The sequence below is a fragment of the Strix uralensis genome, chromosome 4 (genome assembly GCF_047716275.1).
Source record: "Strix uralensis isolate ZFMK-TIS-50842 chromosome 4, bStrUra1, whole genome shotgun sequence".
Classification (NCBI taxonomy): domain Eukaryota; kingdom Metazoa; phylum Chordata; class Aves; order Strigiformes; family Strigidae; genus Strix; species Strix uralensis.
In genome coordinates, this window is record NC_133975.1 from 12,226,585 (window position 1) to 12,355,539 (window position 128,955).

The 128,955-nt window shown below is 38.9% G+C and overlaps 2 protein-coding genes across 8 annotated transcripts; one reads left to right on the forward strand and one right to left on the reverse strand.

The window, feature by feature from the left end:
• Nucleotides 1-22,417: 22,417 nt before the first annotated feature.
• TRMT44 (tRNA methyltransferase 44 homolog) lies at nt 22,418-45,709 on the reverse strand. Its single transcript, XM_074865669.1, has 11 exons — nt 45,280-45,709; nt 41,781-41,898; nt 40,711-40,930; nt 37,156-37,224; nt 33,479-33,586; nt 31,975-32,046; nt 28,699-28,805; nt 27,859-28,042; nt 26,818-27,208; nt 25,283-25,399; nt 22,418-22,869 (listed from the first exon to the last, which is right to left on the reverse strand). Exons 1-11 carry the CDS (start codon nt 45,707-45,709, stop codon nt 22,634-22,636), a joined length of 2,052 nt encoding a protein of 683 aa, XP_074721770.1. The 3' UTR covers nt 22,418-22,633.
• On the forward strand, nt 45,665-90,897 carry ACOX3 (acyl-CoA oxidase 3, pristanoyl). Of its 7 annotated transcripts, none has more exons than XM_074865664.1 (19): nt 45,670-45,794; nt 46,065-46,183; nt 49,875-50,053; nt 51,573-51,806; nt 52,828-52,899; nt 54,334-54,423; nt 56,422-56,565; nt 57,420-57,508; nt 66,954-67,050; nt 67,478-67,660; nt 69,018-69,140; nt 70,709-70,829; nt 71,298-71,417; nt 72,012-72,125; nt 73,785-73,900; nt 76,392-76,566; nt 77,613-77,680; nt 78,365-78,451; nt 82,077-83,977. In XM_074865664.1, exons 3-19 carry the CDS (start codon nt 49,886-49,888, stop codon nt 82,194-82,196), a joined length of 2,121 nt encoding a protein of 706 aa, XP_074721765.1. In that variant the 5' UTR covers nt 45,670-45,794; nt 46,065-46,183; nt 49,875-49,885; the 3' UTR covers nt 82,197-83,977. The 7 variants fall into 7 exon arrangements, 6 of the variants coding, with proteins under 6 accessions (XP_074721766.1, XP_074721765.1, XP_074721764.1 ...); XM_074865663.1 differs by having other exon boundaries at nt 45,725-45,794; nt 45,991-46,183; XR_012628626.1 differs by lacking the exon at nt 45,670-45,794 and adding an exon at nt 79,994-80,213 and having other exon boundaries at nt 45,804-46,183.
• The last annotated feature ends 38,058 nt before the right edge of the window (nt 90,898-128,955 follow it).

Consider the following 128,955-nt stretch of genomic DNA (forward strand, 5'->3'; position numbering starts at 1 on the left):
TGACAATCAGTTACACAATCACCTAATTGTAAGCTGTCAAATTCACATCTTTTAGGAACGTACTTCAGCAGAAGACGGAGCATACATCAGCTTTATTATTGATTTGCTATGTATTGCAAATGACTACAAACATACACACGATCAGTCATTGCATCTCAGCTGCAGATCCAACTAAGCTCACCACTCTGTTTCCAAATACATGAACATATTCAACTGTTCTCTTATTCCCTCACCTTCTCTGGCTCAGTGGATAATTGTTTAATAGAAAGTAGAATAGCTCCAAAACATGACCTTCAGACAAAGAACTCTTCATCTCCTTCCTCCTAAGTGGAAGCATATGTGGGTTCAAATCTTTCTTTCAAATCAGTCAGTCCAGGAAGAAGCTGGACCCAGGTTTACTATACTTCTGGGAAGTTCTCCAAGTGGAGGGTTAATAGCTATTCTAAGGGGCCTTTCCTTTTCTCCTTATGGAAGGAAAAACAAGACAATCAGGAGAGCTTAAGCAGGACTTTGGCCAAGCTAAAACATGAATGAATTGATTGGGTTTTGTCCGGACATCTCAAGTGCTTTTAAACAGCGCTCCATGTGGTCTAAGTTAATTCAGTTGGATTTGAAGCTACACCTATAATAATAAAATATAATTTAGAGATAGACCAAGGTTGCCATGACTGCCCATATTGCTGAATTGTTGGCTTCTCTAGTACAGCTTTGTCTTATGATAACTATTAATCTCTCAAAGTCCAGGTTGGGAAATAGATGAGGCCACTCTGGGGAGGGGAAAAAGCCAGATGCAAACAGTGCCACACCATTTGCCATTAAAGCCACAACCCAGGCCCTGGGACACTTGTTTACTACAATAGGCATAGCCAGCCTGACTTTTCTTGGGTATTTTACACTGTGCCAGGCCCTCCTTACTAGGCAACAGACAATCTAGAAGTTCAGTCCTGCAAAAGACAAACATCTGTGGCAAAACAGTCTTTACTTTCTCTGTGTCTTCATTCTACGTATAATGGGGTAAATGTCAATTCTTTTCCCCTCTATTCGTATAAATAAGCAGACTGTACACTGTAATGCATACCCACCATCTGGCAATAGCCCAGTTACACACAAAAACAGGTGAAAAATTCCTCTCAGGAATCTCAGAATACATCTATTATCCTGAAGCCTTGGAAACACAAGAGATGTAAACTGCACTTACCACGTGCTCTAGATGCAAGGAAAGATCCTTGATGAGCAACTATTTATGCACAAGAACAAAGCAGCCAAATAACATGATGCTTTTATGTTGGCCTTTTGAGGGTCTGCACACAAAAATATGTTTGATAGATAAAAAAAGCACTATTGATCACGACAGAAAAAGAAACAAGCCCTTAACATCCAGGGACATTTGCCAACGGTGCTACCTTGGTTTAGAAAAAAGAATATTCACATATGGGGAAAAACAGGTTCACTGGGAACATGCCAACAAGATGAAATTAAAGCAGCAAAAGAGTAGGAAGCTTTCAACAAATCACAAAGTGAGAAAAGGCAGTGCCTTCTCATCTGTGAGGTTGCCATCTAGGGAAAATTTTTATCCTGATCCTTTGCATTTCTTTAAAGCAACAAAAGATTTTGAAATGCTGACTGAAAAAGCAAACAGACAGTAATCACCCTCCTTGCAAAATGCAGGCAGTGCTTGCAGAAGCATTGCTCAGGACTCTCCCTGTTCTGGGGCAGCTCTGGACTATTTCTAGAATAGTGCAATTTGTGTTCCTAAGAGGTGCCTGAGGGTCACAAAGCTGCCCTTGTTTCACAAGTTATTCTGCATATCACTATGAGGCATTCCTTCGGATAGTCTAATCCTAAACCATGAGTTGAAGTTCAGCTCAATGCCCTTGTATCTCTAATGTAAGCACTGCAGGGAAAGGGGAAGGAGCAAGGGAGGGCATGGCATGTCAGGTACAGTAGTAGATCCTGTAGTCTGCAGTGACAAAATGGTCCCAGCAAGAAGATGAAAGTGGGAATGAAAACTAATCAGCAGTGAAGCTTTTTTTTTTTTTTTTTAAAGTTTTAAACACTCTTTTATAAGCCTTCTTACAAGGAGAGCTAAAATAGAGCAAATCAAATTTAGTTTTTGTGGGGGAAAAAAAGAGCAGCAGATTATTTCCTTGCTAATTCCTCAGATGTAAAACACATTGAAAAGTAACTGTACTTTTTTAATACAAAGTAGAAAAACATCAAGACAGACTGAGAGGAGGAATACCTGCAGAAAGATGACTCAGTTGCCCCACTTCCTGAACAAAGCAGATTTTGCTTCAAGTTTCTGCTCCAAACTGGGCATACCAGGTCAGGTCACCCATGTACCCAAAAAGCGCTCTAGTCAGAAAGCCAGTGCCTCTTCCTTTTCCTGCTAATTATGCAGTTGAAATTTTGGCTACCTTGAAGTCCATGGCAACCCTTTCAGCAAAACTCAGTAACAATAGTGATATAGTGTTATTAGATACATATAAACTACCATCACATTAGGCTTATGAATAGGAGATCTAGCATGTTTAGCAATTTTGAAAACTGTACCTTTAATTTAGGTGCTAAGTATCACAAAACCTTCTTAGCATAATTATTTTTCAACTCTTCTAATTCCTGGCTTTCTTCTCCTTTAGCTACTGAAAAAGAATCTGCTTAATCTTAGTATTGTGATGTCCAGAATTGAAAACAGAATTTTTCTGGTCGCACAAAGTCATAGAAAAAGGAGGCATATCTTCTCAATGCAAGGTTAAATATCCTCATGTCTTACTACTGGAGACATATAAAAAGATCTTTCTTCCCATAATTCACTGTGCACTCCATTTTTTTTTTTTTAAGAGGCTGAACAGTTTTATGGTTAAAATTCATATCAGGACTAAAGTAACATGACTTCTTTTCCTGATGTGCTAGAGAGGGCCTTTATATGCTTCAGTCTGGAAGAAGCACCATGGCTTCACTTGATGAATGCCTCTTGGAACAGCTTGCTTGGTTTAAGCCAGAAAATTGCTTCGAGAATGCTCTGCTCTCTGAAGAATACATCTACATATATGACAGCTTCTCCAATGTAAAAATCTATAAAATAATGCCATGGTGCTATAACACAATGTAGTATGAGGATAAGTTCTCTGCTGTTTTGGACTTGCATGTGTACTGATATGAAAATCATTACAGAAACCTAATCATAACTTGTTACTCTGACATTCAATGTTTAGTGTAAAATTTCTCCCTACCACTGAATTTTGCATTGTTTGGACTATTTATTTTTCCTCTTGCATTAAACCATGTGGAATCCACTCTTGGCTATCTTCTGCAAGTATTCTGAATTGCTCTCATTTTCCTATTTGACTTATTTCTCTGTCTCTTTCAAATTTCACGTTATCTGCAAATACCAATTATGTTGCAGATTTCCTTTTTATTTGTAAAAAATACAGGATAGGAGTACATGTCTTTGAAGAGGAACACATAAAATAATAGCCTTCAGTGAAAAAACTGAATCTATTTCAATTCACTGAGCAAAATTATTTGTGGTACTGCATAGGAATACAGGACTTACATAAATTGTTGATAGGAACCCCACAATTGGGATAGATTACACAGGCCTATTTCTTACCTGGCAAGATCTGATTCAGTGGGTTTAAGCCAGGGATAAACCTAATCTAGCACAGCTTTGCTGACATCCACTGAAATTCTGGGGTCATACATTAACCATCTGTTGAAATGATTTCACGACATAAGAATACCCAAAGCGTCTAAGGAGTAATACATTAAATTTATCAGCACATATGTTCAAAGAATTTAAGGCCAGAAACTGTAAATATTGAAAGCACATTTATTCAGTGAATCCAACGCAATTTATTGTAGCTGGATCTTCTTTGAAAGCCTATGATTCTCAGATGCCAAACTAAGCAGCGCAAATCTTATTTATTTTGAAGTGGACTTTGCAGGGCCTGCATCTTGTGTCACAAATTAGGAAGGCAAAACTAAGAGCACAAAACAAAACTATTTTCAAATGTCTGTATGAAACTTTACATATGACCCCAAAATATTACTCTAGATTTCTGATTAATGAAGTTTATTATTCATGTATAATTTGTGTCATCATCTTGTGTCATCATCATTGTGTCATCATAATGCAAGTTGAAGACATAAGGAAACAAAATCAATTTTGCCTCAAAGTAAATTAGAGACAAAGATTATTTTACTTCTAGTTCCACAGGACTACTCCAGTTGCAGAAGCATATTTGCATAGTACTGATAGTACCTGGGCTCAGTTTGCAATGAAATAGTCCAAAAATATAAACTAGAATCTATTCACAAAGCTGTACTGATCTTCATGGATCACAGGTGTATTTGACCTTTCTAGACACTCGTGACATCCTATCATCTCCCTCTACACAATTAGTACTGAAGCAATTCTACACACAATATCATATTATGGCAATTAAATAAGATCAAACATTCAAAAAGAGTGCACATGGATGCCAAGATAGTCCTTACAACATATTCAGTGCTATCTAAAAAGCAGAGCAGAGAAAATAGTGCAAGATTCTGAGAGAAATAGCTTGTTTTGACTCTGATACTGCTGCTCACATCCTCTGCTTGATGTCCTTTCTTTTTAAGTACCAGATTATCAATGCTGCAGGTTAAAAAAAGTTACTTTTATTAATTTTCACAGCTATTTCAATTATGATCCAACAGGATAGAAGTGAGTTTAATTGCTTTAATGCTCCAAGTTTTAGAAGATTAGCTCTGGAAGCATCTAAATGCACATCCTTCCCTTCTTTCTCCTAGCTCCCTGTGAAGAGGGAGTTATCTGCCAGCCTAACCCAGCAATAAATTAAGGTACCCCCCTACTGTCACAAGTTCTGAAGATTGCTTCCTTGCCACGCTGCTCCAGAAAGAGTAAGCAGGTGCATATATAACCTTCAATTAAGTGTATTATAAAGCACCATCTGTGCATACCTTAGGGATGATGTTCAACAATCAGACAGCATGATTCCTTAGCTCAGACAGGACTGCCTATAGTATTAGAGGGGCAAGGTTGTCCAAGAAGGGAGATTACCTACCCTTAGGATTTTTTCCTCCTTTCCACATTGGGCAGAAAGTTGAGAATCTACACATTTTCTCCAACTAATCACCTGAAACCTCTTCTGAGACATTCAGAGTATTTCATACTTGGTCTATACAAAACATTATCATAAAGATGTCTGAGGTGAAATGAATATTTTTTTTGCAAAAAAGTAAAATAAATTAAGGAGCTGATTGTAGAAATCAAGTGAAAAAGGATATTTTGATAAAGCATGAAAAGGTGCACTATTTCTCAAGTTGGAAAAAGTCATTCTTGAAGAATTTCCCATAGTTTTGATGAACTGACACTTTACAATGGGAGAATAAGTTCAAAGAACATTTTCAAGTATCTCTGGTAGTAGGATCTTATCCTACATTCCCCTGCACAAGCGTAGAATTTAGGCAACTCTCTACTTCTGATTCTTGGTCTCTGTTTAAAACAAAACTTTGGTTGCCAAAACTTCTATCACTTCCACAGCAAAAGCTACATTAATTCCTAAATTGGGCACTGATGGAAAAATATCTAAAGTATAACTGATAGCACAGCATGGCAAGGGTCTCCATTTCATTTTGATTACGCGCCCCCAACTTCACACTGTTTCTAAATAAAATGGTAACTCTCCAGAGAAGTGTCATAGCTTAATTGTCACTTTTCTCCTGAACTGCGATAAATATAGAGTAATGTCATTAATGCAGCAGCAAGAAAAGTGCTGCTCCTCGAGAAGAATTTGTAAGTTCCCTTGTGTTGTCCTAGCAACTTTGCAGAGTTGACATAGATTCTTCTTTTTGAAGGAGGAGTAGGTACATGTCAGTTCTGAAACAGTTGTGCTATCTGTCATCAAATTACCTTGAGCACTGAATAGAATAAAATACTGTTTTTGCAATTTGGCTTAAAAAAAAAAAAAAAAGAGACCTGCATGCTAAAATTGCTAAAATACATAAGCAAGCAGATGAACTTAGACCCAATTCAAAGTTCACTGAAGTAAACAGAAACAGGCTTGCCCACTTCAATAAATTTTAGCTGAAAGAACAGATTTTTAAGGTATCTAGCCAAATCCCTTCATAAACCCCTCAATTTACAAGACAATTAAGTGTCAACATACTTCAAAATCTTTGGTCCTGTATCACTAACAACACAAACATCATAATTATTGTTGTACAGAAATATGTCTGCTTGTTTCTGAAGATCATACAGCAACACAGAAGATAAAGTGTACAGTGGTATTGCATAGCACTGACTTTGACCATTCCTCCTTCTCTGCTGTGGGTTCCTCTTAGGGTCAGGCTTCTATGGATTGTCTGTCTTGGACAACAGCATTTCCTGATGCCAGCATGACAGCTTCATACACATGCCCATATCCTGGCATTCAGAGTACTCAGCACACCACCATCAGAGCTTTCTTCTTGTTCTGGACACAGGTGACCTGCTTGTGGTTGGTCCTCTTCCGGCTGGGAAGCCTCCATCAAGAGTTTTAGCCAGATTAATTTTGTGTTAATGTCAAATGAAGCCCGTGGTTTCTTACTCTATCCACAGTTATACCTTCCCTTCCCAGATCTGCAAGAGCTCTGGGTTCATCTTGCCAATGTCTGCTTCTGCCATGCTGTTCCTTTGCCTTCTTGAGTATTTTGTTTAAGGATTTCCCTTCGGTGCTCTTTTTCCTTTGATAAGGTACCAAATCGCTTAGATAATTCCTCCTCCACCTGCGTGACAGATGCAGCTCGAATCCGGTCATCTCTGGGGAATGTCCATTCTCCCTCAGGTCCAGGCTGCCTCTCACACGCCCCTGACGATGCTTCAGAAGGGCTCAGATTTTAATTTCTCCCTGCTCTCTATTTCTCAGTCATAAACTGTTGATTTTCACTGCCCCTTTCTGGTTAAAGTAGATTCAGTTTTATTTTCTGCCAGTACAAAGACTGCGGTTGCTGCTCTTAACAGATGTTCAATCTATCCTTGAATCAAGGACACAAGCTCTGAATTTCAATTATGTGCAATTGATGTGACTTTGAAGGGGCATGAAAATACAGACAAAACCAGTAATTATATTATACTTCTGCTCCATGTTTTGTCATCTTGCTTTTACCAGCAGTTTGCTGTAAACTATGTTTAATGTTCTTTATTTACATAAGACAAAGGATTTCATTTAGAGAAGGAGATACATTGGTTAAGCTGGTATTAAGCAACACATTAACTATTAACTAATAGAACTTTGGTCCATTTTTTTTCTTCTATTGAAAACAGTATCAAAATAAGAGAGGTCTCATATGACAAAAATAATTTCTCCAGATTAGCCTTTTTCAATGATAAAATATTTTAATGATATATTCAAAATTTTTCTTACACGGCAATGACATGCTACAGCTACCTGAGGAGACATCTGCCTCGGTTGTATGTTTTTAACAAATTCAGAAGATTGCTAATTGGTACACATACCTTCAAGAAAGGCAAGCTGAACAGTCAGCATGACTACAAGCCAATTAATCTAACACAGGCAAATTCTCCATTAAATCCTGTATTAGTTTATCAATTAAAAAATAAGTGCTAGAATATAATTACAGCCAGTGATGATGATTTTACAGAAAGCAGATCTTATTGACCAAATCTCATTTATTTGATGAGGTCACATTTTTCTTTAAAAATAGATAACTGAGGGGATATATTTAGACTTTTATAAAGCACTTGATTTATGCATACGCATATGATAATCCGATCTAAAAATTAGCAATATACATTATTAATAATGTACACATTAAGTGAATTAAAAAAATGCCCCACGAATCTCTAGAAATAGTCACAAAAGGGAAAAGACTGTGGAACCCAAGTTATTTTAATATGATTCCTCAGGGTTGGCACTAGACTTTGCAATATATAACTTTTTCATAACTGATTTTGAAATAAGGCTAATGCAATCTTAAAACAATTAAAGCTGACAAAAACAGGCAGACTGATAAAGAGCAAAGACAGAACAGTTATATAGAATGATCTGAAGTAATTCAGCATATGAAGCAATTAAGCCCACAAAATATTTTAATAAAATCACATTCACATTATACATCTGGAAAGAAAAGTGCAAATCACACCTACAGAATGGAGGGTGTATTGGCAAAGCAGTTACTTAAAATGAATCTAGAGTTAAAATGGACAAACAAATGAGAAATGGAATTATCATTAATCTCTGAGGGCTATGAAGACAAAAGAAACAGTAATATGTTCCTTCAGTATTTGAACCCAGGAAAAGTAAGATTTGACTTCAGTGCATTTATTGCTAGCACTGAAACAGAAACGCTGCTTCCAATTCTGGTGTTTACTTTTGGAAAATCATGGCACAAAACTGAAGACACACAAACATGAAAGAATTAAAAGCTTATATTGCATACCTTCTCAAAAAGAGATCTACAAGGAATGCTGAGTCAGAGCAGGATTTGTAATCAAGCAGAGGCAAACCAAGAAGCAGTGGTAGACAGGTCAAGTTGAACAAATTCAAATTGGAAACAAGACTAAGTTTCAACTGCAAGAGTGATTAAGCACTGAGACCTTCAAATCAAGACAGAGTACATCTTTGGAAGAAAGTCTGAGACCTTTCACAGACCTTAGTTCTATCAAGCTATTACAGCTTAACGAACAAGCAATCAAAGGTAATAGGGATCCAGCTTCAAGCTCATTGCCATCTGAAGACTTTTCCCATTGAGCTAAGGACCACAAGAAGAAAAACTGTGACATTTACAAAGTTTTTAAATCTCTGAAGTAACACTTGAAATTGAAACAGAAGGTACACTTTCTTCAGCTCAGCCCATTCTTTTCTTTGGTTTGGGGCATTTATTTGAAAAGAGCATTAAGCAAAGATGACAGTCAGACCACAGCATAAATGACACTGTATTGAGTTTGTGTGACAAGGATTTGGTACTGGGGGGGCTACAAGGGTGACTTCTGTGAGAAGCTGCTAGAAGCTTCCCTGATGTCCGATAGAGCCAATGCCAGCCGGCTCCAAGATAGTCCCGCCACTGGCCAAGGCCAAGCCCATCAGCGATAGAGGTAGTGCCTCTGTCATAACATACTTAGGAACGGGTGGGGGCAGGAAAACCTGTGCTATTGCAGTCAGGAGAGAGAAATGAGAATACGTGAGAAAAACAACATTAACAGAGGTTAACAGTGGAGCAGAGATCCACCTGCAGCCCATGGAGGACCCCATGCCAGAGCAGCAGGATGCCTGAAGGAGTCTGTGACCCTGTGGTTAGCCCACACTGGAGCAGGCTCCTGGCAGGACCTGTGGCCCCGTGGAGAGAGGAACCCACACCGGAGCAGGTTTGCTGGCAGGACTTGTGATCTCATGGGGGATCCACGCTGGAGCAGTTCATGAAGAGCTGCAGCCTGTGGGAAGGACTCATGTTGGAGAAGTTCATGGAGGACTGTCTCCTGTGGGAGGGACCCCACACTGGAGCAGGGGAAGAGTGCGAGGAGTCCCCACCCTGAGGAGGAAGGAGCGGCAGGAACAACGTGTGATGAACTGACCACAACCCCCATTCCCCATCCCCCTGTGCCGCTGGCAGGGAGGAGGTAGCGATATTGGGAGTGAAGTTGAGCACAGGAATAAGGGAGGAGTGGGGGAAGATGTTTTAAGATGTGGTTTTATTTATCATTACCCTACTCTGATTTGATTGTTAATAAATTAAACTAATTTTCCCAAGGTGAGTCTGGTTTGCCTGTGATGGTAATTGGTGAGGGATCTCTCCCTGTCCTTATCTTGACTCACGAGCCTTTCATTGTGTTTTCTCTCCCCTGTTCAGTTGAGGAGGGAAGTGATAGAACGGCTGTGGTGGGCACCTGGCATCCAGACAGGGTCAACCCACCACATACACACAGCCTCTATTCCATGTATGCTAAAAATAGACATATTAGGCCAGATTCTCTATTAACATAAATCATTGTAGGCATGTTGCTTTGGCTCAGCCTCACAGAAAAAGATATAATTCCCAAAATCAGGGTTTTGTCAGACACGATTTTTACACAACCTAGAAGAAACATGAACATATTCCTCGTGTAGCTGCAAGATGCCGCAAAAAGATTTTGTGATGCTGTTCAAGTGGGTTGGAAAAGACTTTCTAGTAAGTAAGTGTAAAAGAAACTATAGAAAGTTTTTAAATGTGCATGGGATCTATTAATTCAACGAAATAATCAACTAGGTTAACTGCCTCTTGCTTCCGTGAGGCCCAGATTACATCAGAAACACTCTGCATCTGATGTTTAACTTGCATGTTAAAAAGTGCAGGAGTAAAATATCTTCTCAGCATCTCATTCCGGACTATTCAATTGTTACAGTAATCCATTAATTCTAAGGAGTGTCACCATAAAGAGCCAGTAAGGGTGAAAATCCAGTCTCTCCCTTCAAAAGATAACATTTCCTAGACCTACCCAATGTTAGGAAAAATCAGTCAAAGCTCACATACCTTGTCACTAGAACATAGCTCCAACAGTGTTAGGCTATTAGAAATGAGTCACTGAGAAATCCAAAGAGCAATACGTAGGTTTGGAGGAAGAAAAGAACCACAAAAAATTAATCACAGTATTAAATCAGCTCAGTTCAGTATTCACACAAGCAGACTAGTGCAAAACCTTACTGAGAAAGCCATCCATTACGAACACAGGGCAGTGGTACCCAATCTTGCTTCCCTGACTGTCACGAGTTTTGACAAAGGACACACAGCAGCCTCATAGTCACTGGACTAGCACCCTCAGGTGAATCCCAACCACCCCCACAGATTTTAAGAAAGCCTTTCTGAGTAGTCTCTAACCTGTTGCTCCCCTTGGTTGTTGTGATGTCCTTCCCAAACCACAGCAGTACATGCAGAAGTCTGGGAGCAAGCTTGGCTATGAGCAGTAAGGAAAAAAAAGGTCTTGAGAATTTCAGTTTTCTCCCCATTGTCTATCACCAGGCTCTTGTTCACCGACATTTTCTCCCAAACTTCTTTTGGTAGTGAGCACATTTTTGGAATGTTTGGAATTTTCTTACCATCTTTAATGTTCCCTGCTAGTTTTAGCTGCAGCTGGGCTTTGTCATTTGTAATTTTGTCCCTAAATACTTAAGCAATGCTTTTACATTCTTCCTTTGTTGCTCTTCTCTATTGCTGTCCACATTCTCCTAGATCAACCCTTGGAGAAACCTTTCTTCATCCCACTGATCCACCCTCCGATAAAAATTAAACACATAGGTACATAAGGGATGTTGAAACAACATGGCAGTGAGGATGAATATGATATGAATATGCAGACAGACATGAATACACAGACAAAAAGAAGCTTGCCTTTGCTGCTTTTTTGAATAGCTCTTTGAAGTCACCTTTACACATCATTAAGAGGTTAGCTGGAGGAGCAGAGAATTTTGCACAGAATTGAAATTAGGAAAGAGTATGATTGCCAGACTTGTTAAGAGCTGTGTCCACCTGCTTCAGTATCTTCCATCTGACAACGGGTAACAGGAGATGTTTCAAAGTCAGACAAGCCCATTAAGGGCAACTATAGGACAGCAAGCTTTTTGAGAAACCAGCTTCCTCCATTCAGATACATAAGGGCTCTTATGTCCTGAAGCATGTAGCTTTTTATCCTTTTTTTCCTAAAGTCTTTTTTGTTTTAATCTCCTGTAATATGTCAGAAGATTTTCTCATTACCTATTACCCTTTTTTGATCCTATTAATCTCGAGACAATGATATCAAGAGACAGTAGGGTTCAGAGGTTAATTGTGCCTTGTATTTAAAAAGTACCTCCTTTTTTTCCATTTTAACTGTGTTCATTTTTAATACTAAAATAGAAACTGAAAAAAATCTACAGCTGAGTTTAAAATAAAAATGAAAGAAAAAAGAATTCAATTATGACACTCAAATAATTATTTCCTGTAAGCCTTGGGGAAAACTTGATGGCACTGAGAAGTTAATGTAAATTGCCACTGTTAAGGTTAGATTAGAAAGAAAATTTAAGAAATAACTCTTAATCAGCTCCTCAGTTGGTAGGAATAAGCTTAGTTCTTTGGGCGTTATTGAGCCTGAAGTGATTTATATCACCTGAAGATCATGCCCTTTGATCTTTAAATATCTAATAATTTTTATGGATCTTCTGCAGCCTTCTTTTAATGAATGGACATATTTCTTAAGTCACGGTGTACAGAACTGGACCTTCTACTTCACCTGCGGTCTCACCTCTTGCTTCCTATGCATCACCTTCCCATTCATAAATCCCAGACTTAGATTTACACCTCTTTTGCAGAAAACACCATTGATCCTTATTCAGTTTATGATCCATTACAATATCATCACCCAGTCAGTAACTCCCCACGTTGTATTAATAATGCCCCTTCCCTGCCTACATCTCTCCCCATGTACTTAGCACTTGAATTTACTGGATTTCATCTCACTGATTTCAAATCACTTATGCAATTAATCAAGGTAATTTTGAATTATCATTGTGTCTCTCCCTGTTGTTCTTCCTCCAGGAACTGCCTCCTGCCCACCAGGGACTGTCCTTTCTAGCTATAAACTCAGTTCTGCATCAAAATAATTTAATTCAAGTAATATAACAAGTAGCACAACACTGGCATACTGCTGGCTATACGGCCATCTTGGGACTCGCTATACCAAAGCTCAAAATCAAAGATTTTAAGATTTAGTTTCCTCTTTCATAATATTCATACCACTGCATTGTGCATTTAAAACCTACCTACATAATATGTTTTAGTAGTGAACCTGTACTAATCCTGCTTCTGACCTGAAGTATTCACACTCACAGTGATTCTAATCATCTTGTGAAAAACTGCACATAACTGAAGTCATTCACCCATTTTTACTTGTCCTTAATTATTCGTTCTTGTTATTAATACATTTGTCAAAATTCGCATTAAAAACCTTACCTTCTCCATTTTAAGCACTCATTTACCACCATCCACTCTAAAATGCTCACAGTATCTTCCATGTGGCATAGTCTGAAAATGTAATAAGCATAACCTTTATTCCATCATCTACATTTTACAAAAAATTAGAGATTAGGATTCTAAAACTAGCACCTTGTGCATAAGGACTCTTAATGCATCCTTCAGGCTTAACATGTCTCTAGAGGTTGTATTTCAACCAGCTAGGAACAAATTTCATGCTGTTTTCATCTATATGGTCTTAATTCATTAGTCTAAGCATAGTATCTTGTGCCATTTTGAGATATCCTAGGACAGGTGACACATTCACACAAGATATGATGAAGGTCCTAATAGAGGCCCTATATTCCCCTGGGTCAGAAGTTGGAGAGCTGGTAAAATACCACGAGATGAAATGAGACAACGGTATCTCAAATGGCACTTTGTATTTAAGCAACTGAACTGTTCTTAATGTATTTCCCTGTCTTATTATAAATATGCCATGTAACGTGTCCGTGCTTGCTTATGTACAAGCCTGGATTCATGTGAAGGATGCTTCCACATGGAGGAAGACTATATTGCAGCTATACTTCTGAGAGAAACAGTTTTATGCCTCTCATCTATATTTGCTTTTGACAGTTAATGCGTCAAAGGAGAATTGTTCAAAGCTGCTTGGCTTATGCTAAGGAAAAGTCTTAAAAAGAACTGAACACAAACAGATCTCATCTCTGTCTACACACCCTTCACTTGTTAGGGGAAAATGCTGAAATGGTTGACACATTCAGTAACAAAAAGTGCAGTCTATTTTCAGTGTCAGCCAGGCAGCAACCAGAACTACTCCTGCGGACATATACTGTGCAACGTAGGCAGTAATTACTTCTTTCAGAAAGATCCAAGGAATACAAGTGCAATCCTGCTTTTCAACCTCTTTAAAAACCTTTGGTCGTGCTCTCCTACTGGGATCTATCTTACCTCGCTTTCTTTTCAACACCCATTTGGAGGAGGAAACACAACCTACAGGTTTCTCTGCCAAGAACATACAGCTGATTCCCTTTTACTCTCCACAGATGTAGACATTGCTATCTGTAAAATGTCATAATGCCTAGCAGAAATTAGCTCCTGAGCAAAGAGCAGCAAACTTATCCTGACCCTACAGAAGGTCTAACAACAATCCCCAGAAGAAAGTACTTCAGAGAACTAGCTGGGGCATAATCTGTTTCTTTTATCAGAAACATCAGTCCCCTATTCATCAAATGGTATGAAGCTGCCAGACTCTGTTCCATTGCTGATTAAACATTGACAATCATAATTTGTGGAGGAAACACACATAAAAAAACATTTCCCATTAAGTGCACACATTTAAGAACAGTATTTCCAGCTGAAGCTGATTGCCTGTTGACAAAATTACAAAATATGTCTGGGTTTTACAAAATTAAGCCCGTAATCTACAGAAGTGCAGAGGTGGAGTGCTGTGACAGATGAGTAATGGCAGCAAAGGTGTTCAAAGGAACCTGTACCTGCATCAAGATTTGATCCTGTATCTCAAAGAAATTAACAGAAAACAGCTAATTGCCTTTTCAGGTCCTTTTCTGGACCCAGAGGAGAAAAGAAGCAATTTGCCCTTTTTCCATAATACCAGAAACTGCCTGTAAATAAGTGAGGCACAGGAGTGATGGGGCTTCCAGTCCAGCTGCAGAGATACCTCTGCCCTGTGGTCAAAGTGATGACCAAGGAGCAGATTCCAACCATGATGCACTGAAGTATGGCTCCACGGACCTCTCTCCAGATTGGCAGTGATGTGATAGATCAGTGCTGGAACTTTCTTTAATGGCCATCAAGTGTCATTTATACTGGCTTAAAGTATTTTTTATTACTATTAAAGTTAGAATTTCTCCACCTAGAAGTCACTCTTTCTCTGGGGTTTTGCTCAGTTGCTGTCTGTGGAAGTTTCTTCTCCAATTGCCTGGGAGAGGGACTGCTACTGCTTGGTTGGCTGTTCTTACGGTAGCCAACACCAATGTCACCCATTTTCTGACACTCTCATCATCACATTACTGCTTCCTAATCTTTTTATGACCCTTTCCAAAGCCTTAGCAGCAATACAATATGACACAGTATCATCAAAGAAACAAATCATGGCACTACAAAGTGAAGAAACTCCAAATAAATCTAAAGAATAAATATTTTCTGAGGAAAGCATCAATGTTTAAACAGAGGGAGTGTTTCAGTGACTGAGGCACCACACAAACCAGCTTTGCAAGCTCTGTGTCAGATGCAAATTGATGTTAAATATCTGGTTGCAAAGAGCAAGAACGATGACAGCTCTCTTACGCAGTAGATCGAGCTACCAGTAATTACATGCCTGAGACACATTTTAACAAGGTAAGTTTGGCTGTGCTCAGCCAGCATCTTGCTGATCAACCTTTCCTGATGAACATCTGTAAACAAACCAACACATCTATTATTTTTAGTGAGACACCTGGAGTTTAGTAGTTAGCTACTCATTTACTTTATACTAGTTTTTTGACGGCATGAAGTTCATAAATATCTTTGAACACCCTTTCCTATTCCAACAGTCATTTTACTTCCAAAAGTTAACTGAGCGAGAAAAAAAAAAAAAAGAGTTCACAAAGGCACTCAACTGTACTAATAAAGACACTTCTTCACATAAGGACTCCTAGGAGACACTAATTTGTATCAGTGTGCAGCATTTTCCTGGTTTGTTGTTCTGGCCGCTACAGGTACAGATATTCCAAGAAGCCACTTTAAAGGAAAGTTTGTGACATCTCTCTCTATTTATCAGGAAATATCAGGACAATTTGGGACCTTCTAACTTACTAGAAGAGGAGAGTTCGTAAGAAATGCCCTTCTTTTCCCATCCACTGCAAGACCTAGAATACCACAGGCATTTTTAGAAAAGAAAGCAGCATTTCAGGGGGCGGGGGGGGGGGGGGGGGGGGGGGAAGAAGTGCAACATTACTTAAATACCCAGCTTCTTTATAATAATTTGCACTTCAGATTGCCAAGAAATTACTTGAAATAATCTAGTCTCATCTAATCAGGGCAATTATCAAAATAACACCACTTACTTGTAATATAATTTAGTTACTTCACTTAGGCAGTTATATTTATACAGAATGAAGATCCTAGAGAGAAGTAAAAGCAGGTTATCTTTTCAACGCAAAAATACAAGAATACGCTGAAATAATGATACAAAACCCAACTGCCTACAACACCTAATGAAATGCAACACAACCACTAGCCCACTTTCCCCAGCGCTGGAGAAGCAGCCCCAGGACTTGCTACTCGGGGATATGCAGCTGCTGCCGGAGTTGCCTCTCTGCAGCTTTTTCACTTTCCCCACCTGCTGGCCACGCTGGAAAGCAGCACAGCACTAACACATTCTGTAAAAATACCCCGCTGGAGTGATTCTGTCCTCACACTGAGGTACTTCCACAAGGCATTCATGAAGTTTCTGTGCATTTTTTTACTGTTAAAAGCGAGATCAGCATCTGTGATGAGACACCCCTGTAAAACAACAATGAAAGAAAGTGCAAAAATACCTGATCATTAAAGCTTTTCAAAAAAACCAGAAGACTTCTCTCACTGGAAAGCATTCCCTATCTGCTTAGATTCCAAATACAAGAAAGAAATAGAAGACTGCTGGGCTAAACTCAGTATTTATGTTAACAGCATTATCAGATCATTGCTAACAGGTGATGTGTTCACTATGGGGTTTAAAGTCTCTGAAACAATCTGACAAAACATTAAATAAAATAGAAGGAAAAAAAAAAAAAAAGACCAAAATTCTTGTCTGTACTGTTCCACAGTGCAACAGAAATAAGGATAGCAATGCCTGTACTGTACGGATTTCCTCACAATATGTTGAGAAATTCTTTTACCAAACAATGTTTAACTTTGTATTTAACAAGGCCTGAGTGATTAAAATATACAGAGAAGATATCCTAACCTTGAGAATAGATATATTGTGGCAGAATTGCTCAATCAAGGCGGATAAGAAAGAACAGCTTAGCTGGACAATAGAGTTGGGAAACACGCAAGGAGAAGAAATTGTCCTCAAAAGACTCATGACCATAAAAGGGAAAAAGGAGTAGGGGGCTAACTCCCCAACCAACCACCGACCACCCGAGACACCCGCGCATGCGTAGTGTAGTTTTGCAACGCCAGCATTATGTAAATGTAGTAGACAGGCAGAAAGGTGAAGACTTCTCAAAAAATGTATGAGTAGTCATGTCTTTGAGGCATATAAAGGAAGAACTTTTGTTTTAGTGTGTGCATGTTAGGAGGAATGATCCCCCATGCACCCAGTGCCAAATAAAGAAATACCTGCTTCTTAAATGCTACATTGGTGTTAAGAAGTTCACTCTGATTTTGGTGACAGATGCACCAGAGGCCAGTGAAGATACCATGGTGCTACAGAGCAAAAGCATTACCCCTGGGAAGGCTACATGTTCAAAGAAAACAAAAAAAGCATGATGTACTGGCAAAGGACAGGCAACCTGAAAACTCTGTTCTCTCAATATTTTGTACCTGAAAAAAGGTCAAACAATTTTCCCCTCCTCTCTCAGTTCCATGTTGATTCGCTGGATTAAAAACTACTAACACAAAGCCTACGATCCAAAGCAAAAAGACTCTCACAGCTGTTGTATCTCTGTGTACACCCCACTCCTAATATCAATTATCAGTGAGGACAGTTTCCTTACTGCTATTACAGTGAAGCAATCACCAAAGTATTCAAAATTCAGGGCAGGCTTTCCAGAAGATTGTTTTTGACTCTGTATACAGTGTTTGGCTAGCTGTCAGACAACAAGACTGACTGGCAGCTCTAATAAGGGTGTTTTCACAGCATGGCAGGTGCCCTGAGCTCCAGCAGCCATCACCTGCCCCCGAGCGTGCACAGCACCTGGGAAGGGCTGAGTACACAGCTTGCTGCAAAGCACCACCTGGCTCACCGAGAAACTAATGCAGATGGATCCACTGATCTCTGAACAAGAATTTGCCATGATGCTCCTGCTACAAATGAATCCAAAGCTAACCTCACCCATTTAGAACCTTTGAAACCTGTTATAATAAAATTATAGAGGGAAGAGAGGACCTGGGTTGCAATTACTGAGCAGATCTCATCTGGCAGTATTGTAGTAGCACCCAGTTAGAAGTGGCTTAAAGCAGCACTTACAAGGTGGTAAATGAGCACTAAAGCAGTTATCTATTTCTGCAGTTATATATTTCTACCTGATAAATACGAACATTAAGTTATACAAACAAAACGCATAAACACAGGTCCAAATAACAGAGTTCACTAAAAACTACTCACAACACACAAAGCCCTGTCATGGAACCATTGCCACGTATATACAGTGCTGCTGCAACGGGCTTCTGCAAGAGGAAATGTGCCAACGCTCCAGAGGAAAACCTTGAGATGCTACTCACAGTGGGTCCAGCACAACACAACAGCAGAAAAAGGTGACTGTGACAGGTATTCCTTGTGGTAACATGTTGGCATGACACACTGGGCGAGTTCCCAATTAACTGCAATTTTTGTATGAAAATACTCTTTCAGTTACATAAACGGAAGTTACCAGCAATAACAAAACATAATGTCTGACTTCAGTTGATGCCAAGTGTTTAGACACTTCATTGGACACCTGTCTCAATATTTGTTTTAGCTGTCACTGGTAGGACTGTTCCAGATTTTAGATTTCATCTCCGCTGATGGTGAAATATTTGCTATTACAATGCCCTAAGCAAAGCTATTGATTGCTCACTCCTGCCTACTTTATATAGCTACAGTCAGATTCCAGTTCATAAAAACATGCTAAGATCACCATAGAGTTAATTATCATTTAAAACTTTGAATTTGAACAAAGAAGCCCCCAAACCCATAAGCAGCAGCCCAACTTTATTACAAAGCACACCTAGAGGCCTGTATTTGCTGTCAGACAAGCTGGAACACTTCCTCTAGCAATTGCCCTAAATTTGGGCTAATAATGTATAACATTAAGTAGTGATAGTAATATCGTAAACAGACAATCCACATGATACATACAAAGAAAATTTTCCTGGTTTGAAATGTGCCAGAAAATAGACTGTTCTGAAGCTATATATATCAATATTCATGAGTAAAAATATTGTCTTGTGATTTTTTTTCAGTTTTAGGGATCTGATGAAAAAACTAAAATTCAGTCCTTTTCTGAGGTTTAAGGGAGAACATAAACAGATTTTTTTTTTGTTCTTATTTATAGTATTTATATAGACTTAATGAAACTAGCTCATCTACAGATGGATATACAAAGTCTCTAGATCCCAGAATTTCTCAGTGCAATCTTATATCTAACTTCTCTTTATATTCTCACTCTAGTAAGGTTTCTACAACAGCACATATTTTCCCTCTATAAAACAGGCTTCAAATAAAGCCAAATTAACTAATGGGTAGTGATGCTAATAAACTAAGGAGTAAAATGACAGTGTCACCTAACAACTGAGACTTTATGCTTGAATCCTTTGTGGAGCAAGAGCTTTTTTTATCAACAGCAAAACTGATTCTTACTCTGTATAGTATTTCATCCATTGCCAAAGCTGAACATTGTATTAATGCAATTTTAAGACTGTGGATCACAGAGAAAGCAACAAGACACGGAATTTAGATAAAGTAGAGCTATTTTACACCTTCAGCAGTTACCTTAACATTTAAATGCAGAATTATGTAAGGCTGGCATTTCGATGCAAAAATGTTCTCTCACCACTTCTCCAAGCAACAGGGACATTTCTGTAATTACAGGAGATTCACTGGCAGGCTTGCCACCTGCAGTGATGCCAAACAGGAATCTGTGACAGATCTGCATGCTGGTGAGTTCAGAAACAAAGTCTATACAAAGGCAGCAGTGTACTACAGTAATATAGGATGCTAGTTATCATAGCATTGCACAAATAATAAAAAAGGTTATTTTAAAACTAATTCACGAGTCTTACCATGTGTGTATTTGTGACTTCAGTGAATCAAGTAGGTATTTCACTCCCCATTTGTTGGAAAGAAGGGAAAAAAAAACCAAACCCAAACCAAAATGCAATGAATCTTCTTCCAGCTTCTTACTCCTGACTTCCTGCAAGCCCATCTGAAGGGCTCCACAGATGAACTCAGGAAATCACCTGTTTCAAGTAAACACATCCTAGCCCAAGGTGAATCATTAGGGAAGACACCAGTAACTGGAACAGAATTGAAAGTCTGTTTTTGCTTTTTGCACCATCTGGAAACAATTTCCATCTGGAGATAGCATGAACTTAATTTTACAGGGGCCTCCTCCTCAAACATACCAGTATGTTTACCACAATAAATAAGCATCTTGGGGAACTCTTCTTACTCTACATGTAGCCAAAGACTAACCAGAGCAACATCGTCTCTTGATTACATGTAAGTCTATACAATTCCATGGCTTTTCTCAACTCTTGTCCCCTCAATAACCTAAATATTCTTCTGAGATTCTTACAACAGTAATTACACTATCAACTCCCATCCCTTACTGTGCTGCCCTGCTTCACAAGAGTTGCAGCTTACCTGGTTTATACTATTCTTTCCCTTAGTCCAATAACCTAAACTGAACTACACCCAACTTGCCCCTTAGAATGTGATTCACCTGACGGTATCTCTTCTTTTTAAAACGTGTAAATTATGTAATGACTGCAACACAGTACTGATTAGTGCTCAATTCAGGATGTGGTATACAGCATGGCAGAGCAGAGCCATGAGGAAAGCTGAGCACACCACAGCTCCTGTTACAGGTAGACCAGGCAGCTGTACTGTGTGGCATATTGGATAATGTGGTATGTGATCCACTAACAAGGTACTGGTGCAATTACGAGGGTCACTTATCTAGCAAGAGCTGCTTCTTCCAGGATCATAAGAGAAATGTAAAGGGAGAAGAGGGAACATACAACACTTCAGTCAGGCCTTTGCTCCCACCCTGTCACTATATTTAGACCTGCTTCTTCTGCAGGCAATGGACTGCAACCTGTCAGCTTAAAGTTCGGATGAGAGAACAGTGATTTTGGATCTGTTTTGAAAAGTGTTTCCAGTGTCATCTTTCATTTTTCCTCTGCTTTGTCTTCAATTATTTCCTTCCTTTGTGCTTCAGATTCCCTGAGCTCTTACAGAGTTCTCACATGGCTTATTTACTCTTAGCCCTAAACATCTTTGTCTTGCAAGCAGTTTCTATGTCATTACTAAACAAGAAGTGTGGAGGTGAGAGCAACTTTTTTTTTTTTTTTTAAATCTTGCCCTTTCATCAGTAGGGTTTGGAATCAAAGTCTTGTCTCAGTACATCAGAGATTTTCACACTATCAGTATACAAGCTAGGCCAGAACCAACATTATTCCTTGTCTCAGAGCTTGTGCAGCAGATACTGAACTTTACACATATTTAGTACTTGACAGATATGAATTATGATGCTAGTACAATGTGCCAAGTCCACCACTAAACCATGTCCTTAAGCATCACTTGAACACATATTTTGAATACCTCCAGGGATGGTGACTCCACTCACCACTTCCCTGGGCAGCCTGTTCCAGTGCTTGATAACTTTCAGTGAAGGACTTTCTCCTAATATCCAATCCAAACCTCTCCAGCATAACTTGAGGTCATTTCCTCTCATCCTATCACTTGTTACTTGGGAGGAGAGACCAACACCCACCTCACTACAACCTCCTTCCAGGTAGTTGTAGAGTGGTAAGGTCTCCCCTCAGCCTTCTTCTTCTGTAGACTAAACAACCCCAGTTTCCCTCAGCTGCTCCTCATAAGACTTGTGCTCTAGACCTTTATCAGCTTTGTTGCCCTTCTTTGGATGCACATTTAACTTTAGAAGTTAAACCTTTTAAAGAAAATAATATTCTATCAAAGAAAATTATAACCTGCTCAAGGTGCTAAGTCATTGCTTTGTTATCCAATTAACCAGAAACCCTACCATTCTGATATTATTAAATACATTTTCCACTGTTACTCTGTACTTTATAAATGAGGGAAAAGACAGTATGGCCTAGAGCCCTAAAAAGCTACATGCAAAGACTCCCACAGTAACTTCCATGAAAGTTATTCTTCAAACCAATGCTCATTTTGAATCAGTATGAAAAGGAAGGAAAGGAGGAGCAGTGTATGACCAAGAAAGGAAAGCTAATAGGCTGTATTACTCCATAGTAACATGGAGTAAAAGCTGTCAGGTCAGGAAAGAGTGAAATTTCTCCAATTTCTGACTTCCAAGAGCCACTGTGAGTCATAAGAAACCATAAATCCTCCTGGAAAATTTGGAACAAAACAGCTAATTTTCAGGGTTTGAAAATGCTGCATCATGTACATTTGATTTGATCAAAGATCATGAAGTGTCCTAGGAAATTAAGTTTTTTAACTTTTCTACTTATACAAATACAAATTAGACAAGCCATGACAAAATCCAGAAGTATATACATACTTTACTATACCTTTTCCACGTTGATAAAGAAATTAAAGAATTAAAAATACAGGAGAACTTGTAAACCAACCAGAAAATAAGATGCATAGGAATAAAGAAAAACCCTCCATATTGTACAGATCTTCATGTACTAGGCAGTCCCGAAGTCAATCACAGATTCAGTTATGTACACAAGCTTAAACATAAGTGGCAGCATTTTATTGCTGTATATGTTTTTTCTTTTTAATAATCTGAGACTGCCTTAGCTCCTCAGTCCCATGAGCATATGGGCAAGATTCAGAAGGCAAAGAACAACCATCAGGATGATGAATGAAAAACCAACAGAGACGTGTTTTAAATGCTTCAGCTGAAAAGCGTCGTTTCACTTCAGGCTTAGTTTTCCTTGATGGTTTCTCTTTTCTCCAGTCACGAATATGAACTCTCCCATTTAGAACTAAGATTTAAAAACAAACAAAAATGCAAGCTGTTAATAGACAGCTATGGGAATTATACTGGAAAAAATGCATACTGACATTCCGTGAATAATGTTCCGTTCTACAAATGGATCACTCAGGCAAAACCAAATGTGTCATTTGTACAGACATAGAAAGGAGTGCAAAACAAACCAAGATAATACAGACACAGTCTAAAGAAGAATTGATTGATTTCCCTGTGAGATGTTTTACTGGGATGCTGAATAGTTTGAGGCACCTTTGTATCATCTTTGTAGAGGTTTGTTTGTTTGTTTTAAATGTAGCGGTTAGGATCATTTAGACTAAGACTAAAATCCTCTGAATTTAGATTGCAAGTCCTGACAAAGAAGCCTCAAGAACTTGTGTTTGAAACTTTATTACTCCACACTTAAAATGTGATTACCAGCAAAAATCTAGTAAGTCTTCTATTACTTTCACTACACAGAACTGCTCTTGCAAAGACAATGGTTCACTGACCCAAAAATTCATATGAATCAACAGTGAATTATCATTGGTTAATAAGATTCAGCACTTTGGGGTTTTTTTAAATTAATTTGCTGTGTTAGGACCATAAACTGCACACACATTTGTGAACCTCTGTCAACTCCTTAAATGTGTAAACAAAACCAAATAAAAGAAAGTTAGTAAGAGAGAAAGAAAAGATGTAGATGAAAAACAAGAGTGAAAATAAGAACAATCTGCCACTTCCAAGTTGCCCTGCTTTATTTTCATATTCTGCTTCAATCATACCTTCTGTATCACACACTTTTAGCTTGGAATAGTTAACTGATACCATTCTGCATTCTGATAATTGCTATCCAAAAGGTAACTAGTCCAGTGAAAGCTTAATACCATACATTCAGGCCTGGATGAATTCATCCCTCCAGGTTTCCCTGTGATACACAAATAGATCTGAACTCATATAAAGCCAATCCAGAAGTGGGTTCAGCAGAGCTTTAAAATCTCTCTCAAAAGATACAGAAAAATTAGCAGATATACTATTTATGATCAAGCTTTTTTTTTTTTTCCTAGAAAATCCGTCCTGTGTTGGACAAGATGCCTGATCAAAAGAAACTGCCACAGATTGGTTACTCTAAGCCCCTTCATTTTTGCATGTGTGTGTGTATCCATCTGTTTTCTGTGTCCTTAAAAGACTTCAGTAAAGATGACAAGAGCTGTAGCCATGTTCTTCTCTGTCCTCTTTGCCATGTGCAATGTCCTTACAGCCACCCGCTCAGAAGTCCCTTGTTATGGTGACATGCCACTGAAGGAAAGAATCAAATGGTCTCTACTGAAGCCCCAGGGAGTTTACATAGGCTGTAAGTTACGAAGAAAGATCTGGCCTTAATCCTAGTCTTTATTCAGAGATAATGTGCAGACAGCATCCATGCCAAATTAAAATGCTCATTCCATGTAGCAGGTTGTAAATCTATTCCACCTATCCCTAATTACAGGGAATCGAATTCAGACACATAATGAATGCAGTGTAAGCAACTCTTTTCAATGGATGGTAATTCAAAAGGATTTTAGGATGGCTTCACATTTTATAATTGTCAAGTGTACAGAAATCCTTAGTGGACACTAAACTTGGCTAAATTAACCACTGGAAGCAACTAGGTTACATAGGATTATTTGCCATGGATTAGTTGACCAACAGTTTACAGCTCATGCAGAACTGTTGGGACACAAGAAGTTAACACACTTTCAGATTTGAAGCAGCGTATTACTGCAAAGCTACACCTTACTTTTGCAAAACTCCACACTAACAAAAAAACCCCCAAAACACATAAAACATACCACCACCACATTACAACAGGAAAAAACCAAAACACAGCTATCAACAAACCCAGCCAACCACAGAAACTTGCTACTGAGTTCCTTCTGCCATGCTACCACATGCCATGCTACCACAGGCTACATAAACATATCAAGCCTCACAGTTACAGGTTCTTATGGAGACTAGTTTTAACTTGTGTCAGCATTTACACTTTGGAGCTTGGTAAGGCCAGACTAAGTCTCAGTTAAACGCTTTATTGATCTTGCTCTGCATTTAACAGCCCCAAAATTATCAATAATTTATAGGAAAAATAAGAATTCTCCAAGTCAAACAATAGCATCAGATTAGCCACTTTAACTAAAGGGTTGCCTTTTCAGATACAATCTGTCTAGAACACTGCTGATAGATGCCTTACCAGTTTCATTCAAAAGAGTTTTACTAACAGTATCTTGGAGCAATAGGCACATAGAGAATATTCTGTTTTCCACAAAGGTATAGAAAGCAGTTAAAAAAACCCATGACCATAGTAATTTTTCAGTTGAGTTTAAGTGCATATAGAGAAGATAAAATAGATTCTTAAAAGAAAAACAAAACAAAACCCAAACCCCCTTCTTTACCTTCAAATACTTGATGATTGTTCTTGAGTAGTGTCTGCAGGCCTCCACATTCACTCTTTAGCCTTTTTAAAGTCTCTTTATTTAAGTGTTCCGCTACTTCTTTCAAGGAAAGGCTTTCTGCAATAAATAATGATATAGGTATTAAAAATGTATATATATAAAATCCTAAGAAAATTTATCTTCTATATAAGTTAATGATTATGAGCAGAATCTATGAATTATCTACCAGTACTGCAGAAACTTTGTACTCCCACTATCATGCATGATATATATTTTATATGTATATTGTCTGTAAAATAGCACCTTCATTCTACAGGACTCAAGTCAGAATTTCCACAGTAAGACACATTTTTTATTTTCCCTGCTTTTTTTACAGTAGCATATAACCCTCATTGCGATAAGCACTAATTACATGCATGAGGTTAAGAGAGCAGATAGAATGACTCAAAGGATCTCCTGTAACAGTAATATATGACAAACTACAGCAAGTAAATAAAAATGCACAGAAGAAAATGGAAAGATGATAGTAGTGAGAACTGTTCTTTTTCTTCCTCAGACTAAACTAAAAGCTCCTAATCGTGTCATAATCAAAAGGACTTCAAACCACTTCTTACACAATTCTTACAGAATTATAGCTAATTATTATGTGACTACCCAAAAAGAAACCTAATATTCTTCCCAAGTAGATGTAGAGTGTTCTGTTTGGTAAATGGGGAGGACTTCTGGGTTTGGTTTGGTTTTTTTAGTAAAAATTGATTCTGTCCTAGTATTTAAGTGTAGAGGGAAAAAACTCCACACCAATTTCAGAATATTCTTATATGCCTTATTTGCCTCCTAGTGTGCAATAAAATATAGCAAAAGAAAAAGCCTTTGATTGCTACTATACTGTTCTTGGTATTTCCTAAAATCTATTTAACTTACTAAATTTACAAACATGTAAGTTCATTGGGAAAGACATCCTCTACTGATGCCTTAAGCAACAAGTAGAAATACACCTCCTGTTTCACCTTTGAAGGCCACCCTGATATGATTGGTCCGTGTTTGCTTAACATGTATCAAACCTTCAGAACAAGCAGACACTGGGCTCAGAGAACCTGGAGTATTGCAGTCAGAACCAGGCAAAACCAGCAACCATACAGAACAAAAACAAGTGTGTAGGTTAACCCCACACTGTGCTTGCCCCAGAGGAGAGTTCAACTAAAGGACACCCCTGAAGATCACCAAAGACCCCCAGGAACGACCCTAAGAGACTTAAAGCGCATATGTAATTAGGATGTGAATATTACAATTAGTTCCAGGAAAAAGAATATGTGTAACTATTCCCAGAAATCTAATGCATATGTAAATTGTTGAGCAGTATAAACTTTGTCGGCATGCATGTGTGCCAGAGCGATCCCCAGTGCATCCAGCACTGTATTAAAGAATGTCTGCCTTCTAAAACTTCAAAATAAGTCTTAGAGGGTTCTTTTGCAACCAAACTTACAGTTACACTACCAGGAAAAGCAAAAGATAATGTAAAGGAAAGACAGTCTCACCTCCTTGATTCCAGGTATTTGTATTTCCAGCATGTGTATTAGAACATGATTTCTGTGGGGTTGCATTTAACAGCAGGTTTGCCACATTGAGAACCACATCATCTACAAAATCACGAGGGAGGGAAGCACAATTTCTGATCTGTTCTACTTTTTCTCTGGGTTGAAATCCAGGCATCCAAGTTGTACCAGCAATCTCAGTCTCATTTTCCCGAAGTTCTGAACCTGCTTGTTCCCATACACCATCAGAGTGATCCTTCTGATTAAATCCAACTCTTCTGTCACATGCGACCACAGCACAGGTCTGACGATTATTAATATACTGTGTTATTTGTTTGTCAATCAGAGCACATTCAGTGGGTGGATAGGTCCTTTTTTTCCCAATAAGGCTTACCTATTGTAGTAGAAACAGGTAAATTACTATTTATACAGAGTCCCACGCTTAAACATAGTCACCCAACCTGCACATGTCTTACGCAGGCTTCTAAATTCACCTACAGGAGATATTCAAACTCAATGCTCATTAACATCTGAGGGTTTTTTAATTTTAGTTGTTGAATATTGGTGCCACAGAAGAAATCCAACAATCAAACCATAATCCATCACGCCATACAAGCACAGAGCAAGCAAGATTGCTCCTGACCCTCAGATCACATACAAAATAAGGTGGACACCTCTTCCTACTCTGAGAACATTTTACTTTGGATTTCATGGGACATGAAAACCAGCAAAATTAAGTACAAATAATCAACACGGGCAGGTGGAAAAATTAAGGCAAAAAATGGGTTTTCAGTTTTCCACCCTATAGTGTGGCATAAGAAATAATCATAAAACCTTCCATTGTTTCTTGTCTTTAGGATTGTACCTATGATATTAAGAGTACAATACCCAAGAAAACAATTATTTTTAGTCTCTCTTCAGAGCATATTGTCTCAAGTAACGAGACTGCAGTCTGATCTTAAAACAATGATAATGAACAAATATCCATGTACTTCAGACAGCTAGCAGCTTAAAAAAAAAAAGCCCTACGCAGTCCAAAATTACCCTTTTTGTCGATGGAATTCTAAGACAGTCTTCTTCCACATGAAAGCCACATACAAATCCCACTTGGGCAACAAAATCAAGATATTCTCTGTACTGAGTTTTTTTGCTTTGTCTTCGGCTGTATTTTCCATGGAAATCAAAGAAGCAACATGGTAGCACAAAGTAGCAACATGAATAGGAAGACCTACAAGGATAATAAAACTGCTGAATGGAAAGTTATTTCAGAGAACACACAAATTTAACAAATAACCCATCAGATACCAAATATACAAGCAATATACAACCCAAATACAAGCAATAATAGAAATTTTTATTAAGTGACAGAGCTTCATGAAATAATATTTATATGTTCCTCTTTCAGCAGATCTATTAGCATAATCAAAAATACTGTTTCACAAAGTATTTGCTATAACAAATTACCGTGCCAACTTTGTTTACAGGACCCAATCTCTAGATATTAAACTGCTGTAGCTGGCTGTGAAGAACACAACAGTTCAAGGAAAGGCAAAATCAACAACAATTTTATTTACAAAAAACCCAGCAACAACAACAACAACAACATCAAACAACAGATTCACATTTAAAGAATAAAAATCATTCTCGTTATTGAACTCTAAAAGCAAAATGCTGTACTGAATTGTATGAGAAAGTAAATACTATGTTTGTGCTTGTCCACAGAAGAGAATATTTTTAAAAAATAATCAATTGGCATCAAAAGCAGCAAGTCCTGCAAGGACAGCGGGTGTGGCTGCAAAAGTGATAGTTTTCACCAAGACCGCTGATTTGGTTTTTTAGGTTTTTTTAATTCCTTCCCCCTCACTCCCCTCCTTCCGGAAATACCTAGCTGCAATTACAGGTATCCATGGTGTTAATTCATCTGAATGGTTTCCTATGAGCCAGTCAGTATCTGGAAAGAGATGACTGTCACCTGGCAATATCGTAGATTCCTAAAAAAGCAAAGATACATTAAGTGAATTTTATTACAGGTTTCTTTAAATGCATTTTTTTTTGTTAATAAAGCAACAATATAAAATCATACAAGCTGACAAATACAAGGTGAATGAGAAGCGCAGACACCAGCAACATTTTCCTCAATCTGCACTTTTGCCAGGTAGTAATTTTTTATAGCTATTAAGTATTAATTTAACAACAGCTACCCACAAAATATTGGTCAAAGAGCAGAATAACAATTTTTATTAAAGTATCTGGCACCCTAAATATTTGTAAACAAGTATCATAAATTGGATTATGATTTCTTGCTGTTCTTCTGTCACGTGTATGTCTGGACTCAATTTTTCAGAAAGCCACTTAATTTGCTATGTCTCACAGTCCTAGGACTCGTACAGCAATTAATCAGAACACAACTTCACTACCATCTCCTCTTCTTTCATGGACTCTTCCCAAATCAAATCCTAAAACACAGAACACCACTCTTCACACCGTATCGTTCATGTATTATAAACCCAGCCTAACACTTTCCCTCTTGTCTACGCTGCCATTCCATTCCCTTCCAAGTTGGGTCAGGATTACCTTATAATACATGCAAAATCAGGAGCAAAATAGGAAACTATAGGTTAGAGAAAGAAGGCTTCTTTGGTGGCTTTTAGAATAGTATTTTGCCTCATGGAAATTCAATTATCATGGATTGAGAAGACATCATCACAGAAGCCTTCCCACCACAATATTGACTGACAGAATAGTTATTAGTCTCAAGAATACCCTATCCTGATATTCTTAAAAAAACCCCAAAACCCCCCAAAAAAACCCAACCACCAAACAGGATGAATTTTTCATATAGGTTAAATTTTAAAAGTTCTAGAGTGCCTTTAATGTTTGTCTTACACACACATTTTCTTACCTTAAACTAAGTTCAGCAAAGAAAGTATTTAAAGATGTTGATACCTCGGAAGTTCATACTCTTCTCTAAGAACATGTATGAATCTTAAAATAATTATTGGGCAGATTTGAAAAAAGTTTTAAATTTGAGCCTCTACAAACCTTTAGGAAAAGCCCTGAAAATGATACCCACACTCTCTTTTTATAGACAAAATGCATGTTTTTATGAAGTCAAAATTCACATGTATATGCAAAGTAGTATCTGTGTAGGAATTAAAAAACCAAACCACACTTACTAGGAAATTTCAGAAATCTCAGACTACCTCCATTACATTCCAATTCTCTTCAGAAAGCACTGTGTTAGGTGTTTTAAGTATTATTGTTCAATTTAAATACTACATCTCTGACCATTTTTAGATATGTATATACATTTCTAGATAATATATGTATCGAATTTCTTTTTGGCACGTTAGTAGATGTTAAACAAAGTGTTTGATAAGTGTTTTCTTGTGGTTGATTAAACAAGTTACTCCTACGTTACATTCCAATTTTGATCATTCAGTTTAGGCATAGCATGAATTATCTGTGCCACATTCCACATTTTGACAGTCACCCATAATCAAATTTGTATTCACCATGTCTGACAGCAGTTTGGCAATGCAGAGTGCCACCTGTTACATTTATTTATATTGTTAGTATTGGCACTGAATGTCACAGATGGCAATATTCATCCTGCAACTCATGCTTTAACATCAAAACAAAATTAGCTTCGAGGGTAACAAAAGGCTGTGAGCAGGTGCTTTCTCCTTCTGTGGCTCCAGGAGCCTTGAAAATCATTTCACCCTTCCTGTTCATTATATAACTCCTTCCTACATAAATCAGTACTTTCCTTATATGCATATTTTTGGTATTTTTATTGTTTCTGACTGCCTGTTTCTGTTCACACTGAATGATTCTTTTCTTTTTGTCTTTTTAAAAAAACAAATAAAACCCATCCTTCACTATTTTGATCCCTCATGCTGCAGAGAGGGACAGCTCAGAAGCTTCCCTATGAGTCAGGAAATCTGAGAAACTGTAAGCAGCCAGACCTTAATATGAAATGAATGTACAAAATTCAAAGATTTCCACAATACAGAAATGTGGGCAGAAAAAGGAATATATAACATGAAGGAAAAGAGAAGATGCTGTTTGGTATGAGCAGAAGTGACTTAATGTAGTACAACAGGAATGAAGGAGTACCACAGCTTGATGTTTTGGATTGTTTCTTGAAGTCTTTCAGTAAGATCTGGTTGCAGACTGCAGCAAAGAAATCTGGCAGTTTTGGCAATCTGCACCCAAAATGGCATGATGGCAAAGAGAAGGCTGCACAAGACTGTGGAACCTCCACCTCCCATCTGTGAAAACCGCTCCTCTTTTGTTGACTTAATGTAAGTAGTTAGCATTCAAAGATATGTTAAATTAACTTTTAAACCAAACTGCTAGAGGGTAACTACAGGTGGAAAATTCTTCTAATATATCGGAAGCTGACAATTTTTGAGAGAACAGAGTGAGAAGTTTTAGGAGTGTAGAGAACAAGAAATCAGTAATACCTCACTTCTAAAGGGCACCTGCTCATCAGTGCCACACTTTAACAAGTATCAGACCAAGAACAGCTGGAGTTAAAGTGAATGTTTCTGTGCTCAAATTGTTCCTGTCCTCATAAAAATGCTAATGTAAAACTTGAAATATAATCCTTCTTTCAGATTCATTTTCCTGTTCATTTTTTTGAAGGCTATTACTGCAATTATTTACCACGAGGTCAGTACAGCAGGATTGGCTCCTGTGAGGTTCAAGAATTTTATCCCCAAAACAGCAGATAGCACTAGAAGGTCAGAATCACTTTCAAGAATAAAAGTACTCACAACTTTGGATACTAATATCTTTTATGAGGTACAGTGGTGCAAACAAAGCTGCTTAATATTGATCTTCAGTAAAATCAAAAATTGTTTCAATTATGTGCATGTCTGTACACACAGTAGGAAATCACACTAGTCTTCTCAGATGGAAAATATGTAAGATGCAAAATGCAAGAGTATGATACAGCATTGCTCTCATAATTCCCTTTACAACTTTACAGTCCCGTAAGACATATGGGTGGCATCATACCAAACCCATAGATCACTTTAGATAACTGTCTGTAACCTGGTATGTTTGATTACATTTGTATCAGCACAACTTGGAAGCAATGAACAAATGAATAGAGTTACAAATCAGCAAGATTGACATACATTTGCAAAATACCTCTAAATGAGTTTCTGGTCCATACATGTCCCATATTTTTCTTCTCCTTACATCAATTCCTCTACCTGAATGCTGAAATATTTGAACAACAAAAAGTATCATTTTTAAGTACCACTTTTAGCAGAAATTGTCAAACAAACTCACTAAATGTACATATTAACACTGCTTATTTCATACATACTAAAATTTAGACACATAATGAAACATGACTTCACCATTTCAGGCAGAAGCTGAATACTTTTAATCCCTTCTTTCTCTTCTGAATATGAAGGGAAAGACTAGGAAACATTAAGAATGTATCTGGTTTGAAATTTTACCTGGGCATACCTATTGAGACTGCTCTTGAAAATCTGGATCTTTACCAAAGTAAAAGTTGACATACTGTTTTTTGTTTGTTTTTAAAATATCAAAACCTTTCATAAGGCAAGTATTACTGTAGCACCCACAGGGCTCAGAGAAAAGTGCTATTCTAAGCAGTCCTTGCTGGAGAAACGCCTTTCAACTACAGAAGTCAATTAGGCTGCTGGAGTCCAAACACACTTTTCCCTGTATGAACTGATGGAAAGAGGAAATAGGACCAGAAACTAAAGCAAGAAATAAAGACTGCATAAAGAATAGTATTTGAACTTCAAGAACCCTGTGCAGAACTAATGAAAATCAATTACGAAAAAAGTCTCATAAAATTCTCACACACATGATTTTTTGATGGGCAATGTTTGTCAGTGCTACAGCAGTGATGACCTAATGATGTACGCAAAGAAATGCCTACAGGGAAAATAGCATCTTGTATTAGATCAAATTTTTCTGGTCACACAAGGCTAGAGAGCTTGTGATAGGAGAACCTGGGACATTTTCCCCCACACACAATGACATCTATTGATCTAACAGAGGATACTAATTTCCTCTACAAATATTACCATGTTCTCCTGAAAGTGGAAAATACAATTTTCTGAAACTGAAAGACCCAACTTCACTGGGTTTTGTTGAATCTCACTGAACTTTTGTTGTTGTTTCAGAAACTATGCTTGAAGAAACTGAATTTTGCTGTTACCGCATTTTTACTCCCAAAAGCACAGTATGTTCTAAGGCATTTTCACAATTAAGAAATCCCGAGATTGTTTTTAAAGTTCACTTTCAATAAAATTAAGCTCATGAAAAATATCTTGTGAGAAAGAATCCCTATGATTCTAATATTCCCCATTCCTTTTTCCTTTGTCTACAGCATAACTAAATTACACCATCACTTTTTCTTTTCCATCTTAGTTTCGTACCTCACAAAAATAGCCTTGAATTGAAATGAATTGCACTAATAAAAATAGGTAAATAAGTCAAAGGTTTCTAAAGCTCTGCTAGGATTTTCTCCTGGTAGAGTGACAAAATTCTATTTTAGCAACATGGATTAACTAAATTCTGGATATTTGCATGCCAGATAAAAGGAAAGCATAACAAAAATATTGACTATCTCTGGTTTTTAATTATTATTTTAAAAAAACACTCTATTTACCCCTTCATTGTTCAGTATATGAACCAGTAAACCATTTCCACATCCAAGATCTACAAATGACTGTTTCTTGGTCAACCCTTTTTCCCTTCTCTCTTCTTCCCATAGAATCTAAGACAAGAAGAGAAAACATTTTAGACTTCTGCTCTCAAGTTTCCCTGTAAGAAAGCAACAAAGGTTATTGGAAATGAAAGGAGAAAGCTGGGAGAGAATGCAGATGTGACAGAAGACATCCAGTGTACTCACAAAGTAACTTGCAAGGAGAAAATAAAACCGACACAAAACCCACTAAAACTGTTTATGGAGAGTGGCAGGAATTATGTTGCAAAATATCAATCATTTTCTAAGTGCTAAGCACATCCTCCATTTTCTTCTGAGTCCCTGGAAGTTGAAATTAATCAAGACTATACAACCCTGGACTAGACTGAGCATAAATGTGACATATGCTGCTAAAACAAAGGGTGAAACAGATGAACAGAGGAAGCAAGGGAAGTAGCAAGCAAACTTCAACAGTGTCTCTGCAAGTAACACCATGGAAGCATTTATATTCACTGTATTAAAGAAAGAATTGGTGGCAGAGCTGAAAATAAAAACCAAAATGTTATCAGTTGGCTATATATTAGTATACGTAACATCACTTTCTACTGAACAATGTGTAACTCACCTAGCAACAGTCAGCTGCCCCAAATTCTACATCAGCTAAAGGGACCCCAAAACTTTTAGCCCAATTCTAGCCCCTGCTCTGTACATAAATAGTTACTTCTACAGTTATGCAATTCATAATTAGTTAATAATTGGATGTTTGTCTGTGTCAAATTGTTCGTAAACAAGAAACTGTTTGTAAAGAGGACGTCTCAAACAACTCGAGTAGGGCGCCCTGTGGGGGAGAAGTGGAGCAAGCTCTGTGGAGGTGGGGCAGTGGGCCATTTCTCTCCCCCTCCCTCCTGTTGTTGCCCAGAGACAGAACTTCCCTAACTGCGCAGGTACAAGCCAGAGAAAATGAGAACCTTCTGGAACAACCTACTGTGCATGCACAAGAAAGACTCTATAAAGGCAACACCCCACATGTGTCTTGGTCAACCCGCCACCTACGGACCAAGCTGGCTACTCTGTGACAACGTGGGATCCAAGGGTGGCAATTTCACCTTTTCCTATCCCCTCCCCCTCTTTTTCCTTTTTCCACTCTCTCTCTTTCTTACATATATTCGTAAGTTTTGTAGGAATTGAATTGCGATCGGTTGATCATTGACAGGTTATTAGGAAAATAGTCTCATCACCAAAGTGCCTTTATTCATTCCCGGCATGGTTATAAGTTGATTGTTGCCAAATTGTCTCCATTCCCTTACTAAAAGTGGTCAGTTAATAAAGTCACCAGCACAGTTGTTCCTCTGAGTCATTGTGGTGACTTAGCCCGCCCTGCGGCTGTGCCGAGCAGAGACCGGCTCTCCCACCGGCACGCAGGTTCTTGGGGAATTCAAAAGATTCACCCCCCTTGTAACCCACTGCGTGGGACGAGACAGTCTGCAGGCATGGATTAGTCGCTATCACTGTCAAACTTTTTCCTTCAGTGAGAAGCTACAGAGCACACATTCATCAACTCTGCACGCTTGGTTTTTACTATGACTAACAAAAATCCTCAAGAGTATTTAACTATGAAAATTAAGATTTGTAACATTGCTACTTGTTAATTTGACAATTTTGGTAGGGGGAAAGAAGCTGCAGATAACCCATGAGATTATCAGGCTGTGTCTACATTTTTAAATGTACCAATCATTGCATTTTGCACTCTAGGCTGTATCCCAGAAATCCCTAATCACCTCCTACACAGATCACACTCATCCTCCCTTTCTTGCCGAGTTTCTCATGATGCAAACTGAATAGCTACTTCTTTGGGCATGTGCCTGAACAGTAGGTGACCTTTCATATGACTGCAGAGTAAAATGAGGTCAGGTGTAGATGCCGTAAATCCATAAAAATTTAACACTGGACCTACCTTCTCTTAACCAGCTGTTTAATGTACTTCTAAATAGCGAGTTATTATATACCATCATATATAGACCCAGAAATTTTGCAAGGAGGCTCGGTTATTAATACCATACTTTAAGCTTTCATATGTATAAATATAAGCCAGTTATTGGATGACTTCAGTAACTTTTTGAAAACTTGTCAGCTAAAACACATTATCACTGTAAACCAACACTTGTGCATAAAAATTCTGTCATTACAGAATTTTCTTGTGGCTACAACTAATTTTCCAATTTTCAACATCTAGTATCATCACAGTGCTAAAAATGGTAAAGATAAGTCTTTTATATAACCCCTTCCACACGCCAGTATCGTAGACTAGAACAGTTCCGTTGGAAGGGACCTGCACCAACCATCTAGTCCAACGGTCTGACCACTTCATCATGATCGTTCCTCTGATGTAAAAAGTTCTGTCACACCAATGTGACAATCAAGGTTTTGAGAGTAGCCTAGGTCAGTCAGGCTTCCTCAGACAATTCTTAAAATCTTCATGGGAAAAGAAACCGGGCTTCTAAGTTTAAACAGTCAATTATCAAAATAAATTAGTCCTCAATGAGTTCTGTAAAGGAGCTAACTTACTTACAAATACTGATTTAGAAAAGCTGCAAGAGGTATCTACATTATACTTCAAGGCAGACGTGTTCTTGCCACACTCTGGATAGCAGTCAAAAATATTTGATGTGCCTACATAATGACAAATTTTGATGCTGTTTAAAAGCCTGAAGTTTCTAGTGGCTGCAGGTCGCAGAATTTTCACAGATTCTTAAGTAGGCAGGTGACTTAGAAAACTGCACCAAGCATTTATCTGCACTCCTAGCAGCTACAGTTGGCCTTACTGCATTTGAAGATGGGATTTGAGCTGAACTTTTATCAGGGAAAGGCACAGCAGTGAAAAACCTTTAACATAAAATTAAGAGATAGAAATATGTATAAAACAATAGCTTCTGATCTCCAAATTGGTCCATCTAACCAGTATTTTTCTGACACATCAGTGCTTTTCACTTCATCATTTAAAAAAAACCCAAACCAAACTATCTTGTCTGTGTAGGTCATAAATTTCCCGTGACAGAGAACTGCAAATCTTTCTATCATATCTTCACAGAGAAGTTTTAGTATCCCTCTAAACTTAATTTTCATTGTTATTGTGCTGATCTTTGTGGTACAGGGTAGTATGAAAACACAAATCAACTTATTTTCCCTTTGCTTTGTCACATTATTTTTTTTTCCAATCCTGTTATAAAATGCCTACCTCCTGTAATCACTTATTATACAGGAATCCCTGAAATGCTGTTGAGAGTACTATGAAAAAAGATCATAATACAAACACAACTTGAATAGTGTTATAGGCATGAATTCCACTTTCGGTTTAAGTTATGCTTGAAAACATTGTAATAAGAACTTTGCCTCTCTACTTAAATGAGAGCAAAAGAAAAAAAAAAAACCAAACAAAAAACCCCACCCCAAAACGCAGAAAACCCACAGAATTTCTCCTGCTGCCTTCCTTTTTTGCCTTGTAGGCCTGTAATAACTGCAGGTCATTCTATTTTAAAAAAATGCAACAACTACAAAATGAAAATACTCATTTTTCTTTAGAGAGGTTCTATTATTACAAAATAGATACTTATAGAATATTATCAGGCAAAGCAGTTACCGACCAGCAAGTAAGTGGCAATGGCAACATCTTCATAAACAAATTTCTCAGGATCTGTCACTTCAGGCCATACCTTCAGAAAAAAAAGATTAAGAAAAATTATTTTCTGCACTATCTGAAATTACTTCAAAAAGTGCTCAGAGCAATCTGGACACTCATCCACTTCCAACAGGTTTCTGTAAATCACGAATTTTGCATTTTAACCTGATTAAAAACATACACAAAGAATATAAATAAAGACAGTTTGATATTATGAGTCACACATAAGAATCATGGAGTAAAGAATGTGTGCTGTCATCCAATCAATAAAGTTTCCAAGAGCATTACGGCTCCATATGCGCAGGTCACAACAAGCAAACTGCTTCATCTGTTCTGTCACAAAGCATGCATCCTTTTGCTTAACTCTCTCAGAGGAAAATGCTTATATTATTCCTGTTATGTGCAACATTGATACCATATTTGTAAATTTATTTTCACAATGTAACAGGCATAGAATTATCAAGAATCAAAATCTGAAGTAGGAAGACAAAGTGGAAGTATTATCCCTATTTTGTAAATAAGTGAAACAAAGATTAAAATACAAGTCTACTGCAGAGCTAAAGACTGAACCATTACCTTACCCACAAGTCCCATTTTCCTCTCATGTATGTATCAGCACAGAAATATCAACAGTAAATCCTATCAACATTTTCACAGTATGTTTTACAAAAGCATTTACCAATTTTTTTGCTTGTGGCTAAAGTCTGGTGCATAAGGATACAGGCGTTACCCGATACAGTGGTTGTCCATCTAATCATTATTTTTCTGCTTGTGGCTAGAGTCTGGTGTATAAAGATACAGTAATTACTTCACACAGCACTTAAGATCATAGAACCATAGAATGGTTTGGGTTGAAAGGGACCTTAAAGATCATCTAGTTCCAACCCCTCTGCCATGGGCAGGGACACCTTCCACTAGACCAAGTTGCTCAAAGCCTCATCCCACCTGGCCTTGAACACTACCAGAGAGGGGCCATCCACAACCTCTCTGGACAACCTGTTCCAGTGCCTCACCACCCTCACAGTGAAGAATTTCTTCCTTGTATCTAACCTAAATCTACCCTCTTTCTGTTTAAAATCATTACCTGTCGTTCTATCACCACGGCCCCCGATCAAGAGTCCCTCCCCACCTTTCCTGTAGCCCCCTTTAAGTACTGGAAGGCCACTATAAGGTCTCCCCGGAGCCTTCTCTTCTCCAGACTGAACAACCCCAACTCTCTCAGCCTGTCCTCATAGGGGAGGTGCTCCAGCCCCCCGATCATCTTCATGGCCTCCTCTGGACTTGCTTGAGCAGGTCCATGTCCTTCTGATGTTGGGGGCCCCAGAGCTGGACACAGCACTGCAGGTGGGGTCTCACGAGAATGGAGTAGAGGGCAAGAATCCTTTCCCTCAACCTGCTGGCCACACTTCTCTTGATGCAGCCCAGGATACCGTTGGCTTTCTGGGCTGCGAGCGCACATTGCTGGCTCACGGTCAGTTTTCCATCCACTAATACCCCCAAGTCCTTCTCCTTGGGGCTACTCTCAATCCACTCATCGCCCAGCCTGTATTTGTGTTTGGGATTGCCCCAACCCATGTGCAGGACCTTGCACTTGGCCTTGTTGAATTTCATGAGGTTTGCACAGGCCCACCTCTCAAGCCTGTCAAGGTCCCTCTGGATGGCACATCCCTTCCCTCCAGCGTGTCGACCGCACCACACAGCTTGGTGTCATCTGTGAACTTACTGAGGGTGCACTCAAACCCACTGTCCATGTCGTCGACAAAGATGTTAAACAGCACCAGTCCCAGTACCAACCCCTGAGGAACGCCACTCGTCACTGCTCTCCACTCGGACATCAAGCCACTGACTGCAATTCTTTGCGTGTGACCATCCAGCCAATTCCATATCCACTGAGTGTTTCATCCATCAAATCCATGTCTCTCCAATTTAGAGACAGGGATGTCGTGCGGGACAGTGTCAAATGCTTTGGACAAGTCCAGGTAGGTGATGTCAGTTGCTCTTCCCTTATCCACCAATGCTGTAATCCCATCATAGAAGGCCACTTGTCAGGCACAATTTGCCCTTAGTGAAGCCATGTTGGCTGCCACCAATCAGCTTATCTTCCACGTGCCCCAGCATAGTTTCCAGGCGGATCCACTCCATGATCTTGCCAGGCACAGAGGTGACACTGACTGGACTGTAGTTCCCTGGGTCTTCCTTTTTTCTCTTTTTAAAAATGGGGGTTATGTTTCCCCTTTTCCAGTCAGTGGGAACTTCGCTGGACTGCCACAGCTTCTCAGATAGGATGGATAGTGGCTTAGCCACTTCATCTGCCAGTTCCCTCAGGACTCAGGGATATGTCCCATCAGGTCCCGTGGACTTGTGCACCTTCAGGTTCTTCAGCTGGTCTCGAACGTGATCTTCTCCTACAGTGGGCAGTTCTTCATCCTCCCAGACCCCACCTGCGCCTTCTGCATCTTGGGTGGTGTGGCTGGAGCCCTTGCCGGTGGAGACTGAGGCAGGAGAGTCAGTCAGTGCCTCATCCTTCTCCATATCCCAGGTGACCATCTCTCCCTTTTCCTTCTGGAGAGGGCCCACATTTTCCTGTCGTCTTTTTATCACCCACATACCTGTAAAAGCTTTTTTTATTACCCTTCAGGTTCCTGTACAGACTTAATTCTACCAGGGCTTTGGCCTTCCTAACCTGATCCCTGGACAGTTTCTCTGTATTCCTCCCAGGCTCTCTGCCCTTGCTTCCACCCTCTGTAGACTTCCTTTTTGTGTTTGAGCTTTTCCAGGAGCTCCTTGTTCATCCACGCACGCCTCCTGGCGTTCTTAACTAACTTCCTCTTTGTCAGGATGCATCGCTCCTGAGCTTGAAGGAGGTGATCCTTGAACATTAACCAGCTTTCCTGGGCCCCCTCTTCCCTCTAGGGCCTTATTCTACATTACCCTGCGCACAAACAGATCCCCGAAAAGGCCAAAGTCTGCTCTCCTGAAGTCCAGGGTAGCAGGCTTGATGATCACTGTCATTTTTCAGGATCTCCAGAATAAAACAATATTAGAACATTGCTCCTCTAACTCAAACACAGATCAATATAGCATTCAAATTTAAGAAGGGTAAGAGGAAATTTAACCCACTTGCTAACCAGTGCTGTTTCCAGACTCTTTCAGGTTTTGGAGAAGGAGGTGCTTTACTTATACCTTCTAGTGTGGATGACTTAGTATGTACATCCACAGCCCTACTGCTTAGTTCCTCTCAGAAGACATACATTCTGGAAAATACCTAACTCCTCCAGATATTTAGTGTGAATTTGGTTCCAAATCTTGCTTCTCTACTTGCTCTTCCAAATATACATTGTTTTTTTTTCCCCAAATACACAGAAAAAAAGCCCCAAAACACAAACCCATAAAACGTGTATTTCAATTAAATTGCTTCTTCTATTAAAAAAAGAATTTAGCAAAAGAAGCAGTTTCACTAAACAAACAACAAAAAATATATGGGAAAGCATATTATTACTGCATTTTTCGCTAAACTTACCTTTACCATCTCTTTGTATTTGTCTTTAAGGTCTTGATAAACCTTGCTGTATTTTGCTACAGAAATGAGTGAAAGTGTACTTTTAAATTCACTGGGCTTTTGCTCCACAGACCATTTAGCCAGTTTGGACAAAAGTTCATTTCCAAGCCATGCTAGCTTGGGGTATGCAATTCCATCTGAAAACCAATCTTCTGGAAATGGAACTAGAATAGACACAGACCTTTAAAAATAAAATAAAAACTTCATATAAATACAGTGTATTTCATTATTTCAGCTACCTCAAAGAGAGACAGAGCAACGATTAAGTGGAGAAAATCAGCAAATCAAACACAGGTATAAAAACAGACTGGAGAATAAGGAAATATATAACACACAAAACCAAAAGGAAAATAAAACAGTGAAGTAACTGAATAATGAAAGTCTCCCCTGAATTTTATTAGACAGCTCATTATCTGCCAATTCAAACACTGTACATGAGTCCATGCTGCATTTAACACAATGACTGAAGACTCACATATGATGAACAACCTGATTTAGCAAGATATCCAAACACTAACTAGTAAAAGTGAATTCGTTGAATTCATGAAAACAACAGGAAAATATATCTGTTGGCACATTTCATAATCTCTAACTTTATGCAGGTTTCATTAGAGCTATGCCCTCAGATGCTCAGGATCGAGCTGCAATGGTCTACATTTCAATGACTGAAGCTCAGTAGGTTCACAGCAATTCCAGTTTGACCCTCAACCTTACTAACACCACAGAACCTGACCTCTCTCACAGGCATAGCTAGTTCCTCGTTACCAAAATACACATACTTACTTTTGTACTTTACTTACCACACACATGTACATTTAATTCAAAGCTGAAACAGATTTGATTTGTGTTGTTTTGGGTATTGTAGATGTTTCTTTTAACTGAACACTATGCACTAAGATCACACCACTACTGTCATTTAGTAATCAAGCAGGAAATTACACAAACCAAATCTTGTAGATACCAATACTAAAACATGGTGTGATCCTTACAAGAACTCAGGGTTTGCTTCCTCTCTCACTCCCAGCACTTACCATTCTTCCCCTTTTATGTGTGTAAGTTGAATTTGATAAATATTGCACTTTTTAATCTGGTATTTTCCTTCACTGTTTTCCTCCAAAGGCAGAAAGGTCACAGTTCCATTGAAAACATCTGAAAAGATATGTGAACAATGATATGTTATTCCATGGTGCAAACCATCCTGGTTATCACCACAACAAACTTTTGTCTCCTTATTATGTTAAGTGCAAACTCGTGAGGCAAGACCTAGGTCAACACAGGAAGAACCACAATGCCAAGAAGAGATCCGTTTCTTGGTGTGCCTGACATCTGAAACTGCTGAACTGTTTGAATTCCCAAAATTTAGCATTTTGCTACATGTTTCCAAAACATCTAAGGCTGACCAGTAAGACTGTTCATTTTCTTTAAACGTAACTATTTTAATAAAGTAAAAGATGGACAATCAGATTTTTCTAGCACGAAGCTGCTGTTTTCCCCTTCCCCAAACACACTCCAAATTAACAGCATCACCCCAGTATTAAACAAACAACCAGTGCAATATTAAAAAATAATATTATTAGTGTCTATCCATTTTGCCATGTTCAAAGACAGGATCTATTGCGTGATTATAATTAAGTAGAGCTACGTTTCCCTTTTAGTGTCATGCAGCTTTCTCAATTAGTGTTCCTGGACTGAGCACTGTTAAAAAATGCATTACCTATCCCTAAATTCATACCTCTTAACTGAAGGGAGACTACCTGAGAAGACCTGTTTTTAGGTGAAGGTGCATGTATTGTGTTAATATATTAAGTTATTGTTGCATTTAAGGTAATGAATTAATTTGGTAAGAGATGAACCCCCTTGTGTTCTAGCTGGTCCTCAGAGATTAGAGGGGCTAGGGGTGGCTGGACTTATCTCTCAATACGTGTGCCAATTATGGCCATAACTTTAGGCCTGACACCAGATGCATGAACAGCCTGTATGCAGTAGGTCCGGTTGCATTCAAGAGAAGCAGTCAGGTTCACGAATAGTATGGTTTATTCTTATGCAACATCTACAGATTCTTGAGATTGCCTACGATAAATGCACAAACTGCAGGTTGGTTATACAGCACTACACACAAAAAACCCCGATTGTGATCACACACACTTAATTCTCAGGAAATCACTCGGCATAGCCGAGGGCCCATATCTTACCAAAAGGCGTCCCTTCTGGGGGGGGGACAAGGAGCACAAACCTGTCAATCTGTCCCTCCGATCTGGTATCAGATTATCATCCCTCCAAGTTAGATACAAACTCAGGCTAGTATTTATCTAAGTATGTGTGAGTGGGTGGGACTGTGGCCAAGCCATTGTTTCTTGAGTAACGACACAGCACATTCCTTGGTGCAAGGTGTGCACTGTTTTTGTGGGAAAAGAGGAAGAATGAGAGATAAGGTCCACAGAGCATACTGCAAAACAGTCCTTGAGAGAAGGGGAAGAGCAGAACATAAATCTGTATAGTCATGTCAAATGATCCTTGAGAAAAGTAGAAGAATGGGACTGCACGGCCTCCACCTCGCTTTGCATTCCTCCTTGGTGCCATGGCAACACTGGATCTCCATCCCATCCTGTGTTTGTTCTGGGCACCATGTATTAAGGAAATGTGTGTTTTGCAGAATTTTTGCTGTTTCGCTTTTCCCACACTTCCAACAGTTATATTCAGCAACCATGATACTGATCTTAATAGTATCTATCACCTGTGGAATAGAACATTCATCTCCAGTGATATTTCAAACATTAAAGATCCTGGAAAAGTTGAGATGGGCTGTGACACAGCTGGCAACGCACTCCAGTGCTTCTACCATATTTCAAGAAGATGTTCTGCAACTTTTGCCACATTTCATTCTCTTGTATCAATCATGTGTGTACCATAATTAACTCCTACACAGTGAAAACAGAGAGGAGTGTGTCCTTTTGAAATAACTTACAAATAAAGAGAGAGGCGCCTGCAGTTAAATACGAATGGCACAATAAAGCCTAGTACTAACACGCTACCAATTTTTTTAAAATATTAGTATCTTAATTTATTCCCTATATCTTTCCGATAAAGTAACTCTGAAAGCATTTACTATATTCCTTATGGCATATGATACGTACGCATTAGTACTTTATAATGTGCATATATATTACTTTATAATGTATACAAATTGCAAAAAATCTTTTTAGCTATTGTTTATCCAGGGTGATTTCTTCAGAATAACTTATTGAGGTTTTTTTTTTGAAAATGGTTTTCCAATTACCATCAAAACAAACAGTCTGATAACTGCAAATCTTCAAACTAAGAATGCCATATTGGCTAAGTAATCAAAGTTCAATGGACTCCAAGATTTTCTGAGTGTGACGGGAAAGAGTAATCAGCAATAGAGCAAACACCAAGTCTTGCTATCTTGGCCCATCCTTAGCTGATCCCCCCCAGCATTTTTTTATTTTAAACATATCAATTAAAAAAATTATTATTCTAGGCTTTTTCTTACAGATAGGCTCCCTAGATGTAGCTCAGGAACATCTTAACATCAAAAGAAAAAATAAAACTGCAACATATACTTTTTTTTTGAAGGCATGAGAGTAAGAATTATAGGCCACAAGAGCATCCTAAATCAGCTGTCCCCCATAAATGACTACAGGTCCTTTTGAATTGTAAGCTTGTTTCTAGAATTCTGAGTCTTTTCAAAACATTACTATTAGAATTTAATCCATATCAACACTCTTCCCAAAATTTATTGTAAAAAGCTTCAACCTCTACACTAATTTCTGTATCTTAGTAGGATTTACTGCAGAATATTACCATCATGCAACGTAAAAAACCCCAAACAAGTCCAGCTTCATTTTTAAGCAATAGTAAACAACAAGAAAGTTGACACAAACAGTTCAAATTGGCCAGGCAGGTGCCACAGCTGCCTATTTCTTTTCATTAACTCCGCATTTGCAGAGGACACTGTCACTCCTTACAAACCCGTAATTAGGTTTGCATTACAAGCAGCCTTTTTGTGTGGGCAGCTTAGGACAAGAGCTTGCAGCATGACAGCCCTTCTTGCCTCTTGTTTTCAAAGACAAAAAGATTAGTAATTTTCTATACCTTTTCCTCAGGAGCAGGGTGCCTGGCTTCCCTAAGAGCTTTTCCGATCTCAGCGGTACCTACACGTGAGCCATTAGCTCTTCCCCTACTGTGCCTTCCTAAGGTTGATATGGGCTTGTTTAACCCAGAGTTCTACAGGTGTTTGCTCTCTGTAATTTGTATTTCAACTGCTGACACTTCCTAGCGCAAGAACAGCAACAACAAAAAAGAAGCACGCCATAAGGACAAAAAGCCATCTGCACTCCCACAAGTAGGAAAAAGTGGTATTTGTCCCGTTTGCGAGTCTCGGATGGGACAGGCCTGCAGCAGATCCAGCAGCCCCCATAGGCCGCGCTCCGGCGGCCGCCCCCACCGCCCCCGCGCTGGGGCCCGGCACCCCGCCCTCCCTCAGCGCTTGGGAGCCGGGCTCCCGCTCACCTCGGACCGCCAGCTCCTTCGTCGGCGGGGCGGGCGGGCCGCCGGGCCGCCCCCGGGGCAGCAGCGTCCTCAGCACGGCGCGGAGCTCGGAGCCGCGGCCCGGCTCGCCCCAGGGCGTGAGGGGTGGCGGCAGGCACTGCCCCGCCGGCAGCTGGCCGCGCACCTCCCTCCAGAGCCGGCCCAGCTCCGCGGCGCCGGCAGACGCCGCCCGCCCCTCCCGCCCCCCGCCGCCCCTCACGGCGGCGAGGGGGGGAAGAGACGCCTCGCCGCCCTCCCCAAGAGGCACAGGCCCCTCCGCCTCAACGGCGGCGCCGCACAGCCGCCTGTTGGCCACTTGCGGCTTCTCCAGCCAGACGCGCACCGCCGCCCAGAAGCCGTGAGGCAGCGCGGCGCCGCCATCCCGCACGACCGCCGTCCCCACCGAGCCCATAGCGGCCCCGGCGCAGGGGGAGGAGCCGGAGCGCGTCGCAGGCTGCTCCCGTCAGTTCCTGAGGCGGGAACGGCGGCGGCCGCAGGTAGGTACCGCGTCCCTTCCCCCCGGGCCGGGGCCATGGAGCGCCCCCGGTGCGGCCGCGGTCAAGGGCAGGCGGGTGGGAAGCGCCTCCTGTCAGCCCTCCCCGGGGAGCCGCACCTGCCGCCGTGGGGGGCGCGGGGAGAAGCTGCTGCCGTGCCGTGCTGCCGCTGAAAAATACGGGGTACCGTCTGTCCCAGGAGCAAGTACAGGCTGGAGGATTTTTGCCGAATTTATGGCTTTTGGTTGAGGAAGGTCTGTGTCGTTGTGACAGCGGCTGCGGTACCTCGGCGTAGGAACGCCTTTCTGAAAGCGGACTCAAAACTGGGAACGCTGACTGACAGGCCCCTGACAGGCCCTCTGCTGCCCGACGCTTCAAGGAGACAAATCTAGGTACATTTTTTGGAGTAAAAGTACATTACGTAGCCTTTTCTTTCTTTTTTCTTTTTTTTTTTTTTTTTTCCCTCCGAGCAGAAACGAGGCCCAGCCCTGAATGTAGGTAGTACAAATAGCGGTTGTGCAATGAAACTTCAAAGGACTCTTAAAGAAGTGGTTTTCTTCCCTGCCTTTAACCTTTCCAGTTTTGTCTTTCTCTGGAAAGCTGCCATCACCAGTTTTTTTATTTTCTAGCAGCTCTGCGTTTGCCAGTAACGGTATTTCTGACAGAATAAGGGTATGATATCATTGTTCTTGATGGGTACCAAGTGTCTGAGCTGTTTCATTGTTATGCAAGATAATCGACAATAATACACTGAAAACTGAAATATTCCTTCATGATTTGCGTACAATTGTTGTTCAGTTATGAATTAGAATTACTAGCAGGAGCACCTTCCACACAAAAAGGTTTTCAACTCAGCATTTCTCAGTGAAACTGCAGCAGTTCTCAGCAAGTTGAAAATAACATGCGTTATGTTTTACTGCCACATCCACACACAGATTTTAAAACCTCACTGCAAGGCTGAAATTAACATTGAGATTCTTTAGGGCAGTCCTTTGTTACTTCCCTACTGTAACTGCCTGTTTTGGTTTCCTAATTAGTTTTGAAACTGCTTAGAATCGAATTATATTAGAACATTGTGTGAAGACAGAGAAATTGCAATTTTTTTGAGGTACCGGATCTTTTTTAATGAGTGCTCAAGTTTTTGCTTTTGAGCAACCTCATTGATTTGCAATGTGAATAAAGTTAGATGCAATAACTGCAATATTTTGATGTCAATTTTTTTCTGTTTTGAGCCAGAAGCCTTGAACTTCTACCTGATTTACCTGTTTTCCAGTTAGAAGAGTAATGTCTGTTTACTTGGTTTACAGGCTTGGGGAGGAGTGGCTGGAGAGCTGCCAGTCAGAGAGGGACCTGGGGGTGTTGATTGACAGCCAGCTGAACATGAGCCAGCAGTGTGCCCAGGTGGCCAAGAAGGCCAGTGGCATCCTGGCTTGTATCAGAAATAGCGTGGCCAGCAGGGACAGGGAAGGGATCTCACCCCTGTACTCGGCACTGGTGAGGTCGCACCTCGATTCCTGTGTTCAGTTTTGGGCCCCTCACTACAAAAACGACATTGAATGACTCGAGCGTGTCCAGAGAAGGGCAACGAAGCTGGTGAAGGGTCTGGAGCACATGTCGTACGAGGAGCGGCTGAGGGAACTGGGGTTGTTTAGTCTGGAGAAGAGGAGGCTGAGGGGAGACCTCATCGCCCCCTACAAGTACCTGAAAGGAGGTTGCAGAGAGCTGGGGATGAGCCTCTTTAACCAAGTAATAAGTGATAGGACAAGAGGTAATGGCCTCAAGTTGCGCCAGGGAAGGTTTAGACTGGATATCAGGAAGTATTTCTTTACAGAACGGGTTGTTAGGCGTTGGAATGGGCTGCCCAGGGAGGTGATGGAGTCCCCATCCCTGGAGGTGTTTAAGAGTAGGGTTGACTTAGTGCTGAGAGATATGCTGTAGTTGGGAACTGTCAGTGTTAGGTCAGTGGTTGGACTGGATGATCTTCAAGGTCTTTTCCAACCTAGACGATTCTGTGATTCTGTGGTTTCAGGTTGAAATGCCCTTCCTCAATGCCTTTTTTGCCCCCCTCTCTTTTATTTCCAAACCTGTTGCTCAATACTGGGAACTGTACCTTCTTAGAACTTACTCTGAAGTCACATGCAGAAATACTACCCTGCAGTCCTCTTCTACTATGTCTGTACTGTCCAGAACTAGGAGATTACCTCCATAAAAGGATTAGGTTGAAAGAAAAGAAATGTAGCAAGTAACAGAAAAAGTAGAATGCCAAACTGGTAGTGTCTGTAGGTTATTATATTCATAGTCCTTATTGAGCTCTCAGTGCCTTTGAGAACTGCTTCTTCCAGCCAGTCCCCTTGTTATAATGTGGCCAGCTTATGCTCCCCCACCTGATCATTTTTGCATTTTACAAGCATGACACCGATCTCTCCATCTGTGTAATGTGATGGAAATTGCCGTTGCGATGTGAGCAGGTGGCAACAGAGGGCACTCCGACATCTGCTTCTGGAAGCAACTAGAGGCATAAGCCTTTACTCTTTGGGCCAGGGTAAAACACAAGGAGAGATCGCCCTTCTCTCCAAAACCAGTGTGGTTGTACCTACAGATAACGAAATCCTGCTGGTTCAGTGAAGTTTTACAGTGCACTTGCATGACCCATTATATATACACAACAAAATGCCAGCAGACTTCATGGGGCCATACCGCTTTTGATCCCGTACACAAGAGTCTAAGGCCAACACAGCACAGAAAACTAAGTGTATTCAGAAAAAAATGTTTAGTGGGAAGACAGATTAAAAATGTTACAACGCACCAAATAACAGAAATGAAAATTTAAACTTAGGGAAAAATGAAGTTGAATTGCGAAGTTAGTACTTAGTATTATTTAAAATTTATTCCTGAATATGGCAGTATGACACTTAAGTGCACACCTACATGCTTACAATTTTCCAAAGCTGCATCTTCCATGCAGAAGAAATGCCCTGTAGTTTTATGTCTTTTGTAGAAGTCACTACTCTGATAGTTTTATTTTACTTCATTTATGTAGGTTTTATCTGTACCCTTTACAGACCCATTGCAGACCGGGCCTCCTGCTTGTCCCATTCACCTGTTCTGTTCAAGTCAATGTTAGTGATGAACAGCATATTGGTATTGTTCTAGTTTCACAATTCTAAATGTTCACCATAACAAAGGAAAGGAATAGTATATAGGGCTAGAAATGTTTGTTTTCCCTGTGTAAGGTCACCTGTTTGTTTCTGTGCCACAGTTCTAATGGCCTGGGCAGATACACCCAGGTAGTGCAGTGCTCACATAGCCAAGTGGATCTGTGGGAGCCAGGCCAGTTCTGGACAAGATTAAATGAGGCAATATGCAGAATTTTACATAAATTTGTTTCTTGCAATTGGAGTACGTGAAATAAAGATTTTATTACCCACTTACTCTTTCATATATTCAGCCAGTGGAAGATAAGGGCAGAGTTCCTACCATTTTGCTGATGTCTTCTGTCTCATGTTTATGCGTGAAGAACAGCTCATCACTTCAATTCTATAAAACCAGACCTTAACGTATAACCAACGCAATTAGTTAAACGTTGTTTAAATGTTAACTAGTAACGTGGAGATAAAACAGGCAATTCCTGCGTTTGAACAGCACTTTGTATGCATGTTTGGGTGCTTTTATATTTTTTTTTTTTACATTTAAATTAGAAGTGAGATAACAATGACTCGCATTATGTTATTAAAGACATTTTTGCCTGGATCTTTTATCTCATCCCTCCTTTCTTATTATGCAATATTAACCAATGGTGTTCCTGTTTAATATTTGGCTTATTTAAAAAGGTTTAGCTCATATTTTAATAATAAAGACCATGTAATTAATTTACCTTCGCTTCAAGGCATTTTTTTCTTAGCTCGTACCAAGCCCATTGAATTAGAAAAATGGAAGGGCAACCTTTTAGTTGGCTCTGCACTGCTATACTCATACATTTGAATAAGTCTATGGATTTAATTAACAACCCTTTTGATTTATTTTTATTACTAAAAATTAGGCAACTGTGGTGCTTCAGTTTGTATCTTTTCTTGTTTTATACAGTTTAGCTAACAATGGCATCCACACAGAATCTGAAAGAAGCCACTGGCAACCACAGTTCATGGGAAAGTTTGCTACCAGATTTCCCTAAAGGACCACTTTGCAAATACCGTAAGAAAGCTTCCTTTAACTGGAAGGAGATGGCAGTGTTACTAGATGGCAAAGATATCATCCAGTTTAAGGTAAACTTTGCAAGAATTATAACCATCTTTTAATTTTGGACATATCAGTAGAAGAAGTAATTTTCAAAGGGAGAGTATTATACTCTGAAGATATGGAGCATGCAGACATTGTTTTTCCATATCCGATTTTCAGAGCAGAACTGCACTTTTAAGCAACCTACTTTGCTGTCTCATAAGGCTCATTTCGTTACTGAACATCAGTACAGGGGAGACCAACAAGTGCTACATTAGAGAACTTCAATGTTCATTTCAAACTGAGAAAGAACTATATTCTACAATGTTTCTTTACTGTACTGTTTGCATTAAATCGTATATCCCATGGTTTTACAATGCACTTAAGCTGAGCTAAGTTCATGCTACTCTCAAACGTAGTATATCTGTCTTCGACTGACATAATTTCCTGTGATCTTCTGTGCTTGCATTAATGCTTATGTGGCATTGCAGTTGGACAGTTTAGCATGCCTACCTCACTGAAAGCTAACCCTACCAAAAAAAGAGGTTAATTGCAGAACAAGAGATGGTGTGGGAATGCATGACTTGGAGATGTGGGAGGAGACAGAACTGACTTTTTTGAAGGTGGTATAGATTTGCATGGATTTAAGCTAATCTTGAACATTCGCCATAATTGTTAAAATCTTAGAAGGTGGATCAGACAAATCAAAAATGCCTTGTTCTGCATCTGACTGATACACTTAAGAGCACATTAAAAGCACGAGTGCTCTGTGTCTGAGGGAGTTTCAGTGCTGTGTGGGCAAATAGTGTTGTTCAGAGAGAGGGAATGACCCTACCTTTCAAAGAAAGGCACAGAAAATCTGGTTTTCGCCCTTCTTACTGTGTCATTCTCTTCAGAGAGGAGGAAAGGACTTGAAAAACCTTTTTAAAAGATTTTGCCTAAGGCACTGCACTTTTTTTTTCTAAATTACATGAAAGACAACTAAGAAGGTGTGGCTATCTTGAAGACACAGGAATCTGAGATAAAACAGTGCCATAGTATATCATCTAATAATAAAAAAGAACTAATAAGAACTAATCTAAAAGAATGGCTGCATATGATGGTTCCATTAAATGGAGTATATTTCCGCTTTCATCTGGGATCAGAGCAGTTGTGATTACTTAATGGCTTTACTATTATGACATATTTCTAAATGAATGTAACCTCTAGAGTTTTACCTTTATTCTCAGATTGAGGGCCATTGCCCTTTATATCCTACCAGCAGCTTCATATAGTGAAACAATGAAGCTGCTATAAAAACCAAGTAAGTTTCACCATACTGTTCTCTTACGTTCAGAGAGATTACTTCGTGACAAACTTTCATAAAATTTTGCTGCGTGAACTGTATATATAATGACAGACTGTTTAAATAGATAATTTTAATTCTCTGGGGTTTTGGCTTTATAAATTTATATCTTCCTATCAAACGAATGTAGCTTGAGGCCTAGTATTATCCTAGAAGAATATTAACTTGTTTTGTTAACGCTTTTAGATTAACATTCTCATGTCAGTTTTTTCCCCCTGAAGAACAAAATCTTCTCTGCTCTGGAAAGTGATCCTCTCTTTGCTCATCATCCTGGAGAAGATCTGTCCCGTGAGAAGTATCAGGAGCTGACATTCCTGCGCTGTAAAAGGCTCTTTGAGTATGATTTTCTTACTCAGCAAGAGATCGCAGAGAACCCATTAAAGATATTTCATATGGTCCTCTGTATAGGAATGTACGATTGGTCTCCATGTATCCAGTATATGTTACATTGCGGTGTAAGTACAGTTCAAAAGGTATAGTGATGTATCTTTGAATTTAAGTGTCTTGTAATACTGTAATTCCATTGCTTTCTGCCCATTTTATTAACTATATCTTTTCCAAGTCCTTTGTTTTAAAAAATGAAATTCATTTTAACTGTTTAGAAGAATAAGACAGCTGTGGGATAAAGTTAGTAGATGTTTGTCATTAAGCCCTGTCTCCACTGGAATCCCATCTGGAAAGTAAAGGTGGAGCGGTATAGACAGAGCTATAGAAAGATATTTTGATGCCTACAGTTCCACCTTCTTTTGTCCATTCCTCTGCCTCTTCTGTAGGGCAGTAGCAGCCACAGAAGTTGGTTGTTGAGCCCTATTTGGTGCCTATGCCTTTGCTACAGATACAGGTATCCTTGCCTCACCCTCAGTGTGTTGATTCAGGGCAGAATCCAGAAGGAACAGAAACCAGTGTAAAGTTTCTCACTGACATCAGTGGCTGGGATTCTGTTCATCAGTTGCTGCCTAGATGAGTCTTTCAGAAAGAATACTTGACATAGCTGGTCAAATAATATTACTTGAATTAATTTATTATTACTATTCACATGGAAGGGGAGGGTCTGGGAATTACATTTTTGTTATGTGAATAGCCATCTAGAAAAACTGAAGGTATGTTTAAAAACAGTGTTCTTGTCTGCTCCTGAAGCAGCTACCTCAGTTCCCAATCCATTTGCAATAAAACAAACTAGAATAGCGTTGAAGTTTTACTTTACTCAAGGGGACATCAATAAGGACAAGTGGAAAGTGAGCTCATTAAGCATTTGAAGAGTTTGCAGTGAAGGCCTGAACAGGTTAGAGCTGTGAAAATTCCAAGATCAAATCCTGCCGTCCCTCCTCCAGCTGTAGTCTAAGTAGTAGTTTACTGTGCAGCCTACTTTCCCATGTCCCTTGAATGGACGTCACTGTTACAGATTATTAAGCATGTACAATTTGTGCTTTCCATCTTGGGGTCGCTGATTTCATTCATAATTATCTGTTTTTACAGGCATTTGGAGGTACACTTTTGAGTGCTTCTGGGAGGTTTGCAGACATTATGGAACAGATTTATGGCATGAAGGTAAATTTTTTCTTTTTGATAACTTGTGAGAACTGGGCACCATCAGAACCATGGCACTACCTGCACCCTTGTGTTATTTCTGATCTCTTTACATACCGAGGTACTTGTAAATAGTGACAGAAAAGACCAAGGAGCAGATTGAAGCACTGAGCCCTGACTACCCTCACTGCTAGCTATTATGCCACTTCCTGGATCTGTTTTAGACTGTCCAAGTTAACATGCAGACAGCTTGGGGACTTCTCCCAAAATGCAGTATAGATGACAGTACACCAGTTCTGTCTCCATCCACAGTCCTTTAAGAGTATATCCTAGCAAGTTTTGCCCACAGACGCTCCCACCTCCCCCATCTACATCATACACCTTGCAATGATGCTTTAAATACTCCATTCTGATGCTATAAAATGGAAAAAAATAATGTCTTAATGCCACAGAAACACCACGTAGAGTCCAATGGAAACTCAGGACCAAATGCCCTGCAGAGTAAGTGCAGCCTATCTGATATAGAAAGAACTAGTCCTGAACAGTTTCTCCTGTCTATGCCATTTTGCCACATGGGCAGCATTCACGATCTGGCCTGACCCTATTTGATTTTGCAAGATATATGTGCTCAGCACACTCAAACTGAGCTTCATGCTTTTTATGTTATTCATTATCACTTCTTACCTTTTTTTTTTTTTTGCCAACCATTCACCTTCTTCGCTTATTTATTTTTCTGAAATTCTGCATCTTTCTGCTCGTAGAGAACCATATACTGCTACATAGTTCTGATTTGATAGCCTGTGTTAAAGATCAGGATGAATTCTTTTAACGACTTTCAGTCTACACAAAAGCCTGACGATATGTATTTGTCAGAATAATTTTGCCTGAGGCTACAGGTTTATTTATATTATTTTAACTCACTTGCTTTTCAAAGGTTTGCTACTTAAGAGTATGTACTATAGGCCAAACCAGTCTAGGGTAAAGGATTCCAGTATGCACATTTCACTGTGGCTTCAAGCCGGCAGTGTTCCCACATGCTACTGAGAACCAAGTGTATGCATACATTGATCTGATACAATTTTATCCCCTTCAATAATGTAAGCTATTTGCAATTTTGAAAATAAATAGCCACATTCTGTTTTTCTCCTGACTTTGGGAGTTCCCAGAACTGCTTGTAATGCAAGCAGATTGCCGATTTTCATCATGGAACAGTTCTTCAACCCAGACAGCTGAAAATTTAGATACCTGCCTGAATGAGTCAGCCATCACCAAAGGAAAAAAGTACCTGTTACCCTACTGCAGGCATGATGTCCTAGCCTTAGGGTTACATTTGACTGGTTTCTTGTAATTGCAAGTTATTTTTCAATAGCTGTATTTGTAATAATTTGAAAATCTTACCATGTTAATTGCTGTAATAAAGTAGTCTTGAACTGTGCCTCATATCTCCTTGTTTAGATTTTTGGATGTTTTGCTCTGACTGAACTCAGCCACGGAACTAATACCAAAGGCATACGGACTACTGCCACGTTTGATCATAACACTCAGGTTAGTCCTTAATGCACAGGAATAACGTTTGAGACTGTCAGACTCTTACTTGCTAACAGGACAGAATGATTCAAGGATTTCTTGGATTAACGAGAAAGAATCAAGTTAAACTCCAAATGTTAAAAAAAAAAGAAGTCAAAGTTCAAAACATTGGAGGGAAGAGTGGTTTTGGGGAGCTCTGGTTCAAGAAAACCGAAGCAGACAAGCATATCACAGTTCATGTGCTGTGGATGCCTCAGTTCAGAGACGGCTCCCTCTCCCCTTCGTTTATTTCTAAGAGGAGGAAATGGATACCTGAAAAGAATACAGTTAAGGGTGGATGTGGGGATTTCAACAGATAAGCATGTTCCCACACAGCTTTCCAGTGTTCGCAAAACAAAAGGTCTTCTGCATTAGTATTTTTGACTACTGTAAATAAGTGCATTTAACACCCGGAGTACTTTTAAAAAGGAGGAAAGGCATTCCATTCCAGCAGAACAAAGTACAAGAAAGTGGAATGACTGTCTGTCAAATATCAATATTTACAATAAATCCAGAAATTTCTGTTTTCTTGTACAAATAGTTAATTTAGCTTCTGTTTTTGATACAAAATAAAGATATCATCCTTCTCCTTTGTTGTGTCTCTTAAGGAATAGCTGGACATGCAGATTAAATTGTCTTTTGTCTTTAAATATGAAGGCTTTATATATGGCAATTAGGATTATTTCTTGAGGATCAGAAAACGGATTACAAAAATGAGGTAACACGACTATTGAAGAGACTGAAAGAACGAAACAATAAACTGCTCTATTAGGGTACTGCTTGCTAGTCATAATTTGTTTTCTGAAATCAACACTGCTGCAGAAATAAATTCATTGTCCTAAGATTTTTTTCAGTAAATGAATAGAACTCATTGTAGTTTCACATTGAGGGAGAAGAGACTAGAAGTTAAGAGAGGAGACTGGTAGAACTTTCTCTCTCTCTTTGTCATCTACATGCTTGGTTTATGCCAAGTTGAATTTAAAATGTGTTATTTAATGTCCCAAGGAGGTAGGCTCATCATCTCCCCCAAAGACTGTGGCATAGTATTGCACTACTGTATAATATGGGCGCTGTTGCTGTCAACAGTGTCGCTCATATCTGTACTTGATGAAGTGGCCTCAGAAGAATGAGAAATGAGAATCATAGATTTGAAACATAAGATTTTGTATTCTTCAGTAGGACAACATTCCAGTCTGCATTTTTTCATCTACAAGCAATTCAGTGATCATTTATGCAACATGGATGATCAGATCCCTTTCCAGAAAAGTAAACAACCTTGTGAATTTGGCAGCATGAAAAGTTCCGTTTAAATAAATTGAGTTTTAGGCTGGTGATGAGTGCACTGCAGTAAAAGTGACTGAAATGACTAAATCTTTGTTAAGATCATGAAGCTCTGAGTTCGGATTTCTTTTACATCCAGAAAGCACGCTATTTGGAATCTAAAAATCTGAATGCTTAAGCTATGCCTAAATTTCAGGATATGTGTATTCTTCAGAATTCCCACTACTCATGGTCCCCCAGTTGTCCAAGCTGGGAAGCATGCTACCCTTCACACTGTCAACCAGGCTTGCTTTCCACACAAAACTGTGTGAGAAAGTGGTCCCTGCATAGGTTTCAGCCCTCACAGTCGCTCGCATGGACTCACAGCTCAGCTTAACCTAAGATCTAGGAAATGCTTCCAAGTCCATCACCTTGCTTTACTTTTCTTAACTGCTTAAATGAGCAAATAAAAGGCTGAATTTCAGGCTTTACAATGAAGTAATGAACTTTTCAGCTCTAAATTTTTCCTAGCTACATGTATTCTCTCCAGAGTTGAACACTAAGAGAGATCTCAGCTGTTGGAGTAGAGTACAGAATGAAACCCTAGCAGTTAATGGAGGTTTTCAAAACATTACCATGGTCATGAAAAAAAAACAAAATAGCTGTGTCTTGATTTTTATGACTTATATAATTTGCTCCTTTCTTTCCTGGCTACAGGAATTTATCATAAATACTCCTGACTTTGAAGCTGCAAAGTTCTGGGTTGGTAATATGGGGAAACATGCCACTCATGCAGTTGTGTACGCTCAGCTCTACACTCCTGATGGACAGTACCAAGGATTACATTCCTTTCTTGTACAGGTAGGGTAGAAATATTGCTAATCTTTTTTCTTTTTGTGGGGAGCAGGGTCAAATTAAAGACTTTCTGTAATGCTGTTATCTATATCTGACCAGCAGATTCTTTAATTAATGTCTTGAACATTTATTGCAAATTAAAAACTGTACTGTTTTTAAATATTCACTGATTTTGTGATGGTTGTACCACTTTTATACTGCCAGTTTTCTGCAAAAAATTCTAAAAACACCAAAGAGCTGAAAAGCCTCCAGATTATCACACTACCTATATAGTTAGAACTAACCTATGCTATATGAAGTCATGCAAGTCCTGGATTGGACTTAACATGATTTATGTCTGCCAGTGCTGCAGGCAGATCTGCATGAAATCTGCAAGCTTCTACCACAGAGATCAGTTTCTAAGATTAAAGGCATCAGAAAATAATGGCAATGCAGTAGAGAAGTACATAGTAACATGAACTAGTTGCAGGCTGAACAGAATTTATTACAAAATTGGGCAATGTCTCAAAGCTGATTGTTACATAAAAGTTCTGTTGATTCCTGCTATGTCTCTGTACACCTGAAGAAGGTTTCATTGCTAGTCTGATGAGAGCAGTCATCAAGTGTTAAGGCATATTTAACACAGTGATGTAATTAGTGTCATATTGCCAAAGTAATTTTCATTAAGGGATCTATGTCCTGAATGAGAGGATACATAAGTACAAGGTATATCCAGGATTATGTACTTGAAAAAAACAGAGAGCTTTCTTTAGCATTAATAACAGAATACAAGTTGGGAATATCTTCACTGTTTGAAAAGTTCAACCCATAACTTTCATTGTTCCACAACTGAAATAATGTTTCATTCCACTTCTGTGCAGATTCGAGATACAAAAACTCTCCTACCAATTCCAGGTGTGATGGTAGGTGACATAGGAAAGAAACTTGGGCAGAATGGGTTGGATAATGGGTAAGTCAATCCATGTGAAGGAGGAAACATTCTAGATTATAACACACTGTAGTGGTGCAAATGTTCTCCTGTGTCAGTTCTGTCTTCTGAGGTATTTGCTAGTGGTTTTAAGTTGTTGGTGTTTCTAAAAAAACCCCAAAAAACTGGAGATTGAAAAATCCTGAATTTCAGTATTTTCTATCTGAATAACCCTAGTCTTTCTGCTTCTCTTGCTTTTTAGAGTATGAAGTGCCACTGATACTCTGAATATCCCCAAACATTCTTGCAGTCATAGACTCTGCAACAGTAATAATGAAAAAAAAACCCAAATCCATTAAATTCTGAGTACTTAATCAGCCTCTCCACCCATCTGGGTGTAAGCCCTTAATTATTTTGTCTGTAGATTTCCAGCCCACAGAAAGACTAATGGAGGTCCACAGAAAAGGTTTATTGTTAGTAAAGATGTAAGATTAATGAGACCCAGTAGAGAAACTAGGTACCTTGTTTAAACCATGGGATTTCTGGACTAGTCTTGTTCACTGCAGAAGAGGAGAAGGTTAGTTATTTTTTTGTTTTCTCTGTGTATGGTTGAAATAAAAAGTACCTGGGCTCCATTTCTGAGTCATGGACTTCAGTGGCCTTACTGTGTCTCTACTAACCAAAGGTGTCTGATGGGGAGGAGAGACAGTGAGGGAATTAAGGTAGATTTCTGCATTAAAACATTCATTATGTAAAAGTTATGATTTAAACCCCTGTATTACTTATATAACTCTGTGTAAAGGTAGAGACCTGAAATAGCAAAGTAGGGCAGTGTCACTTCTTCATGCCTCAAATTTACCTCTCTGTATTGTTTCCGTTCGTTACATATATATGTATTGTCCTTCATAACATGCCATTGCAGAAAACAAAGTAAAAACATCCTAAGGTATCCTACTTTCAAACGTAGTGGCTTTGTCTGGCTTTCCAGAAGGTCATAGGCCTTCTGTCGTTTGTACCAGCCTCCTCCTGATGTCCCAAAGAGCCTATAGTGGCAAAAATAGCACTGACTTTTATGTTTATGTAGATCATTCTCATTTGTGCTCTGTTGCTTGAAGACACAGATGAAATAAAGAAAAAAATACATAGAAAATTAAGTTTTATAGAGGAAAAATGTGAGAAAAGGCCTGGAAAAGAAGGGGGGTTGGGTTTTGGTATTTTTGCCAGCATCTGCATTACAAACTAGTAGCCACCAGATGGCACAGCAACATGGGCCTGAGCAGTCTAAATTTAGTTCAGCTTCATATTTCTGTAGAAATGTTCGAATTCTACTGTTCCTTCTTAAATTGCAGCATAGTTTTATGCAACATGAGGAAGAAGAAGAGTGTGCTTGTCACACAACATCAAAATGCATGTAATTTTAAAATCCATTTACCCTATTGGGAAAAATAGAGCATTTCTTGAAATTTTGGTATAACTGAATGATCTGAGATGATAATCCACATGATACACTGTAAATAAAACATACCAATGACTTCATATCTTAATGTCAGATGGACTCCCTTATCTTAGTTATGTACATTACATGTCATTTAAAGCAATCATAGGGCATTCTAATCTTTCTGTTTACTTTGCATATGCTGCTTTAAAAAAAATATTATTTTCTTCTAACAACATGCCTGAGGAGCCCCAATCATGGATCTAGATCTCTTAAGTATGGATTAAGACAGTCCCTGCACTAGAAAGCTTAAGACAGCACATGCAGATTAAGATAAGAGGAAGGAGTGGAGCCCAAGGTTACCAATAGATACCCTTCCTTCAGCTGAAAACTAGGAGCCTGTGCTCCTGATCTACCTCAGCTATTTTCTTTGGAGAGGTCTGACGCTAAATGCAACATTGTTCACAAGAACTAGAGAACTAGTTTTTGCTTTGCAACTTTCCTGCTCACACTGAGTTGTCACAAATGTCAGGACTTGTATATACTGCTTCTCAGAGGTGCACGAAGGCCTGGATGGGGACTGTAGTACCTTTATAGCTCTGCATTTGTTTGCAGAGATGACAAGCTGTGCCACTCTAGAAAATGAACTGTTGGTTGCATGATTTGCAAAATGCCAAGATTCGCAGGGAGACGTTCCACAAAGACACTGCCTTGTCAAGGTGTTCTCCTAAGCAGTTAGTTTAGTAATCTTATATCCTAGTTTATCCCAGAGAAAGCACACCCTGCAGTACAGAAGCCTGCTGTGTGTGGTGATGAGAAAATATTCCATTATGCTGTGATTACAAGTGTTAGTCTCTACTGCATGCTTTGCCAGTTTTTTGAATGTATGTGTGATGTCTGGTTCAACTACCATAGCTACTTAGTAAATCAGATATATTTCCATGTAGTTACACTCAGGATAAATGGTCAGAGTGAGGCAAGAAGTTTATGCTACTAATTTTCCATATGGGTACAAAGAGTTAAGCTTCTGAACACTTGTGAAGGACATGGGGAAGAAATTCCAGAGCTTCCTTGGAAAATGCCATTGATTTATGCAGAGAAGGTGATTGTAGTTGTCCCTTCCGGCTTTGGAAAACAATTAATCTCTTGGGTCATTTGGTTGAAAGCTGGTTTCTTGCTAATGCAGAGTATAATGTTTTCAGTAACAGAAGGAATTTCAGAAGTAATGTGGGAATTTTTGCAGTGTAAATCCAATTGACTAGTCTGCTCCTTCTAAATCTGTCTTTCCAAATAATTCTCATAGCTTGATAATTGGAAGGTCCAAAAATCACATGGGTTTTGCAAGTCTTTGTAACTTCAGCTACCCTGACAAAAAAGAAAAAAATCACTTTTAAATATTTTAAAGTATTTTTTCTTTCTCTCTGACATTTACAACAATTTGTGTAATCAATATATAAATGGTTAAAAATAGAATTCCAGTTTTTCTTATGAAGAGTTTAGACTGGTTTTGTGTTTTGTTACCAAAAAATAAATTAGACTGCCACCAGGGGATGCAAGTGCTTCAGTCTTTGTAATATAAAAATGTCCACCTGTTGCTCGTGCTCTGGCAGTCTTCGAAATATGCTGTTCACTGAGGTCCCAAAATGGAAGTAGCTGAGGAACAAAACAACCACTAAAAAAACTCTGGGTATTTGGGATCCAGAGGCTTTTCAGTAAAAGGCATGGCAGGCATAAGAGGAGAGACATAAAACAAGAGCTTGGATAAGTGCTGATGTGCATTTCTGTTTCTTCCCTTTGTGGGTTTTTTTTGTCTACCCTTGCTAACGTAACATTACCAAAACTATCCATTACTGCAGTCCACGTCAGTGAATGATGGCCACTGACTGAATTGGTGGTGAACCAATTCCATGTCCAGCTGCAACTAACAGCAAATTCCTGCTTTCCCCAATCCATAAATGGAAATGATACCCAACTGAATCTGCACAGGCGAGTTTGAAAATTGGTTATAATTGTGTTTCTTAAGTGGTGCTTTTGGTTATAATTGTGTTTCTTAAGTGGTGCTTAACATGCCTGTCTTTGTAAAACATGTTCTGAGCTCGTTCAGCTGTATCCACTGATAACATGTATACAGTTGTTTGAGCAGACAAAACCTGTGATAAGGGAAGAACTAGTGAAATTAAGGTATTGAAGATACAGCAAACCACTGCCAGATAGAAAGCTATTTATTTTAACTGCATTCTTTGTAGGGGAGAAAAGGGTCTTTCTGGGAGAAGAAGAATTGTTAACTGTATCTAATTATAATGATGGACTTTGGAAAACTGAAATTTTTTATTAGTTGTCTAACAGCCTTTCATATACAATTAAAACGTGATCAGTCTCTCCACACATACAACATGCTAAGACATTCAGCATGTTCTCCAGCAGTCACTGAGGCCAGATTCAGTTTTCTGGATACTGATAACAAATCAAAACACCCAGGAGGAAATGGGTAAAGGGAATTTATTGGGCAGAAAAGCAATAAATGTTGAAAAAGAATCCCTCCTGGAAAGAGATTGCAGGTTCTGAAAGCCCTCACTACAATTCATTGTATATTGTCAAAGATAGCATACATCACACAACCGCCAAGCCTTTACAGATGACTTTTAAATGGTTAATTCATTTTTTTTTCTTTGTTACTATTTCAGTATCAGTGCCAATAACACATTAAGATTCTGCTACTGCTAGTTTAAGGGCAGAACAAATGAAAGTCTAGTCCTTTAAATGGTTTATGTCTCCTAGTATTTATCCTTTTAACTCATACAAAGATTTTGCAATGGTTGCAGTTATTTCACTAGGAAGATAGGAGCTCTAATACATGGGTGAAGCCTAAATAGTTTCTGGAGCCTCATTTTACAATCTGAAGCAGTAGTTTGGTGAAGATAATTTCCATACTCAGCTTTGGTCATTTGCTTCTACTCCCACACTTTTTCTTTGTGCTGGGACAAACATTTATGTAGCTGTGTAGGGGACTCATCTAGGGCACTGGAACTGCCTGAAAACTAACCCAACAAAAAAACCCCAAAGTTTAGCTGTCTTCAACCAGATCATTTGTCAGGTCTGGTTCACTGCGAGGCCACGGAAGAGGCTGTTCAGTACAGGCAGCGGGACAGTACAGGGATGTGAATAAGAAAGCAAGTGTGGAAATCAGTCCCGCTTCTCAAATAAACAAGCTTATGCTTGTTTAACATTTTTACTGTCTTGCAGCCTCTGATCAGAGTCACAAACAATTGCAGTAGTAATGAAGCAGCTACAAAATAAAAATAAACGTCAAAAATGCCTGTACCTGCACTTATGTTATTTGAGTACAGTACTGTCAATACTTCAGTCCTTGTGAACAGTGCCACTTTCACAGTTAAACCAAATATTTTGCAAGACACATATTGCATAATTGCAATTTAAGTCAAAACAGTGATTTTTTCAGTAGGATCATTGATATTTCCCTGGTTTGAGCTCTCCACTTAGTATCTACAGTCCAGGTTAGACACTGTGTGGGTACATGCAGTGCTGTGCACATTGCTAAGATGTGGTCACATTGCTGAAGAGTGCTGCTTTATCCCCTCATTTTTTCTCACTTAGATGTACCTTAAAACTATGTAGCCATAGCTAGTTCACACTGACAGTCACTTAATGGTGCTAATGCGGAAAGGTAGATTCAGATCTGGTCACACATTTGTTCTGTGACCCACAGAAATACATCCTTGTGTCTGCAGTGAACTTCAAACAACCTTTTTTCTCCCTTAGCAGAGCTCTGTCAGCTTTCAACAGTTGCAGGAGTCTGCACATCTAAAACTTCTTGCAAGACTGGCACTTAGACTATAAGAACTTTAGGGTGAGTGGGTCTTGAAGTGTGTCCATGAAATCCATTAAGATAGATTAGGAGGCCTATAAAATGCTATTTTGTTTTATCATTGCTATTGAGCATTACTGTTTACAGAGTTGCCTTCTTAGATTAGAGCCTTGATTGTAGAAACTAGAGCTAAAATGCTGCCTTGTGGTTTTCCCCAGCTTCTCTGTAACTCTTCTCAACTGTAAACTTCCTGTGAGTTCCAGTCCGGAATATGTGGCTGTTTTCTTTTCTTCTGCAAGTTTTTTACCATACCTCTGAAGTGTTATTCTTCCCAAGGTTTACTGTATCCCATAAACAGCCGTGAGATCACTTGACTCACAGCCTTCCAATACCATTCACCTGCTTTCTGTTTCTGGCTGGAAGGATTGAAGGAACTGTCACTGCACCATCTCTAACGTAGTCAATAACAAAAGCTGGCAGGAAAAGCATTTTAGTGAGTCTGAAATTCACCAAAGCATGTTTGAGCTATTTGTACTATAGGTAACAGCTTATTAATTTAGTACTGGCAAAAGGAGCCTTGTAGCTTTTCCAGCTGCTCCTTTTTTATCAGCATTACTGCACACCAGATGAATTATTATTGCATGATTTAAAGTCAGTAAGATTAACTTTGCTTGAAATGTTCCTTAAACTACTGGCCAAAGAACCCAGACAAGAATGCTGCTGTTGGAATAGCACTTCACTCTGCTCAGGTAATCTAGGTAGAAATCTATGTGATACAGTTTTTTTTACCTGTGGGCTACATGATGCAAAGTTGCACATTGCTGTAGAGCCCTGTGATACATATTTAAAGTGGCAGCTATCTGTCTTTCTTGCTGAGAGGTCTTCATCCCAGTCACATGATTTGCTATGCAGAAGAGGCCCTAAGTAGGGTAGCTTTCAAACCTATGGCCTTGTCATCACCATGTGAAATTTAGCAATTTTCCAAACTTGCTGGTACATATCCCCATGACTGTGTATACAGTTCCATTATTGTAAGATATTTCTTCAATTCTTTAAGGAGATTTTTCTGCTAAACTTGGTGACAGATGTGGACCATGTCTATTCACTATGCTTTCTAGGCTAAAAACCATTAGAAATGTGATCGTTAACTTCATTAAATCTTACTATTTATTTTTAATATGTTCCAATATCAAGTTCAAATTGGCCAGTATGTCTAACAAATTCAAATAACAACGTTCTTAGAGAAAGAGCGTAACAGCAGTTGGCAGTGATCTCACAAGGTTGCCTAACTCCCAGGTCATGTTTTATTTTCAACACTGGTGCTTATAGGCAATATATCTTATTTCTTTACACATGGGAATTCTCTGTGTGATTTTTAATTGCTACTTCTGTCTCTCTCTTTTGCTTCTTAAAGCTTTTGTTACCTTATATTCATCTATTTTGATAGCAGCTTACAGAAAAAGAAAGGAAGAATGTATCTGTAATGGACAATATCAAGGGAAAAAGCTAAACTTTTGAAAACTTATTGGAACGAATTTTGATTTTAAGAAAATAGATTATAATGATTGGAAATGTAGTATTCTGGTTCATTAGCAGTGAAAAAAATTTTTAATCAAAATAATTCTAGGTAATCTTCTATGTGGTACAGAATTAGCTACATTATATTTATGTCAGACAGATTATAATAAAACTTCCTACCAGATTTTATGCTCTTTCCAACAAAAGACCTCCTCTAGATTTAACTATGTGGGATTGTATCACAACAGGTGAAAGGCGGTAAAACTGTTCAGGTTATTTTGGGTTCTGTTTTATTTGGCACATATCTGCCACATGTTCAATAATCAGGCTTGAATTTCCTAAAAGTAGGTTATTAGTATATAGATTTATATATTAGTAGATTGGAATTTGCTTTTTAAGAACTCTAGAGTTTCAAGCATGTATTACTAGTATAAATAATTTTCTAAAACTGCACAGCTTTGCTGAATGAATTGAACTAATCCTTACAGTGTAAAACATAAAAGGACAATTTGCCCTTTTGTTCATTGTCATTACTACCATGAATCTTACCATTCATCACACACAGAAATAAACATGCTCCAAATATGTATTTGCAAAGAGAAGGCGCAAGAACTGGAGCCCTTTGAAATTTCTTCCTAATCTGTGCCCCAAAGATTGTATCATCTCTTTTGTTAGATTCCAGTTTTTATCACCCATTCAATGGCTTTTAAAAATAATATTTCATTGCTTTCTTCCATGCATCTTTTTCTACTTGGGAGGGATCCTTTATAAACATCCATGAAGTTCCCTTACTTTCATCACTCAGATTCCTCCTTAAAATTCTTACTTGCTCTGATGACTTAGAAAAAATTGCCAATGCTTAGCTGTCAACGTGCTGTGACTGGCAGGTATTATATCAAGAAAGTATTCTTCAGTAGTTAGTGTCTGACTCACTGTTTGTTTGAACACATTTGTAACTTCTTGCCTTATGCTTGGATTGTAAGCTCCTAGGAGGAAGCACCTTCTTGTAGTTCTATGAGTGTACAGTAACTAGGAAAAGAGTGCTAAACTAGGGACCTAAACCTTGCCACACACACTCTTCTGTAGTTAAAGTAATGAGTAATAATTAAAAAGCTCAAGTTCTGTCTAACATGCATGCTATTGCTTTAAAGTATTGGGAGTTGCTATACAGTTTTAGTTGTGATGGATTTTATTTGGGATATATAGAGCAGAAAATGTGAATTTAACCAAAAGATCGTTTTTGAATGAGATTTTTTATTTTCAGTGATGTGAAAAAACATATTAACAAAGACAGAAATCAGATTTTTGGAAATTCTGAATTTGCTTCTGTTACAAAGTAGTGTTATCTCACTGAAACTGGCACTTAATAAAGCACTTTTTAGCATCCTTAAGGCCAGTGAGCAGCTGGTTCTTGGTTAGGATAACATGCTTTCCTCTGTGGCTAAGTCCAAAAATACTATGTATCTCTAAGGCTGAATAAATTCAGTATGCAGATATGTTTCCTTGGAAACAACTCGTAATTTTAAAGCACATGCAGCAATGCAGCCCTTATGTAATTTATTAATGTGAAAGACCTGGCTCTCGTGAGTCTTATTAAATAGATCAGCCTGTATTGGCAGGAAAAAGGAATTTGCTTTGATTACAAATACAGCTTTTCAAGTGCTATTAGATACTGAGATATTCATGAGTAGAGCTGATACTACTGCTGTTGTGCCAAGTTGTATTGCCTGTTTGGTTGAAACAGTTCATACACTTTCTTCCTGAAGAACACAAATACTCAGGACATTCTGCCTATTCTGACAACTTCCTTCTTTATTGCTGCTAGTGTGCCACAATTTAGAAAATGTTATCTTGCTCTTCCTTTTTAAGATGCCACATTCCAGGGAACAGAAATCCGAGTTTGAGTTTAAACAAAGGAAAATTCTACATTGTTCCTTCTCAGAGTACTATTTCAGCTATGTCCTCATTTGCATTGCAATAACATGAATGATCCTCACAGATCTATATTTTAGACTCATAAAAATATATAGTGTCTCTATTCTAAAGCAGATTGGACTGAGCAACACTTCAGTAAAGCATATGGTTCAGCAGAATTGTTTGTGGCAGGGAATTATTAGGAGTCAGAATGGTCTAGTCAGGTTCTAAGCAGGAGAAGGAAGTTGTTCATCTTCCCAAGCTTTTCAATAGCTGAGATATCAAGCTAAGTAACTTACCTAAACTCATGCAGACTGAGAATTCAGTTCAGGTTTCTGGACTGTCGGTGAAAGTGTCTGTCAAACTACCTCTGTATAAGGTCTCCAATAAGTAACTTTACCTGTCCCTCCCCTCAAACAGAATACATTGCTCATCCTTCCATGAATTGTTTACTTCTTTACCGATGAAGCTGCCGAAATGGTCTCATAGTCAATGAAGTGTTTGTCTTGGTTTTGTAAGCATCATCTTTTTAAAAAAAACCCAACAAACTGAAGAGTTTTAACAAATAATTTCCCATCTTGAATTTCCTCTGTTGCTCTGAGTCTGAAAGCCTTTGTTCTCCTAATCATACTCCTAAAATTACCTACCTGGCTTGATGGACACTGTTTTCAGTTTACTGAGATGCCTGAGATCGTTGTGCAATTGTGTCTTTGTTGTGACCTTTGTTCTGTAATGTCGATACCTCAGACTATGTCGAGGTAGGTTTTACATTGCTTGTGTATTTGTTTAAACAGATTTGCCATGTTCCACAATGTCAGGATACCTAAAGAAAACATACTGAATATAGCTGGAGATGTCACAGCTGAGGGGAAATACTCAAGTTCTGTCAAGGTATCAATCAAGGTTTTGTTTCATTAATACAGTCCATTAAATACATAAAGGTATAAGTAGTTAAGAAATAGAGCATAGACCTCTCATGTTGGGAAGTATCTGGACTGAAATAAGGCTGTTGACAATTTCGAATGACATAGTCAGAATGATGTTTTTTTAATTGCCTTTCAGAGATGTCTCAACTCACCTTAGTGATTTTACTGACTTCTTTCACTTTGCAGTACCCCACTGATCCAAAGTATTTTAGAGAAACTACTTTGAGTCTTCCCTGAACGCAGATAACTGCCTTATCTGAACGTGTTGAGAAAAAAAAAAAAAATCAGCCAGTCCTCTGGGCTTCTGATCATGCTACCAGAGTTGTGTCTTTATGAGGGATGTAAATGAAATGTTAGCCTCACCATTCAGTCTGTGCTTTTTATTCATTCAGGATGTTAAAGAGCGTTTCAGTGCAGCTCTGGGATCCTTGTCCTCTGGCAGAATAGCGATCACAGCAGTTTCCATGACCAATTTAAAGCTTGCCTTGTCAATAGCCATTCGCTTCTCAGCAGTTCGCCGTCAGTTTGGACCAACTGATGATGAAGAAATACCTGTTCTTGAATACCAAACACAGGTAAATACTTTGGAATTCACATCTACAGACTTTTATAGAATGAAACTCAGATTCAGATCTACTGCAGACCAAAACAGCGATACTGAAGATTAGTGAATTTAAAGTTGTGTGTGTCATCCAGAGTGTCATTCTAGTACACCTGTGGGGGTTCATTCCAACTCAAGGCCTTCTCCTGGCACAGTCAGGCTTTTGACATAAGTTCTTGGAATAGAAAACCCAAAATATTTGTGTTTCTCTGAAGTACATAGAAACATTTGTCTTCTAAAATAGTAACCTTTTCAGAGAAAGACTGCCTTCTATACACACGTGAAAGTACTGCCGATGTAGAAACTAGTATTTGTTTAAAAATGTCAGTGCCTCTTTTGCTGCTATGCTAATTTTCTCTTTTTTAGCCTTTGTACTTTAAAAGTATAGAAATCAGTGACATTAATTGTGGTGATGTCTCAAGCTAGCACTAATTTTAAGAGGAATATCACCAATGTTTTTCTGCAGATTATGTTTTTGCTCTGAAAAAATAGAACAAGAGTATGTAGGGCAACTGGGAAATAGAGAAAACTCAGATCTGCTGAATGAGAAAGATTAGTATATAAGAAGTGCTGAAAACAAACCTCCCCAGTTTGTTCTGGCAAAGTGGGTGCTTTTTTCCGGTTTGCACTTAGTCTTGCAACTTTGAAAGATTTCATGGGTTTCTACAAACTGGCAAAAGCTGCCTTCTTTCCGCCTCTTCTTAATAAGCCAGGGTCTGCTTCCTGCTATTCTTCACATCTCTGAATTTTTCTCAGTTTTGGCTTCTTCTATGGGCTCTGCTTGCTGAACCTCTCATTCTCTTCTTGGTCTACCACAAAAGCTTCCTCAAGCAGTTTCTCTTTTCCTTCATGGGCTCCAAGTTGCATGGAGCAGCAAAGATGCTTTTTTCTCTGCTTCCCAGCCATTTGTTTTCACAGAATGCAACCAGCACTAACATACATTCAGTAATGAACAAGCAAGTGAAACGGATACAATCTCTGCCATGTTGGTACTGAAGAACCACATGAATCATGACTGGCCCTGGCATGCCAGACATTGTGTAAACACAGGGCAAAAATATGTCATTGGTCCCCAAGCTTCAGTGAACTTTTGCACTGGTTTAACAGAATGTTTATCACAAATTCATAAAATGCATGAACTAGAATAATGTAACTAACTTGTGTATAGAGTAGTTACACTTAATTATGTTTATAGATGATTATTGTTAAGTTCTCCATAGAACAGTTTCGCCATTTGAACAATGAAGAATGAATGGGTTGGTTCAATATTATATATAACTATAAAAAATATATATCAATTTGTGATCAAATCTATTTAACTTTTATTCTAGCAATGGCGTCTTCTTCCTTATCTGGCTGCCACATATGCCTTAGATTATTTCTGCAAATCCCTGTTTGAGAACTTAGCAGAATTTTATTTAGGCTTATTGACAAAGCAAAGGAGTCAGAGACAGGTGAGATATTTACACATTTCTTCTTTGCTATAGTATATTGGAAATTGTTAAATGAAGGACCTACTTAGAAGTCTTAGGCCATCTTACAGTCAAGAATGCTAGAGCAATAGAAATATGGGACATACAAACTAATGATTAAAGTTGCATTCAGAAAAGCATCCGAAACAGTTTTGATGGAGTGTTAAAGTTTTACTGATTTCTGTAGGATTTAAGGTTATGTTCCCTTGCAGAATTGTTTATCATAAATGTGTGATGATAATGCAAATTCAGTTTATAACTGTTGTAAATGATACTACAGGGGGCATATGTCAAAGACTTTCCAAAATGTTATTATTCTTAGTTCCTGCACAGACTCTGTGAGTCTGGCTTGAGTTTGTATTTGTATTCATGCATTAGGATAAATATTTCATTCTCATCCACAGTCAGACCACTGGAAATCACCCCTTTACAGAGGAAATAGTTTGATCTGTCTCTGTGCAAGGACTGATTCTCAACCAAAATAACTGCAGTATGTTTTCTAATAGCATAGAAATTTTACTTATTTTTTAAAATTTTGACAATATTAATTGTTAGGGCCTACACACTGGCTGTGTATTGCTCAGACCTCACTTAAACACTCAGGCTTTTTTCAGCTAAAATAAAGATTTCAACTGAAAGATTTGTGTACTAATGGCTGGCTATTCTAATTTCTCCTCTTTTCGCAAACCACAGAAGAATTAGTTTGACTTTTTTAATCTGATATTTTATCTCTGGAGGTCTCCAGTACATTCACTCATCTTAGACAAAACCATGGCTATCAGAAAAAAAATAGTGATAGAAAAAAATCTGATTGTTGACAAAGTTAAGAATGTAATCCTTATGAACTACTTTTGTTCTACAGGACATCTTAAAAAAAAACAAAACAAAAATAAACCAACCAGGGAGTTACTCTTAAACAAGCTTTGGCAGTATCATACCGCTCTCTCTGGAATCTGGAATTCCAAACACATTTTCAAAGGAGGGCCAACAGAGTTAGTGTAAATGCAGGCTACTGTGATTCTCTGGAAATTGAGAGGGTGCATTTAAGTTTTCTTACTCTTTGCAAAATTGATGCTTGAAATATCAGTGAAAACTGTGTAAGGCAGTAAATACTATAAATATCCCCTTGCTGACTAAGGGATTGCTTATGTCACAGAGGGGTAGAAGCTTTCTCTGTACATGCCACCTTCAACCACCTGCCTCACCAGATTTGGGAGGAAAAGGTTGGCAAGCAGTGAACTGTCCCATGCTATGCCATGTCAGCTGGCTCATCTGAGCTAAGATGTACCCATGTGTCCATTACCTGGCACAAATTATTGCTGTCCTATATAAGAAAGTTAGTGCTGAAGGTTTTTCAGTTGTGGCAGGGTTTTTTTGTGGCAGTAAATAATATGCTCTGCTCTCACATAGATCTCAGAAAATTTTATGTATGTATTGACAGTTACTCTTTTCATCATTTTAAAGTAGTACACATAGCTATGGCTTTTAACTGGTCACAAACTTACTTTGTGTAAAAGTTATTACTTACTTGTAACTTCTTTTTCACAAAGGCTGATTTGGGACGTGAGATTCATGCCTTATCTGCTGCCAGCAAACCACTGACTTCTTGGACTGCTCAGCAGGCAGCCCAGGAGTGCCGAGAAGCTTGTGGAGGACATGGTTACCTTGCCAGTAAGTTACAGACTACTACATACACGGATATGGAAGAGAATGGTTACACTGATGTGTTCTTTGACTGTTGTTGTGTCATGGTGTCTGAATTTTAGCAATATGTTTAGAAAGGGTTTTTCCCTCGTATCCATATTTTCATACCTCATATCACAAGAAAAAAATAAACCCGTGCAGCATCTGCACCAGCATTTGGACAGACTGTACATGTGATTCAGTCTCAGTTCCAAAAATAAATATGCAGACTTTATAGATAAAAATTCCCCTTGTAAGATGAATGCCACACTTTTCCAGTATATTCATTTTCACAAGCTAAACAGCGAAATTTCAAGTTCATCTGTTGGTAAAAATAGCTATACATACAGAAGCAGACAACTCTCTTGCATTTTGTCACAGGATACTTATTTAATTCCTCTTAGCTTCCATTAATACATTGAAATATATTAAATTGTACACTTGTTTTTATTAAAGTGAATCGTCTGGGTGAAATCCGAAATGACAATGATCCAAACTGCACATATGAGGGAGATAACAATGTCCTGCTTCAGCAAACCAGCAACTACTTAATGAGCTGGATGGATTGTATAAGAGGTAAGTTGTCATTGTGGAATCCTATGCTAGACCTAACAGTGTGTAGCTGATGAAATTAGGAGGTAATTTCGTACTGAAATAATTTTGTAGAGCATAAATAATGTGCTACAGACTCCATCATATGATACATTCACAACACACAGATATTTGCTGCAAGAAATATTCTTTCTCCTAAGTTTTGCAGAAGCTGGCTAGATGGTTTGCTATGCCTAATCAGGTTCAGTAGTATCTTGCTCCCCAAGAAGTGCAGTTTAGTTCAGTGGAACTACTACTAAAGTCATAAGCCTGCGTATCCTCTGCTCATTGTACTTAAAACAGTTCGCATAACCTAACTTGGTAGCAATATCCATCAGTACATTTTGTAGTTCTCTAGATTTTGTTTCAGTTTTCTAGCAGTGTGTTTCACCAGCAATAGGAGTTGAATCTTACGGGACTTACAGGCAGACGTATCAGGTTTTTCAGCACTTGTCTACCAGTACTCCTTTGACTGGACTGGGCCATAATAAAACAAATATCAAGTTGTAATAGGCTTTTATTTCCAAAGAGTGTGATTTCTTTTCTCATAAATAATTTTTATTTTCTTTGGTATTTCAGATAAAGTTCCTTTTGAGTCCCCTTTTGGAACAATAAATGTTTTGCAAGACTACCATGATATCCTTGGTTGGAAATTCACACCCATTAGTGTTGAAGATTGCATGGACTCCTCAGGTAGCCTTCTGCTGTTGTTAAACTGATTTTAGAATCTTAAATTCCTTTCCAGAGGAAAGGATCCAGAGATTTGAGATTCAACCTCTGCTACTTATTAGATATTTGTCATATTACTGTTTGCCGACTTTCTTTGTATTATATGCATTTCAGTTTACTAAGAACATAGTTTGCATTTGGAAAGGTGTTGTGTTGTCCCCAGCCTCAATTCTGGAATGGAGGATAGCATCAGATATTTTTCTTCCATTTTGTTCCATTTTGAAATAGCATTTGTGATCTCGTTTTTTTTGCTACTGTATTGTTTTCAAGTGAAACTGTTGTAAGGGGCATTGATTACCACTACCTTATATCACTATAATATCTTATTTTAGAAAAACATACAAGTGATTTAGAAATACGTTGAAAAGGCTTTAAGTGTATCTGCTTTAGACAGTTACTTTTGGTTGCATAGAGAAAAATGAGTAATGGTGAAAGAAAATTCCCTGCAGTTTTCCTGGCTTACTCTGCTATAATCAAATCAAGTATGATATTAGATGCCATTCCCACTTTTTATCACTGTGAGCCCAGATTGGCTCTTGGAGGCAAGAATTAACAAAGAAGTGAGCAAATAATGAGATAGTGACAGGGCAAAAGTGAATCTGTGAAACTGAGAACATACTGGGGGAAGAAAGTCCAGTCTTAATATTAAAGGGGCAATTGAGTTGTTTCATAGAAACCACTTCAGTGCTCAAATAATTGCAAAAAAGTTGGACTTTGGGTAGCGATGCATAGTACCAAGCGAGGTAGTATCATAATAGCTGTGGGGTAAAATCTGAACAGCTTCAAGACACAAAGGCTTATAAGAAAAAGACTGGCTCAGAACAACTGCTTGCTTTCTTCTTTGTTGTATGTCTCCAACTTATGAAATCCAGCAGAGCACAAACTGGTAGCTAAGCACATGTTCTCTCTTCTCTTATAATACGTACTGAACCAGACTATGAATCTGTTTATTGTTCCATTCTGTTAGAATCTGGACTGTTAATTTAGGCACCTAAATTTAAGCAGCATGTGAACACTCACAATTGCCTAAATAATATTCTACATTAAATCTTAAGCTAAGACACAAACAAGGAGGAGTCATATAAGGACTTTATGCTGAAGTACTTTTTTCCTTAATAGTTCCAGGCTGCTCTAAATAACGCACTTATGTACAGAGCAGGTCATGCAAATGCGATTACATTCAGCCACCTGTGCAATCTTAGAAGTCATGTGCTTCCATGAAATGTGGACTGTCTTCTGTTCTTGTATTCTCGGAAGAGACTGAGTACCTTGAAGACCTAAGTCTTAATATGGGAAGAAAATAACAAGCTAAAAATATTGGATTGAGTCAGAAGTCTAAATTGAGCTGTGGATATACCTTGTCTTTTAGCTTGGGGTCAGTTTGAACTAGTGTATGGTCAGGCATGGTATGTCTTCACTGTACAGTTACAATCTGACTGCCTTGACCAGATGTTATTTATTGCATCTGCAGTAACAGGCAAAGTGTCATGTTAATGGATTGAGTAATTAACACTTTCGCTTTTCATCTTGGATAACAAAAACTGAGACTGCAGCAGAATCTGCATGTGACTTTTTGCATTATAAATGTGAATATTAAGAATTTTGGTTTTCTCTTTTTCACAGTTCCTTTAGCAGCGTATAAATGGCTGGTTTGCTACCTGCTCCGAGAAAGTGACCTAAAGCTGAGCAAGGAGAAGCAGTCTGGGCGAAGTGATTTTGAGGCAAAAAACAACTGCCAGGTAAGACTTACTCAGCTTTATTTTATTTACTTATTTTCATCCAAGTTTGTCAGATCTTGTTAGTTTTACCTTCTTGTGTCATGAAGTACAATTTCCTCAAGCATAAAGTGGCAAGTGGAATAACTAATAAAATATAATACCTGTCCATGTGCATTGTATTGAACATGATAGCAGGAGGGCAGTTAGCATCAGCAGAAGTCTTCTTTCCCTTCAGAAGAGTTTCAGGCATGTGCTGGGTGATGTCTGTAACTTTGATAACACAACTTCTGAAGACTAAATCTACTACTATTAAATCTACGGCAGCATCTGATTATTACATCTCCATCTGCTCTAGTGGCCAAATACATACTGTAGGAAAGAATCTTGCTCTGGCAGGTAGGTAAACTAGATGACCTAATGGGTCTATTCCATCTCTAATTTCTATGGTGCAAAGTACTCATGAAAGATACCAGACTGACAGCATTGGAACTTGAAAAGGAAACATTGACAGTCTACATATAGCAGATCCATTCTCTCACCAGAGAGTTTTAACAGCTAGGAATGGCTTAACTCCAAATTTCAGTGTATATCCCCAAGCTCCCCAAATTCTTCTGTTACCTCCATGAGAAAAACGGGCTTGCATCCAGGGAAAGAACACTTGTCATTTGTCACTGAGGAGAGAGAGCTGTTCCCTGAAGATGGCCAGTGTCATTCACCTTATCTGCAAGGCTCATTAAAAAACATCAGGAAGGAATATTCAACTGCACCTAGAAAGAGTCAGCCTAGCTTCAACAGGGGATGGTCTGCATGAAACCACTGGTAGAGTGGAGGAAATCTTTCCTGTTTTTCCCTGAGAAGCAGCTTATTAGAGAAACTCTTCAGGGTCAAATTCAGAATAGGAATTGCCAGAAATTCAAGTCTGATTAACTGTCAGTTGGCCAGGTCTTGGGAGACTGGTGCCAGGGCCAGTGTATTAGAGAGAATGGTTTGCTCAGAAGTGAAGGTTCTCTTTTATGTTCAAATGTGTGAAAATTTAAAGATACTTAGGCACACAAGTGCTTTTGAGATAGGTATTGATACACCTTATGTCATTAAGGTTTCTTTTCTCCCTACAATTCATCTTTGGGACAGCGGGATTTTTTATTTTAAATGGCATGCCTCAGGAACATCTGAAAATTATTTACAGGCTGTGCTTTAAAGAGATGTGCATACTTGATTTAAAACTTTCTGTGCATGAAGAATCACTTTTCTGTCAGCCCAGTGGCTGACTAATATATATTTGTTCTTGCTGTGGGAGATCTGGAAGAGATTCCTGGTCTATCCCTAGGTTATTTTGGTTTGGGGATAACTTGATAGAAAAAATACAAAAGTGCAAGCAAAGGTAAAGAAGGAAATAGAATTATAGGGGAGAATAATAGGGAGTTAGTGCTTCATTTGCAATGTTAAAACATTTCATTCTGACCAGGGAGTTGACATTCATATCTAAAAAAGTCCATCTAATAAGTGGGAAGTCCTCCCTAAACCTGGAGAGAATAGATGTGTCTTTTGCAGTTCATACTTGCATCTAATCTTGGCTGTAATATGCTGCTGTACAGCTATCATGAGAGACACGGTAATCTTTGGAATATGCCTTTTTTAAATGCCACAGTGGATTTCAATACAAGGATGATGCAAGTATTTAAAAGAAAAAAGAAAAACTTAATGAACTAATTCTAAATGAAAAAAAACCTGAACAAATGGACTGAAAAGAAACACGAGTTTTACAGCATTGCAACAAATCAGCCCTAACAGCAATGGCTTCATGTTCCCCTTCTGTTCACCAACTAGAATTTTTTTAGTCAGCAGTCTATTTCTTGGTAGAACATATGCCACAACACAGCAAAGGTGAATGATTTTAAAGTAGACAAGCGTTCCTACAATCACTTAAGGTTTTATACTGTGTATTAACAGGAACTGGTGACTTGCCTTTCTGATCAGATAGTTGGCATGGGTTAGTTGGATAGTGCAATTCATAAACAGAATCCACTCATGCTAATGTGATCAAATTTTTTATTTATTATTTTAAGGAACCGTAATAGGTTTTCAATAGGTTACTGAACCATTTTGAAGATTTTATCCTCTTTATAAAACTCTGCATAATATTAAATAAATGTAGACCTACCTTTATCTTCTTAGAGTTATATGGGTTTATTAATAATCCTGAAGTCAGCAAACCTGATTTTGCATGGTCTTCTCTCTGACGTATCTACTTGATCCCATACAGTCTTGAGCGCAACTGTCAAATTATACTGGTAATAAGCATACAATCTATGCTCCTTTTCATGAGGCGTTTCATGACTAACCTTTGCAAAGACATTGCAGAGTTTTCTCCTAGAGTTTCTTCTTCTACTTTCTTTAATCAGATCTCTCAACAGATCTCTACTAACTTCACCAGAGTAATACCATTTTGCACCAGCTGAGGATTAGTTCCTTGTATTTTGTTACTCAGTGTCATTCTTTTCTGTTTCCTAAGGTGTACTACTGTCGATCATTAGCCATTGCTTTTATTGAACAAACAGTCTTACAAAGATACCATGACTACACCCATGATCCCAACATACCATCTACTCTGCAGCCAGTGCTTAAGAATCTCAGTGCTCTGTATGGACTCTGGTCTTTAAGTAAACATCTGGCTGTGCTCTACCAAGGTAAGATCAGCTCCCTGAATATACTGCTCATGTCACTTTAGGAGCTCTCCAAATAGACAAGACAGGTACTCAAAATTGGATTTATCAACATCGTTTAGCACTCCAACAAACATTAGTAAACTACAGGTTTGGATGTCTCTAAAACAGAATTCATACTACACAGCCAACTTAAGCTTAAGGTTTAGGGATGATGACCTAAAATGCGCATATCACTCACCCAGCAAGGTGAGGGTTCTCAACCTTGAGGAATTACCTTGGGCAGCATCCCAATCCAAGGGGAAAGCCCCTGACTGCAGACCCACTGCTCCAAGGAGGACTAGCTCAATTTGCCCTCTGGAAGGGCTCATTCATACCCTAGTCGAATCTGATCTGTGGTCATGTATGGTCAGCAGTCTAGAAACTTCTCTCAATTGATGTTTTTGATGGCTGAAGGCATTGTCTGTCAACTGAAGGGCCTTGCCTTTCCTATCCTTTACCCAAGGTGTGTGCATGAGCAGTCACCACATGACAGGGCAGCTCAATGCCCAACCTGTGGCTTCTAGTTTTAACTTTTCCCTTTCAGCAGTTGAGACATTTTGGTCTTTATTGGTGTGGGTGCACCTGCCACAAAATGTCCTAACTTGGCAGAGGGAGGGAATCCTAATTAGGATTTAAATTAGAGCATTTTCTTATTGCCTGTGTAATATAAAACAATCATTCTGGACAAAATTTTCAGGACCAGGAATCTGGAGTGACAAAGTAACCCAAAAGACTCTTTCTTAGCTCAGAGATGATGGAGGGCTCAACAAGTTTTGCTGTGGTCCAGTGCTTGGGGAGAGAATGGGGGAAAGGCAGCAAGATGCTGTAGTCTAGCTTGTTAATGCAGAAGGCTCCAAATGTCTTAGATTAATGGTTTTACAGTCAACTCATTAATGAAAGACAGTTAGTCCAGTTGCACAGGAGTATCTATTTAGTCTCTTGACTACTGAACTGACAAACTCCTTTGTAAAAGGATTGTATCAGTGTAATCTTAACTGGTATAAGCTTCTTTGTGAATGTATTTGCAGGTGGCTATGCTTCAGGTGAACAAGCTGGTAGATTTATTCAGAATGCTATTCTGGAGCTCTGCTACAGGGTAAGCCTTCAATATTATTTGTTGTGATTAAATAATATAGTATAGAAATACTGAAAAAGAGATATATCAGTTATTTTGTACTTCAGCGGATAAATTAGCAGGATATTACATTAATAGATTCTGAATAACTTTCTGTAAATTTAGTAACTCATTGACCCTGGATCTAGTCCTAATTTACTTACCAAAAAATGGAAACCAATATATCTTACGAAATAACACTACCATTTGTGGCCTTGCAGTCTTCATTGGAAAGCCAGTGAAATACTGCAGTCCAGTTCTATTTATTTCATTATTGTGTTAGCTCATGATTTTTTTTTCTCAACATAAAAGCTTTTCAAACTGGATTATATTCTTGACAGGTAAGCAAATTTTCAAAGAAGAATCTGGATGTTACATTTTTAAAGTTCAGAAATATATATTTTCATGTGTGCAAACAGTACCATCTTGATTAAATTGTGTTTAAAAACCCATAAGCAAAGGAGGAAAACATTTAAAATACAGTCTCTTGGCAATTACCCTGGAAGTTAAAAAAGCAGAATAAATCCTGACTCCTTATGGTGGATTTCTCTTAAGTTACCAATAGCTGGTGCTTTATAAAGATAATCTTTATGCTGCTCTGTAGTTCCCAGGTAGCCATAGACAACTACAGAAGTTGCCACATGTATGTCTTTTGTTTTTAAACAGTTGAAAGATGATGCAGTTGCCCTGGTTGATGTCTTTGCTCCTCCTGACTTTATTCTCAACTCTCCCATTGGTAAAGCTAATGGAGAGGTAAGAAACCCCATTTTAAAATTTGTAAGTTTAATCATTAAGAAGAGTATTGCCTGTAAATAGCCATAACATATTCAAGACACTTCACAGCTACAAAAGAAAACAAAGACACTTTTTCAGTGGAAAGTACCAGAGTTAAATTGATGCCAGCAGAAAATGACATTTTGCATTTGCTGGAGGTAGGCTTCAATGGGAAACTCATACAGTATTGCTCTAGTTTGCTCTTGTGGGCATCTGTGCTGCTGAACAAAAAAAAATAAATTATACCATCTCCTAAGATTCCTTAAGGAGTAACATGTCTTTAGTATATAGCTTAATACCTTGGAGATGTTGTAAGGTATGTTTCTTCTCTGCCTAGGACTTTTGCTGCCTTTATTGGTATTCACATTACACCCAGTTTGTGTGATGTGCATATAAATATGTAGAAATTACTGCTTTCTTTGAATACTTCATAAAATTTTTATTTTAATAATAGAAAGGAAAATTTAAAACTTGTTCCAGTTATATCTGAAACTGCACAATTCTTTGGGAATTCTGTTAATCCAGTGAGAATTGTAGGATGTAACAGAGTATCTTGTACTAACCAGTGCAAGGTAGTGCATTACCCAAGGGATCTCAGTAATCTGAATACAGACTTGAAGAATGTTGTTTTGTTAGCACTTTTCCTTGCTTTAATGAATACATATAAATCCATCCTTGTTAAGGCTGAGAGAGATTTTTTTTGTATAGTCTAAAGTACACAAAGCAAGAGTTGAATCAAGAGCATAGGAACGACCATACTGGATTCAGTTCACAGAGCTCTGTAAGTGATAGTGGCCAAGGAGAATACTGTATGAAACAGATCCTGGTGTCTCAGCTGTTGGCAGTTGGTTTAAGAGATATCATCCCACAGGTTGTATTTGTATCATTCGGTTTAATAGCCACAGATATATCTATCCTTCATTCATTTTTTTCAATCCATTTTCAAATTCAGCTGTCTTTGGGCTTCCATGACACCATAATTTCCATAATTTAATTATGAATACTGTGAAAAAATACTTCCTAGTCCCCAGTCTGCATACATTTACTATCTGTGGGGACCTTTTCATTCCTCTGACAGGCCTTGTTTTCCTTCTCTGTATCTTTCCTGGTTCTGCCATATCCTTTCTGAGATAGGTCATAACTAGACCTACAAGCAGGATTCAGGATGTGAGTGCACCATGGATTTGGCTATGCTAGGTCATGGTCCCTCTCTTCTTTTTTTTCTCTTGACATATTTAAAGATCTGTATTTCATTCCCAAGTCTCAGCAAACCAAAACTCTTGCTTACTGACCAATCTTACTCAGCAGGGCCAAGCTGTGGGATAACTTTTATGTAGAGACTAGTGTCACAGTACAGTAGTTTAGTTCAGTGTGGATAGATCCTGGAGAAAATCACTAGAGCCTGGGGAGACTGCCAGGAAGTTTGACAGGATTGCTGAATAAGGTTTACTCAATGCTTTTCAATATTCTCTGTCTGTGTCTTCATGTCTAAAATTGTCCATCATTCCCATGGTGATCAAGCAATACAGAAGGCAGCCCAGATGTTTCTAACAAAACACTGACCTAACAGAATTATTACTCTGGAAACACAGCCTCTACAAATAAAGGAGGAAAGGCTAGCTCTACATATCCAGCCATCTCAACAAGAGGACCGTAATCATCACTGGAAACTTTGTTTCCATTTCTGTAGATTTTTGAGCATTAAATTAATGAAACATGTCATGGACGGGAAGCTCCAAAGGTAATTCTAAGAGAAGGAACATCATCTGCAAGAATGTTAAGGGTATCTGTACTGGCCAAAAGCCCATTTTCACTTATTATTCTGCTCTTAACAGAAGCTGTGAGCAGATGCTATAAGCAGGAATATAAAATATGGTGCAAGTACACGGTGATCTGTTTTCTAGAATACTACCCACTTTCTATCAGTCAGCTAGGGATTTCTTAGCAGCAGCTGATAAATATGTAATGGATTTGGCTAGTTCCTGTTTGGCTAGCTCTTAGCTCACAAAAATACAGAAGCCACAGAGGCTTATTAATGTTAGGGATTAACATTAGGAATATAATATGTGAGACATGCAGACAGGACTCTAAACACTACTGACTTCCTCGTGTGCTAATTATTTGGTAAGGTTTTTGTAAATTCATTGAGTCCTATTGAGAAAATAATGTCAAGCAGTGATATCCAACTCATGTTCTGCAGAATTCAGGAAGGTTTTCTGAACTGCTTCTAAGTCTGTGGTTCTCAGCCTGTGTAAATATTTTCAACTGAAATGTTAAAAAGGCTGCCAATCCCTCACTCAGAGGAAATACTTAATAAAGCACCTTGTCTGCTGGCTGTCTATATTTAATTCTCTATTCATTGCTATCTTCGCAACTTCTAAAAACCAATGCAAACATTCTAATAAAAATTACAGTATGGTAAAGAATAGATTATCCAAGCATAACAGGACAATGAATTTAATTCAGGATAGCCTGTGTTGTACTGCAGTGGAGTGCCTTGCACCACAAGCCACAGGTCATAATCAGAGCAGAAGAAGAGTTTCCAAATTTGTTATGGGTAGCTTTAAGTATTAAATTAGAATTCAGTTTCTCGTCAAAAGAAACTTTGATAGTGTGGACATCATTTCCCTGTAGAAGCTTTGACAATCTCATCTTAAGTATGTGAAGTTACCACCACATTTATTTTGCGATTAATTAAAAATTGTTAGACAATGTTAAATCATATTTGGAATGGAATAAATAGTTAACACTAGCCCATGTAATGAAGGTAAAAACATATTTAATATTAAATATTATATTTCAATATTCATCTAAATGATCACGAATGTATAGGGCCAAGACGTCTTTTGATGAGAAGAAAGGCTTTTTACTTTACATCACTGACTGGTTTTATACTATGTTAATATCATACTATACTGTACTCCAGTTTACCACTGAAAATATAGCATTCCTTTCCTTGTCTTTCTATAATGTTATTTTAAGTTTAAAGCCTCAATTAATTATGAACTGCCAAATATTGCTAAAATTATACTTTTGCAGTATTTACTTTTCATGCACTTTTTTTTAACCATTCCACATAAAACTGCAAATTGATGAAGATGATGAAATAATAATCTGCTTATGAGAGAGGAATTTGTCATGCTCAGATCGAATAGTTCACATCTGGAAGAGAAGTTATGTTACTTTCCAGAAATGTGCTGAAATAAAAGTAAAAACAGACACGCATGAGTGCTTTCCGTCACAGTCTTCAGGTTTGGGCAGAACAAAGATTAGCTTAATATAACCTTGTTCCCAAATTTCTACCTTTGATAATAGAACTCATGTCAAGTTGCAAACAAGAAATTATAAAGGTTACTGGTTTCCTGCTCTTATGCCAAGGATGCTCTAAATGATTTACAGAGATATCTGATGTTCACAATACTTTGAAATTTTGTGCTTTATCTGTGTGTTTACTCTTGGCTGTACATAATTATTCACATTTGTTACCTAGAAATTCAATCACAATCTCATTTCAACCAATCAGTTAAATAATTTATCTTGCAGAAGTTTTCTTTGTTTTATTTCCTGTATGAATTAATACTTTTTTATTATTATTATTTTGCAGTTATATAAAAATATGTGGGGAGAGATCCTTCAAGGCAGCAAAGCTCTGAACAGACCTTCGTGGTGGGCAGAATTTTGTATTAATAGGCCTGTTAAAGGCAGGCTGAGGTCAAAATTGTAAACCAAACAACTTGTAGGAGGCTGGATGGGCCTGAGATGGATACTGTATTTCAAACATTGGGAGGAAATGAAACCATATGTCAAACACTGAAAATGAAAGAGATTTTCATAGAGAAGTGCCAAGTTTTAAAATAACTTTGAAGTCAAGTCCAACTCGGTCTCAGGGTCTGTTAACAGAATAATGACAGGAGCAAGAGCAACACATCTGCACACTATTCATATTTACTCAAATACAAAAAAATGAAGATTCATTATGATCACTGCTTTGCAAAGTTTCTATAAAAGTTCCTATAAAAGTTTCTATAAAAGTTCCTGTCAGTCTCTTGGCTTTACTGTCATGTTACAGAAGTTAAATAATTAAAAAACATTTCCCACCAGGGATTATGAATAAACTGAACAAAAGCAAAATAAAAGAGAATTTGAAGAAAAAAGACATCAAGAACACCAACAGTGATAAACCTGTGTTAAGGGATGGGAATAATTTCCGACAGCCTCTTTGAAGTCTGTGAAGCTATTCTGATTTGCTTCACATGCCTCTGTGTTAAACTACTTGATTGCTCTTTCAGTGCAGAAGATTGGGGTTTTAGATAATCTGTCTTTAAGTTGTGTATAAGTCTGTAGATAAAATTAATTGGAAACAACTCGTTATACATCTTTCTTAAAACAAAGTTGGTAATGCAAACTTGTAAGTCTTATATATGTTCTTGGTTGGTTATAACGTTTTCAGTTACTGCAAAACCAGTATCAAGCCAGGGGTACACAGATACACATAGAAACTGCATCTGTTTTTTAGTTAGAATATATTCAAACGAATTACAGTAAATATCATCTTATAAGAACATACAACAGTGGTAGGCATTATTGACAATATTAGGATATTTCTCTTTCAGCTATATTAGCTATCAAATATTTTTATTCACAAATGGAAGAGACACTAACAAAGCTTTGAAAACTCAAAATATTTTGATTTATATCTTCTGTGAAAATCCAATTTCTTTTTCTTTTATTATATCTATGAACTGAGGTACTGTTAAAACCTAATTCCTGTTGCCCTCACTGTTGTGAGCAATCCTATCAAGCCAAAGAGTTTATTTTATAAATTAAAAAAATGAGTATTATTTATGGCTACTCAGGGATGAATTATGGTTCGGGCTATTAAATAAATGTGATTTCAGTAATTGAGTTTTGATTTCTACTTGAACAGAATCAGACCCTTGTCCTTGTGGGGTTTTATAATTTCATCTGTTGTTGCAGTGTCAATATATGAAAGTTTGTAAGTCTTTACAGACTGCCACAATGTGACCAAGTAGTTCTGTAGAGGCTTCTTTGATTCCATCTAAATCTGACAGAGCTCAGGAAACATTTCATGGCTGGAGAATATATTGAAAGGCCAGTGTTAAAAAGATTTTTCAGAGTACCTCAAGGTACAGTTATTTACTAAACAGATTTTTCTTTAAAGTTTTTGTTTGTATTTTTAAGACCAGGTTGTTGGAGAATCTGAGGACTCCAAGTAGATAATAACGCAAGTACAGTTTAGGACAGGCCAGACAGAAGCTTTATGGACTATGATCATAGCGAGAACATATGGAGAGCATGTCACTCTCTGGTCCCCTGTTCTCAGCCAACTGATTGCAGGGACCCAACCTAAATACCGTTTCAGAAAAAAGAAAGAGGTTGGGAAAAGCAATCATTTCAATGTTCACAAAGCCACGTATCCCCAAAATGCCAAAACTGTTGTTTATAGTCCTATTGGAAAAATGGATAAAAACTTATCTTCTTAAATCTTACCTGTATTTTTTTTCCTGAATTTCATTTTCTTTGCCAGAGATACTCAATGTTGGCTGTGTTTTTTCTGCCTCTATTCTTTCTTCTTTTCTAATGAGGTACCATAATTCAGGATGTCCCAATAGAAGCTCTTTGTCTAGCCATTGAACTGTAGGAAACAGTCAAAAGTATAGCCGCCTTTGCTGAAAAAAAAAAAAAGTATAAAGTTAATTTTCTTTGAACTATTTTGCCTCTTTTAATAATGTCCAATAGGTGGCATCATCCTGTGGAAAAAAAAATAGATCAATACAGTTAAATACCTATCATTAGATATTATGGAATCTTCATCTATTTTCTGTATCAATAGGGAATCCAGCACGTCTCCTGCTTGCATTTGTGCAGTCCTGAAGGAAGTAGCAGAGCACATTATGCCCAATATCACAGAATCACAGAATTGCCTAGGTTGGAAAGGACCTTGAAGATCATCCAGTCCAACCATTAACCTAACACTGACCGTTCCCAACTACACCATATCCCTCAGTGCTATGTCGACCCTACTCTTAAACACCTCCAGGGATGGGGACTCCACCACCTCCCTGGGCAGCCCATTCCAACGCCTAACAACCCCTTCTGGAAAGAAATACTTCCTAATATCCAGTCTAAACCTTCCTTGGCACAACTTGAGGCCATTACCTCTTGTCCTATTGCTTGTTACTTCGTTAAAGAGACTCATCCCCAGCTCTCTGCAACCTCCTTTCAGGTACTTGTAGGGGGCGATGAGGTCTCCCCTCAGCCTCCTCTTCTCCAGACTAAACAACCCCAGTTCCCTCAGCCGCTCCTCGTACGACATGTGCTCCAGACCCTTCACCAGCTTCGTTGCCCTTCTCTGGACACGCTCGAGTCATTCAATGTCCTTTTTGTAGTGAGGGGCCCAAAACTGAACACAGTGATCGAGGTGTGGCCTCACCAGTGCCGAGTACAGGGGTAAAATCACTTCCCTGTCCCTGCATCACTTCGTCTCTGACAGTGAAAATGGCAAATGGGGAAGAAAATGCTATGTAAAATGCAGAGACCAGTAGCATTGATCTGTCACTCTACATTCTGTACTATCAGTTGATCAGCAGCATTATTTCACTGTCTTACACACCTGTGATTTCACCATCACCCCTGAGCTCTTCATAAGTGATGTGGTCTTTTTCTGCCGCTTTTCTCACAGCTGGGAAGCAGAGCTGTATCTAAATCTTTCATACAGACTATAAACCTATTTATGAGCCCTTTGTAGCCCAGAAGAAAAAACAAGGGTGTTTAGCATGTAGCTTCAGCCACCTTCATCCAAAAAGATCCCTGAGAAATCAGCAGTGTCACCGTAGAACAGAACTGAAGAACTGGGGAGCCCCAAAGATACCCACCAAACGGATGACAGGGTAAACAGACACCTCTGTAGAAATATATCCCTAAGTTGCTCCTGGTAATCTTACTTACGATGACTATTTAGTCAATATCCAAACTCCCTGATAAAAGCTGAGCTCCTCCATGCTGATAAGGACTGTATGAACAGGCAGAAAAGTGTACTGCTCTGAAAAGCTTCTAACTTCAACTAGAGCAAGCACTGCAGAGTGCATCAGCAAGAACATGATTTTGGGCAGGCAAAATAGGATACTTGGTAAAATGTCACAATTATGGACGTTTATATGAACTGTCACACAGCTTGAACTAAGCTGCTGAGCTTCATGGGATCCTTGGATACCCACGCAGTTAATGGCAGGAGTGAGACACCCAAGCACCAAAGCTGAAATAAGTAAAAGCAAAGCAGGGGTACCGTGGGGCCTTGGGGATTTACTCTTTATAGCACCACACATCTCTGTACCCACAGCCGCGGGGTGATGGTGGCTGCTCACCAAGACTGTTGGCAAGCTCAGTGCAGGTGTTCAGCAGCTGTTGGGCTTTATATGCTGCCAGCAAAGGCTCTCCATTTATCTCACACCCTGTACAAAGCCCCGGCGCAGCAAAGGCAGGCCCAAGTGGCCAGACCCACTCTGCGCTCAGTATTATCAAAACTCTACTATATTCTGTTTGAATATGTGGATAACCATTCTTTATTCAGTTATGACGAATTTCCGACCTGTATGTTAAGCCAGACCTGTGTAATCAAGTGATGAAAATATCCCTTTTCCTCTGAAGTTGACAATAAGCCAAAGGTTCCAGAGGTCTTCTACATCTAGCTTCTCAGAGCAGCAGAAATTGTAAGTGTGAACTTGCAGAGATGCAGCATGGAGGGAGAAAGATATCATGAAATTTGGCATCCAATTATCTACTAAATCACAGGGCAATAGTTCAACAACTACCACAAGATGTCATTATTATATGCAGTTTGTTCCTCTTAACAGGACATAAAGAAAAGAGTTCTAACAGAACAGAAAAGTCATTTCCCTTACAATTCAAATGCCAAATAAAGTTGGATATGTCATTTTAACTTGGTTGGGGAGCTGGGTCAAAGGCTGTCAAATAGCTTCAGTCCAAAACAATTTGGCCATGGGAATCTGTCCTTTCAAGCTGCCACATGAAGGCAGCTAAATCTGTCACCAGAAAGCTGAAGCCAAGTAGCCCTGAAAGAGCCCCAACCTACTCCTTCCCTTGCATCCATTATGGCTTCTCTCCTGGATAGTGTCATTTTCCTTCTTTCTGATTTTGTCAAACCTGCCAAGGGTATTTCAAACTGGTTTCCTTGCAATGTGATATTTCTGCTGATGTGACTCAGGTAAAGCAAAAGCTCTCTTTTCTATCAGAAAAAACCCACAAATTTTTCATGTGCATGAGGACACAATACACACACCTCCCTCACTGATGTGGCAAGATAAATACATGAATATTTCACATCACCTTTTGTAGGAGCGATGGTGTCAGGATAATGGCTTAAGGGGCCAGAGGGAAGCCCAACCATCTTTACAGCTGCAGTTCTGTGGATACAGGTCTCCCCAGAGGTGCTTGTTTTCTGCAGAGATAAGTAGACTTGTACACTCCCATTTCTGTCTGAAAGCCTCTTTCGCGCTGTAACAAATGATTTATCATGTGTTCTGCAGGGTAGCAAGTTTCTCTTCTGTTTGCCTTTATTCATGTATTTTCTTTACTGACTTAATATGTTTTCAAACCTGAGTGGTAATTTAATACTAGAACATGCTATCAGCACGACTGGACTCTAAGATGCAACCATATGGACATCACGGAGGCCTGGGTTTCCTCTTGTAGCACTGTACATCTACGGGCCTTAGCAATGTTCTGTTATTCCCAATTCTCATTAGCCTGAGATCAGAGTAAGGCTCCAGATCATGTTCGCTTGGTTCACTGGCCTAAGGAGCACCATAAGCAAAGGGGAGCTCGCTGCATGAGGCATCCATGTGATAGTATAATCTGAGACAGACAGATCCAGCCAAGGGAAGGTCAGCTACGATCACAGCAGGCTGCCCACAACACTGTCAGTGGGAACAGAAGCATGAAGCTTCACTCTTCTGCAAGCAAGTCTCCAGGTTTATCAAATACAAGCAGAGCATTTCACATCTTTTCCTTTCAGAGGCAGAGAGAGATGAGTGCAGTTTTTGCTGAGAGCAACAGTTCTGGTGGCTACCTTGCGTTTTTCTTTCCCAGATTTTTGCAGTCTGGTTACATTTGTCCAATATTCCCACAGCATGAATCTCTCTTGAATAAATGTAGTTTCCATCAGGATTTTCTTTACTGTGTTTGTCAAAGAATAGACCAGCAAATGTGTAGCTAGAACAATTCCCAGTGGATTTCCTGAAGCAAATTTACACATTTTTTTGCATTTTTATTTGGGAACTATGGTCAACTGAAAATTGCAGAAGATTAGAAATACCAACGGTCGGTGGGCAATAGCCACCTTCACCTGCCCATGTTCTTCCAACCTCCTGCAGAATGCCCTCCCAACTCCTTTCACTTGCTTGTCATCCTCTATGTACTCGTAGCTTTGCTAAAAACTCGTTTTTGCCAAATCATAAAGTATCCGTTGTTATTCCTCCTTTTATGCAAAGAATATTTTAAAATTGTAAGTTCTTTGATAGAGAAAATGCCTCAAATCATAATGACAATTTTGTTTAGAAGGGCAATTGCTTGCAGTGTGTATACCATAGAGAGATAACCAGGAGTTGGAAAACAGCCCGTGGAAGGACCAACATGGAACTCTAGTTCAGTCAGACCTGTGACTGTGACAGAGACATGCCTCATGCTTTCAACAGGTGATCCATGGGCCAGGAGACCTTCTAAAGCATCCAGAGAAAAACAGCCCTACTGCCAGTACGCCACACAGTATATACTGCACGGGCCCTACCACCTCCATGAGGTCTTTTGAGGCAGCCTGTATATTAGCAGTGGAAAACCATTGTCTTTGAACAAAACCTCTTTTAACAGTGTAACACATTATTTTTGTAAAATGTAAGAATCAAACCAGGAATCTATAGACAGACATCATTCCCTATAGCAAAAATACGAGCTGTGATGATAGAATTGTTTATAATGAGGCAAAAAATGTACTCAACAAGTAGTTCTGCACTGTATTTACGTGCTTTTATCACTGGGATATGACGAAATACTTTCCAGTCCTTTAGAAACCCAGGAGGATGTCAAGCAACACATACTGTGGTAAACACTTTAAAATCAGCAGACCCATATAACTAGCAACAAAAAATTGTGAAGGCTTGAGTAGGAAGATTTGACTGGCCTGCTCATACACATTTCTGTTATATTTAAGAGTATCAAAGAAATTCCACTAGAATAGAGTTTTCTGGATATTATACCAAAATTTTAAAAGGACAGAAAAGTGGTGAACATGATTCTGTCAAAAGCAGAATAATGGAAAATTAGCATATAGTAAAACAACAAATATCAGTCAGAAATTTTATAGAAAATAGATTTCGTCAGACAAGCCTGATTCCATTCTTGGAGGAGTTCCCAGGAATTCTCAAACTCTGCTTTTTGAATCTATGTGACATGCAATGTACACATTTATCTCTAAGACACCATAGTGAGTGTTATATGACACTATGATTAAAAAATAAGCATTCTATCTGTCAGTAAAACACACTTTAATTGGATTAGGAACGTCCTGACTGACAAGATCTCAGAAAGCCATCAGTGGAAAAATCATTGTGCTTTAGGGATGCTGTTAAGATTAATCCTAGACCTGCCACTGCTTATTATTTTCCCCGACGAGCTGGAAGTAATTGTAAAATCTCTTTTATTAAAATGTGCAGAACTGGTGGACTGGTAAATAAAGGTGGAAACAGACGATATACAGCATAGTCTGAAATGCTTAAGAAGTTTAAACCAGCCTGGTTTTGCTGACCAAAGTATGGAAGAAGCTCCTCCAAAAATTAGGATAAAGGAAGATTTGGTTGTTCTAGGTCAGACAGAGCTGAGACAAGGTAAATGCTTTCCTCTCCACACTGGCTGATTGCTCTCATCAACAACTGACCTGCATTGATGTATTTGGGAGAGAATGATGTGGTTTACGATTTTTTAAAAGATTACGGGAGTGTCACAGGAGGTGTAAGAAAACGTCTGAACCTTACAACCTTGACATGATCAGAGAATTGTTTCTTGTCCAGCCCTAGTTTTAAAAAGCCACATCCAAAGTTAGACCCATAAAAATGCAGGCCTGCCTGGAAAATGGAAACTGTGTTGTGGAAAGTGAAAATTTCTATGAGTAATTCTGTCTCTGTGCTCACAGAAACCAGGTGCCAGACTGCTGCTTCCTCGGGATGCTAACCAGCAAAGGATGCAAAAAAGAGCAACCATATTGACTTTAAAGCTGGAGAAAATTGTGGTACAACAGGAAAATGGACAAACTCAATGTTTAGCATGTCAAAGAGTAACTTAAAAAATGATGTGATTACAGTATTATTGGCTTGTCCAGAAGTGGAAGAAAATGTTGAATGTCAAAACAAATTAATTTGTGTCTGATCACTAGGAAGAGATTTAAGGAAATGGTTTACTTTGAATGAAAGTGTGTGTATATACACACATTATTTGGGATCACCAAACAAGGGTCTATGGTTTTGTTATATGCTGTAGCAAGATGCTTTAAATCTCCTTTTCAGAACAGCTGGTGCCATTTGAACTTCCCTTCAAAAAAGTACTTCTCTGAGTGTCGTTAAATAATGATTTTTTTTTTAAGCCCACACAAACACTTGGCTTTTTCCATCTAGTTTATCAATGATGAGTGTTTGCAAAGTCCAGAACTGAGCACTGGCTGTATTTCACTAGTGTGATGGAGGAGCCAGGAAAAACATATCTCCTGGGGAGTATTCCCAGTTGTAAATTTATTTCTGACACATATAGGGTGGAATTGGGTTTCTGTGCTTGTTTTGATCTCTTTACAAATTCTTATTAAAAGAATGTCTTCCATCTCCACAGAAACTGCATATCCTGTTCCAGTCCTAAAGCTGTGGATAAGTCCCACAGCCAGAAGCGTGGGGCAGTGAGAGCACAATTTTCACAACATATTTCTGTAGAAAAACTACCCTTCCCACTTGAGGAAGGGTGCCACCATCCGATCTTTGCCAAGATCATAAAAAGGAAGAAACACAGAAATGCCTAAGACACTGAGCAAGCGGCAGCCCCGTTCTTTGCTCAACACACAGTGGAGCTATGCTCTACGACAGAGGAAAACCATGTATGTTTTTCACAGCAGTCAGTTGCACTGAGCGTTGTTCATCCAAGGCACAACCTGTCGGCACGGATCCGCTCAGAGCCACTCATTGGTCTCACTGGTGGGGTCTGTTCCAGGGTGGCCCCACGACACTCACCAGATGATACGTTGGAGGTGGTGCAGTGCTGTCCTGCTGTACTCTACTTGAGCGGGAGAAATCCACTCTTAGCCTGCATAGTCCATCATGGTTATAGTGAGAGCGCGTGTTCAGGGAATTTCTCTCTATGTTTTTGTCTCACTTTTTGTTTTGGGTTTCATTTGGGTTTTTTTGATGGGGAGGGAGAATTAAAGAAAATTTTACATTTCTATCTACCGGGTTGTCTGTTTTGACAAGCAAGGAAATAGGCACAGCATTACTTAGATATGTTGTGGTTTCTCCTCCTCAGTGTCCGTTTTTCTGGTGTCTCCTCATTATACTTCAACTGTGAAGCCAGTTCCACACCAAACATTCGCAGTTTTATTTCTGTTGCCAGGCTCCCTGTTCATTATGGGAGGATTCCATATACAACCAGAGGATGATTTTCCTCTGTGTTAAGAAATAGTCCTGGCACTAAACTGTTTGAGTCATCTTTCTGTTTGCTTGACTTCTCCCATAATAATATTATCCAAAACTTGATTCACCAGCTAATCTCACAAGACAGGATTTTAAACGTTTAAAGAAAAAAAAAAGTATTTTCTTGTTTTTTTCATTTTGACCTAAGAAAGCTCAGAGATTAATAAATCATGCTGTATTTTGCTTCAATTGAGATTACAGAGCAAACACTTCTACAGAAAGGTACATACCTTAGATGTTCGATTTGCAACGTTATCAATTATGGTTTGTTTTATTTGGGAGGAACATGGTAGCGTCATTATTAGTAGTGAGGTGTGTCTTACCACTTCTCAGAACCATCATGTTATCTCTGAATTACCAGAATGATTTTCTCATGCGTTCAAGTTCCCATTCAGAGATGCAACAGTAGTTCAAGAAAAACATTTAAAAGGTCCCATAACTCATTCATAGATGTTCCTACATCGTAAGAGTTGAGGTGACTCAAGATGTCATCTGGTCAAATGCTGTTCTTCAAGGCAAGATTAACTGTCTGCCTATTAAGGACTACTTAAATCTGACATTTTCTTGAATACAGATTCAATGTTAAATTGTAATTAACAGACTGGAACAGGCAGGCGTGGCTGTTATTCTAGAAATCTAGTACTTTTTCATCACATGTTTCTCTAGATTCTTGGTGAAGAGAGGAGGAGGGCTTACTGTAATGCATGAAAGATGAAACCACAGACCAGGGTCCCATCATCCTAAGTCCTGTACAAAGCTCTACAAATAGATCTCCAAAACCTTGCAGTTTAAATAGAAGATAGGAAATAATGCACTATGAACAAAATAGTATGTCAGTACTGGATAGCAATATGTGCAGCAATCTCAATGTTCCAGTTGCCATTTTTAGCCAAATTTTTTATAAACACGGTGTCAGAGGAGTTTAAAGGTGAGATGTAAAAGAAGCTAATGGGAAACTTATCTGGAAATTTTCTGAGAGCTTCCTGGTTTGGAAAGGAAGCTTATGAGAATATAGGTAGCCAGCACTTAGCATCAAGGATGGCATCATGGAGGCTGGAGTAAATATCCTATCAGTGAATGAAAGATTTCACAATTAGGATTAGGCTATGATGAGTCTTGAGAGTAAAGACCAAGAATTTACATTTAATCTAATATCAAAGACAGTAGAAAGACACAGAAAGCAAGAGACAGTGCCAAGGTCCTGTGCTAAGAAAAAGTGCAAATAATCTCTTACATTTGGCACAGGAATGATAAGGACAGAGGTGCCTTTGCCAAGGACAGAGAAAAGGAAATAATGGGTACATACTTTTATGAGTAAGTTTTACTGTATGAGAGAGAGGGAAGTCAATAGTTTTGCAGAAAATTCGAAGGAGTTTTAAAATTTAGAGATAGCTTGGACATAAGGACCAGACTGGCTGACAGTAAGTTTTCATCCACAGTGGAAGTCTCTCCTTAAACCGCTACTTTAAGTAATTACATCTGTTGCAATTTTTGTTCAGTTATTTTTTGCTTCCATATGTATCTAGGCAACACCTGGAATAATATTATTCTCTAAAAAGTTCTAAAATCCAGTGGTTCATTGCAACACTTTGCAGCATTTTCATTTTAAAGATACAGATCTCATACACGCACACCGAGACACACACACCTATTTACAAACCTCAATCCATGCAAAAATAAACAATTTTTAAGCAGGCTTAGTCAAATAGTTTTCCTTCTGGTTGTTACTACTTTTCATCAGAATTCAGCCTGAAATGAATGTGTAGAGCTAGGTGTGTGTATATGTTTTTTTAACATGGAGACATAACATTACCACAGTAATCAACTCTTTATGAAAGCATTATGAGTGGCAAAGAGATAATAAGGAACTATTTGTGATATGGTATATTAATTAGAATTATAATGACGGTTAAGAAGATCTTTATCTCAAAAGTTACACTAAAATGTGGGAGAGGGAATTCTCTTATTAGATTCAAGAATTGCAGCAGAACTGGGAGCGTATTTTACATTTTAAGTTTATGAAAAAAAAATTGGGTAATCGCATTTGTCTAACAAAGTTACAGCTATATTTTTGAGTAATAAAATCATGTAGGGGAATTACCGTTACTTTAACAAATGCATCCTACAGAAGATGTTATCGTTTTAATTACCTCAAGATGTTTAGAGCTATTTCCTTTTAATTAAAAATCAGAGGACCTAATAGCAGTGGTATGCCTAAATAGCCCAGGGAAATCATTTGTTGATCTGTGGTTGCTATGAGAATATTCAGAACTATAGATTGTCTGTGAATTAACATGTAGCTATATAAACTATAAATGCTTTGAAAAGCTTGAAGGCTTAATGCAAACTACATTTTGATTCATACATCCTCTCTAATTACTTAAGCTATGTGTATTGAATAATTACATTGTACTATTTCCACACTTCAAAGGCGAACTGTCTAAAGCCCTTCCTTATGAATTTCCCCACACAGTCCACCTATACAAACTCTGCCATATCTCATGCAGGTTACCGTGCATGTGCGTGGCAAAGCAAATCAACATTTAAACCACACGCAAAAATCCCAGCACCAAAGAGTCTATAGTAAGCAGTGGCCCCTGAGCCAAAGGTTTTCAGTTTATAAGGTATCCAGGACTTTAAGAAGCAGCAAGGAGTCCCGGTGCGTGGGAAGCCACCTCCACAGCACCAGGGGCATGCACTGGCTATCCCCGCGCACGCAGGACCTGGGGCAGGAGACCCAGGACAACAGCTCCGTAAAGGCAGTACTTTGTTATCCTCTAGCTGAGCCATAGCATACGGACAGGCCACATTCACGTGTCATCTGCTGGTCTAACAGTTTGGGAAATGTCTTGTTTCTTTGCCCTCAAACTTCATGAAGCGTGTGATTGATGGGGTGTAAAACTGATTAAATGTGGCAAAGATCACGGGTATGAGCAGCAACAGCGTGCATTTTGGAAGAGTTGCAAGGGGAGTACTAAGAAGACAAGCTGTGGTTTTCCTCCTAGCAGCAAGAGTAAAGCATAAGGCACAGGGTGAACCCGGTGCCTCTGGCCATGTGGTATGACAGCACCTGCGCATCCCCAGTGGTCCAGACAGGAAGAGCATCTGCGGAGACTCAGGCTAAAACATCTGCACATCACTCCATAAACACAGCTTACCATACGTCACCAAATTACCAAAGCAGCCTGTGATTCAAGAGGAGGAGTTCTGATGAAAGCAGAGGAAGAGAGTATGTAAAAACCTTTTTATCTATGCTACAGTGTGACCAGGAGCAGATATATAATTGCGTTAAATTGTTTACACACCAGAGTAACAACTGACACAGCTCTTTTCTCCTCCCACTTGTCAAATTCCATTTTATTTTTGGCTATTTTGACATTTTGGTTATTTTAATGAAATACATTTTACTATATTGCTTTACTGCCTTACCTGATTTGCCTCATGATTTAAAGACACTGAAATGATTAAGTCCCAAATATGAATAAAGTGGTGTGTTTACCATTACATCTTCCTCAACAGTGAAAGAAACAGGGATTTATAGACAGAATTTATCCCTTTCAGAGGGCTCTGCTAAGCACAGGAAGAAAGCTCTGTTTAGAGCTGCCACTTTGCAAAACTAAGTAATGCTCTCCAATGACATTATACCAGCGGCTCAGGATGGTGAAGCAAAGTTCTGCCTTGCCTATCACCTCTCCTAAATATATTCCTATCTTCAGGAAACAACATCTCAGAAACCACCATCCATCTGTTGCCAGCTGGCATTTTTCTCTCAGTAGAAGAGCCAGAAGACAGCCATGAAGGCTGTAAAGCAACATTTCTGATTTGTGTGCAATTTTGGTCCAGTCTGAACAATTACCATGCGTTTATTTCTTTTTTAATTTCCCACAAACAACTCCTTAGAAAATCAGTTGTAGAAATGCTGTTACATGATCTTCTGGAAACTACGTTCCAGAATCCTCCTACTCCTTTGAAACTGGCTTGCTGCCATGTCACAAGCTCTCAAAAGCTTTACCTCTGGTTAAAACATGGCCACGAGAGAGAACATTGCTCAGCCCCTCTCTTGTCTCTTCCCTTCATCATTTGTATACCTCCACCTTTCTATAAGCTTACCTTTCTATCCCACAGCAATGTAGAGGGCAGAGTCACATCCATCGTTGTTGTCAGTGGACCACACTGGTGGGCTACCAGCTCATGCAGCTTGGCTCTAGTCTTTCTTTCAGCCAGGTTTCTTCTGCTGTAACCTTAGCCCACCCTGTAACACTCCCTTCCTACCCTTTAAATACCCAACACGAGGCATCTGTATACAAAGTCACATAATGAGGTGGCCCTGTGGGAACCTTATGTCTCAGATCAGGTGACAGATACACATCTGTGAGCCTGTCTGGTCACAGAAGGCCAAGACAAATTGGCTCATGAGATGGTGAAGGGGGTGCATAGGGGTCATAGAAGACTTGCACTCACCAAGATGAGTGGTTCTCTGAGCTAGTTTGTCACCCTGGTTTCCTGTACTTGAACTTGTATTCTGTGTCAGGACTTCTCACATCTGACATATATGAAAAGGAAAAGCAAGAAACTCAGTCACCATAGAGTTAACCAAGATACACAGGTGCCACAAAACCATTGTGTGTCAGGGAGCCGTGACTCTTCAGCTACCAGCCTAGAGAACTGAACATATGACAGCAAGTACAAGCCACTCAACATCTTGCCTTGCTTTATTTCCCATCAAAACAAGTCTTCAACCTGATGTGACCCTCTCAACCTCTCCCTCTCTGCCATCAAGCCCAGGATGCCCAGAGCTCCTCACTCATCCTACAGCATGCTACCCATTTCCCCTATTATCCTCTTACTCTACTATGTCCTAATTCTCCTCCCCATAAACATTCATGTATGACATTCACTCTATTCTTGTGCTACTCTATCTGAGTGCCACTCTAGATTTTGACACAGGCAAAGTAACATACTGGAAATCCTCCTCTGACTCAAGTGCATTTATAGCCAGAGGTTCCTTTTCCTTCTTTCCTGGCTCTAGGGTTTTGCCAATGGGACAATTTACATTGACGCAGGCGTGGCATTGGTGGGACTCCCACTCTTGTCCCCTAGAGTTGGTGGGTATGAGGTGGCCCATGCTTTTCTCAACTATTTGGCATGTTAGCATTAAGCTGTCTGTAGCTTAACTCTTTGTTGTGAACTGTGTTTGATATAATTTCCCCAAAGAGACAGAGAGATCAGTAGCACATAAGTAAATAATAAAAGGCAACCCATGATGCTATTACCATTTTTCTTTCTACTTCCACCCACTGCAAGTAGCTAACCAAGGAAGGACGTCCTAAATGTTCCTCTGCAAGTACTGAGCAACCCTTATCATATTACAGATCTTCCTCATATTAGGAGCTCTACAGGCACATTGAGCTGAAATTAGGTACTCACGTTTGAAAAATCTGAGCACTCACAAGTTAGACATCTGTACTGAATGGCAATAGAAGCATAACCATCACAAGGGTTTTTTCAGCATCTTAAAGGAGCTGATGACTTGGGCTAAGAGTATATAAGTTGATAGTTTCTGTGGCAAGATGCTTTTTTATCCAAGATAAAGGTCAAGCACATCTGGAAGACATAATAGCTGCGTCCTATAGAGAGAACATCAACTATCTTGCTGCCAAAATCTACTATAAACAGACACAAAGGGCCAATCTGCTGATTTTCCCAGCTGTCACTGGTTTATTTAAGGGGCTAAGTCAGTTTTCAATTATTGTTCTGTTAAGAAAAAATGAAATCTATTGTGTAAGCTCTGTGCCAAATTACCATTGCTGCATGCTGCATTTCCTTGAATTTTGAAAAGCTCATTTTCTGTTGTCCTATTTACCTCCTTGGACTGCATATAATTATTAAATGGCCCCTAAAATCTTTTAGCCATTTCACACAAGATGACAAACATATTTTCTTGAAATATTTATAGCAAGAAATAAGCTTTAAGTGGGACAACCTTTTGCTCTCCTGATCTAAACTGTCCAATACACCTTTTAAACAGGCCAATGTTCATTCTGACTTTATATTTGAAGTGCTAAACTAACTCACTGTACTCAAAAAAGTTTACTCAAAACCACATGGCACAGCTATGGGTGAAAAAGGTATCATATGCAAGAACACAAACATAAGAAGTTGTATATATTATGAACAACAGAGGTGCAGGACTTGCTAATAGGAGGCACCCTGCAGACAGATGCATCCAAACCCCTGTTTCTCTCTGCAGCTACAGAGCCCAATTCAGGGTGGCGATTGACACCCAGGAGACTGCAGAGCCCACAGCCCTCCTCTATGGGTAAGACTGAGTCGTTAAAACGATGCTGCCAGCAAGAAGGTGGCACTCTCCGTTGAAGTACTCACTCAGGGAAAGGGAGGACAACATTCAGCTCCCTCCTTAGCTTGAGATGTTTAAAAAGCATTTCCCAAGGAAGACTCTTTAATTCTTGATTCTGAATGGCTTTGGAGTCCTTCCTGTTGAAACTAGGCCTACATGCATCCCAAGGTGTCAGAAGCAGAGCTACAGCTCAACAGTAGAAATTTAGACTTGGTCCATGGGTCCCAGCTCCTTCCGTGCTTAGCAAATCCCCCAGCACATAACCTTCCTTGATTTGCCTGGCTGAAGCTGAGCAAGAGGAGTGTGCTCAACTGCATAATTGTATCATATTTTCAGTGAGCCTACACTTCTGACCAGGGTCTCCACCAATTAGTGCAATTCAAAGTGCCATCAATTCACCAGACTGGGTACTTTTTGTGTTCAAAAGAATAGTTAGAACAGTCTCAGTCTGATATTGTTTTGTGCATTTCATTAATCACCTGTAAGGTTATACATTTCTTGAGAGCTTAAAAATTAACAGCGGAGTATTAAATGCAGAGAAACATTAAAATAGATGGACTTGCAGCAGCTGGTTTGAGTGGACCTGCAGGAGGTGAAGGACAGCATCAGACATTGGTTTGTCTGTATTCCTAGAACCAGAGCAAGTGAGAAACTGCCATTGCAGTTGCTTCTTTTGCACCAGCAATTTTATTCTTTGGAGAAGTAAAGTAAGGAAATAGAGATAAAGAAGATGACAAAACAAGAGTCAAATTAACTTTTACTTGTAATTTATTCCAGTACTTAAATGAAGAGATAGCATTTAGTGAAAAAGCTACACCACAGAGAGTTTGCTAGGGATTTACAGCACTCTCCTGTGCAGTACTTGCCTTCATACTTACTTGCTCATAGCCTCAACTAATTTTTAGACTACTGCCTCCTTAATTTAGCCTCTAGTGAACTCTACTTTGCCCCCAAACGTAACTGCTTGTCCAGCAATATAGATGTATAGAATGCATGAATACACTGCTACATATAAGGAACAAACTTTCTTCCACCCATTGATCAGCACGTCTCTAGTGTTTGGCTACGCTTTGCTAAAGCGTACAGTATATTTATAAAAATGTTTTTCTACTCTTATTCTTTTTTACAGACTAGGTAGAGTTAAACATTCATGAAAGTGATGATTCAGCTCTTTTATTTACACAGAACCTCTGTAGATCACCAGAGGTGGAGGACTATTAAATGCCTGACTTATGAGGTGATTCACGAAGGGCGATTTGTTTTCCTGGGAACTCTGTGCTATTAGAGATGATAGGGTCTGGACTCAGTTCCAGGAGAAAGGGGAAGACAGCACTAGCACGCAATAGGAGAGGCTCTGATGAATCAGCACATCTGAGACAACAGCAAACCCAGACCACAACCAGTATGTTGACTGGGACCTGTTTGAGCAGCAGGTGCACGTTAGTCAGTATCTACCAGGAATATTCAAAAATACAATCCCCAGTGTCCTTCACTGGGCACACCCCCAGTTCCCGAAAAACTGCTGAAACTGCCAATTCTGTGACATGAACAAGTAGGTCTTCCTCAAATACAAGTCAGGCAGGGTGGGAGGAAAACCTGGGCTCAGTCCACAAGCTGGACATTGGCCAAAAGGCCTTGAATATGTTGAGGTGTGCAGGGACGGAAGATTTAATCTCAGATTTTTACTCTGTGAGTAGTACCCAAGTAAGGAAATCGCAATCTGTGATACTTCATCAAGCCATGAGCTGGTCCATCATTTAGCACAGGGGCTTGGTGTCTGAACTAGCCTCTCCTGGCCTTAGATATCAACCGAATGGTGCAGCTGAGGTGAATAACTTGAATCTCTTTATAATCACTGAATAGAAATAGGCACTTACAGCGTATAGTTCATAACAGCTGTTTCAGAGGTCTACGGAGGGGTGAGATGAGCAGCATTCTCTGCTGACCCTAACAAAGGTATTCATTTCCAGACTGGAATACTTTTTAGGGGAGATACCTGTAAGTCCATATTCACATATCCCTGGGTCTGTCGCACTTGCACCCAACCAGCTCTGGTAAGATCCAGTAACAAGCCTGTGAATAGCCACTTACAGCCTCTGACCTTTTCAGCCATCATGGGGGTAAGGAAGAGTATCCCACTGATGGAGAGATGATCCCTCTACTCTTGAAGCACTGTTACTGAGAAAAAATACATGACCATGAGTCAGAGAGAGAGAAAGAAGGTGAGAGCAATAACAACATTTCCGATTAGTTCATTTTTTGTGTCTCAAGAGATGAAACTTCAGACAACACCCAGGATTGTTTGGGTGAGGGGGTATTTACTTACTTAAGTAAATTGGACACATCAGTTAGTTAAACTGCAAGTTCAGTAGGAAACAACCTGGTTATCTGGAGTCTAACACAAGAGGAATTAATCAATACCATTCCTCTTTAAGAAGTGTTATAGACAAAAGTATAAAAGGAAACCACACCTGCCAGTGAAAGGTACCTCTGCAGACTCTGAGGGTGAGCCTCTGCCGGTAAATTAAGCAAGTTCAAAAAGGCTGTCAGGCACTCAAGTCAGCTGGCACAGAGCAAGCCCTGTCTGCTTAGCAAGCTTGCCTCTCCTCCGAGACAGGGCAGCTGCATGTGGCCACCACCCATGGGGAATGGCCCCGGGAACTGCTGGGGAGAGCTGGCTATCCCTGGCCACCCCAGCCCAGCCACTACTCTGGCAGCTCAGTACCACAAACAACCACCTTGGATCCAACGGCTGGGAGCAGTGCCTGGCTTTGCCTAATTATTTGTAGGAATGTAACCAGTAGGTGAAAATAGTCATTTAGGAAGAAAGGAATAAAAATCATACTTTTGCCTTTGTCTCAGACTACAAAAAAAAGATTTAAGCAGGAATTTTAGAAAATGAAGCAACCCATGGCATACTGGCTTATTCTCTGGAAGCAGTGAAAAGTAAGGAAAATCTCTGATATACAGAAACGCTCTTAAATTCACTGGGATCATCAGAGATGGCAGAAAGTAAAGAGGGCTGTCTTTAATAGTGTGCAAACGTGCTTCGGTTTCAAAGCTGGAAAAATATCCAGTACTCCAGATGGAGAGCAAATTGAAAACCATTCTTTGTTTATATTTATTTATTCTATCTCATGGTGTCCTTGGTTGCCCAGAGGAGCTACTGAGAGTAGTTTCTACTGTGCTGGTGGTTAGAGTTAGGTTACACACACTTTTAGAAATTCAGCTGTCTGCCACTAATGAATTGTTCAGTGTAGCTTGAGGGTAATGACGTAATTAGCAAAAGTAGGCCAAATCCGTCCCAGGTGAAACTCTACTGATGTCAATGGTTTTATTTTTGATGATGCGCTTGTTCCAGTGTAGAAAGAACAGTCTTGCAAAAGGACTTACATGGATTTCATTTTTCTGTTACTAATCCTGCATTTTACTGAATAAAATGTAAAATTGCAACATTTGCATTGACAGCAACAGTGCATTTCTGAGGACCAACTCACAGCTTCAGTGCATTAATAATTATTTTATGTTTTTAACAGTGTCTTTTATAATTCTATCCACAAGCATATATAATAATAGTTGTTCTGTTCCTTGACTACATGCTACTTTTTTGAATTCACATAACTAAAAAAAATTCTGATAGCCTTTGTTATCCCTGGCTGTTTTAGGAATGGATTTGCTCTAGAGGAGCCCACAGCTAGAGCATGGCAGGCAAAATAAGGGTGTATTTTGCCTTGCCTTCCCTCCTGAATAGGGCACTGTGTAAAACAAACCAATTGGCTTTCCCTGCCCAAAAGGCTTTTAAAGTCTGTTCCATCAATTATTTAAAGATATATTGTATTTCAGTAAAGTTACCAGGGCTTCATGACTCGTACCCTAATAGATAAGAAAGGAAGTACGGATCAAAACTGAAAGCACAAACCAGCCACTTCACAGAATCACAGAATCATTCAGGTTGGAAAAGACCCTTGGGATCATCGAGTCCAACCATCAGCCCTACTCTACAAAGTTCTCCCCTACACCATATCCCCCAACATCTCATCTAAACGACCCTTACACACATCCAGGGATGGTGACTCCACCACCTCCCTGGTCAGCCTATTCCACTGCCTGACCACTTCACCCAGGTCATGCAAGACGTCTGTTAGAGCTCCCAAACCATTCTGATTCAAGGTTACTCAATTATTTTTTCTGGACTTTGCTGGAAAATTGTATCACTGTCCCCCCGGTAGAAAGCGAAGCCTTGATACAGGTCTCCCTGGCCAGAAAACCTCTCCAAGCTGCTTGGAGTATTCTGCATTAGCATGGGAGACATGAACATCTGAGACTGTGACAAAATCCAAGCAAATCATGTTCCTAGTCAAGATTTTGTCCAGAAACCACCAACCCTGGTTTGGTGTCTTAAATAAAGAGTCATCCTTCCTCTCATTGATTTCTAAACAGTGGCAGCAATGAGGGCAAATTTACCACTAGAGGTGTAGTCTGCTTGATACTGATCTAAAGAGTGCAATCTATGGTCCTCAGTTTTATTATCCCTGAAAAAAACATTGCTTTTGTAATGGATCTACTTAAGTGTGACCTCTTAAATTATCTCTGCTAGGGGGTTGTAGCAACAGTTCCCCAGCTGTGCTGTTATTCATCAGTAACCATAGAAATTAAAGTGCTGCCAAGTATGTGCTCTTTGTTTTTTTCCAAGGGCTGAAAGAGATGCAGTGATGTCTTTGCCCCTCCTGACTTAATTCTGAACTCACCCACTGGCAGATCTGATGGAGAGGTAAAGTTGAAACTTGTTGTCATTGGAAAGCATCACCAGCAAGCTCAGTCAACAATGCCACTTCTGCAGCTGAACTGCGGGTGCATTTTCAAAAAGCCTGCAGCTAGAAATAGGATGTGGTGGAAAGTCATATCCTGTTATTCAGTAATTGCAGTCTTTAATGAAAAACTATTTTTGTTTGTTTGTGTATTTCTGTTGAGACTGAACTGAAGCAGCACTGGTATTTTTAGCCAAATTATTTGTTTTGGAAAGAAAAAAGTTGTATAAAATCTCTCCTAAGGGGATGTCTTCAAGTTAATTATTGGCCCGCATTGATCTTTGAGTTTTTGTGGGTAATTCTGTTATTAGGATAGGATTCTTTGACTTTGAACTGGTGTACAGGCTTTTTCAGTAGTCAGTAGAGTGGCACACTTCCAATGGTCAGCACTAATCCTGTGTTAAGATGGGATGAATCCTCTCTCTTCAGTCATGGAGGGAGACAATTAGCTGAGATCAGACTCCTAACTTTTAGGCAGCTACAGTTAAATGAAAGAACTACTGCCTATTTACTGGGCAATTTAAGGACTAAGAAACTTTGGTATTTTGCTTTGTCTTCCACTGGTTACTTTTCTGCCACACACTGTATTGCCCAGTACTAGCCAGCTATTCATGGACAAGGCCTCACCCAACATGATTTTGCTTTTTGTTGGGTATGCAATATCTGTCCTACAGAAAAGGAGACTGCTTTCCATTTGCCCAGGAGAACTTAGAGAACATCTACAATGTGCAGGGTAGTGTGGTGCAGCGATTTCTGCAGGAGCTTTTCAAGAGGGAAATCACACAGGAGGACTTTCTAGCATGGCTTGGTAGCAATAAATAGTACACACCAGACTCAGGTGTCTCTGAGCACTTCTGGCTTGGGATGAGTATGGGGGGAAGTAACCTGTGTATCTCTACAGCCAGAGTGAAAGTAACACCACCCTGGACTTGTTCATCAAAGTTAAACAAAAAGAACAGATTTGGCAAAAATCTATAGTTTCCCTCTGCCACTCTTTGAGGGTGCACTAATGCCCAGTTTGACATCTTCACAGGAACTTTGTCTAGGGCAAAAATCAGATTTTAAATTTTGACTTGTAATTATCAGATATTCCATGCTGATGTGTACCAAAATTGTTGGAGTCTGAAAAAAAACCCCCCAAAATAGCACTTCATATTGGTTCAAATAAGGAAATCACTACAAATACCATAAAGACAAAACTGCCAACTCCAGATTCCAAATGAATTAGAAAGTCTATATTTAGCTCCTACTATTTCTGTTTCAATTATAAAACATTTCTTGTTAAATACACACCATCATCTCAAGTGCTACACTCAACATAGTTGCTTGGAGCCCCATAATTCATCTCTATTTTTAGTTTGCTCACAGATAAGCGAATGGCAAAGGACAGCAAGTAAATTATTCAGGCTGGTGTTTTTACTGGACCTTCACAGTTGCTGCTCTAGGAATTGCTCTGGAAGCAATCCAAACCTGGCACAACTCCCATCAAACAATTTCTCTTACAAAGGTAAGTGTCAGATCTTAAGCAACCTTTTCCCTGCTTTTGGGAAGGGTGGAAGAAAAGGATGCATGAATCCTTGGTAGAGCAGAAGCAGCAGATTTTCTCAGTAGGCACCTGACATTAAATGCTGCTTTGTGACCATGAAGGGGAGAGTGAAGTGGGTCACACCTTGAAAGAGACAGATGGTTAATTTAAATGCCAGGCTTGGATGTTACAAGCGGTATTGAGCTGTTGGAATTTTTTATCCCAACTATTTGGATTTTCGTGAAAGATTTGCAATTCCCTAATTGCACATTAGAAACAAAAGTGTTTCCATCTTCTAATAAACTCTAAACTTCTTTCCAGAATCCCTTCAAAATGCTCAGCATATGTTGCATGTGGCCTGCAGTCTGCCACAGAGGCTTTCAAATTTACCTGTAGCCTGGACTTGGGAAGTGAAACAGGGAAGGGAAACACAGAAACCAGATTCAGACCCAGTTGTGGTAAATAGCAGTGGGCTGAAAAACAGGGGGGGGTGGTGGGTGGTGGTGTGGTGTGTGTATTTTATTTTATCTTTGTAAGTAGAAAAATCAATTTTTTATCAGCTTGTACAAAGAAATCAAATTGATGGAAAATCTGGATGGGCAGTGTAGATGTGGGCCCAGGCTGTCAGCTTTCACTCAGACTCATGCCAGAGTGCAAAGATGTTCAGGTCTCAGGAACACTATTAGGGGAATGAATTTTCTTTACCACTCTGTCATGTACATGGTGCTTTTCCAAGCTCAAGGGAAGTTAGACTCATCAAACTTGAACTTAGCCAGCAACAGTTTGTCTGAACCAGATTTGGCTTAGTTGCCTGGTATAATTAGACAGGCTCTCACAGGATGAAGTTAGGAAAAAGGAAAATTTACACCGGAATAAAATTTCTACCACTCAAACAAAGTGGGATGTGAAGCAGTCCCATAAGAAAGAGGCTGATTCTTGTGTCCAAAGTCACAGAATCATAGAATCATTTAGGTTGGAAAAGACCTTTAAGATTGTCAAGTCCAACTGCTTCTTTCCAACCAAGTCTTTCAAAGCTGGACCACACAAAATCCTAACTACTTCTCCCAGGAGCAATCATCCACTGGTGGGAAGACGGAAGGGATGAGGTAATATAAGATAGATATCAAACCCTTCTTTGAGGTACAAGGAGGGAGGTATATATCCCCAGTACAGAGAAAAAGGCAGGCAGAGAGGTTAAATGCTAGTTCCAGAAGTCAGCTATAATTGACTAATAATCTAAATTCATAAGTGTGATTTGGAAAACTCTCATTCAACTGCTGTTAATCCTGGACACAGCTAAGTTTTACTGGTAGCTCACTTCCTCTGTAAAATCTCCCACATGAACATCCCTGCTTGCCTCACCACAACAGCCCAAGGCAAAGCCCAGCCAGGAGCCTTTTTAGGCTGCAAGAACAGTTGGAAACCCTCAAGCAAATAAAAAAAGAGAAAATCATCCCACTTTTCTCATTTCCTAGCCCAATTTGTAGTCATTAGTGTATGACCTTAGTGTTGGCTCAATCTTCTCTACCTCCAACTATTCTTTAAAAGTCATCTCTGAGTTGAGTCTTTGAAAGAGTGTCTGTGCTCAGGACAAAATTCCGGATGATGCATCCCAAAGGGATGACAGCACATCCTGGTGGCCCTGGTGCAGCTCCCAAGAAAGGCTGTGTGTGAGGGCTCAGGTGCTCAGCGGTTCCTGGTGCCTGGCTGCAGCACTGGGCACACACCATGAGCTCCACTCTGTGGTGCCATCCCAACACACACCATCTCCAGCCCCATCCTCGACACAAAGGCCTTTAACTAACGTGGCAATGCCTGCACAGGCGAGACGCCCAGAGGCTGGACCCTAGCCGCTAAGAGACAGGCAATGCCATACTTCTCTCTTTGTTATGGCCAAAGTTTGATAAATTCATTAGGAAGTCTGTGATTTCAGCCTTAACATAGCTACTATATTAAATATGGGCTTAAATCTCCTATTAGAGGTACAGACAGGAGCAGACACAGCATTGTCATATATCCAAACTCAGACCTAAACATTAAACTATTTAACTGAACTCGAGCATGTATACACAAGCTGTCTAGGCGGTGGAAGATAAATGTTAATATCTTCATGTTTATACGAGAGTAACAGCACTTACTTCAGGCATGTAAGAATAGCCTAAAACTTACAATACAGAATAAAAATGATCATGTTTGAATCTTTTTTATTAAATACTTATATCAGAAGGTTATCCAATTTGATTAGAAGGATTTTAGAAAGTAGAATTGTCTTGAAATAGCTGCACGTCAAGCAGCTACTCTCTCAAGCAAAATTAATGATTAAAATATAAAGCCCTATATACCACTATGTCACATACAGGTCATGTTAATGAAAATGGTTCAGTGCTTCTATGCTAGACAACACTTAAATATAGAAATATTTTTAAAACAAATTGAAAACGAGGAGATCATTTTCCACAGCAATATTTTTGCAGCAGCATACCTCTTAAAAATAGCAAGAAAATGAGAAAAGTCTTCTAGGAAATATCAAAGACCTTTTTAATAAAAGTAACTAACATAAAAAAAAAAAAAAGAAATAAAGAAATGAGGGAAAACAAAACTGATGACTTCCTTGTGACCACAAACTTTGACTGAATGCTGAATTCGCACTTGCAAAGACATTTGTTTTGCAAAGTATAAAATTTACTCTAGCGTGCTCTGAACTCCCTGTGCCTAGCACATTTGTTTTATCAGTGTTCAGATAGCATCTGATGTTGCTGATCCCTTGGAAGATATTTGTTTTGTAGAGCTCATCCAAGTCCACACACCCAGTGATGTCTATGAGCTCCTTCTCCTCCTAAAACAGGCTGATTTTTCATTTGTTGCAGCAAATTCCTGAAAACATACAGTGAACTGGAAATCATCCTAACTCAACTGCTTCTTCTTAGAATGACACGTACTGACTGGCTACATTAAGAAGGACTGAAAATATATAACCTCATTTTATGATAGTCTGTCCCAAATGACTTTGGAACAATTCTCTAATGATTTTTATTCTCCTCAAACTGATATCACACATTCATTCTATCTCAGTGTGAAATCTGAGCAATATAATGAATCATGGAAGCCCAGACATTTCACATGCAGACTTACTGGAGAAAAGACCAGGCTGGAGAAAAGACCATGATAAACAACAGAGAAACATCCAGACTTCAATGAACTTTGGGTCAGACCCTAAACAGTACTGCCTTTTTTCTTCTCCAATGACCCACAAATTAAAAAGCAGTTAGTGGGGTTTACATCTAACTTAGGTTCATTTCTGAGCACAGAAGTAAAGTCATTTGCTATAATAAGAGTAAAATTCCCACTGTTTTAGAAGATGTATTTCTTCACCAATAAACACATTCATAGTCAACTGCCCTTAACCATTAATGGATCATCTGAGTTGCAAACAATGTCATGGATGGACAGGCAACCAGCTTGATCAACACAGATTCTTCTGAGATGTCTCTGTGCTGCATCCCTCCACTATGTATCTTTACCAGTTTGGACATGAAACTGTTGCTTCTAGTCCTAAATTAACTCCATGTATTAGTACAGAGGTACTAGCGGCTTTATAATGCTCTGTCATGGGATGGTACTCACCAACAGTCCAAGTGTGAGCTAGCCAGTCCATATGCAGGTTGTTTTTTTTTTTTAATCTGAATGTCCTAGGTTTTCATTACCCTGCAGCTGGATATCTGGCTGCAACTGAAATAAAATAGAGGTTTCTTGGCTGAAATTTGATGTTGTTTTCGTCTTTCCCCTGAAGAAATAAAACATCAAGCATTCATCAAAGCATGGCAATGCTTGTGTTATCCAAAATCGGATCACAAACAGCACATTTCTAAGTGCTCATGTCAGACTACCAACATCAAACACTTGGCATGCTTGACACAACTAACTTTTGAAAGACACGGCAAAAAAATCGAATGTTTCCAATGCCTCTATTGGAAGCACATCTTTTTAAACACATTTGCTTAAGGACTATTCCCCAAATGCAAAGGAGAGTAAAGTGATTTATAATCTGATCACAAAAAATGGTCAGATCTCTAAACATTAAGTTTGGTGCTTTTTTGGTGTGTTCTGAAGAGATTAAGAATTTGGGCTCACCTAGACAAAAGGCTATCCTACTTCAACCACACCTGGTAATGGTATAAACATAGTTATGCTACATACATATGCTTATACTCAAATATCTGATTTTGACCAGGGAAGGAACTATACTGATAAAAATTTTTATTAATATATATTCATAACTGTGTCCAAACCAGTATTATGCCGGTATATATACACCGGAAAAATAATAACATTCTTAAGCAATCCCGACTACATGATTAAGCACCACCTATCTCCTCAAATAGCTTTTTATCCCTCTTCTGAACACTTGCTTTAAGGATGAAACATATAAAAGTGGATTGCACTCTATCTTTCCTGCAGAAAACATAGTCTATGGTCTATTTAATGTCTTGAAATAACATTAGGTGAACCAAAAAAAAACCAAAGTTGGATTTGGCATGTGACATTCATAAATCAGCTTTCCATTGGATCAAATCCTCCATTATTTTTAATAATTAAATTGATGTTGCAGCCTTTGCCTAAGTAAAACTTAGTATCACTGAATATTTCAAATGAGTATTCAAGACAGGAGCTGGTCTGTTATGCTATGTATGTTTCACTTAGAAGCTGAGGAAAGTCTCAATCAAATGTAAGTCAGTCAGAGACCTCCCAGAGGACTTTGAACGTGTCAGCAGCTATTGTGCAGGGCAGGTGCCATTAGGTGTATGAGCCCAGGGGCAGAAATGTCAGAAGGGTCCATCTCACTCCTCCTTGCTTGATCCAACCTCAGAAGTATCTTTGCATATGAAGATGATTCCATAATTATTTTTTACTGATTGTGAGAACTGTTTAAAATTGTGAAAAAATCAAGTGTGCACATATAGTTTAAACCTTCAGGTACCATTGTTTGGAGGGTTATTTTCTAAGGGCTTTTGGCAAATTAGGAAATTCCTGCCGCAGCTGTGAGTACTTCTATTTGAACATCTGAAATTCCACAGCTATCAGCACATTAGCTTGAGCCTTGGTGACTCATAAATCTTTTTCAGCATCTTATTTCATGAGGTCTAGTTCAAACATTAGATGGAAATTACATTTTGCAGAGACCATATTTGAACAGCATTACTTAAAGAGAAGCAAATGGATTTTTACTTTAACGGTAGTCCAGGTAGATATTAGCGAGTGTTCAGAAAAGCAAAGATCCAGTTCGAGCTAGACAGCAGGTCTTTAATAGAAAAAAAAGAGACATTTTTATCATTAGTAATGACATGAAACATCAGGGATATCTGAAGATCTGAGATGAGAACACACGGTCTAAAAATGAGAATTTGAAGGCAGACACAGTCCTGACACAGCACCTACCTTGCCAATAGCTGGTGACAAGCAGATCCACCCACCCAAAGAACGCTGTTTCAATTCCCACTTCTTCAGCCTCACTTTCAACACACCCTGAAGACAGTGGAAGGGCTACTTGCAGCATTTTGAAGCTATTGAGGGCTGTCTAAGCCTGCATAAGAGCTTTCTAAACATCAGTCCTGGGATGACCTATGGTATAGGTAATGGTATACCTAGTTAAGAAATGAAAAAACTGTTACTATGATGTTCCCAATGGTTTGCATGGATTGCCAACCAGGCATCCATTTTCCCTGATCATTAAAACCCATGGCCTGCTTGTGCCTGCTCAGAGCATCAATTTTTTTCTGCATCACAACCTATTGAATGGTTGCTTTAACTCAGTCTAGCATAGCCCCTAGACTGGTGGTTAGGGACTCCTGCTCAGTCCCATGGATCTGAAACTTCCCATACTTTACAGTTATCATTGGTCTATGGATTGTTTGCCACGTTCCTGAAAATGTAGGGGTTTAATCCCCTTTCTTAGGACCCAGGATAACTTTTGCCTATAATTAGGCCCCAGCTTAGCCCAGCACTTTTCTCACAAAGCACCTTAAACAAAGATGCAGAGCCCTCTCACTGCCAAATATCCACATGATCAGGGCACTCATCTAGGTAGGAGAGCTAGGTTTGTCATGCCTACGCACTGGGCACCGTGCCTTACCTTACTTACAACAGACACTTTTCACCCCTTTCCTCCACAACCCAGTGATTATGCAACAGCTTATGCACAGTGAAATAATCCATTAAGAAACCCGAAAGGTACCCAAGTCAGTCTGTCCACCAACATCCCCATGGTTTGAATACTCTCCTGACAGACTGGCGGGCATGTAGACATGCTCTTGCTCTCTGTAAAAGGTGTTCACTAAAGACTGAGGGGAGATACAGGTGGAAGAGGCTTCATTGACCTGCATGAGAATATAGAGATCTCAGCAAAAACATCTAGGCCAGACTAGACACTGGAAGAATTTTCATCCATGGAGTGTATTAATCACTACTCTGTCAAAGATTAAAGAGAGATTTCACCTCCTTCTACAAGCTTTGCTCCAGACAGAACTGGAGCATATCCTGAGAGCATGCCCCAGAGGACAGGGACATTACTAGGAAGACTAAAAAAACATGTGGAGCATAGGAACCCTGAGAGGACTTAGATACTGATCTGCTATCAGGATTTTGAAAGAAATCCATATTTCCAGCGCCTGAAATTTAGACATCTAGAAATCTGCACTGATGGGAATTCAGTTTCTTTGAAAAGTATGAAAAAGTTCCAGGGATCTATGTTTTGGATTTAAGTACCTTAAGCACCTTTGCAGACCTTGGCCTTTCCTTTTTATCTCTGACACTGCTGTTATTCACAGCTTGTGTATTTTTGCAGGGCAAGTGACATAATAGTCTACTACATCCAGTCAATAAAAATCAAAACAGAGCTGCAAAAAGCAAAAGCTTTTTTAAACCCTAAACAGGAATTCTGTGTTGTTTAATGGACTACCAGGAGTGCAGGGAATTGCTTTGGGGCAGGTGGAAACAGGATCCAGAACTCCTGAATATATTCAAAGCAAATCATTTCCAGGCAATGACATGATTTTCAGGATTAATAACACAGGTGATGTAGTGCAAGTAGGTAGCCTTCAGAGATACCAGTCCTACGCTCCTGCTTCCTAAAAGTCAGCTCTGGAGCTTTATTGACTGTGACTGTTCTTTTCAGTGAATTTCTGGGCGGATGCTGCTGTCAGCACATATGTTTTTCAGAATCAGCAATATAAAGTCAGATGTGTGACACAGGCTGCTTAACTGCATAGTGGTGGCCCTTTAATGTCTCCATTTTCACCAGTAACTTATGTACCCAGTCAACACTAACCACCTATGCTCTAGCACTGACAATGCAGAAAAGTCCAACACATCAGTTACACCAGAAGACAATGAGTATCCTTCTATTTCTCTTACATATTAAAGATTTTTACAGCATGTCTACGGAGCAAGGTTCTTCATGGAAGTGCCAACAAAGGTTTTGGCAGTTGTAGTGTTGCTTTATCATCCGTTAATGCCGTGGGCAGAGCACTTGCGCAGCCTGCGAAACACCTATTTCCAATCGTTTTCTTAGCCTAAGGAATATCAAATACACATGTCCCAGGAATGGGATCTAAACATTGAACTGTTGGAGGATGACTTCATACACCCTTCTAGACAGCCAACTTTCCCTGGAGTTATAAAAGATTCACTAGGCCAAGAGATAATCCTTCTTTTTTTGGTTTAAAGAATTCCTTCGTGAGAGTAGACTTGGGTTCCAGTCCTTGCTGTAAGACCTGTTTAAATATCTTGTCCGATTGCTATGGATACTGTAGAAATAGGATGCACAGTTCCTAAATGCAGTACAATCGGAAGAGTGTGTTCGCATCTTTCAGGGAAAGGACCCAACCACTAGACTAGAGTGTTGATTTCATTACTTTTTCTATCATCTCATTCATTTTTCCTTGGACAAGCCTTAAAAGTGTGATCAAAACTTACTACAGTACCATTGATAGACAGTCTTCTGTCTTTAGAGGGCCACATTCATATTTCACTTCTCTTCTAATTTGCCTGTGCTGTAATTAGCATAGGAACACACTCCACAATGTGCTATCATTTTATAAAACTAGTTAAAAATAATCAAACCAACAACTAAAAAAGCACAACTCTGATGTTATTGGGCTTTCATCTTCTTTCTTGCAAAATATTTCAGAGTATGAAGAAATTTAGTATTAAGCAATAATTTTAATATTCAGCTTATAGTTACACTGAGTTCATCCTCCTTACTCATGCCCCTTGGGCTATCACTCCCCTTGCTGTTTTCATCTTTAAATAAATACTTTTAGCAGGTTTTCTTTTCCCTCTTAGTCATCATTTGGCCAAACTTGATTTTTTTTGAACTTTCAATATATGATTTGTTGAACTAACCCTTTGACTTCTCATCCAATACTGTTACTCTTCAAATTCAACATACATTTCTTTATTATTGTTGCAACTAAATTATTTAATACCTATCTGAGCTTTGCATATGAAGCACTAAAACACTTGACTCTGGAACTATTTAACGTTAAAAGCTGATTTTTTTCTTCTTGATCTCTGTTAAAACTTCTTTATTGACACTAAGATTTCAAAACATCTTTATCCAGATGTGTATCTCAGTCCAAATCAAATCCAATGGGGACCATAATTTAATCTTTTTCCATATTTAATTGTATTTATTAATCCTGAAAGTACTTCAGACATCTAACTACTACACTCATCTGGGGTTTTTCCAAATCTATAGAAGGGTGCTTCTAGACAGTAAGTCCTTCCTCTTAGCCTTGTCACTTCTTTTTGAGGTACCTTTTTCTCTTATTTTTTTTCAGGAGAATTTAGAAAACTTAAATGTTCTAAGCAACTAATACTCAGATACTGAAGCTAGGAGATGTCTTCTCCATCTTCTGTAGATTTTGGCACCTGCTTTGACTTCAGTGTTCTTTAGTTTCCATTAACATAATAAATAATGGCTTTTAGTAAAGCTGGGCCTAGCACCAATTCTTGCAATACTCCTTATGTTCATCTTCCCTTCCAAATTGGTACATTGCCATTATCATTAACCTTGATTTATGGTCCCTTGTCTGCTTGCCAGCCTACTTGAAAGTGTAGTTATCCAAGTCATTTTTAATTCATTTCTGGAATGAGACTCCATGCCATGCTATTATAAAGTCCAGATTCAGCAAATATTCTGAATTCCTATTGTATATTAATCCTGCCACTCCATTTTACCAGAGATGTCATTTTGAGGTGAACACAAAGCCTAAGGAGTGTTAAGAACCAGCATTCCTAGCGCAGCAAGAATAGGGGAAATAGGTTTGACAGGTTGAAGAGATGACTCTAGATTTCAGGAATACTCATATGCCTTTTATGTACAGCATTACAGACCTTCTATTTTATCATTATGCCAAGGAGCCAGCATGAAATTGCCTTTATTCATTTTCCTCAAGGATTCATAAGCCTGGGCTCCATTCATCTGCATTATTAGAAACATAGTTTATTTCTATCAGTATTTGTCTTCTAAATACCTTCAGGAAAGTTGGCATTCTGAGGGGGAATTAGTTTAGTATGATTATCCTTGATTTATTCAATACGGTCCCAATGTACGCTAAGGACTAAAGGCTCCTCTTTTTCAAAAGTTTATTTTAAAATAGTGTTTGTTCTCAAATGGCTTACTCTGTAATAATCAGTGGGAGAGGTGTTTAAGCTTCTCCACATTGAAAATTCATCTCTGCTTGATTTCTTTCCACCTTCGTCTTTACTGATAAGAGGAGTGGAGGCAATTTAAAATCTGATTCATACATGCAGGAACTCTGAATCTAGATAAGGAAAAGCTTCCTCTCTGCAGTGGGGCAAACAAGTTGTCACCCCACAGAAGAGCGTCTGAAGTGCAATGCAATGGCAGAAATTATTTCTATCAAATCCCATGGGACAAGGAGGATATAAAAAAGTGTTTCTTCCCTAAACTAGTAAGAAGGGCGAAACATTCTCCAACTTTTAGGAAGGTAAAGGAACCACTGTCTGCTTTTGTGTTCCACTGATAGGAAGAACTAGAACCAGAGTCCCAAATACGTAATCTTGGTGATGTGCAGCATTGCAGTAAAAGCTCAGATAGCAGCCTGCCAGTCCCCTAGCAACAACTGCAATTAGAAATCTCTTGTAATTTTTTAAAAGTAATAAAGAATATAAATAAGGATAAGAATGAATTATCAAGATTTCTACTTAATGGTATTCTTCATTCCTTCTTCCCTCAGTTCCTGTGAGCGTTGTTGCACAGGATAAGCACACTGTTTGACAGTCTTTTAGATAGTGTTAAATACAGTAATCAACTTCTTCAGGGAGAAAAATAGTTATCAACAAAGTTTGGAGCTGGAGAGTTCTTGCATTTTCTAACTCTGATTCTGCAGAATAAATCCACAGAAGTGGAAAGAGGTAAAGAAGAGCAACTGTCTTAGTTGCTAACCCTTAGTTGTCATCTCACTCCAAGGCATCTCAAGCATAAAATCTCATCAGACACACTTTGATCCAACAAACCGATACTTCCACTGTGACCTTATAGCTTGTGGTCACAGCTGTCTCTGTGCAATAACAGAAGTAGTATAGGAGCCTTAGGTAGGCAAAATAAATTCTTATAAAGCAACCAAAAATGTTTTGCAAGTACATAAGGTGGAAAGGGAAAAGGTACATGAGAGAAGGAGAGACATTAGGAATTAAAGACAGGGTTGGGGATTAGCTAAAGTTGGTAGAAGAAACAATTTTATATGGCTACTTTAGGCCCAGGGCAATGAGAGGTGGGAGGGTATCCTGACTGATCATGCAGTATCAAGAGGAAGTCATGGTAGCTATGAGAGCTGAGTTACAATATGGGCATTTCAAGATCTTTAATTCTCTTTGTTCCATCTCTTTTTCTTTTTTTTTGGAATTCTAGATTTGAAGAAATATGGAGACAGAAAGAAAGAGAGGGAGGGGAGAAGGGGCGGACAGAGAAAGAGAGAGAAGCCCATCCTTTCACCAGTTTGTCCACCAGCTTTATCTGTCAACAAAACCCCATTTTGATCCCTGACTTTTCATTCTGTTCTCCATTTACTTGCCCACAACAGTTTCAACAGAAACTTTGGAAAACGTTAGTGGACCTATTTGTCTGAAACAACTGTGCTCTTCTTTGTTTGATCCCTTTAACAGCTGCTTTCCAGCAACTGAGAAAGAATTTAGGTCTGCTAGATGTTAATTATTACACTGCTCTCTTACTCCCACCTCCATATGTACACCCTGATCCTGCTCTCCCTTATCATAAAAATGTCACAGAAACTACGCTACACGGGTAGAGTTTCAGTAAAAATGTTTCTACACACAGAGGTCCTTATTCAGTTATTGCTCAATACTCTCTCAGGGAAACTTGACTTCAGTAGGAGTCAGTCCATGTAATGACTGAGCAGAGATTTCAGGGTATGAACTGCAGAGCACAGGAACTTCCACGGAAATTTTATTTAACAGGTCAAGGTAGTGAAGCTTCACCAATAAGCTGTTGTGGGAATACTGACACCACAACCAAAAAGCTTTGGCTTCTGCCAAAGGATATATTGCAAGATCAGAACCTACATTTGTATACCAGCTTAAGACTGTAAAGCTTTTTATGACATTTCAGGTTTGATAAAAACTTGTTTGCTATTGTTTCAGTATTACTTTCAGCATGATCTAATTTATAGACCTAATAGTATATTTAAGATATCCTATAGGTGGGGTTGGTACCACTGCCTACCATTAAACCTTTCTAACACTTCCACTTACAAGACTGTGTATTCAACAGCTTATAGCTTTGCCAGACCTGAACCATTTGGGCTGAAATTTTACATGTTGCTTGGAAAACTTAGCCTTAAGCTGAATTTTACTGGCAAGTATCAGCCAAAGTTATGCAACTGTTCAGCTTTCTCCAAGAACAAAACTGGGAACATTTTTTGCAATGTTAAAAGTATACAGACATTTTCTTGGAGAAGATAGAGGCCTATGCTACAACATGTATTGGAAACACAGTGAAAATAATGCTTTCTTACAGGGAAGAATTCGGTGTTTTCCACCAAATCTAGACAAAGATTTACAAGATAAACTTCTATGAAATCACAGATTAAATGGGCTCAGCAGAAACAGCTTCTGTTTTAAAAGATAAACAGCAACAGTTCTGTCCTCAGTGCGCAGTCTTAACCTTCTCAAAGCTCTTACAGTGCTGGGCTTTCAGAATGAGAAACAGATTATCTGTCTCTTCCAGATTCCCCCATTTTTGGGGCACAGACATTTCAGTACAGAAAAATCGGCAATGCAAATGCAGATGAAACATGATCTTGGATGTGAGGAAGCAGAGAGGACAAATGATCTACTAAGAATGGGAGAGGGAACAAAGGGGACAAAGTGAAGTGAATGACACTGAAAATGAGTGAACAAAGATTTAACCCTTTGATGAAGAATGGGAACTGGGGCTGGCCAAATTACATGGAATAAGAAGCCCACAATAATAAATGCAGTCACAGGAACAGGTTGGAGAATGTGAGACACACAGTGACAAGTTGGGAGTCATAACATACTTTTTTTAGCCTGTAATGGATACCCAGCTTCCTAAGCCTCATCATTTGCTGTTGCCAGATAGTAGCTGTGAAACCCATTGGTGATGTATGCACACTTTAGTCCTTCACAGCTGGTCTCTATAAATTATGTCAATTTACTTCTGCTATAAATTATTTAACTGCTTGACAGCACCCTGCTGAGTTCAGCAATGACATATGATGAAATACCTCTGTTTCTTTTACAAGAAAAGAAATAGGAAATCAGGCCTAGTCAGAAATGGGTGCCGTAGTTTAAGATGTCACTGCCCTCTATGCCAAAAAGTTGATTATTGTGCCTCTGGTGGATTTAACTGTCCCATGACTGCATCATCTCCAGATGAAGTGCCTAAAAACGTCTCCTCCATATCAGTTTGAATTCTGGTGACTTTTTGCTGAATGATGCTCAGATTTGAGTGCTGTTGCACTGAACCAGACAAAGAAAATTAACTCAATCCAGTCACTGAACTCATACTGACAACAATCTCCGGCTAGGATGTGGCCTAAAACACAATGCATAATCAAAGAATTTGAATATTACATAGTCCAAAACTCAGAAGTCAGTGGAAAAATAATAAATAGGCCTTTGTTAATTCATTTGGTACCATGATGATGTAGTGGGCATGTGGAAAATGCTGCAAAATACCAATGGAAGAAAAATTCTTGTCGCCAAAGAATTATTTTCTAAAATTTCAGTGCCTGATTTTGGTCTCTAAATTTACCTGTGACATTTTAAAAGATTCTGCACACGCCAACACATATAATTCCCTAAAATATGAATTGTTCTTTCTGCGTTATTTTTTTATCACACCAGATTTCCTTATCTCTTTTCCTGGTATAAGAAATTTTATTCTGAGCACCAGAATTCATTCTGCCCAGAGTTCAGTTTTTTATTTGTGAAATCAAAGTAGAAAATTATAAACCATTCTGGATACTTTTTCTGAGTTTTGTATACTAAACCAAAAAAACAGAGTTCTGACTTTTTTGTTGGAAAAACCTAAGGTGCTATTTCACCTACAGCTGCGCCTAAGAGTCAGCCACTGTTTTTTCCACTGTTTGCCTTGGCCTCTAACATACAGTTTTACCTTGTATCCACCACTGCCAGCAAAGCTTGCCTTTTCATTCAGCATCAAACATAAAACTCAGCTCCGTGGAATTAAATTCTTCCTCTTGTCTACAACAGAAAAGTTCAAGTTTATCTTGAGCTAAAGCAGCTTATATTTTGTCTTTGCTCTCCAAGGCTTCATACTGCACAGCTCAACAGAAAGGTTTCGGTGACTTGCTAGGATTCTGATCAAGCACTGTTGGTTTGGACTTTTCTTAGAAAAGCCTTTTCACCTTCCTGAAATGGAGGAGATCTGAGAAGAATAATCAGAGGAGGAAATCATCCACAAACTTAAGAGCCCACAGACAGCTTATTAAAGCAGTACTATGCATTTGAGGAGCAGTGGCTTTGTAGTAAGGCTGTAGGCTAGACTGAGGTGATCTGGATTCAGTCCTTGGTTTAAAAAGTGTAGCTTTAAGCAAGCCATGCCAGTGAGGAACTTAGACCATGAAGAGAGGATTCTGGTGGAATAAAGGTACAGATACTCAAATGTCTCAGGATCCCACCTGGGATACAGGAACAAACCATTCCTCCGGTTGTGCGAAGAGGTCCAAGCAATTTATTCGGAGAGATTCCTAATCTCAGGAAAATCTTAATCCTGAAAAAGACAGAATAGTGTCTGTATATGTAGTACAAGTTTTCTTCCTATATTCTGTTCAGAGAATTTTCAGTGCAAATTTTAGCTATGTTAGAACAGACCAAAACCCAGGACTCCCCCCTCCACACTAGCCACACATTGCATACCCCTTCCGGCTTTGGTTCCTGCTGGACCTTGAATTTCTTTGGCACAGTGGGGAGGGAGAGCTCCAGTTCTCTGCAGCATAGCCAAGGAGGCCAGAACACTGCTATCTAGTATGAACAACACAGTCAAATGCCCTACATTCAGTACCTGTCCAGACCAGCTCTTTCCCTGGTAAGTGTTTAAAGCATAAGACTATTATATAAAACAAGGGACTTCTTTCATCTTCAGGAGTCCTGTTTTTAAAGAAAAGCATGAGCATTACTCTTTCAAAAACCAGATGTAAATGTCTAGCCACAGAAGACCCTAGGCTCTAAAATGGATGGATACACCATTCTGTAGGCTTGAATCCAGAGTTTATGCTCTGGAGAGGGATAGTATTCATAACATATAAAAACCCCGTTCTTAGTTTTTCCTGTTTCTCTTTGCTTAATACATGTGTTATGTATTTTCCAAGATGTCTAATTTTCCCCCTGCTGTTCAAAGGGAGTCTATATACTTCATACGCACTTATTCTTTGCACTCAGAGAGTCAATTAACTAAAAATGCTGGTATCTACAGGCATCAAAGTCCTCTTAGGAAACTAAGTCAGAGATCTATGGGATAGGTTCATATAAAATTTCTTGCCTGTGCATGTAACAAAATTTGGTATCTCAGTTTACTTGGCCTATCCAAAATATCCATAGCTCACAGACTTGAACAATTTATTAGTGTGACAAGCAGAATATTTAAGAAGCATATTGCATAATCTAAACACTGATTTTTTTTTTTGGACACAGAAATGGAGGCATAAAGGCCCTCTGTAACAGAGTCACAGCAAACCACTGGCTGGAGCATTGCCACTTTGCAAATCTGATTAAACACTTTTCCATCCAACCACTGCAGCCATCCAGCATATTCTGCTGAAGTCTGTACAACTGATTTGCTAATGCAAGTGGATGAACCAGCTCAATCTATAATCACTTCTCCTAATGTGAATGGGACTACAGAGACAAATACTATTTATTACACTGGATACATCCACATTTTCCAATTACTGTCCTAAGTGTTACAAATGCCTCACCACAAGAAATTTCTATTTCAGATTTCCTTAACCACATCAGTTATCACAGAATCATAGAAATATTGACTGGAAAGGAGCTCTGGAGGTCATCTTGTCCAGCTTCCCACTGAAAGCAGGATGGTCACCAATGCTAGATAAAGCCACCTGTAATTTTGTCCAGCCTGGTCTTGAAAATATCCAAGAATGAAGACTCTGCAACTGTGCAACCATGAGTCAATCTAACCAAAGAAGCCAAGCTGAAGGCTGAATGGAAGGCAGCATCCCAAAGGGAGAACCAGTTCTGCTTGTGTAATTTAACACTTTGAGAATACTCTGCAGATGCTTAGGGGAATACATTAAAACAGGGAGTATGTAGACTGATCCTCTTAGAGCAACCAGATAAATTAATGAAAAGGAAGTCTTTTTAGGAACATTATTGCACACAAAAATGCAGATACAACCTGAAGCTTAAATTCCCCAAGTCACAGGGGAATACTTTGCTCAGAAAATAATACAAGGACTACATATCACTGGTTACTTGCCATGTTCTTACTCTCTTTCTTTATGAGATGCTACTGGCTATCCAAAAATACAGAATAATTGGCTAAAAAGACCTTTGTTCTTTCTGTACCCTCTGAAGTTCATCATCTGCATTCTTGTCCTAAAAATCAACAGATTAACCACTACCACCCCCATTTGGATCACAATCTTTAATCTCATACTATCAAGAAAGCTAAATGTTCCAAAGTATGAGATCTTAATCATATTGATCAAGATAGAAAGGGAGGCTTAGACGTTTAACGGGGCTACATATTTTCTGGCTGTCATCAGCTTCAAGCTACTACATTGTTGGTTGTTCTGGGTTGTCTTTAAATCTCTTTCTACCTCTGCTTCACAACTTCAGTAAAAACACTGTTTAGACATGTTTCAAGAATATATACCTAATATACAGTAAAACACTCATATGTCATGCTAATAGATGTCATTAATAAGTATTCAGGTAAAAAATTAGAATTGCAGCATCACACATTTGAGGTATACACGACAAAAACAATTGCCCAGATCAATTTACACAACAGAGAATTATAGAACAAAACTAAGATGCCTAATTTAACAATATCTTCAAAATGATGAAACAATGATTATTTCACCTCCTAGACTTTGAAAGGTAAATAACACCACTTTGATACAGAATATACTGAGTATTCATGTAAAATTATGATGACAACAAATTCCGGCATATTCTCTTGCATCATTTTCATCTTTCTGTGTTTGTATTGTTTGTACACCCTTGTTTGTCTCTCCCTGACTCAGACATGCATCATCTTTATTTCTGGGAAAATATTATTGACATTTTGTCCTTGAGTGTCTGTCACTGGTGGGGGGCAGGGCAAGACTATCTAATGCATGGAATGTAGGTCATGAAAAGCTGAGGGCACTCAAGATGTTTTTGAACCAGAAAACAGGCTTTACTGGAACAGGAAAATAAGAAATTAGACAGCTTCATGTGATTTAATTTTAGATGCTTCACTGAAACATCACAGCTGCTCTGTTGGTAACATCTTTTCTGGCGACAGTGAGTTGGGTGTTCTTACAACGGCTTAGTGCTGGTAGGCAAACTGGGCAAAATTCAGCAACTAAATAGAACTTTTTTTTCTCTGCAGAAATATTGGGGACTCATCTTTCCTATCCTCCAGTTCAGCTTGTGCATGCGTGAAAGTTGCTGGGTACATGCTAAAGCTTAGACACTACCTCACCACCTCCAGACCCATCCAAGGCAATCAGTAAAGAGCACTTCGCATACTGACAAAGGAATTTGGGGCAGTTGGAAAGTGCTTCACAAGTTTTTTCCATTCCAGTTCTTCTTTCTGGGCGGTCCTTACCAGAGCCTGCTCTGGGTTTTGGCTCTTGTCTACCCAAAGCTGGCCAGAATAATTTCAGTTATATAACATTTGCCAGACACTCCTCTATTCTTCAGACTGTTCCTTTTCACCACGTTACCTCAGATTTCCAATTTGCCTAATAGCATTTCCTCCCCTCCCTACTTTATCAAATTCTCTCCTTGGCTGTCATTATCTCTCTGGGAATCTCTACATAATATTTAAAATTATTTCATATCCCTAACTCCTACTTCTGGACTGCAAAGTAAAAGCATAATGCTGTTCTCTCCCTGACCACACTTGAATGGGTACCCAACAACAAGTTACAAAGGGAGATATTCATATCTCAGCTGTCAGCACCTATCACAGGAAAATCTCATTTCCTATAGACTCAGTGGAGAATAATGCTTTTTCCAACTTAGGTACAGGTACTAGACAGAGTGAATATCCTTAAACAGTGCTAATTATGTGACACAAATACCTTAGAAGCATTCATGTAGGAAACATAATTTCCTTCTAGGAAAGCAGAAGCCTCTCTTTTGTGTTTCTGTATTCCAACTAAATTTTTAAGGAACTAAAAGAAGTGATGACTTGAAAGGTTTATACCTGCCGTTGATTCTTGTTATTGGTCCTTTTGATGCCCTGCTCCCCTCCCTCTGCCCTTATCAAGTGATGTGTGAAGAGCACCCCTTTGGCTGCCAGTTGTCACCCCAGATCAGGTGTTAGTCATAGCCTGGGCACGATCCTGAACCCACACCTCCCAAGTGGTCACTCACGTTCTGAAGTTAGGTTTGTATGTCTAATTTCTAACGGTAGCCAGGTGGTTACTGAGGATTTTGAAGACTACTGAACCTAGTGATTTACAAACCGATGTTTATACAAATGGGAGGCACAGGATGTTTAACGTCTGTCTGCTACACTTCAAGTGCAGTTACCAGAAACCATGTGCAATCCTCTATCATTATTTAATAGCTCATTTGAGAATAACAGGGTGATTCCCTTTTTAACAGTTGTGGCCCAGAGGACACAAGATTATGTAACTTCAATCACCTATTGACAGTTTACAAGAGAATAAGTTAAAAGGTCTCTGGGGGGTTGCAAGTTTCTGATTGCAGAAGCCTAAACTTAAATAGAGCAGCATAAAACATTATCAGGAAATAAGAGACATTCTTTCAGAGATACAGACAAATGCATATTACAGGTAATTTCTCAGTAAAAATGCCTATTAAGAATCCTCAAGTTTGTCTGCAAATGTAGTAATGTCCAGGGGAGGAAGCAGCGTCATTGATAAAGGACGCAGAAGTATCTCTGCATTGGCAATGAGAAAAATGATACCATTTAATAATTCGAAAATATGTGATGTTACTCCACCTGATTTTTTGCAATAAGGGGAAAGAATTAAGAAGAATAAATTTTACAGTGCCAATTCAGATGTACATATGTTGTAGCAGATCTAATTAGCCCTTATAAAGACTTGAAGGGAACTGTTGCAAAAGGTAGATCAGATTAGAATGTTATTAAAAAGGAGAAAACTAATTTTCATATAAGAATCCCACCTGAAAATAGCATATCCAAGGCCTAGACATTTCAGATTTTCCTGTAATATCCAAAGTATAAAACAAGAGAATGTACTAAACTGACATTTAGCCCAAGGGAAAAAATTTGGATGTATGCAGTGGTTGAACATAATGCAACTCCAGATACGAGTAAGGCTGTCAGGATAAGTTTTCCTGGGTAATTAATCCACAGAGAAGAAAAGTTCAGAGGTAAAGCAATTAGGAATGACTGTACCAAACTGGAGTGACAAGTTAAATCAGATGTTTCAATTACTGACATGGCTGTATTTCATGTGTGCTTTATCACCCAGTTTACAGTCAATAAAGAATCTAGTAAATTAAAAAATTAAGGCCAATATAGAATGCAAGATAAACCTTGATTAAAAAAAAACACCTTTAAATCCAATTCAGCTAAGGCGTAATACTTAAAACTCTCAGACTGTTAACGTCTATCCCAGTTGTTCAGTTAGAGCCTGAACTGTAACCTTTGAAAATTAACAGACTCCCACAGGTATGCAGAATTTCAAAATAGAGTGCTGTTGCATGTTTTTTTCCACTCATCCACCTGATATAAAACCAGTAGATTAAAGTCAGATTGCATAGGAGTTTGAATTTTAAAAATCTGGATATGTTATTAAATGCAGACAATAAGCAGTAGCAAGCACATAGGGAAAATTCTACACTTCAAGCCATGATTTTTCTTTTCAGTAACATTTTTGAAGCTCTGGTCTTTATACAGACTGAAACTCCTCAAGTTCAGTCTGTCCCCTCTGTAATTCTCTGGTGATAGTTTGCAAACATGGTAAGTACCAGAGCCCTCAAATATACATACCAGTACCTCAAACCCTTTGAAAACCAAGCTTCTTTCAGCTTTTCCCTTGACAAGAGCTAGTGTGACAGACACACCAGCTGCTCAGACCTGAATAAGGGCTTTTTGTAGAAAAATCCATGAGCACACCAGACATTCAAAATGACACTGTACCACATGCATACTGCCTGAAAATTAAAGATAAGTCAGAGCTGTGACACTTATAGTGGCATTTTTATTATACAGGCAACATTAGTAATTGGCAACATCTTGGTTTAAACAATAAATCAGCCATCTCTTTGAGTTGGCTCACTATCAGGCAACCTAGTTAAAGAAAATAAGTGCCTGCAAGACTGAAAGTTCTCAGAGTGATAAGAGGTTTACAATTAAAACTGTTTTGTGCCAGATTTCACCACACTGAACGCTTGCAGTAGATAACTTGCACATCTGCTAATGGCATGTCATTCCTTGACTGCTTCAGTTTATAGTACACTCTCCTCTGAAAAAAACAGTCACAGATTTTTAAAGCTTTATCTCTAGAAATTTCTCCCTTTCCAATGGCTTAATTTCTGAAGAAACCAGAAATCTACTTCCCACTGGAGAGGAAGGCACGTGGGATGTCAGTATGTCTGTGACTCTAGAAAAGACAGGTAACAGTCCCTGGTCAGTATTGTAGTTGCTCTCCATTTTTACATGTTTCCTCCATAATAAGGCTGAAAGGCACTGAGAAGATTTCTCCCTGACTGCTTGCTGTATCTGTGCTATGGAATGAATACGATCACTAGAGCAGTGAGATTGGCTACAGCTCTCGTGCAGATACTAATGAGGTTCCTGGTATAATTTCCATACCCCCTCTAAGCTGATGCTATAAATAACAATCAGTGCAGCCTTACATGGCTAAGTCTTGATAAAGTTTCTGATGGTGCCAAAATATCCTATTTCTCTGCATGCCAGATGCTTTTAATAAAGTGACTTCCATCTTATGGAACAGTGTTTGCATTACCCTCATCCCCCTGAGCTGCTTACAGTGAAGCTTACAGTTGGGTCAACTTTTTTCTCCTATCTTGCTCTTTTGCCTGTGTAGAAGAAATATGATCATTATTCTCTGGAGCCACCCACAAAGAAGAAAGGATGTGCATGGACAACCTCTTTCTGAGAGCATTTCACATTGATTTAAGACTTTGTTCCATTCAGAGCTCATTTCCACTGCTTTTAGAGAAAGCTCTCTAAAAATGGCCGATAACTAAGCACAAATAAAAAAAAAAAAGAAAATGGGTGAAGGGAAAAGAACTCTAAAGCTGACAATAGGGGACTTTGTGTCCAGGTGACCTGCTGTGCAATACCTGCTCCCAGGACTGAGTCCAGAACTCTGTACTAGGTCCTGAGCACCTGAGGAGCATCCCATTAAAACTGTCTTTGGATAAAATTCATTCAGACCCAAGAACCAAACCAAGGTCACTCTGCTAACTAAGCTAAGATCATGCTTGTTGCTATGCCCTTGTTCAGAAATGACAATTCTTAAATCCTTTTGCTCACAGAAGCAGTTTTTCCCATTTTCCCTGACAGCGACTTATTTAAGCCAGTTTGCTATGAAATGAAAGATGTTAGTTTGAACTCCCTTACCAATGAATGGAATCAAAACCTGATTCCACATTTCATAGGCAAGTGGTTGAGTCACACGTATGCTGCATTGAAAGGGTGTATTCCCTCCTAAACATGTTTTTGTTATTTGGGTTTTTTTTTAAAGAAAGAAGAAACTACTACAAGAAGCCAGAAAATACCATAGCATAGCACCCCTTTAAGAACACCTACAAGAGCAAGCTGTGGAGCAGAGACTCCAACATCCTAAATAGATTTTGGCTTAACTACAATACTTAGTCTCATCCCAACTGCACTGACATAGAATAGATGCAGAGATGCAGCTGTAGGTATGCAAATCTTCGGAGTTTAGATGTTTCTTAGCATCGATGGCACTTGAGGAGAGATATTTCAATGTTGCAATACTGGACCTCAGTACCTAGTCTCAGGTAAGACTTATTGAGATAGCTTCTCAGACCTTATTCCTCATAATCTAATTCAATCAGGTTTTCCACTCAGGGCAGGAATCATACAGCACTCACAGGACACTGAGTAAGAAATTCCAGTTTTTTTCTATTCTTGCTTCCAGTGCAATTAGCTAACATATTTATTGTAATTCATGAAAGGGATCTGTTGAGAGCTTAAAGGTCAGCTGGTCTGAATGGAATTAAATCCATCTCCTATGTAGAAAGGAAGAAATAAATGACATGGAAAAAACCAACCAAACAACAACAAAAGAAAGCCTTTCCATAATGTTTGTGTTCCAGTAAGTACAAAAGTGAAGCAATTGCTGTCCCTTCTTGCTCTTGATGAGTAAGCACATTGCTGACGGCAGCACATCTGCTGTATGGGGTGGACTAACAGATATGCCTGTAGCCCACATTGGGATAAGGTCTTCATCAGAAGATCAAGGAAGCTGAGCTGGACATAAGGGTTTACATCCAAGCTGTAGGGCTGATCCCAGAACTGCTCAGTCCATGCCTACTTAGGTTCACTGACTTCTACTTCTGTGGCTCTACTGTTGCACTCTAGTCTATGATAGAAAATTTCACAGATGAAGTCTTTTACTATTGATGAGGGAGAAGTAGGAAAAAAAGTGTATTCCCACACTCTTGCTTGTGCATTAAGCCATATGCCAGGCACACAAAAAATCTCAGACTAAATTCTTGAAGCTTTTGGGAAATCTATCAAACCACAAACCCAGGCTAAGTGAGTGTGAGAGTCAATGCGCTTATTTAGAGTTCAGTAGTAGTTGGGCTCTGACTGTAAACTTTGGGATGCTCATGCACAGTGTGAAGTCAGTTGTTGCTCTGAAGAGGTTCCAGTCCGCAGTAGGAAAGGAGACCCAATTCACTGCAGTACATGCAGCAGTTAGATGTTTAGTTTTCAAAAGGGGAATTTGAATTCATTTATGCCCCAGAAAGGAAAATCCTAATACTACTCTTATCAGAACTATGTCTACTTTATTTAGAACTGGAAAGTAGGGTTGTAAAGGTTTTTTTCTGAGATCTGATAACTCTTTACTAAAGGATAGAATTGTATTACACACTCTTGAGGATAGGATTAAAGCTATTCTATGGGAGTCTACTTAATCTTCCATTATTGGTCATATTACCTTCTGCATCACCATAAATGGATTTAGAAAAGTAACTGGAAAAAGAGCTGATCTAATTGCAGAAGTAAGCACAGCCTTGAGATTCAGGGCAATAATAAGATACTATGGGTTATTTTTTTCAGTTTTCAGCCAAAGATGTAAGAAGCCTCATTTAAAAAAACATTCTTACAAAAGGCCACCACTAATTAGGAGATTTTTCCCAGAGGACCAAAACATCTATTGTAAAGAAACAGTTACCACAGTTTGAAGAGTTAAAAAGATATATCTATTTCATATTCAAATTCTGTTTGAACAATAAAATACTATCGCAAGAGATGTCACAAGAATAATTTCATTGTGTACCAAAAAATGTGTCTCCAGGCTATAACAGACTAAGTGCAATTGCTGAAGTTGAATTTTTCTATCAATATATCCAGCTCCACAACAAACGTGCAACTGGCTTTAGTGTTGATTCAAATCTTATCTTGCTTCAGCATCAGTATTGAAAACACAAATTCGTTAGTTCTGTATTTATACATCTGGGGCAGGCTGAAAAACTCTCACAGGATTAAAGACTAGGACCAGATTTTGCTATTGCATCTTATTCTAATTATACACTGAATCTGGTATTTTGATTAGAAAGGTAATGATTTTGATTATTGGCATACTCCTTCACTCGCTAAGAAAAAAGTAAGAAGATATCTATTTCTGTGGAACTGTGTGTTCTGTTTCTCTTTCAGGTAATTACAGTTACCTGAAATTACTTGTGCCTTTGTAGTTCTTACTTCAACAGCAGCAATGGCTATTTAGTCTAAAAGCCTTCATCATTTAGGAAATGTTAGTGCAAAATACTGTAGCCCATCTCTGCAGTGACAACTTGGGTACAACTCTGATTTGTCACATACTTTAACGAAGCTCAAGGTCCAAAGCCCTTTACTCCAAAATGGTCAATATCTGAGCTAAGTATATTTCAAATTCACGATATACCTAAGCTGTTCTGGAATTCATCCTGATCAGGGTAAAACTCCTCTGATTTGAGAGCAACATTTTCCTAGAGGTTAAACTTACTCTGTTTTATTTAGATAAAAACTACAGACCATTACATTAATCATATTACTTTTACCAACTGTATGCACTCCTTGAGAAAAGTATCAGAGAGTAACACCTTGTGACTGCCTAGTCACATGTTTATTTATTACCACATTAAGGGCAGGACAGAACAGGACAGGGCAAGACAAGACATAAAAATTAATAGGATAGGATAGGACAGGACAGGACAGGATGAGACTGTCCTCCATTTGGTTTGATGTATCTGCAATTTGATTCTTGCAATGTTTCCAAGGGATTTGAAGACTTTTAGCTTTGTTTCTTCAGAAGGAGTCAACGTATTCATTTATACAGATGCTAAAACTGGCTGTATATTTTCCAGCTGGTCACTTGGCTCAAATCCAGGTCACTCCTTCACATAAAATAGCTGTTTCATGACAAATGCAGGACTTTGTTTCTCCTAGTCCAGTCCTCATCAGCTTGTAATTGTAATCACAAAGCCTAGTACCTTGTCTGTATTTGCAACAAAGATGGAAGAGATTGACTGGTGTTTGGATTTACTCTTTGCCTCCTTCATACTGCTTCTCAACGTCACCACTGAAAATAGAGTTCATCAATATTTATCAATTTTTTTTTTTTCCACAAAAATAAAAGCTTACTTTGAGGAAATTACTATTTTTCATGTTATAATGGAGATTTCTTATTTAGCTTCATTTCATGATAATCTAATGAATAAATCTTACCTCATTACATCCCCCACTCTGATTTACAATATTGCATATAGGTAATAACAATGTAGGAACTCTTGTTAAGTTAGAATTTCTCAGATTCTTCTGTTCATAAATCCTCCCTTTCTTTGCCTGATGTTTCCCCAAGCTTGTCTGCTGCAACTATTTGGAAAAGGCAGTTTGGCAAAAAGCAACGAGTGGGAGTGGAAAGACATGAATGATGAAGCTAAAGGTTATTTAATTTGACGACCTAAGTGGTGAAGCACGTAACATACAGCTCTAGTATGATCCCTAATGGGTCTTCTGAATGCTTTAGTAGCAGAAAGGCTGGATGCTTTCTTGCATCTTGAAGAATCAAAGA

What these genes read in the sequence shown, in the direction of transcription:
- ACOX3 (XM_074865665.1), top strand. Translation starts at nt 49,886, where the DNA reads ATGGCATCCACACAGAATCTGAAAGAAGCCACTGGCAACCACAGTTCA. An exon ending in CAGAATGGGTTGGATAATGG is followed by an intron (nt 57,509 to 66,953) that starts GTAAGTCAATCC and finishes TTGTTTAAACAG; the next exon opens with ATTTGCCATGTTCCACAATG. An exon ending in AGGCAAAAAACAACTGCCAG is followed by an intron (nt 73,901 to 76,391) that starts GTAAGACTTACT and finishes CTGTTTCCTAAG; the next exon opens with GTGTACTACTGTCGATCATT.
- TRMT44 (XM_074865669.1), bottom strand. Translation starts at nt 45,709, where the DNA reads ATGGGCTCGGTGGGGACGGCGGTCGTGCGGGATGGCGGCGCCGCGCTG. An exon ending in CACATAAAAGGGGAAGAATG is followed by an intron (nt 40,931 to 41,780) that starts GTAAGTGCTGGG and finishes TTATTTTTAAAG; the next exon opens with GTCTGTGTCTATTCTAGTTC. An exon ending in GACCAGAAACTCATTTAGAG is followed by an intron (nt 28,806 to 31,974) that starts GTATTTTGCAAA and finishes TTGCTTTTTTAG; the next exon opens with GAATCTACGATATTGCCAGG.